We start from the raw sequence: 117,015 nt of genomic DNA, 5'->3' as shown, positions 1-117,015 counted from the left end.
CAGCTGAGGCTGGACAAGGCCAAGGAACAGCACGGGACAATGGGAGCATCCTCCCTCTCCTGTGGCAAAGTCCTGCTGGCAGGAGAAGCTGACCCCAGCCTGATGAGCTGGTTTTAGTTCAGTCCCCCATATAAAAGGTCATGAGCTGGTGATGCTGGTTTCTTCCTCCTGAACCCACAGGTTCTATCCAAACCCTACAGCACGCAGCGAGGGGCTTGGTGGAAAACTGAAGCCCCCAAAGGCTTCCCCACCATCAGCAGCTCTGGTAGTTACCAGTCCCTGCCTGGTGGGGCTGTGCCGTGGGTGGGGGTGGAGGAGGGAGCTTGGGGGTGGCAGACACCACAGCCTGGCACACAGGCCTGGCCATGGTAGGAAGGGAAACCCTCTTAATGCTGAGCCACACGTGCTCCTCTTTGCACCTGGGAGGTTTGCACTGCCCCTGCACCGCCTGGGGTTTCTCTGTTGTGTAAATAGGTTGAGAAATGGAGGAGGGTATGAGCTGAGGGCTGTGAAAGATGAATTATTTTGCCCCAGACAAATGTCAGCAGTGCCTTTGCAGCTGCGTTCCTGCTCGCTTGCTCAGCCCCTGCCATGGACCATTTGTTTCAGACTTTAAACATCTTTTACTGATTACTTCCTCTATTATTTCTCCAAAAACCAAACTGCAGCTTACACAACTATCCCCAGTTATGCAACCTGCCATTCAGGTTTTGTTTGCTGGGAAACAATATGTGTTTGTTTTTTCATTCTTTGCCCTTTTCAGTGGGGAAATTTATCTTTTCTATTTGTCACTGGGTTTGTCTTTCTTTTGCTGGCCTCTTGCTTGCTGTGCACTGGTTCTGCTCTCACACCCTGGCTTGCCAGCACCACAGCTTCTCTCACGTCTGATGTTAACGAGCATGGAGGTACCGAGCGCCACGTGCTGAGGCTGCTCATGCTCCCCTCGTTTCAAGGGTTGCTGGCTTTGAATCTTGGGATTTGATTTTCTCCTGTGACTAGTTTGGAATAGCATTTGAGATTTCTGATAGCTGGTAGGTTTTCTGTGTCTTATTTCTTCTTCTCTTCAGTACAAGGGGATAGAGTGATCAAAAAAAAAGCTAGAAAGGAAAATTGTGCCTATTAACTGGCATGTAAAAGGCACTGAATGCATTTCAGTGAAGAAACTAGAAAGGCAAGTAACCCTGTACTGTCAGATGATGGCTGTGTGTTAGTCAACACATCATGTGTCATGTCCCAATCCTCACATGGGTTGCTTACAGCAGCAGTTTGGAATGGCGTTGATGGCACGTGGTAGCGTTGGGGACACTGTTCTAGGAGAGGTTGTGGTAGGATCTGTGGCTCTTGTCTCAAGTTAATGTAGTGATAGAATCTGGCATGCAATGAGAAAAGCTTTGCAACAGAGATGCATCTTGATTCAGTTTTAGGCCACAAACTAGGCAAGGAAGTCAGGCTGCAGGAAGTTTTGGGCCCAGAGAGAGGTGGGAATGGAGTTAAATCCAGCTGTTGGCTGGTCACCAGTGCTGTTCCCTGGGGCTCAGGGCTGGGGCCTGTTCTGTTTAATGTCTTTATCAATGATGTGGATGAAGGGATTGAGTGCACCCTCAGTAAGTTTGTAGATGGCACCAAGCTGTGCAGGTGTGTAGATCTGCTTGAGGGCAGGAAGGCTCTTCACAGGGCCCTGGCCAGGCTGGAGCCATGGGCTGAGGGCAAATGTATGAGGTTTAACAAGGCCAACAGCCGGGTCCTGCACTTGGGCCACAACAGCCCCACACAACACTTCAGGACTGGGGATGTGTGGCTGAAAAGCTGGCTGGGGAAAAGGACCTGGGGGTGTTGATCAACAGCTGTCTGAACACGAGGCAGCAGTGTGCCCAGGTGGCCAAGGCCAATGGCATCCAATGGGTTGTATCAGAAATAGTGTGTCCAGCAGGACCAGGACGGTGACTGTTCCCCTCCACCCAGTGCTGGTGACGCTGCACATCAAATCCTGTTTAGTTTTGGGCCTTTCACTACAAGAGTGTGTCCAGAGATGGGCAATGGAACTAGGGAAGGGTCTGGAGCACAAGTCTGGGGAGAGACTGAGGGAGCTGGGGGTGTTTGGTCTGGTGGAGGTTGGGGAGAGACATGAGCACTCTCTACAGTTACTTGAAAGGGAGTTGTAGCGAGATGGTGTTGGTCTCTTCTCCCTCATAATGAATGACATGACAAGAGGAAATGGCCTCAAATTCAGGAGGAATTTGAGGAGGTTCACATTGGAGATTAGGAAAAAATTCTTCCCTGAGAGGGTTGTCATGTCCTGTGCCAGGCTGCCCAGGGAGCTGGGGAGTCCCAGCCCTGGAGATATTGCAAAGCTGAGGTGCTGAGAGACACGGGTTAGTGCTGGGCTTGGCAGGGTGAGAGCAGGGGTTGGACTTGATGAGCTTAAAGGTCTTTTCCAACCAAAATGATTCTATGATAAGTGTCCTTGAGTAGCACTGATCTTTCTTTGATAAGATCAGGGTGCCACAGCTCGTGACATGATCAGCAATGCAATGACCTGCATATCTGACAATGTGGTGATGGGTTTCAGCATGCCAGGTCCTGAACTGCCCTCCTTAGCCATAGAGCTCAAACACCATATGAATCCTCCATCCTGCTGCTGGGCAGTGTCCCCCTGCACACAGGCACGTGCTGGGCAGAACCACTTGGCTGGCTGGCAAAGGGGTTTTAAGCAGTAGCTGGGCTTCTCAGTGTGGAGAACAGCAGTGTGATGATTTAACTTTAACTTGGGCTTCTCTCTCTCTCCCCACACGTGGCTATTTATAATATATCAGCTCCCTAACAGGAGCTTTGCAAACTGCCTGTGAGCCTGACAGCCACAGGCGGTGCTGGGAGGCTGGCTTGTTACAGCTGGGAAAGGAGTACCTGGACAGAGTAGCTGGTCAGGGGCTTGGAAAAGCTAGAGTGTAGCAGTTATTGGACGTGCCTCTACATGAAGGAAGCAGTTTAGTGCTTTGCTCTGTATTTCATGCCAATATTGACTTCCCAGTCCATGCCTACACCCACAAAATTACTTCCCCCTGTTCAAAGCGTGCCCTTGCTGTTCACAAAAGCATTAACTGGCAGGGCAGCTAGGCAGCAGGCCCAGGCTTTCAGAGGGGCTGCAAAAGCAGCTCTGCTATTCTTAGAATGACTTCTATCAGAGATCTAAGTAGTAGCTTGCTGATAACCAGGTTTCAGCCTGAAGTCTAGCTCTGAGTGCCCTGGAGAGACAAGCAGAGAAGCAACTTAGCTCTACCCCGTTGAGTGGTAAACATGCCTCCCTTTCCCAGGCACTACACCCACTACCTCGCTTTTTTAACAGTTGAGCAGTCACAAAATATCACTTTGTAAATGCCATTAGCACTTGCTCTTACCAGTGAGCACCCCCCTGCACACCAAAGGGGAATCCTGGTGCACAATGCTCCAGCGGAAGAACAGGGCAGTAGAGGGAGACAGCATCTAGCACAACTCACTGTCAGCCTCCAACAGGTGCAAGCTTAAGCACTGCTGTACACAAAGTGGTACACTCTTAGGTGTTACTGTGCATGTAGTACTACACCAGCATGTTTTCCAAAGCCCTGTGGTAGAAGCTCAGGAGGAGCTGTATCAATTTTCTCTGTTCAGGACAGGTAAGCTCAGCCCTTGTGGCATACCAGGACACACAACTGCTGTTTTTTCTGGGGCATGCTCATTGAAAAGTCAGGGCTGACACCTGAAGGGCAGGGAGCTGTAGACCAGGGGTTTTATTTCACTAGCTGCCCTTCCTCCCCCAACTTCACTGCTGAAGGGAAGTAGAGAACCAAACAAAACCACAACTGCGCATTAACGGCTCCAGAAATTTATTTTCAGAGCTTAGTGCTTCAACAAGGATTAAAATGCTTTTTAAGCAATTTAAAAATGCTACTGAGTACTAGAACTAGACAGGAACACAGCTAAGAGCATTGCCTTCATGCACTGACAGACACGAGCTTGCTCATGCCACTGAAGTAGGATCTTTCCCGTTCGCTCATCACTTCGAAGTGGAGCGGTCTTCTACAGAAGTTGCATTCAGCTGATGAATGTGGTTTCAGCTCCAGGCCAACATCCTTCCACGTAGCCAGCAGTTTTTCTGTTAAGAACACAAAAGTTCATCAGACAGCTTTAGAGAAGCAGCAGTAGCAGCATGCCTGTTCTAGCAACTGAGGAGGGATAACAGGAATTCAATGAGACATAATTTACTTCTTGAGTGAGGCAACTAAGCCTCAGCTACCCTTGTACCCCCTCAAGTAGCTACTTTCCCTGGACAGATTCATGTCTAAGACAGGTGAACGGCTCCGTTTGGGCTCCATGTAACAAAGGAAGATGGGAGTGGGCAATGCAAAGGTGGCTTGGACAGAGCTGGTTGAGTACAGGACTGCACTGGCCTTCACACATCATGCTCAAAGCAAGTCAGGTGCAGAAGTATGTGCTTTATGTGCTGCAGAAGTGGAAGGACGTTGTCTGGCTATTGAAGTATTTCCTATTCTCATCATTATACTGAAAATTGTGTAGACAAACCAGTATTTTCATTGCACTGATGCAAGAACCCACTCACCCAGGAAGTAACTCATCATCTGAGGGGTGTGGTGAGGTGTAGGGGCAATGCGCAGCAGCTCTTCTCCACGGGGAACTGTGGGGTAGTTGATTGCCTGGACGTAGATGCTGTGCTGGCTCATCAGTTTGTCACAGATCTCTGTGTTTTTAGCAGCATCTGCAACCTGAAGTTCAAAATTGAAAAGTACACCATCAACCAAAGCATGCAAGGTGGCACAACTGTCAGTCCAGCTTAGCTAGCCACGAGCACCAAGTAGGACTAGTCAGCCTTCCTTGTGCCCCTGGAAGTAGTATATGTCAAAGAGGAGCTAAAAGCTTGCCCTGGGCATAAGCACACCACTGCAGCCCAGGCAGGTAGCTGTTTATACCTGAACTCTGCTTTTACTAGCTTACTGTATACTTTGCTTTCTGTACACTGTCAGACTGTGCTTCATACACTTTCCCATTCTGCTTTCAAACACTTCCATCAGGCTTAAGGCAGACACCAGGCACATCACTGCAGAGTATCAGGACAAGTTTGATCTCTGTGAATTCCTGGAAGTGTGACGTTCCCAAGGCAGCCCAGTCCTGTGCCAGCAGTACTCACCCTTATAGGGATGATGTGACTGGGGCAGTGCACCACAGGGAGCCCTGCATCCATCAGCATCTGCCTCATGAGCTTGACGTTGCGCTGGTGCTGGCGCCGCAGGACCTGCCCCTCGGCGCTCTTGAGGGTGCGGACGGACTCGAGGGCCCCAGCCAGGAGCATGGGGGGCAGGGACGTGGTGAAGATGAAGCCGGCAGCGTAGGAACGAACAGTGTCTATCAGAGAACTTGTGCTGGAGATGTATCCTCCTACACAACCAAAGGCTTTGCCTGAGGAGGGGGGAAAAAAGAGGCAACTAAGCTTACTCCTTCCATCCATTAGAAGCAGTGCAGCCTTTCACTCGCAGGGGAAAGTGCTTCTGACTACACACTGGATGTAGCCATGGCAGCAACAATTCTCTCCCCCTGCTAACCCTGTATTTACTCAGCACATGTTACAGCTTTGTTTTTAAGCCAATCCTGATAACATGGATCTAGTTATTACACTGCAAGGACAGCTCAAGACTCTCTCAAGTAAGTTTTGATTTTTGGGAAGGAGCTTCTAAGCCCAGTCCCCATGCACAGCCTTCACTAGTGACCCCAGCTGATCAACACTAAGGCTCTCAGCAGATTTAAAATAATCTGTTCCAGAGATGCTAGAAATAGCCCATGCTCCTGAGGAGCACACAAGGCTGTTACTGTGACTCTCCAAATGTTCAGGTACCAGAGCAGAGCCAGAGTCACTAGGGAGGTCCAGTGAATGCTCCTGTTCCTATTAGGCTGTAACTCAAGACTGTAAGTTGCAAAGGCATGAGCTTTCCCAGTACATTTTTATTGATGCTTTGGAAGCTGTTTAAACAACTTCCCAGTTCACAGCAGTGAACTTACTCCTAAGCCTGCATTCTACTCAGATAATAGCAGTTGCTTCAGTTCTTGCCAAAGCTCTTTACATAACTCACATCTCAGGTTTCTAGATTAGGAGCACTCCATTTCACATAAAAGAACTAAGTACTACTAAATATAGAGCACTACCCTACTAGCATTCTCACCTGAATTTATTCCTGAGTTGTACAATATGACACTGGAGGACTTTTTGCTAGCTTGTTTGGAGAAAAAACAATGCTACCTTAACAGATTTGTAAGGCAGTCTAAGTAGCTTAACATAAGCTTTTCACACCATGGGGCACACTGAAATCCTTTGGGCTGTTTTGAGAAATCCTGCTCCCCAACAGCCCTCAGCAAGTTCATGTGAATAGACTGATTCTGAGTTAATTGGGCTGCTCAGCAGCTTTGCTGCCTTAGCTTCTGTAAGTGTGTCAGGCCATCCATACCAAGTGTTCCAGAGATGATGTCCATCTTGTGCATGATTCCATCTCGGTCTCCTATCCCACCGCCTCTCGCTCCATACAGCCCCACAGCATGCACTTCATCCACAAAAGTGATGGCCCCGTGCTCGTGGGCCACGTCACACAGCTCTTCCAGAGGACAGACTGCACCTAGGAACCACAGCAGTGACAGGCAGGTTAGGAGTGGATAAACGCTAAAAAGCACCCCCACAGCCCAGGCATTTCAGGAGGCTATTTCACGTGCACCTTCATAGCACTGGGCTTGTTTAGACCTGCAATACAACTGATTAGAGCACTACAGCTGCACTGGAAGGTGAGAGGGGGGTGATGCCAAACTCACCATCCATGGAGTGAACAGTTTCAAATGCAACAATTTTAGGGGTCGATGGATCAGACTTCTTCAGTAGCTCTCGAAGGTGGTTGACATCGTTATGGCGGAATATGTGTTTTGGCACCCTGCTGTTTCGGATCCCCTGGATCATGGAGGCATGGTTTCCCGAGTCAGAGTAGATCTCACAGCCTGAGGAAGCAGTCCAGGTAACATTTGAAGTACAGAAAGCATTGACTGATCCTCAGCATTGCTTTATGTACGAGAAGCATACGGCAGCAAGGGCAGCATGTTCTACTAAGTAACGCTCTTGATGAAAAGAGCAAGTTACAGGTCATGAAAGCAAGAACGTTATTTAAGACTTGTTTTAGGTGTTTAAACTACCACAAACTTGAGCTTAAAACAGAAGGGTTTTTCCAAGTCCTTATTTTATTTTTAACTCTGACTTCCTAAGCTAGAAGAGTTCACATCCACAGGTGGGATGACAATTCTTGCTGCACTTCCCAGCTCCTAGATCTCAGTCGGCTGCTACTGTGATTCACAGGAGTTGGACATCATTTGAGTATGGCATTAAAGAAGAGTCACAGACATCCTTTGCTGACGGAGTAGGATGAATCCTCATCCTTTGGGTAGCCATTTGTAAAGTGTACTCCCAACAGCTAGTGCAAGGTGAACTACGAGGGGTGCAGTTGTGGTGAACAGGGGGGTGCAGTTTAAGGTCTTACCTGGCAGCATTTTAGCTAGAGTGAAGAGAGTGGAGTCATTGGCTACAAAGCAAGACGAGAACAGCAGTGCTGCATCTTTTCCGTGAAGATCAGCTAGTTCTTTTTCCAAATCCACATGAAATTTACTTGTTCCTGAAATATTTCTCGTGCCTCCTGCTCCAGCACCATGTTGCTTCAGTGTATCCCTGCAGAGGGCCCAAGGAGAGGCATCAGTGTTACTGCATAACGCAGCTGAAAAACATCATTGCCAAAAACATTCTAGCACATCATCAGTGTTGTTCCAAAAAGGAACTGCCTGTGAAAAGCAGGACTCTGATAAGCTAAGGAATGTACACTAAGTACAACTGCAATATAGCATACAGTTTATCTGGTAGCATTTGGGGGCTTCTAAGTCCAAGGAGCAGGGGCAGTGACTGCCTGGTATTCTGCAGCTAAACATTAAGTCTACCCCAGCTCCAGAACCTAATGTAAGCTTAGCCACATAGCAAGACTAATGTGAGAAGCAGCTTACTGTCTGTAACAGTACACAAATCAACTCTTCAGAAGCCTTCCCACAACAGCTTCTGCCACGCTCTATTGCTTGAAACTGCCTCTTGAGAACATGGCACTACTCACATAACTGCTCCACACACGCGAGGGTGACGGCTCATGCCCAGGTAATCGTTGCTGCACCAGACAGACACCTCTTTCTTGGTGATCAGAGAATCAGTGTAGTCATCTGCCATGGGAAAGACCTGTGCCTTTCGGTTCACTGTTTTGAACACTCGGTAGGTGTGATCCCTCTTCTTCTCATCTATCTTCTTCTCAAAGAACTGATCATACTGGAAGGTGGATACAGCTGAAATGAGACAGAGACTTAAGCACACAGGAGACAACCACGAGAGACCAGCCCCGTGGAGGCGGTTGCCACACAGTCTTACATTTTGGCAAGTTATCCTGAAGCAGATGAGAGACGCTTTCGGGTCTTTGCTTCAACATGATATCCTTAAACTTCTTGAGCAAGCCACTCTGCTCTTCTCCCTCAGTCTCAATCTTCCTCACTGTGGAAGTAGTTGTTATTTTGGCAAATTCTGTACCTACAGACATTGTAATAAACCCTCATTGAGTTTAATCGGTTTGAAACAAAACGAGGTAAGCTGAGTTCAGCAAAGCATTTAAATTAACTCTTAACTGTTCCTTCTGTAGGAAGCATTTGCCTGAACCCCTATGACCCCCTTAGGATCAACTCTTTATCTGCTTACAGTTTTGCACTGTACAAGACAAAAGGGAAGCCTTGTTAACCAATGACAGTACAACATGTAATTTTCTTACAACACACTTGTTTCACAGTGACTCACAAAACCCTCTATGGCTTCAGCATTTATCTGAAAGCTGGTACACACCTAATCAAAGGCAGAGTTCAAGTCAGACACTTCCTTTTCATTCCTAGTATTTTGTTCAGTTAGCATGGATTTGGTTTTATGCCACAGAAAACAAACAAAAGTGAAATATGCTTCCTGAGACAGACAACAAAGCTTCTCTGACAATGGTGAAAAGTTCCTTCCTTGGAAGGACAGCCCTTCTGTATGAGGACTGCAAGTCAGCCAACACCCTTCAGTTCCATAAACTAAAAAACCCAACCTGTTTGCTTGGTTTCTAGCTTTAACTTGTGCTGGTACTTGTCTAGTACCTCAACCCAGTTTCTTCCATCTCTGGATACATCATCTCTGTCTATACCAGCAACCCAGCAAAGCTTTCTTCAGTCCTGAGCATCCACCTTGGGTGCTTGATTCACACATTGAGAGCCAGTGTAACAAAATACAGCATGTACCTGCACCAAAATCCCACAGGAGGTTGCACAATATTGCAGCCATGCCATTAACACTTACAATCTCCAACAGCTTTTTGTTTCAGCCTCCCATAATCCTACTCATACAACTTCAGGGGTGACTGTTAGACTTGGCAAAAATCAGGCAATAGACTCAGCCTGAAGGAATCAACTCTTCAGCACACAGAGTACGTACCCTTCTGGTCCTCCTGCATGTCCTGCACATCCTCTTGGAGTTCTAGGCTGGCTTTGCAGAAAACATTACTGTTCTTGTGATTCATCTGAGCTGCCAGGAACGGGCATTTGGTAGTAGAGCTCTGGCCAGCACCAGCAGGTGGGTGGCCAGTAGGTGGCTGGGCTCCATCTGCATTCAGCTGGGCCACTTCTTTGGCATTATTGGTCTCTGAGGTGAGGGTAGAGAAGGGAAAACACTTCAGCTTCATCATTTAAATACTCTGATTTAGGATTTTTCTATCCATTACCTTTTCAGTTAAGTTGGCACGGGCCATTCAGAACCATGTAACTGAGCAGTGACGTTTTATTTATACAAGCACAGAACCTCAGTAACACCCGAGGGGCATCCAATCCAAGATGCTAGTTGTGGCACCGCATCCTTTCAGGGGAAACTCTCCCTCACAAAGGGCAGGTATTTGTTTTGAGGAGTCTGGCTGTTTGCTGCCGCCGATCCCTCCTCTGCTGTAAGCCTCAACTCTTGCCTGAGTGCCAGGGTAAGAATCCCCCAAGGAATGTCACCGAGTGGGACGAAAAGCTGCTCAAGCGTGAGAGATCCCAGCTCTGCGACCCAGGACCGCGGATCTCCGGCCAGAGCTTGCCGCAGGGCATCCTAACCAGCCCCTCTCCCGTTTACACCGTGCCCACGCGTGGCTACCGCAGGCATTTAAAGGATGAAGCGGCCCTTATCTCCAAGCTGCCCGTTCCAGAACTTTCCTTCTACCACAAACGATGTCTGCGCTATTTTTTCCCTTCCTTCAGACCAACTCGGCCTGTCCCCGGGGAACCTCCCCGGCCCGGCCGCAGCTCCGGAGCCGGGCCCAGGCTCCGCGGCACAGCAGCCCGAGCCCGTACTCACCCCGGCGGGCCGCGGGGCTCTTCTCCTCCTCCGCCTGCTGCCCGCGGGCGGCGGACGTGGCGAGGGCGCGGGCGGGGGGCATCGCCTCCATCATGCGGGGGCAGTGCTGGGCGTACAGGAGCAGCGAGGGCCCGGCCTTCTGCAGGAACGCCTGCGAGACGCGGGCCAGGAACGGGCAGCGCCGTACTACCGCCTCCATCCTTGAGCGCCGGACGGGACGCCGGACGTGACGCCGAAGGCCGCGGCTGTGCTGACGGGCGGCCGGGCAGCGCTGCGTGCCCGCCCCGCCGCTCGCCCGCTGCCTATATAGCCGCGCCGCGCACGCGCGCTGCCGCCCCACCGCGCAGGCGCCGCGCTGAGGGGCCGGGCCCGGGCTGCGGGGCCGCGGGGGGCGGCTGCGGGCGGCCCCCGGGAATGAGGTGCAGCCGGGCGGCTACCCCAGCCCCGAGGGCCGGGAGGGGGGGGTTAGGCGGTTCCTGCGGTGTTATGGAGGCGTTGCGAGGGTATGGAGGGGGCTGAACGGCTCCCGGAGTCTCCTGAGGGCACGGAGGAGCCTGGATAGCTGCCAGAGGTGTGTGAGGGGGCTGACGGGGCAGCCGGCCCCGGGGACTGTGAGGGAGCGGCCCGCATGGGGACAGGGCTCGCACGGGAAGAGGCGGGCAGTGCCCTGCTCTGGGTTTCCCCTCGGCCTCAGCTTGTGCAACGCTTGTTTCCCAGAAGTATGGGAGTGCCTTAGTCCCAAGAGAGGAGGTTTGAGGGTTCCTAGTGCTCCCCTTCATTGGAAAACACAAGCTCTCAGTCAGCCGAGCGGGGAAATCCAGCGCTGGTCAGCCGCGTCCTGTGTAGCTTTCTTCCTTAAACACACCAGACTCCCTAGAGAGTCCTTGCTCAGAAAGCAGCAGCTAGTGCCACAGGTGGTGCTGGGATGCCGAGCCCGTCACATAGCCTCTCGCCAGTAGGAATCTGAGCAGTTTATTGGTGCTGCTCAGACTTCCACCACGGCCCAGGTCTTGGAAGATAAATAAGGCTCCTGTGAGAATTACAGCAGCAGGTAAAATTGAATCCTGCATTCTCTGGTTTGCTATGGCTGTTAATGTTCATTTCTTTAAAAGAGTGTTACAGGTGGGTGATGATACAAGGAGCACTCCTTATACGTCTGGTCATCCAAGCTAGAGTAGTACTAATTCCAGTTACTGTGTACTAACTGCTGAAGTGTGGAGAGATGGCAGAATAAAGATGACAATGCATTTTTTCCCCCTCATCTTGCGAAACAGTGATTTCACAAAGTCTGGGTTCAGGCAGAGTACTGTGTCTCAGCCTCACACCCTTCAGCCAGCTGAGAGCTGGTTCGGGCACTTTGAGGGAAGAGCAGTTTTTGTAACAGGTACAGAGTTTTGAGGAGAGGTATTTTAAAGCTTGCTCCTGCTTGACTCATGTCTCACGTGTAGTTACTAGATGGTGTTTCTAGTAGAGTGATTAGGGAAGTACAAACCTATGTAGGGCTGTGTCTGCTGAACTTGTTTGAATAGAAAAGGCAGTCAGAAAGTATTGGTCAGTATTTACATGTTGCAAATTAGGTAACTTCTATTGGAGGGCACGGGGAAGACCAGCAAGATATTTGCCTGACCCTCCTCTCTTCATCACTGACTGGCTTTGAGGATTCTGGCGGCAGCATGTAAACCTTGGGATCTGAGTAAGAAGATCAAGAGAAAGGTAACCTTAAGCCATAATGAAATTGCAGACTTGCTGTCAACTCCAGCGTGTTACTAAGTTCTGAGGTAGAAAACGGGACAGATTTCTACCCTCACATACTCTTTGTGAGGCCCTGGAAAAAGTAGGTAAGACTTTACAAGGCAGAGGCATGGGATTTGGGTTTTAGTAGGGCTAACTGTGTTTTTCAAACACAATTCACTTTTTGCTTATTTGGAATTTAAAAAAACCCCATTGTTTAGTAAGTCTTGATGGTTAGATCTTAAACAATTCCATTCATTATTCCAGAACTGTAATGCAAAAGTTGCCATTAAGAAACAGCCTTTCATCAGTCAGCATCATTAACAGTAGATATCTGCTAGTTTTAATTTGTTCTGGAAAAAAATGAGTAAACTAAGGCTGTAAAATCTGACCTGAGCCTGTATAGCAGTTATATAGCAAGAGTCTTTGTCATTTTGTAATATCAGGACAGTGTTTCGAATTGTGAGTTCAGTTTGCTTGTGGAAAGTACTCACAGCTGGCTTTCACTTAGTCTTAGATGCCTCAGATACATAATAATTAATTAGCATTTGAAGTATGAAGACACCTAATTTGTGTTTCAGTTTACTACTGTCCCCACCAACTGCCTACCCTGAAGCTCTCTATCTGTTACTTTAAAGAAGAACATACCACAACGTTTGACAACGTAGGCACCTGACGAAGTGTCCTCAGAGCACAGAGTTAATGTGCCTGAACCTAAGGGATCCTTCCAGTACTCCTGGGATTAATTTCAGTTTTAGCAACAGAGATCAAGTCCCATATGCTTGATCTGTAGTATGTTGGTAGTATTTTTCCTTCTCATATTCTTCCCTTATTAATTGACCACTGATACTTAAGGGGGACAGAAAGAATGCGTGTCTTGTTGTAAGAGGCCCCAGAGAAAAGTGTTGTGCAAATACGCTGGCAGAGTACTGCACCAGGCCACAGAGCTCTTCTGCATGGACACCTGCCACAGCAGAGCCAATCCAACAAAAATCCAATAATCCATCTTTATCCTCATAATCTTAACAGCATCTTACCATGTAGCAAGGCTGGGGGGTAAAGTACTTTGGTGTGTTGCTGGAATTCAGCGACTCGTAGTTCTGTACTCAGACGTGTGTGTGTAGTCTGAAGCCCAAAGAGCATCTGTTTGTCACGCACATCATTCAAGGTTGGCAGCTGAGACACAGTGACCTTGGCTATGATAAGGAGATCTACAAGTGAGGCAGGATTCTTGGCTTTCCTGTCAGACTTCCCTACAGTCTGTGCTATTAATCAGGCACAGCAGTAACGCTTCTTTAGAGCTTGATTTTGGTGAGTTTACTTAACCTTGTCCATGATAGGAATTGCGCAGAGCTAAAGAGCGACAGAATGACATCCACTTGAAGCTCATCTGCTGAAGGAACATGTCCTTGTCAGTGCACAGAGATGGCTGTGAGCTCAGGGGCCAACAGAGCAGGAAAGAGTCAGGGGAAAAGGGCGTGCTGTCAACTGCTCTGCCAGCTTCCTCTCTTTGAAAGTATTGCCAGAGCTTACATGTTGAAAGTGAAATAAATACTAATAAAGCTGCCAGTAATTAAAATTTCTTAGGGCTTCAGTGGATTAATTAAATGGTATTTAAAGATGTTAATTGATTTAAAGATGTATTACTCTCATCCTACAGGGTTCGGGAGAAACTACCAGGAAGTACCACACAAATGCTGTTTGCCACACTCCAGAAGGAAGACTTCAGACTGTGACAAGGGACTGTACCTCAGCAGCCAATGGGGGAACAGGGAGCCTGTCCTGAGAGAGAAAGCAGGCTTTTGTAGCCTGGCTGGAGAGAGACAGCAGGTACCACTGTCAGGGGAGAAGCAATGAGTGCCTGTGAATGTGTAAAGGACAGAGAAATATGTAATAAAGGACAAACTGGTTTAAGCTGAGGGGATGACATTGATGTGAGAAGGAATTCATTGAGCTGGCCATGACAAAGTGTAGGTCAGAAGGTTAGTGGTTCCTAGCTGTGACTGTTTTTTGGAGCAGTCTTTGGAGCTGGTACCCAAGATACTGTGTGCCAGATGGATTCATCAGAGGAAGCTCGATATGCCTGAAAGGCCCATGTGCAGCAGTGGCAGGGGAAGGGAAGACTGGGCTGTCTGAGAGCCTCTGCTGAGTTTAGTTTTAAAGCTCATTCCATTCTGATGATTTCTCCATTTCTTTGGTCAATACTTTGCAAGAGGGGAAGGAAAAAAGGTTAAATTCCAAGAGTTTGGGAGGTGGATGAGAAGCCACAGAAAGTGCTTCCCATGTACAAATTGAAATGGGGAAAAAAAAATCCCCTACCACAGGTTCAGGTTGATTTCTGCAGATATCTATGAAAATGATCTGTGTCCATGTTAATGGTTTATCATATAGGCATATAAGTTACCTTCAATACTTCCATCCCTCTTCTCTCAAGCACATTTCCCCCAATATTCCTGGAAGGATTCACTGGTTTGTAGCCTTCCTTCAGCCTCCCATCTGTCAGCAGTTAGCTCCTTTCACAGAATTGTAATGATTTTTTTTGCTTTTAAGAGAGCATTTAGATGCTTCAGCAGAAAAACAAGAGTTGAAGCCCTTCTGCACTCAGCCTGTCCAAATGAAAGCATTTCACTGGACCATTAGCAATACTGAATCCCTTTTGCCCACTTATGAAATCAGAGCTGCACATATTCCTAATTTTTTCCCACCCAGTCAGTGTCACGAGAGGGCAAGCTAGAAAAACAATTTCCCCTCCCCACGCACAAGCCACTGTCTATATTGAGATCTGAATTTTCCAAGGGAATGGATATGATCCTGACATCTGGATTTAATCCAAACTCAAATTCCAGGCTTAGATCTGAGAATGTCCACCTCCACTCCCGAGACCGGCAGTTCTTAGACAGAACGTATTTTACCTTTTAAGGCAAAATGTGAGGGTTTTGATAGTAGCTGCATAGTGAAAATTCTTCCCATGCTGAATTTCTTCAGCTGATTTTTTTTTTCATTTGGATCCAGTGTCTTCTTGACACTGACATGAGAGAACAGGGAATCTCATTTCTTTATAAGACTCTCTAATCAACAGAGATTTGACCAAACCAGAGGAGCTGCTGAATGCTGAGGCATGTGTGACCTGTTGCAGGGTGACTGAGCAGCACCCCTGTTTCACAGATGCAGTCCAGGCAAGCTCCTTACTCCATCTCACACAAACAAGCACTGAGTTGTTTTTCTCCCCATTGGAATGGCTATCTCTTAAAATTCATGAGCTGCTGGTGAGCGTTCATGAGGGTGTTGGATCAGGACACTTCTGCCTCTCTGCCAGGCCCAAGGTGCTGCAGAAGAGTTTAGTCTCTTGGTAAAGTCCCATTACAGGGGTATGACTCATGCTCAGTCTGAATAGCAGAAAATGTTGCCACCCTCGTACAAGGTACCCTGCCCTTCTGCTGAACAGCACCACTCCCACGCCAGGCCTCTGCAATCTGCAGCCCATCTGATGATTGCTTCCAGCAGTGGTTTATCTTAATTGCAGGATATCACCCTCACAGTTGTTTCAGATGTGGAAAATCACGCAATAGCCTTTTTTTGTTAGTCTTGCATCCTTGAGTTTGTGTTGCTTTGTGGCAGGAAATGATACCTGAGTCCTTCCAGCTACTGTGAGCTTTGCTGCAGTTCCAGTGATTTGCATTCACACCCTTGCTTTTCCCCTTCTCTTTGAGAGAACCAGTAGACTACAACCAGTATATCTTTAGTTGGGATTGTTGCTGGGCTTCAGCCTGTCATTTTTCTTGCATATCTCAGCCCTTGTTTCCCTTCGTTAGCTACTCAGGCAGAGACACCACCTTCTATGTCCAGTTTAGGGGCTTGATCTCTCCACATGGTCAGCAGAGAGCAGAAGCACCTTAGAAAAAGAATCTGAGGGCATCCCATGTGAAGATGTGAGAGGGTGAGGAAAAGATTTAGATCTGAAGTCAGAGCTCTCTGTAATTCTCTGCAACTGAAGTTTCCAGAAAGGAATTAAGTCGATTGCCTGCTCCTCTCTATGTAGGAGGGACAGCTGATGAAGGAGAGAAAAAGGTAGGTGTCTCTTCTTCATCTAAATTTAAACACTCCAGGCCACACTCAAGTCATGTTTATATAGTAAAGAGTCTTTGCTACACCAGGTAGCTCTAGTAAGCTCATATCTGTGTTAGTGTGGGCATTAGCAGGAGTGTGGGAGAAGTCCTTGAAAACAAAGAATCAACCCCCAGCAAAAATGCTGTGAGCTGTCTCTTTTGAAGCAATGGCAATGTGGGGACTTGCCTGTTAAGCAGAAGATGGCTAGAAATCAAGGGCATACCTTGTTCTTCTCTTCCTGTAAAAATATACTGGGTTTGGCTGGGTTAGAGTTATAATTTTCTTCATAGAAGCTGGTATGGAACTGTGTTTTGGATTTGTGCTGGAACCGGTGTTGTTAATACGGGGATGTTTTGGTCATTGCTAAGCAGGGCTTGCACAGTTTCAAGGGCTTTTCTGCTTGTCACTGCCTTGCCAAGGAGTGGGCTGTGGGTGTAGGACAAGTTCTGAGAGGACAACCCCAGCTGACCAAAGGGATATCTCACACCATATGACATCAAGCTCAGCAGTAAAACTGGGGGCTGAAATTTGGCTGGGACTGCCACTGATCAGTGGCTTAACTGGGCACGGTCAGTTGGTGGTGAGCAACTGTTTTCTTTTGCATCACTTATTCTTCTTGGTTTGTTTCTTTTCTCTTTGTTGTTTTTTTTTTTCTCTCTTTAAAAAATTATTAAATGGTCTTTATCTCAACCTACAAGCTTTTGCACTTTGACCCTTCTGATTCTCCCCTCATCCTGCTGGGAGGAGCAGGTGAGTGGCTGTGCGAGGGTTAGCTGCCTGCTGGGGTTAAACCACAACAACCCCCCCATTTTTCCGACTTGTATACCCATCCCATGGGCCTGTCAAGGCAGCAACATATTCGAGTGCCCTCACTCTGCCCCAGTTACCTCTGACTCACTTTGGCATGAGAAGTTAAATCTTTTGTGTAAATTGATGTAGTTTTGCCTGTAAAAATGGACTTTCCCTGACTAGACAGGTTTTTATTCAGTACTGTTTCTTGCTGTACACGCTACCTTTCTTTTCCCAGGTGTAGCAATACAAATAAGATTTCCTTTTTAGCCTGGAAACAGGGATAAAGGCATCCTGTGAAAGCCTCTGATCTTTATTGGGAGGGTGAAAACGATAGGATCTCAGAAGGCTGTCACCTTAAAATGTCTCGTGTAGGTACAGTACACCTCAAAGCAAGGCTAGTTCTTGTGGTTTGTTTCAGCAAAGGCTCTTCTGCAAGGATCAATATTTCAGTGAAAGAGAAACATTTCAGAATGTAACACCTACTGATGACACGAGGAAGTGTGGGACAATCCCCTTCCTGACTAGACCCAAGCTGAGAATTCCTGTGTGGGTGTTATCCCATGAATGAGGCAACAGAACTCTTCTGTTACCTGACTGGCTTTTCTTCTTATCCAGCTATTCCATAGCATTAGATATTGTTGGTCTTGAGGCAGTCTTAAGAACTGTCTTGCAGAAAGCAAGCAATAAACAGAGGGAAGTGTAAAGCATCCATGGCCAGAGAAACTTTCTAGTTAAATAATCTGTTATAGTTAATATTAGTTGCTATAGTTATGTAGTCAATTAGAATGATCTTGCAAGAAACAGTCCAAAGGGTTGAGAGGGAAGTGGTCAAGCAGTAGGCAGAAGAATGCCTCACATGGAAGTGGAGATGTTCCAAACGTGAAAATAGCATCAAAGTGTGTGGTAATGGGGTATGAAACATCACTGGGCCAACCCCCCCACTCCTGGGAGTGGCAGGAGAGTAACACTGGCATGTGTGCCACAACAGAAAGCCAGAAGGATGAGCCACAGCCTTCTTGGTGTCCAACTCCTTCCTCTGAAAATCTTTCCATCCTCCACTGTAAGTGTAGGTGCATCTGCCCACTTGCTTTGCTGTGCTGTTTTGCAATAGCTCTTGTTGCTTAACCTTAGAGATGCAAGCTATATTATTCCTTCTCATGCTCTAAAGATTATAGATAAAGTTAGAGGGTGGTGATAAGGTATTCAAATAAGAAGGGTGTCAGTAATGGGGAAGAAGGGGCCGGTGCTGAAATCTTGAGGGTGGAAATTAGCACATCATATCTCCAAATGTGAACTTGGGAGCTGCAGACTAGAGAAACTCTGTGAAATATGAAGATTACTGCAGTGTGTGAGGTTTGCATTCCTTGTTTCCCTTTGTAGTGAACTCTTCAAAAAGCTGGCAAGCACTCTGTGTGCAGTGTCTCACAGACTAAACCACACAAAGCTCTGGACCCTGCTTCCAAGGCTCCTGGCTACTCTGCCAAGCAGCACAGGTGGTACCAGGGGCAGTACAAGTGAGGACCAGCCAGGACAGCTGGGATGGGAGGTTTCTTGGGGTACTGTGACCCTGCTGGCAGCCTTTTCTGCATGTAGTTTATTTGACCTGATGGTTCTGCAGCTGCTTTGAACACTATTCCAGCTGGGGTCTACGGGGCTAGAGGACTCAACAGAAGGAGTTGTTTCTGGCTTGGTGTGCTGAGCAAACCTAGTCTTGTCAGGTGTTAGCTTGGGGTGCTGATAATGGTTGGAAAATGTATTGCTCTGATATGTCCAGGAGATGTGGTAAAGAACCTAGAATCTCTAATGTTTTCTTTTCAGGAATCTCTCCACTTAATCAGGTGAGATGCATGTGCTTTCTCTTGGAAATGCACATTGTCCCAGCCCTGGGTAAAGAAGATAAACACTGATTCTAGGGAATGTCCTAGAAAGAGATGAAAGTGCAAACATTGCATAACAAAAAAGTTGAAAGGGACCAGCTGAGAAATTAAGACTGAAATGGCAAAAATACAAATCCAAGGTTTACTCATTCTCTTTACTTCTGTGCCCAGTTTCTCATGTCAAACTGATTGTAAGAACATGGGAGAGCAGAGGCTTATTGCTGGCTTAGCATTACTGATGGCTCATGGGATTGAGCTGTGTGCTGTGGTTTTATATAGAGCTCTGCTAATCTTATGGAGCTTTTATATACATTAGCACATCTAGTCTTTTCAGACTTGCAAGTTTCAGCACTTTTCCCAAAAATTCCTGCAGCCATCCCACAAGCTCCTAGAGTACAGTTATGATGGTTTGGTTTTTCTTCAGTACTTCCAGTCTCGACTTCTAAAGACTTGTAGTCTCAACAAATCTCTGTTTGGAAGTTTAACTTGAAAAAGCAATTAAGAGTTCATGTCCTCAGAAAGTTGCATCTTTTATCTGGTGTAAAATTTGATAATGTGTTAGTGGGAGAATATGGTGTGGAAGGGTGGTGGCTAAGTGGAGAGGTAATTTGGGGTGAAGGGTAACTGATTCTCTTCAGCCATCAGTTGTACCAGCAAACTTTCAGAGCAGCTCCATGCCACACAAGGCTACTGCTGGGATGCTCAGGTTTAAGCCGTGGCTGAACTGTTTCCCCAAAAGCCCTTTTGTAGTTTTGTATTTTTTTATTACTGTTGTTAGGAATGTTGAAGTCTGCAAATGCAGCCCAGTTGGCATGTGTTGTTTCAGTGAGTATTATTTCAGAGGTGGTTGGGTTGCCCTGCAGTGTTTTTCCCCAGCCCATTCACTACTCAAAGGTTAATTCTTCTGCCTCTGATGGAGTGTACTGAGCAATCTCTGTGTCTGAGTAGGTGTGAGCTTTTTTGCCAAGCTGCATGTTGTGGGGCAATAATGTCTTGGAAGAAGCAATTCTGGGGAGAGAGGTCATGCTGGGCAACACACACTTACTAGGTAAGGCTCTAAGATGTGAAGCAGATGTTAATCCTGTGCAACTTGCAGCAGGAATGAGACTCTAGTGGCAGCTGGGCTACCTGGAAGGAGGGCAGCCAACACTTCAGCCACAAAATGAGAACCAACAGTGCTACCACACGAAGGTGTGCAAATCCTTGTGCTATCTAGGGCTGAAATCCAGAAGGATCTTCAGGGCTTGTGCAGCACCTGGTCTTGCACTTTGACTGGAGAAGGGACAGCTGGTGCTTGGCACAGCAAACAAGTTGTGCTGCTCTTCTGTGGGTGAATGAAGGGGGCAAGCTCTGGGTTCCCTTGTGAGCTTTTGGCACCATGGATTGCTCTGTGCTACTTGTGCTCTCTGTACTGCTACTACCTTCTGTACTACTGTCACAGACAGGTGGTAACCTTTCCTGTGTTTGTTTTAGCTTGGTTCCCAAAACTGCCTGTCTCCCCAGCACAAACTCTTTCAGTACTTACTATGAAAGGTGATGAGATATTGAGCAAGTAATTGAGATTTAAAGCTCCAGTTACAAGAGTGAATAAACTAAAGCTGCTTCCTAAGCTTGTATTTTAATTGGAAGAAGTAGTTTCAGTACATCCTTCCCAAAGTCCTTGCACTGTCTCCTGGGCTTGATAGATAGTGACCTAGTTTTCATGGAGTGATCTCTCAGTGGTGCAGTCCCTCACCCAGCTGTGCTTGGATGAGGGAGAACAGTGCCTGTGTAAGGTGATGGTCCATATGCCCAGAGTTTGATTGCTCTGCTGTTCAAGGTTTCCTAGGGTAGAAATACTGTTTTATGTTTATTTGGCAGCTTTTCTCCTTGCTACTTGTTCTGGTTTAATTGTATGCTGTGCTGTCAGTTGTGCATGTTGCTGAATACAGTGCCTTTGGGGGTGGTAGTAAGCACAAGTGACACCTTAATAAGGGGCTCTGGAGACATGGCTTTAGTACTAAGCTGCTCCATCTCTCCACAGTTGTCAGTTTAAGGCTTTTAGTCACACATCTCTCCTTTGAAACAACTATTTTTAATGCTCCTGCTGTGTGCTGAGTCCTCAGGAGCCCTGTTAGGTTTTGCTGATGGTGGCTGCTATTTAATTGCTCAGGTAACAGAAGCAGGGCTTGAAAACTCAGATCAACATAATCTCATCTTATCTCCCTGTCAGCAATGGATTTAAGCAGATCAAGACACTCAGAGTGATCATGCGTAGATGCAAAAGTCAGCTGGCTGTGGAGACTAGGGCAGTTCACATGCTCCTAGACTGTTCTCCCAGATGTCAGCCATCCATGCCCTTGCCCTCAACTGGGCTCTCCACTGTCATGGTCAGTGACAGGTCATTCTACCAAGTGAACGATCTGCCATTGCCAGCACATGGCCTCTCCTAACTTCAGCTGCAGTGTCAGGCCCTTTCTCCACTGGCCTTGATGCTCCTTTGCAGCACTGTGTCTCAGGGCTGTGACTGCCTGCCCAGTGTGTTGATTTAACCCTCTATGCAAGCTGAGGCAGTGCACATGGAGAAGCTGGTTTCTCTCTTACCTTTTCCCAGAGAAGCCAGGGGAAGAAGCAGCTTGGATATCACACTGGCACAGAACGGTGTGGGGCAGAAGAGCAGGGAGCCAGGGCTCAGTATGACTCCTCTGCTGAAGCCTCATGTCTGCCTGCCCCTGGGCTGTTTTTGACCCTATCTCTCTTTTTTTTTTTGTGGTTCATGTCAGTGTGGTTTGGGCAATGGTTAATGAACAGGCTCTGGGTTGCTACTGCTTTCTCAGAAGAGATAGGGAGAACCTGGTGTGTCTGCTGTCATAAAGCTTGGCAGAGAACAGCTTGGACAAAGGAGCTGCTGCTGCCAAACAAGACTCTATCCCCAAACCTCTTGGGGCTAGGCTAAGGTCTGGCATTACCCCTGTCCTGCTTCTGGGCTTAATGAGCTGCCTTATCTGTCATGTTCCCTGTGGCAGATGAGGTCTCTTCAGGATTAATTAAAGATCATAAACTGTGACCTAGTTACCAGACTGGCACTATTGTTACTGAAGCTCTCTGAGCCATCAGGCTGTTTAAGAGAGCTTCTTACCCTTGTCTGCTCTGGTTACTCGTTCCATATATCCTTCTGGGACTGACTCTGAGCCCCAGCCAGGATCAGGTTACATTAATTTCTCTAATAGATTCTTTCTTTACCCTGGGGTAAGTAGCTGCTTCCTGCTTGCAGCACACCAGTCAGTGTGGGGATTAGATATGCTGGCCTCTATCTTTCACAGTGTTGCCTCTTTGGGAGGTGGGGCTGAAGATGGGGAGAGATCAGCTACTAGATGAGAGAGAATAGTGCTGGAGACAACATCTAGAGACAGTCCTGTTTTGTGCTGCCATGCCTTAAACCATACTGATGCTAAGGGAGGGTCTCTCTTCTCTTGGCCACCCAAATCCTTCTCGTTTCCAGTTTGTACTTCACTGTAGCAAACCTTTAGCAGTACTCCCCATAAAGAAGCAGAAATGACTAGAGCCTGAGAAGTAAATTGAGTTCTAGCTCTTCTAACCCTGCCAGATTTTCAGGTAGGGCACTCTTCTATCTGAGAATAACTTGGTCTCATATTCCTGTGGTCTGCAGACCTGCAGGACAAGAGGGTCCTTCCTTTGGCTTGAGAGGGTTGCACCACAGGGATCATGGTGGGGACTTGTCTTCTTCACATCTTCCTGCTCTCTCCTTCCCTCCCTTTTCTGCATGTTTGATGGGAGCTGGCCCTGACTGGTGCATTGAATCTCAGCACAGCTGGATGTGATAGAATCACAGACTCAATAGAATTGTTTCAGCTGGGAGAGATCATTGAGTCCAGCCTTTGTCCCAGCCCCATCAACCACTAGCCGATTTCCCCAAGTGCAACATCCACCCATCTCTGAACCCCTCCAGGGATGGTGACTCCAGCACCTCCCTGGGCAGCTGCTTCCAATGCCTGACAGCCCTTTCAGTAAAGAAATTCCTCCCCTGGTGCAACTTGAGGCCGTTTCCTCTTGTTCTATTGCTTGTTACTAGGGAGAACAGCCTTCTGCGCAGAGGCTGCACGTGGCATGTTTACTGTTCACGTGGGGTGAGTTTATGTTCCTGAAGCTCCCCTTGGAGCTGGCCCTAAACTAGCCTGATGTTCTGCCCAGGGTGTGATCATGGCCCCAGTGGGATCCCAGCAGCTCCTGCTGATTTCAGGCAGGAAGAGCATGAAGGAGGCTGTTGAGCGGGACCCTGGGAAACAGCGCTTCCCTTTGTCCTCAGAAGCACATGCATTGGCTTCTCTCCTCTTGTGTTCCAGTGACCTGCTTATTATGTAGGTCATCATCAGTTGGAAGGAAAGAACAGTTTCAAAGTAGAAGAAATCTAGTAGGGCTCCTCTACTGAACAGCTATTTTTTCTGGAAAAGGAGGGAAAGTTGCCCTGGGGGAGGTAGCAGGCAGCGTGGCCCGTTACTCTTAAACACTGGGCAGAGCAGTGGAAGAGGGGAAACTGCAGCTGGAGGGATGTGCAGTACTCTAAAAGCAAGCACATCCAGTGTGCCCTGTGATGGAGGAACAGTGCATTAAGGTAGACAATAGAAACTTGAGTTGTCAGGGTTTCTTTGCCCTTTAATGACTTTCTTGGGCTTGGCTTGGGCAATTGGGAGATTGTTTCTGCCGATCTTACCTTGGTGGTGTGTCTGCACAGCAGAGGCCTATGCCACATATGCTGATGGAGCAGTCCCTGCTGGGAGACAAGACTGTTCTCCTGGGGCAAAAAGGGGACACAGAACAAGAAAATGCCTCTAGATGCCAAAATTAAAACTGGGACCCAAACCAAAATTCATCTCAGTTTTGTGCCAATGCCGTTACTCTGGGGCTGCTCCACTTTGCTCGTAGCAGAGCTGACACCTTGTGATACCCACCAAGAAAAGGGAAAGTCCTTAGCACAAACTTCTGACTGTAACCTAAGCAAGAGACAAATTACTCTGTGAATGAGAAGAGGTGTGGTGAAGTCCAGCTTCACTCATACTTGCCTCTGATACAGTAACTCTTAATATCCCTTACTATCCTCACTTCTGTCTCAAATTCCCTAAAGATTAGCTGGGCTGGAGATATCCTGTGCCTCGGCCGCTTCTCACTTGGGAAAGTGTGTGTTTATGTGTGTTTGCTGGCCAGCCAGCAAACAGGTAGAGTGCTGCAGCCTTTCATTTGCAGGAGCACAAATGTGTCTCCCCTCCTTACCTCTCGCTGGGGGATTTCTCTGTCCCTTCAAAACGTGTAGAAATGCTATGTTTTTGAGACAGACAGGCTAGACAGGAGAGGCTGAAATCACTCCCAGTCTTCACTAGTAATCAAGGTGAGGCAACACAAACTTGTCGTTGTTACCTTAGGTAATGACATTTCAATATGCTGCAGTTTTGGTGATGAAAAGGTGTTTGGGGATGGGGTTTGTGCAGTGAGCAGAGGTCTCTGCCCACGTCTGCCTTGTTGTTTGCTGGGTCCCTCCACCAGATGCCCATCACCACCACATCACTGCTCACTGTAGCAGGGTTGGCTGAGCAACCTCTTGCTGAGCACTTGTGCTGTCACTGCATTTACCCTTGCTAAGGCTATTTGAAGCCTCTCCAGTTACAGGCACAGATTCTTGCACTTGAAGGTGCAACTGACCCTTTTCCCAGGATACAGGTTCTTGCAGAGCCACTTGCTTTGTCTGATGTGTGCCTGGCCCCCGTAGCCTTTGCTCTTCACTTTAAGCCAGCATTTGCTGTGCTGCTAGATAAAGCACTTACATCTGTTCATGACTGGACTGTGCTCCCTTCTCAGCATCTTGATCTTGGTGGTTTCTGTTTAATGAATGAAGATCTCTTCATGGATCCTGGTTCTCCTGCTGTCTAACCCAAGGGAAGGCAGTCCTCCTTATCTCATCACACCACAGCAGTCTAGAGATAGACTGCTACGAGATAGTCTAGAGATAAGTCAATGTAGGAAGCAATACAGCAATGACATTTTCAACAGAATGACATTTTTTCCTCCTGGAGTGCTTTGTGCAATCACATGGAGCAGAGCATGAAGAAAACAGGCAAGCAAACATATATCTTAGCTGGAGGCACTGCCAAGCAATCTGCCAGTGTACCACAGACAGCTTGGGAGTCTTTCTCAAGATGTAGGATTTGTGCCTAGCACAAGATTTTCTGAGTTAGACAGGAGATGAGTGCCCTGAGGCTGGGATTGTCACATTAGCTTGGGGGACTCTTTGCAGAATGAGGCTGCTGTAGACAGCAAAATGCTGGAGTTGTCATGTACTTGTGGTGAGGATAGCCTGTGATCTTTGCTTAGAGGAAGGATTTGTTTAGAAACTGTCTCATAAATGTGTGGTTATGAATGAGTTGCTCCCTCAGTATGTATGAGCCATCTCCATATACATGCCAAGGGCATCTGTCCTGGGCAGACATGAAGCTCCTCTAAAGGGAAGCAGATGAGTTTTCCACATCACAAGCTTTTCCTCATTAAGCTTTTTCTATATTGCTCTTGAATGGAGCAATTCTCCTACAATATTGAACACAGCAGCAGGGGTGAGTCAAGTAGACCTTGTGAAGACTGCCCTATTTTTTCTTTTTTTGTTGTTATTGTAACTGGAATACACTGTGTGACAGGGCACAATGCTGTTCCCAGCACGATTGGTGGCAAATAAGAGCTACTCAGGAATGGTTTGCATTGTGTGGCAGCTGGGGAGAAGCTCCTGTTCCCATCAGCTCAGGCCTGTGAAACTTAACTAAAGGACGATTGGGCTGTGAAAGAACAATTTTAGCCAATGATTAACTGAGTTTACTTGTGTGTCTCATTGTCTTCAGAAGTTGTTGAGGTCATAACTCTGTCAAGATGGAGCATCTAACTCATGTTCTTAAACGGGAAGCAAGGCGAGGGGACCTGGTGTTGTAATGAGCAGTAATACTTTCCTGAGGGAGTAACAGGTGTTATGGGCCAGACATAAACCAGTCCTGGGGTACTGCAAGGTAGGTTGGGACCTATGCAGGCAGGCTGGGGTTCTTGCACCTGTTTGGGAAGTGTCAGGTATTGCTCTGGAGAATAAATGAGGTTAGGCAGCCCTTGGGCTTCTTGAGATACTGGCAATGCTCTGCCTGGGCTGAGGCTCTGCACAGCTTTCTGTTGCAAGAGCCCATCTCCCAGCTGCTCGGCTTTGCTGAGCTCATCTCAAGATAAGTCTTGATATCATTTAACACAGGTTTTCACCCAAACCACGAGACAACAGTTGAACAGTTACTGTAGCCTCAGCTGTTGCCAAACTGTTGTGGGTAGTGAAAGAGGTGTACTGGCACATGGAAGGTCATTAAAGTGAACACCAGCCTGGATCTTGAATACTAATTAGGGCTGCTAGCAAGCAGCTGTCCTACCACTTACTTGTTTTGCAAACTTCAATTATCCTATGAATGAACCTTAATTTGAATGAATCTCAAAGTAGAGCTTGCTTGAAGGAGTAAAATACCTTGTCTGTTCATGCTGTGCTGAGCTCACTGCAGCCTGGAGTTGTTTTTTCCTACATGCCCCCAACCCTGCTCACATCCTGGCTTCCACTTCTGGGGTGGTGCAATGGTCCCAGGCCAGACCTGGGTTTCCCCGGGGCTGGAGTGAGGAGCACAGCTGGGCCCTGCTACTCTGGAGAGGAGGGGCAGGGAGAGGAGTGTGCATCTTGGGACATAAGGAGGATGGTCTTAGCGTGGCTCTCCTCTTTGTCCTGCAGCATGCAAGCAGATCCTGGCACCCCCTGTCCCTGCACTGCACCCTTGCTCACATGGTATTTTCAGACACTGCCAAGAAAAGTGGGCAGATACCCTTCCCACCAAACCTTCACCAAGAGGAATGAGATGGCTTAGTTACAACCAGTTAAAGCCTTAAGGATCACAGCCTCCAGTAAGCCACTCATCTCTCCAGTTGCTCAGTCCAGTGTGGCCACTGCAGCTTGGAGTAAGACCAGGCAGGGAACTGACTTTATAGCTCACTTGTGCTGGGTGAGATTGTGTTGGGGGACAAGAAAATAGACCAGTGTCCCAGCATGAATCACCCATCCATTTATACACAGCTACTGCTTCTCCAGTGGTACCAGGCAGTCCTGCAGGGTGACGGGCTGCAAGGATAAAGGAGTGACTCTCCTCCTGTGACAAGAGGGTTTATGCTAGGCAGTTGTGGCAAGCTACTGTTTTTGCGAGAAGAACAAGACTGCAGATTTGGACTAAAGAGCTTCCCCACTATCTGGACATCCAGGACTGAAGGTTTGGTAGCTAGATCATGAGTGTTACAGCCATTTGATTTGGAGGTTCAGGCTATATCCCTGAGAACTGAGGAGACAAGGCTACAAACAAGAAGTTTCTGATGTGATGCATTTTCAGATTTGATATTGCAATTCTCCTGTGTTTTAAAGGGTTTTTGCCAGGCTATTATATGATTTAATGTTGGCTTCCTTTTCCATCTGTTTTAAGCTGAACTTCATGATGGCACATGGTTGTGCTGACTGCCAGACAGCAGCTTTGGACATGGTGGCCATGCTTCAGTCCAGTGAAAACCTCAGAGCACAGTAAAGCTTTTAAAGGTCTCAGAGGGATCTCTGAAACCACAAAGCCAGTGGGTAGAGACCATACAATACACTGACCAAGAAGGAGGTTTAAGCAGACTCAAACTGTAGTAGCCTTGAGGAAAAAAAAAAGCTTCAAACATGCATAAACTAATGATCCTTATATTAAATCCATGAAAGACCAGGTTTCCTTAGGTCTGCTGTTGATGGAGCTCCTTGCATGGTACAGGAAACAAAGTTGCTCACAAATTAGAAACCAAGTGAGCTGAAAAAATGTCTGGATTGTCTGCAACTGTTTGCTAGTAGTATAGGACAAAGGTTAAACATTCATTTCTCTCTAGGATCTTTTATTTCACTAGTACTTCTATTTTATTCTAGTACTTTTGTTTCACCTGCCCAGTGCTAATTCAGTGTAGCTATCTGGAGGGTGGGATGGCACACACAGCACTGGGGGAAGGAGATGCTTTTGGGTGAGGATATAGCATGAATACCCACCGTTGTTGGACAGCTGGCCAGGCCAGGGCTGCTGTTGCCAGTTAGAGGGAATGCACTGAGCTTCTGGAATGCAGGTGAGCTGCTGTGGCCTCTGCCCCTGGCAAGGCACTGGGCAGGATTTAGCCTCAGCATCCAGGGTTGCTTCTTCTCCAGAGTTACCCTGCTGCAGTCAGTCCCATTATGTGTCATGGTATCTTTGGACCAATGAGAAGGTGATGACTTAGCCTGTGTTACAACCTCTGCCCTGGGTTTCTCCTGCTCTGGTGAGTTCTGAGTCACTGTTTATTTACAGAATGCACGCAAAAGGTACAGCATATGGCTACAGATCGATACAGGATAACACTTTTATTACAGACATTGGTGTTTGGGCTTTGGGCTGAGTATGTGTAGCAGAGACCAAGCAGTTGCACAATCTGTGTAAGTAGTCACCCATTCTTTGTCCACCTGACTTATTGCTTTAGCCCAATGACTTAACTGTCTGTGGTTGCTTTTACTATGTAAGGAATATGATTTTCCTACTGCAAAAGGGGTTTAGCATGCATGAGCTTTGTATCATCATTCCACCTCCGCTATTGCGTAAAAGCATTAGGTCAAAAGCTGTAAGAGCATTACATCTGCACAGCTGTACTTCACTTTGGAAGGGTTATGTAAAAGTTGTGTTTGACATAAAACAATTTCATGAGTTTACTAGAGACAGTTTCTTATTGCTAAAGCCTCCTCTTCACAGTCTAATCACATAGCAAGCACCATGAGAGCTCACATCACCATGAGCAACCACAGCTCAGCTCAGGGATGATGTTTGGTGCTGTACCACCCTGAACACGGAGCGTAAGAGCTTATGGTATGATTGGCACCAGGAACATTTACCTTAGAATTATGTCATGAGATGAAGGTACATCTTCATAGCAGCAAGGACTTGTTCCTGTAACTGTGCAAGAAATGTGTATAAAACAGTTGCAGTAAAATCACACTTTTGTTGTTTGGTTGAAGTTGAAAGGACAAGGCAACACACTCTCTGTGCTCTAGCATAGTCCTAAGCTAAGCTAACTGGCAACAGGTAGGTGTGGGTAGTTGTTGGGCCAGCACAAGAAAGTTGGGAGTCTTTGTTTATAATTAAATGTAAATAAGCTGTGATGCAAAATTCCCATACTTCTCTTCTTTGGGTCTTTTTTATCCATGACACCAATGATTGCAACATCAGTGTGACTAATCCTATGCATGGGATTTATCTAAGATGTCTGTTTCATCTGAGGTTAGACTGTTTGCACAGTTCGTTGTAATACTTTACAAACAAGAAGCTGAGCAGCCCGCTGCAGTGATGTGTGGCTTTTGGAAGTGTTACCCTGTCTTCTGCTCAGGCTCACAAGAGACAAAAGGAAGAACCAAATGCATGAGACACTTTGAGAAACCAGCCTGTAAAATCCCACACCACTAGACAAGGAGGCTTTGCTTTACACAAACAAAATTGAGCCTGGAATACTTGCCTCTTGCTGACTGCATGTGACAAGCAAGTCAGGCCAAACGTCCATCCAGCTAGCAGCAGAAACTAAGGAAAGACACCGGTGTACTTTATGCTTCCCGCAATCCCCCGAGCCAGAAGATACAGCCCAGGATAGGAAAGTGATGGTGAACTCATTCTGCATTGATCTCTCTAAGCCTTTTATGAACTTGCTTGGTTTAGATCCAGAACTTGACAATGATTTAGAAAGTTCTGTATAATTTGGAAATTAACTTCCTTCAAAGAAATGAGTATTGTGTGTTCAGTGTCAGCTGCACTCTCCTGCCTTCTGAACTCTAGGACGGCATATCGTGCTGTCATGAAACTTGCTGGGCTTTACAGCTCACAGTTTGAAAGGCATAAGTTTTCATTTTGGCGAAGTATCCTGTAATGTCAACAGCTTGCATTTCTGACATCTTTTGTCATGGTCTAAGTATTTATGGCAACTGTGTTATGCTGGAGAGTTTTTTCCCTGAAGGTCAGGACAGTTGCAGATCAAACAGCCTGTCTCTCCCTGTGACAGTCCTTTATGTGTGCAGTTTCTAAGAAGCTTTTGCTAATTAGAAAATTTCCCCTTGGAATAATTTGACAGAACTAAATGCTGCCAACCCTAATTATTCAGTAAGTTGATTTAGCAAGTGGGAACCTTCCCCTCTGCCTTCTAGTTATGAACCTTTGTGATACAACTAGGTTTGTGCTGAGGACTGTTCTGTTTAATTAGGACAACAAAACAATGGATGCTCTTAGCATGAAATTCTACCCTCTGAAATCAGACACAATCTCTCTTCAAGTGAGCACAAAATACTGAAACATACGTAACAGATTTGGAAACAACTGGCCTGGCACCTCAGCTGTAATAATAACAGTGTTCAGCCACTGCCTACTCTTGGCAGAGGCACTGTCTTCTGTGAAGGAAGCACCCAGCTTGAACCAGTGCTTGGTTATTCTCCAGTGCCTGCTTTAGTGCAGCACTGGTCTGGTCAGGCAACACCTTTCTTGTGCTGGTTCTTCAGGGAAGTCCCTCATAAAGGACAAATTTCAGTAGATCACTTCCTCATTCTGCTCTTCTGCTTCTACTTGCACAGGTTAAAAGTTACCACAAGCTTGAAAACTAGGCTCTTGAACCTAGTCCAAGTGTGAATGCAGCCATGCTGGAGTCTGGTCACATCAGCTAAGGATCTGGTCCTTCTAAATAGTTGTGGTTATTCAAGGAAGCAAGCAATCCTCGAGGAGTAGTTGAGTGTGATATCTTCCTGTTCTCCTCCTGGCCACTTGGGTCATGCCAAAGTGCAACAAGTATTTTCCATTCAGCTGGGGCAGCAGGCTGTGTAGATAAATACGTCTGTGTTCAGCAGGCTGTGCAGGAGGGGGCGTGTCTGTGTCCCTTTAGGCTGATCTGCACTTTGGCATGTCCCATCTCCCCTTCCCAGATGCTTCCTTCTGTTCTTCAGTAAAGCAGGAAATGACATCGCTTTTGGTTTGGTAAACAAAACAGAAGGCCAAAAGCCAGCTACTTAAAACATGTTCCTCTGCTGTAACTGGGAAAAAACCATCTCTACTTCAGATAGAGGCATCCACTGTTTGCATTGCTCATCCTCCTGGCAGGGCTTATGGGCTTTGTCTTACCTCATATGATTTCAGCCTAACATTTCTGATCTTTCTCTTTTGGAGAAAGATACTCAAACCTCTGCTATGCTGTCCCTTCCTCCCATACATCCCAGGTTCCAGCTGCCTCCCACGTCTTCAGGAGTTGATTAAAAAAGGTTTTGTACAATGGGTCAAGGTACAGTGATAGACAAAAAATGCTCTTGGTCTTGATAGAGCTTGCTTTATCTATCTGGCACATTGTGACCTGGCATTGAGCTGAGAGGCAGAGGAATGTGTCTGCTCTCCAAGAGGGAGTAAACTTGACCAAGAAATGCAAGGCTGGGTGACTTGTGGTGGAAAATAAACTCTTTGGAGGCCTGAGATGCTGCTGGGACCAGTGGCTTCTACACAGCTCAGGATAACTCAAACCAGCTCATCTCAAACTCACTGCAGCCATACCACCTCTCTCTTTGACTTGTCCATCTTCCTGTGATAATAACCTTCTTTCTTCCCCTTTCTGCTTTTGCATAAGAAAATGGAACGAGTGACTTCCTGAAGGCAGAGGTGGCTGTGATCACTGGGTCCTGGCTCTCCACCCCAAAGGGTTTGCCCTGTTGCCAAGCAATGCACATTGCTTGCATGCGTGGCCTTGACCCTTGGCTTGCGTGAACATTTGGTGAGCTTCACCCTCAGAGCAAGCCTAAATGGCTAAGGATTTTCCAGATATAAAGTGAAAGCCAAAAGCTGAACATGGATGCTTTTCAAGGACCAGAACATGTTAGGAACTGGCTTGTTAGCGGAATCTGTAGTTTGGGTTGAAGATTCACATCCATTTGCTAAAGTCTGAAGCTAGATGGTGAAATATCCTCTGCTCCTCCCATTTCCCATCACTAAATGCAGCATTAAGACTCTTTTACAACATTTTAAGGGACTCATGCTTAGATATAAACCATACAGTAATGTTTCTACTGTCCCTTGTCCTACTGCTGGTGAATCTCTGTTGGCAAGCTCTTAATTCATTGGGATAATAGTGGCCTGCCTGCTTTTGACACTGTTTCCAAACTTAGGTGACACTTAGGACATCAATCTAACTAGATTGTTAAAGAAGAGTAACCTGGGACTGCTAACGAGGTGAGCTCAGGGGTTGTTTTGGGCTCTCAGCTGTTTGCTGGGTCTCTGTAACCTTAGAAATAGCTTCCCCTGTTACACATCTCGCAAAATGCTGTAGCCAGAGAGAGAAGACACTGGGTATCACAGATGGATTCTTTGCATTGATCCTGCTGGCATGAAAAGGGTTTACACCACACTAAGGCTTGCTGCAATGTGTTTCAACAAGGGAAACCTTTCCCCCTTGCTTGGCAGAAGCATTCATAGCCCTTTTGAAAGGTTCGTTTGCTACCAGGAAACTTTCTCAGCTGCAGGACAAATCTCAGGGCAGATGAGGAGTCCTTGCTCACAGATCTTTAAATGCTGTCCTGAAAGAGCTGTGTTAGTACTGTGGTAGTGCCTGGGATGTTGGGTCAATATAGCTTATGTCAAATATGTGAAGCTGGCTCAGGAAAAAAACTGTTGCCAGGTCTTCAAATCTAGAGAGAGCAAATTTCTTCATGCACCCCTTCTCCTTTCTTGTCAAGTATAAGAAACAAAAGGCAAAATATCTTCCTCCCAGTTAAACTCCTCCAGAGCTACAGGATCCCCAAAGGATGAAGGGCACAATGCAGCTAGTGCTGAGGAGAAAGCATGCCAAAATGTCAGAGCACATCGTGCCACCACATGCCTGGAGCGTGAGGGGCCCGGTGGCTGTCACAAAGGTGATGACACCCATATCGGGCACAGCTTGGCTGTCCTGGTGCTGGGCTGAGCTGTATGCTGACCTCTTCCAAAAGCCACTGTGCAGCTCAGAGGGAAAAATGCTGATCTTTCACCAACCTATGGCTTTTAAAGAATGTGCAGCCAGGGCTTGAAAGATGTTTCTCCAGTGAATCACAAAAACTTCAGAAGTGAGGGCCCTGGGATAGCCGAGGCTGCAGCTGTCCTGCTCCTCTCAGCGCCTGCAGCTGTCTGCACAGCACCACTGCCTGCTGAGCTCTCGGGTCCCCCTGCTGCTGCCTTGGGCAGGGAAAAGTAGCACTTGCTTTGCAGCAACCTCTCCCCTGGCTGCTCCCTTCTGCCAGGCTGTGGGTGCCACCCTGCAATGTGACTGCCATGTGGCATGAGCCCCATGGTGATGTTTGAGAATGTTCAATGGGAACCTGCAGTTGGCACCAACAGGTCCCAGTCCGCCTTCGGTTGGTGTCTGGCAGGACTAAGCCCAGCTGGCCAGAACACTGGTTGCCAAAGAAAGCTTGAGCCCAAATAAGACTAGATGGGTTGAAAGAAGCTGTCACCAGCTGAACTCTCCTCCTCCTCTTCCTCAGGCAAGCTGGTGGAGTCATAATAAAAGATGACTCATTCCATCCCAGGAGTGATGATAACTGGACCAAAAATGACACTCCAACTTCTGAGGAGACTGAAACCTCTCCTTTTTCAAGCAGCTCTGGAAAGCTGCCCACGGAAATGAGTTCTACTCCATTTGGTGGATTGATGATGGAGCCTTTGTTGCCATCAACAAGGAAATGTTCAAGAGGGAAGTGCTGGCCAGAAGAGGACCTGTGAGAGTTTTTGAACTGGAGACCATGTCAAGTTTCCATTGTTAGCTTGACCACTGTGGGCTGCACTGGACGTGTCTGACTTGTCTAACTCTGGGATGAATTTCCAGCAGAAGCAGCTCCTAGAAAGGTACATCTGTTCCTTCCAACCAGCATTGTAGCTGGGCAATAAGCTTCAATAAGTTTATAGGTTTAAAAGTTAAGCCCAAATGTGATCCACTCCAATGATTAATGTTGATTGGAAAACAGCCTAATGGAGAGAGCTGAGGTGCTTGAAGCAGGCTCCTCCAGCACTGCCAGGCTGGTAATGCCTTTCTGTTTTGCTAGGTGAGAGATGCTGGATGGTGCAGCATTCCCTGCTCTGGCCAGGCCTGCCAGGGTTGGTGCAGCAGTGTCCCTGCCAGGTGTGTGCACTGGGTGCATGCCCCATGAGTGGGGAACTCCAGGTCACAGAGGTGTCAGCTTCACTCCTGTGAACTCAGCTGACGTTTTCCTAGGATGGGCCTCCATGCACTTTGAGTGCTGGGTTGACGCAATCATGAGTTCAGTGAAGGCTGAACTCCGCCCACCCCTGCAGGCAACAGCAGAGACAGTTGAGGGACAGACAGGGGCCACCTGTATCCGAAGATATTTTGAATGTGGATTTAATGTATGTTCAAGTAACAGATTTGAAGATCTTACAGTGGCTTAAGACACTAGAACCAATGTAAATGGTCAGAGACTGAGATGGCTTTGTAGATGCCCAGAAAGTTGCTGCTGGGATTCTGGCTGGATCCAGCTTGCCAGGATTTCTCACTCCTGAATCCTTCTCCTTCTTTAGGCTTCTTCTGGAAAATGAAGACATGTACGAGCTCCCTTCCCTCCACCTCTCCTGGATGGCTGAAGCTTCATGCAGGGAGCAGCAGTGTATTCCTCTGGCACTCCAGGATATTTCCTGGTGTTGGTATGTCCTGTCCCCTTGCCACCCTTTGCCTCACCACTGTGACTGTACAGGTGAGCCGTGACAGTAGTACAATTCACCTTCAAAGACAAGGCAGTAAATAAAATAGGGTACTGCAATTAACAGGGCACTTTCTATCTCTTTGTCTAGCCGATGCTTCAGATCTGAGACAGCAGCTTTTTCTTGTAGTGGCCCAAGCAGCTCCAGAGCCCATCTCCGCCAACCCTTTGCTTTCCAGCAGCAAAGCAGCCCTGTATGGCGAGTGCTGTGGAGGGGCGATGGGCTTCCCCAGCCCTGCCAGCCTTTTCCAGTTGTTGCTACAGTCAGCTCATGTCACCTTTCTCCCCCTTTTTCAAGGCTCAGATAACAAGAACTAAGACAAACAGGTGACCTTTGGCTGAGCTTCCCCTTTAAACTCCTGTGACTTTTGCTTTACTGCCTAGTTGTTATGCGGCACAAAAGATCCGTTCTGATAGCAGTGGAGGCTGCCCCACTCGCCTTTCCTCTCACTCTCACAGTATGAAAGCTCCCTGAATTTGCTTGAACAAATTTGCATTCATCTCAGTGAGAGATTTACTTGAGGAAAAGATTTTTTTTTCTCCCAGCTTAACTCTGTAAGAGATCAAAATAAGCACAAAGGCTGGTGGGAGGGAAAAAAAAGACTGTGGTCTATAAATAAATGGGTTTGGCACACATGGGAGGACAAAGTCATTAGGAAGAGAGGAAAACATGGATGTGACAGCAAGCTACATCTTCAGCTGATGTAAAACAGCATCTCCCCATGGAAGCAATGGGACCATGTCATTGTCATCAGTTCAGCTCCTTGATGCATCTGGTCCCCTCTGCAGTCCCTAAACTGTAGCTGCCTCTCTCCACAGCTGCAATGAGGGAAGCATGGACTGCATTGATCTTCACCTGCAATTTCTGACTTCTTGTTGCTCTCTGCTTAGACTGCCTAAATCCCTGCTCTCTGAGTGTGAAGTGGCAAGGACAGGGTGGCTGTCCCATCCCAGCCAGCTGGGTGGACATACACCAAAGCACTGTAAGGCTGGTTGCTCAAGGCCCCTGCTTCCATCTCTATGGTATATTGGGATGGGACACAAAACAACTGTGGAAGACCCATGCTGGGATCATGGTGGTCATGAAGACAGGAGGACCTTGTTCTTAGAGTGCTGCTAGTGACTGGGTGCAGTTGCTGGCTCTATCTTAGGTTGTGCACATTGCCTTAACCGATTTCGCATCTGTTGGTGTTTCCTCTGCAGAAGGCAAATACTTCTTCCCACCAGTGGTCTCATTGAGAACCTTAACGTTCTCCGGGAAAATGGTCTCATCATGGCTTTCTGAAGCCTAGCACACTGGCATATTCTTAAAACTTGAGAAGTATGTCTAGAGACTGGTATGCTCAGCAGCTTAAATATTAACAGGACATGTGAGAACTGGGGGTTGCAATACAGAAGTGGTAAACATTTAGTTTAGTTGCTAAACTTAGACTTGCTCAGAAGTTAAATGCTTTATGAATTGAACTGGAAGTCAAGGGTTAGCTGTAATTTCATGCAAGAACGATCCACCTCAATTCTGGGTGGGTCTGATGCTGTGCAATAGCTTTGCTGGCCAAGGTGGCTGCACGCTACCTTGCAGCATGCAGGGACCACAGTCCTGGCATGGCTCTATCATTATGACAGAGGTGGCAGATCCTGGGGCTTCTTCCTGATTCATGGTCATACAAATAACCCCAGGGAAGGACTTGCGGAGAATTACTACATAATGCCTAGTTTGCAAGCTGGGAAGTGGTATTTGAGGGGCTAGCTCAATGCTTTTTCTGCCCAGAGCAATGGTAGTCTTAACGAAAAAGATGGCTAGTTTGGCATGATTCATCTTTAATGGAATTACGTTGTATTTTATCCAATTTCCCTACTTATTTCTGTATCTTGAAAAAACTGAAGGCTGGAAGAGGCTCCAGGCTGCCCTCAGGTGGCCATCTGAAGTAAGAACGTTTAATAGCACAGAGTCCAACCTTTAACCTAACGCTGCCAAATCCCTAAGCACCACATCTACACTTTCTGTTCCTGTTTTTTCCTGATACCAAATCTGAACCTCCCCGGTGCAAATTTAGGCCATTTCTTCTTGTCCTGTTGCCTGTTACTTGGGAGAAGAGAGTGACCCCACTTCACCACAACCTTCTTTCAGGTAGTTGTAGAGAGTGATCATGTCTCCTTTCAGCCTCACTCTTCTCCATACTAAACCACCCCCATGTCCCTCAGCTGCTTCTCATCAGACATGTTCTCCAGACCCTTTCCCAGCACAAGCACCATCTCCAGGCACTGACCACCACTGCCCTGGGTGCAGCCAGCACACACTGAGACTGGCTTGATGCTTTGGACTGATTTAGGGAGAAAACAGCTGTAGCTGGGATGAGAAAGGTATGTTTGGATATTGCTCAAAGCAAAATGTCCTGGCAGATAAGGAAAAGGTTTGAAATTGTTAAGTGTTCCGGTTGACTGCTTTTCCTTAGAAAGCAAATGTTTTTAGGCCTGCATGAAGCAACTTTTCGGTTAGAGATGTTAATCTTAAAAAAATTAGGAGGACAATTAGAAAAGGCACAAATGTAGGACTGTGCTGACTGAGGAGAGAGGCCAGAATGACAAAGGTAATTAGTTATTAATGTGCACAAGGCATCCCAGCCAAGTCGGGGCACCCCCAAAGTGGCTTTACACCAGGATCATACACCCTTCAAGCGTTCAGGCACAACACGAGTACCCAATCGTAGAAAAACTTCACAAGCTGCCCTATTTCTGCAGTATCCTTGCTGCTTGTCAGTTGATGCAGACGTCCCTGGAGCCGGCCACGCTGGAGCTACATGGGTTTGATGCTGGGTAGGTTTCAGAGCCACGTCGGAGGAGCTTGGACACTGGTGCTAACTTGGTTGTCCATGGTATTTGTTATCCCTGACACAGCACAGGCCTTGTGCCCATGGCCAGGCCACCTTTTAGTGATGTTTCACTTCAGCACAAACACGAGCGGAGCCTCCAGTACAATTTCGCTCCTTACACTGCAAGGTATGACGCGACCTAATGTATCTTTAGAAAGCAAATGCGCTTTCCTGATAGACTGTTGTATCGATGGATCGATGTAACGGTGCGTGAACACCGCGGACCCCCGGCCGGGCCGAGCTGTGCTGCGTGTGAGGCGCGCTCCCGCCAGCGCTGAGGCGCGGCCGCCCCGGCCGGGCCGAGCGGTGCTGCGTGTGAGGCGCGGCCGCGGCCCTGGCCCCGCCCGCGGCCCTGGCCCCGCCCGCGGCCCTGGCCCCGCCCGCGGCCCCGGCCCCGCCCCCGGCCCCGGCCCCGCCCCCGCCCGCCTTTTCCGCTCCGGCGCCGAGGGCGGAACCGTTGCTGCGGCGCGCGGGAACCGAACCGCGGCGCGCGGGAGGCGTCATGGCTGCCGGCAGCCTGGTGAGGGGCCGGCCGCGACGGGACCCGCCGTGGCTGGAGGGTTGGCGGCTGCCGGGGACGGGTCGTGGTGGGGGTGTGTGTGCGCTTTTGTGGCCGCTGGGCTCGGGGTTTTTTGGGAGAGTGGCCCTTGGGCCGTGTCCGGGTGTGGGGCGGCTGGTGCTTTGGGTGAGTGAGGGGAGGCAGGGATGATGCGGGGCCACGGGAGAGTGTCTGAGGCTGCTGGGGCTGTGGGGACGGGGCGGTGATGGCAGGTAGTCCTGGGGTTAGGGGAGACTTGGTGCTCCTGGAGTTGGACTGTGCAGTAGCTGCTTACCTGGGCTGGGGCCGTGGGCTGTCATCGTGCAATTGGGACTGAGAGGAGACAGTGCTGGGCTTGTGGGGAGCCTAATGCTGCTGGGACTTGGGGGGGCAGTCCTTGGCCCTAGGGTGGTCTGTGTTTGCGGGCACCTCTAGGCTACTGGGAGAGGCTGGTGCAGGTGGGGTGAGCTCTGGTTCTGGGGTGAGCTCTGGTTCTGGGAAGAGCTGGTGCTGGGTGCTGTGGGAGGAGGTCAGCCCTGTTATTGTGGGGCTGGGTTCTTGTTTGAGCAGGCTGGGGCTGCAGCCAAACACCAGGCTGTGTTGGAGGTTGTCAGGGAGGCAGAAGCTGTGTGTATGAGAGGGGACTGATGACTGATCAGCCTGTCCTGAAGTCTGTACAGTTTTAAAGAGTTACAGACTCTTGTAATGGTTCTCTTGGTGTTTGTGGTTTTTTGTGTTTTGTTTCCCCTAATCTCAGGCTTTGTTTGGCCTTTGCAGTAAGGTGATGAATAGGGACATCTAGTGTTCCATGGATGTAGAGGAAAGGTAGTGGATCAGTCTGTTTTGCTGCAGTTCTGATTCTACCCGTGTGTTTCCACAGGTGTATTAAGTTTGCAAATTTGTCCTTTGTACAAAGAGTAGCCTCTTGGCTAAACCTGAGCTGAGATGAGCAGCTGTCAGAGCAAACAACAGGACAACACACCTGCCTGATCAGGTGGTGGTGGACAAAGCTGATCTGTTCTGAAGTCAGCTGTGGGGATCTCTGTACTGGCTGCATGTTGTAAATAATGCATTAATAATTGTGCAAATCACCTAAGATCCAGGGGAGTTATCAGTTTGGATAATTGTCCTCTTCTAAAGTTTGTCAGTACATGTGAAATTTGCATTTTGTGTTGCGCTGTGTTCTTATCTTTACCTGGCTTTTGTAGACTGAATACATGGTTTGATTCACTTCTCTTAGAAATAAAATAGTTTTGTTGTGCAAAGGTGGTTCTTAATCTCTAATATCTCAACATGACTGTCTTCTAGGAAGATCCATCCTTGGAGAGACACTTCAAAGGCCACAGAGATGCTGTCACTAGTGTGGACTTCAGTCTCAATAAGAAACAATTGGGTAAGTTGTCTCTCGGTGTTTTGATGACCACATGATAAAGACAGAGCTTCTCTGCTTTAGTTAGATGGAGGGAGCAGTGGAGGTACTGAGCTGTACGAGAGCAAAGAACTTGTTTTCCTGATTAATAGCTTTTGGAGAATTTTGGAATAAACATTTCTGTATACTCTGAAAAGAATCCTGTTGTTGGACCTGAGGGGTGGCAGATTGTGTATTCTTCTAGAGCTTTAGGGACATCCACCATTGCTTAGTTCTCACAGCTCTCTCTATCAGGTGTTTGATTTAGAGTAAGACCTTACTTTTTCTTCTCCATCTTCCATTTCTGCCCCATACACAGGTGCCTGTGGTTATGCCAGGGTTTGTGTCCTACCTGCTATTCAGTAACCCACTGCATGTGCATTGAGTAGGAACCAGGAGGGGCTCTGGCTCTTAGTGAAGCCCCTGTTTAGTTAGTGTGGCATGGTGGGCATTGCTTTGGCTCACAAAGAAGATAAGGCAGAAATGGTAGTTTGAGGCATTAGATTCTCTTTGTGTATCCATAAAACTTTCTGCTGTCAGTGCAGATGTCTGTGCTGATGCAAAGGAGGTCTGAATGTCATTTAGCTTTGCTTTTCAGTAGCCTTTCAGAGCAGCATGGGGTCCTCTGCCTCCATCTATTCTTAGTAAATGAGACCAGGTAAGAAAAGGACAAACTCTTAAAACTTTTCTTCATTAGGTACTGTTGGGACAGTCAAGTGTACTTGACTCTTCCGAGATTTTCAGGTTCTTCCCCACCCCTCCCAAACAAAACAACCAAACCTAGAAAACTCCATCTTTTTATTCCATTAGATTGCTTGCCTAGCCCAGTAAGGCTAATACCTACTGCCAACAGTCACATATAAGCAGTATCATGCTGTAGTGCTTTATTGAGATATCAGAGCATTATTTTCCTGACATTTCTTATTGCAGCTTAATATCCTGGCCAATGTCTTAGTGGTGTTATGATTAATGTTCAGATCTCTTTGACACTAGGCTGTGTGCTCCATCCACATTTACAATGTCTCTCCTTGAATTTTAACATCCCTAAGGAAAGGTATTGCCAGTATGAAATAGAAAACCAAACTAAACCAACAATTGAACTGACAAATAGATAAGGTTTTTTTGTTTCCCCTTAGGGGACAGCATAATGAATGATCCTGTTTGAAATAAGCATATATTAATCCCAAATAATAGCAGGACAGATGACTCTTATTTTTTGTGTTGAAATGACTGTGAAATAGATTTTGCTGGAAGTGTCTGTCTCTTTGGTATTTTGCCATAACACTAATGAACTGAAATCTTCTGGTACTTATGATACTGCTGTATCATCAAACTGCTCTTTTTTTTCTAGGAACCTCTTACGATCTCTCTGGAGTAATGAACCACTTGGCACTTGGGTAGAAAGATACAAATGGAGCTTGAATTTGTTGGCAGGCTAAGATGTATATATTTTGTATTTGCCTGTGGAAAATCTGCATTTTTTTCTGATATCTAGACATGAAAATTAATTTGAAGGGGATTTAAGTTGCCATGGGCATGTGTTTGCTCTTTTAAAAATCATTAGTGTTCCGCTGCTACAGACTTCACGCGGTGTGGCAGGCTTGAGGGGACGAGCAGCTCTTCAGCTTGCATTGCACTGAGTCAGTGCTGGGCCCTGGGCAAGGGAGTTTTAGGCTGAAGTGGAATTTATTCTTGTGTTTGGGAAACCTGTTGCCTGGTATTCTTGGCAAGGACTGATAAGGCTCTTGTCAGGGAAGGGTATGTAGCTTGCATGATGTTCAGTGTCATGGAGATGAGTTGTCAACTGTGCTTTCAATGGGTGCAGTGTGTGCACCTGAATTCTGCCTTCTGCTTAACTGATTCTGCTCTTGCTGCAGAGGGAGGATCTTGAAAAAGCAGCCTCTGTCCTGGGGAATGGCTGCCTTCCTGTTAAGTAGAGTCTTTGCCCTTGGAGGTTTCTCTCCAGCCCTCTCTATTCCTTCTTGTCTTTGGAGCATGAGCATGCTTTTGCCCCCTTGCCCAAGAGTAAAGACAAGTTGTGGTGGTTGTTGGTTGGCTGTTTATTCCCACAGGTGAGTACAGAAGTAATGAGTGTAGGAGTGGGTAGATGGAGGGACCCCATCTCTATCCATAGTTCTTTAAAGCCTCTCATGACTAGCATCAATTCCTGTTTACCCTTCCTGCTAATAGCACATCAAACATTGCTGTTGTCATGTTTGCAAGCTTGTATTTTGCAAGAACTGCAGGGTTGACTGTCCTTGCTTTTGCAGCAAGGGAGAGGTGTTGGAGTTGCCTTTAAATTGTCAACTCACAGGGCTTCTCTGCTTAAGCTGTAGTGTGTCACTTGATATTTAATCTGCTGCAGCTGATACCAGTCTCTGCTTCCCAATAAAAGAAGTGATGAGATGACCTCCATTCACAGACCTATGTGGTTCCTTAGTGCCTATTTATTTGGAAGGAGTTTTACAACTTGTGGATCTTTTGCCTCTGCAGCTATTGCATGACCTGACTCTTGGAAAGAAGGTGTCAGTCTGAGCCAATGCATGACAGACTTTGTGTTGTCTGAGTTACTAATGAAATGTAGAGCATGCAAAACACTGGTGAAGCTTCATGGACAATGCACTTGAGGTTGCTGGAAGCTGTGATGGTGAACTGAGTGTAAAATGTCATTGCAGTGTAATTGGAGGGGAACTAATGCAGGTTTGATTTTGTTTTTTCTCTTTATTTCAGCAAGTGGCTCGATGGATTCGTGCCTGATGATTTGGAGTATGAAACCCCAGATGAGAGCCTATCGCTTTGTGGGCCACAAAGATGCAGTGATGTGTGTTCAGTTTTCACCTTCTGGTCACCTAGTGGCTTCGGGCTCTAGAGATAAAACAGTCCGGTTATGGGTACCCAGTGTGTAAGTATCTTTTCCTTTCTGCCTCTCATCTTGTGTTTTAACTATTGTTTGGGTTTTCTCTTTGCTTCTTCATAGCAGTTCACCAGCTATGGGACTGAGATCTATTGGAGGGGAAAGAATTTTTTGTGACAGCTCTAATACAGAAGGGCTAGTTTGGTCTTGAAATAGCATCAGAACCAAAACTCATTACAAAACTTAAAGTCAGTATTGACATCCTTTGCTAATAATGTAGCTCATCAGTGGTGAGCTGTTGTATTTTTCTTCCCTTTTCTCCCAAGTCTGTCTTTCCACCTATCAAATGGATCCTTCGCTTCTCTGCCAGCGTTGAGGAGGATGCTGAAGCACAAGTTGAGGTTTAGTGATGGTGATAGCTGTTCTGTGAGCAGGGTGGAGGTTACTAGCTTGCATGCTTGCTGTAGTCCACAAAAGTTTTAACTTCCATTTCTTAGTCTAAAACCAGTAACTGTTCCACAGATAATAAATGATGGTGTATTACTAAGATTAAAGACAATACTTTGAGTATGTATTGACTTTTTTTGTCAGCTTGTCTGTGATTAACGAAACTATACTTTTGATACCTTAAGCTAATTCTGAAGTTTCATTTTTGAGTGGTGTTTAGTTGCTTTAACTCATGAACACTTGGCAAGTTTGAAAGCTTCAGCTTAACAGATTTGCACTGTCATTAAAAGGGCAGGGAGAAACTGCCCACAATAATCTGTGGGCCAGGGCTTTATCTCCAGATAAAGCTGCAGACCTTTTTAAGGTTGATATGTTACTGAAGGAGTCAATCCTGCTCTGGTCTGTTTATGTCAATTTTGGGGATTTATTTTCTATAAGCTGTGCTGACAGAATTTGATAATTTCATGTTTTTGCATGAGTTTTTATCAGACTTGGGCATGTTCTGTAGTTTTGGACAGAAAGAAAACTTTCCTGAGAAGTAACCTTTACTGTTCCATGCCTTCTGGCAGATAAAGGATATAACAAAACTAGGCAGCTCTGACCTTTTCTGAGGAAGGAGGGAACATTTCTGGAAGGTACGCAGTGCTTTGATTTTTTTGTTCTGCCTGTGAGTATGGAGCTCCTGGTAGTATGGTACATACTAGAGATGTATTTTTTTTGACCAAGAGTCCCATAAACCTGTTGGATGTCTAAATATGTTGCACTTTGAACTCCTAATATGTCTTGTTTATTTGCCAGAGGAATGCCTCTTTATTTACTTGGAAATGATGGGTAAAGAAGAGTAACAATACCTTGTCTTTTGTCCTGCCTTCTTGAGTTGATTGTAGCTTGCTCAAAGTTGTACGACATCAGACATACTGAATTCAGTTGCATTTATTTCTTGTGTGGTGCCACATTGGAAGCATTCAGCTGGAGTATGGACCATTGCAGCAACAGTTGTGAGGTAGTTCCCTGCTTGTCTCTCTCCAGATGAGCTGTGAAAACACTTGCCTACCTCCTCACCTGCCTTGCAGCAAAGGACCTGGTAACAGTACAGAATGTAGAAGCTTCTTTTATATTGATGTTTCCATAGATGTTGGTTTAAATGGTTGCACAAATCAACAACAGCATTTTTGCCCCTGTACAGGAAATACAGATTGTTTCCTGTTGAGCTGGAACAACTGCTTTTAGCTGTGTGTTCTGTATAGCTCGTGAAGTGTGAGTTTATTTGGGGCTGATCAACATATTCTTCCTCCTGTAAGCAGATGCAGTTCTCATAGCAGTGGTGGTTTATAGCACTGCTCAGCACATAGAAGCTTTGTGTTTTCAGGTAGATAATCTCTTTGCTGCTGCGATGTGCCTTTCTAATGTGCTCTTTCCTTTTGTACAGCAAGGGAGAATCTACTGTGTTCAAGGCTCATACGGCAACTGTAAGGAGTGTTCATTTCTCCAGCGATGGACAATCCTTAGTTACAGCTTCAGATGACAAAACAATCAAAGTGTGGACAGTTCACAGGCAGAAGTTTTTATTCTCGCTTAGTCAACACATCAACTGGGTTCGCTGTGCCAGGTAACTACAGCTTTCTGACAAATAGAGATGGAGATTTATCCCTCGAAGCAGAGACTGAGTATCATGGTCTTGTGTAACACATTTACATTCAGGATGATTCAAGTATGTCTAGTGACTGAAATATATTGCTAGCCTGCAGAGAAATCCCTTCAGGTAATAGTTGTGTACCTATTTTGTGTTTCTTCAGTGGTCTTTGATGCTTCAGTGGTGTGTGCTTTTGAAGCAGAGACTTCCCTGCTTAGTGATTGGTTCTGTGTTTTGCTTTTGCCTGGTATGGAGAGTTTTGCATCTTGAAGCTGCTAACAGAAGCAAGATGAGAGATTTATATTATTTCAGTTATGTTCAGACTTGTCGTGCCTGTAGTTCAAAATGATCACCTGTGCTCCTTCTGAAAAGCTGAAAGTGCTGCTATAATAAAAACATTGTTTTCTGATAACTAAAAATGAAATCTGAGAATGAAATGTTCTGAGGAGTTTTTATGTTGATAGGATAAAACCACATTTTCTCTGTAGGTGAAAAGTTCATTAAAATTCTTGAACATGGTAGTAGTAGTGGCTGGGAGGGGACTGTAGATACCCACAATACAGCAGAAGCAATGTTTTACCAGTATGTATGATGAAGATATCTAGGGACTCAAGTCCCTGTAAAATGTATGTCTATGAAGAGAGGTATTGATCTATAGGGATTGTTTTGAATCAGGGTAAAGAGACAACTTGAGATAAATTTAAATTAAAACAAGTAAGACAGAGCATATAAAGTAAAGACTCAAGACTTTCCTGAGAGTTATTTAACATGCTTGTGGAATTGTGGCTAGTTTGAGGACTTAGGGCTTGGTTTCTTTTCCTCCCTCAACTTACAGTGATTGGATTTTTGTTCTCACTGATGCCAATGTGACTTCTTTACCAATATACCTTGACAACTGGCCAAACCCAGTTGAGCCTATACACCTTTGGGGGGCATTTCTTCATTTCTGTAACTTTTACTTTAGATTCTCTCCTGATGGTCGATTGATAGTGTCAGCCAGCGATGATAAAACTGTCAAAGTGTGGGATAAAGCCAGCAGAGAATGCATACACTCCTTCTGTGAGCATGGAGGGTAAGTATCTGGTGGTGCATGAGGACTGTCTTTCTTGTGATTCCTGAAATGTGGATGCCTGATAAATGCACACCTGATTTTGTGGCTGCAGTCAGAATTCCTTCTCCTGGCATTAATTTCTACCTGTTTAAAATTTTTGTGCACCTCTTACAAAAGCAGGCAGCAGAGGATGAGATGAAGAAAGAGCTTACAGAATCGCTTTGACTTTCTTGTGACTTCTCAATATTGGAGCCTCGAGGGTTATATTTCAACAGCTGTCCAACATGTCAAGCCTTAATTTCTTTATACTTATTTATTTATGGAGATGCTTGAATTCTTTCTTTTTATATTAAGATTTTTTATGTTTGTTCTAAGTTGAAGTAAATTAAAAGAGCAAAAGTGCACTGGCAGATGGGTACCTGGGTGCTTTGTTTCATCCTCAAATTTTTGAGTAAGAAGATTACTCCAAAAACCTCGTTGTATTCAGAACCACACCTGTTGGGTCAGGACTTTTTAATGGAGAATATTGAGTCACAGAAAAAGTTAATTTGTCCAGAAACTCAGAACAGGTCATTAGAGAACTGAGACTGGAATTGTCCTAATTTCTTACCATGTTGAATTTCTAAGTACCAAGTTTTGTTCTTTCCAGGTAACACACAATGGTATTGAAGATTAATTCAGACAGCATTATTTTTCCAGTGCTCTTAGGAATATAGCTTGTCCAAACAACCTATTGAAATATCTCAACTTCCTCAGCATTTGTGATAAAAATACTCAAAGGATAATTAATTTCATCCAATTCTATGTGGATTGGGTGAGGAGTTACAAGATGCTCTTCACTGAGAGTTCTGAAGGTTTTACTGTACTTGTGTTGTTCAACATTAAAGCTGATTGCATACAGATCCAGAAAGGAATTTGGTCTCAGCCTTGGTACCTTCCAAATGGCAACAAATGATTTCAGGCACAAATTCAAGAAGTTCCATCTTAAAATTGGTTAAGCATAATAGAAGAAAAATACCTGTTCAGTCTTGTACACGCCATTGTAGAAATCCTGTTAATTTAATAGAAGACATATATTATGCAAACATTAAATGAACACTTGAAAATGTTGTTGTGACAGTTGGATCCATCATATTTCAGGAGGCTTGTATCTACAGCTCCTACACCTGCCATGCAAATTGTTGAAGATGGTATGCTTAGATATACTCCTGCAGTCTACTTGGGGTTGTAATCAAGGTCTTAAAAACTCAACAATACAAATTATGAGGTTATCTCCTCTTTTCTGTAATGTTAAATACACCATGACTTAGCTTCCCTTCTTGAAAACGCCTTTTTGATCTTTAGTAAGAGTTTAATATAAACAATTGGATTTAACTGCAATTTCCAGGTTTGTGAATCATGTGGATTTCCACCCCAGTGGTACGTGCATTGCTGCGGCTGCTACAGATAACACAGTGAAGGTGTGGGACGTTAGGATGAATAGACTTCTCCAGCATTATCAAGGCAAGTTCCTATGAAAGTTGGACCTTTCCACATACTGATATGGTCCAAGGACTGTTTCTTCATCACCTGCTCCTTTTCCAGAAAGGCACTGCCAGTGGAAGCCCTTTTACACCAAACATGCTTTGTGTTAGCTCAAAGGCTGATTCTCACATATTGGTGAGAAACACCTCTGTTCTGAGTTCTCCCTCTATGCCTACCATCAAACAGCAAAAAAACTCTTGATGCTGAAACTGCCCCACGTTGCAGGTGTGCATTGGTGTTTTCTGGGATGCCACTGGGCTAGTACTGGCTATTCTTGAGGAGATGATGTGCAGTAAAAAGGATGTGGCCTTTGTCTCTGAATAATTCTATAGGAGGAGTTAGATGCATTCCAGCAAAACAAAAAGTTAACTTCTTAATGAGAAAATTAGGAAAAGTTAACAAAAGAGGAAAATGAACCAGTTGTAACTCTATACCATGATCCATGTTTGCAGTTCATTCTCCAGTATTTGTTTGTTTTTTAGCTTCCAGAGTCAACTTTGACCTTGCTATGACTTGTCCAGGTTGGTTTGTCAATGGAGTAACTATCTTTTTATATTTAGGAGTCTAAATCTTACCCCCTCCCTTACCTTCCAGATGGCATTTCCCCCCATTACCTGCTCTTGTCAAGCTGATTAGTGTTGCCATGTGGTAGAACTGGATAGGAAAAGGGTCTTTCCCATCCCTGTCTTTTGAGTTTGATCATCCCGTTTTCTTTCCTTTACTATTAACAGTTTTTAGGACTGCTGTAGTATATTGTAAATCCATACATGCTTAAGCACTGTTTCCAGTACAGCTCATTCAACTTAAAACTTATTTTATTAGCTTTTTATGAAGACTGCTTCTGATGTGCCAGTAAAGCAGATCAGAGACATGGGGCTAGGGAGTAGTGTATTGTTCTTTCTGCCATCCACATCAGATATGGTCAGGCCCTGCTGTGACAGCCTCACAGCTGAATGCCATGCAGAAAAGACAGGGTAGTAAAATAGCTTGTAGCTGATTGCTTCTAACTTTGCAAGTTAAGAGGCAAAAATTGAGAGCTTCTGGTCCTCCTGGCTTTATGTAACTAGAACTGTTTTTGAAGTGCTTCTGATTGTGTATCCCTTTATTCAAGGGGATGAAAGAATTTGTAGGCTCTCAATGAAAGTTCTGTACCTTCCTTTGATAATTGAAAGGCAGAGAAAGTGTATCATAGAATCATAGAATGGAGGGGTTGGAAGGGACCTTTAGAGATCACCCAGTCCAACTCCCCTGCAGAAGCAGGTTCACCTAGATCAGGTCACATAAAAACATGTCCAGGCGGTCTTGAAGACCTCCAAGGAAGGAGCCTCCACAACCCCTCTGGGCAGCTTGTGCCAGGGCTCCCTCACCCTCACAGTGAAATAGTTTTTTCTTATATTGAAATGGTACTTTTGTGTTCCAGTTTCATCCCATTACTCCTTGTCCTGTTGCTAGCTACTACAGAAAAGCATTGTGATGCTTAAGGAGTGGGGTTCTCTGTGAAAGAGTGAACTGTGAAAGAGTAAACTACTTCTGATAGAAGCAATTGAGAGTTACTGGTCTCAAAGGAAATGCAGATTGGCTGCTGAGAAGCTGTTAAAGATTATGAAAAGTCCTTTAGGTTCTATAAAAAAGCTAAGCTAAAGCTCTCCAAAGGGCTTTGCTGTGGAATAGGAACAGTCTGCAAACTTCTGTAATTCTGCTGTATGTAGAGGGATGTTGTTCTGCTGTTTGCATGTAGACAGAAACACTATCATGCTCATCTGACTTGACTATTAAGAACTGATGGTGACACTACTGTCACTGGAACAAGGTGGGTTTTTTTTTCTTGGGCAAAAAAAGAAAAATCATATTCGTTGCTTCTAGCTTCAGCTTCCTGCTCCTGCAGTGTGTTACTGCAGGCTTGTGGGGTGGTCATCTCAAGTGTATTCTCCCTGTGTCGTCAAGTTGAGCACTGTTTGAACTTTTTCAGCTCTAAACCTGCCTGAACTCCTTGAGCTCTCATAGAATGCGATTCATTGTTTTTAAACTTCTTCTTTAAACTTCTCTGATAGTTAACAAAATGTAATGGAAATGAAGCATTCCATCAGCATTGAGCTGGTACCGTTACACATAAATACTTGAGTATGATTCTGTGTGTAATAAGTATTGTTAGCTTGTGACCCAGATAAAAACCTGGAGACGCCTTTCTGAAGTCGTGTTGCTAAAATAGGTGGCACATTTAAAAACTTAAACAGGGTCAGATTGTCCTTTAACCTGCTTTATCAGCTTGTCAACAGTGGCAAGATCTACAGTGTGTGTTTCCAGCCACGGTGTAACTTGGCTCAAAAGTCACCTCTTCCTGCTTTCCACTTACTGCTATTAAATTGTCTGGGTCTTATGTGGCTTAGGTTTGGCTGCCAGGTTTATTTTTTGTTTTGGAATTATGTATTTCCCCTGTATCCCACCCTTACTGAATGGCATTTTAGTCTGACACCCTTGCTATTGAAGCAGTCTTTTCCTGTTATGAGTGTTATTTTTAACAGCTACTGTGCAAATCCTAATTGTGTATCAAACTTTGAACTATAAATAATCATGAAAAGCCAAAGAAACCTGAAATTGCGGTGGGAGGTGTATGCAGCCACTTCATCTGCCTGTTGCTGCAGACCGAAGTCCTTGCGGCACGTTCAGGAAGTATGTTCCGAGTCCCACTCTTCGAGGATTCCTACACGTGCCTTTTGGCTAAAGGGGATTTGGGTTTGCGGCTGTCCCGCCTCAGTCCCGCTAGAGGGCATCTCTGCCTGCAGTACCTGCTGGGGCTGCCGCACGGAAAGGGGATCCATTTTAAAGGCCGAGTCGCATCGAAGAGTTAATAGAGCCCAGCCACAGGCTCCTGTGTGTTAGAGTCGGATTGTTTTCCAAAACTGATTAGTCTTTTAGCAAAGTTACTGTTGTTGCCAAGACTTGTTCTAACTGTGACGTTTGTAAGTCAAAGTTGGAAGTAGAGAGCAAACTGCAAAACCTTTTGTATACCATGTGGTTTTTTTTTACCAGCAGTGTGCTCTAGTCATGTTTACTGTACAGGAGAATAGACAGATGCTTTATTCAGCCCTCTACTTGGCACTAACCTTTTTGTACAGCAGATGATCCCTCTGCAAAAATAGCCAATGTTTATTGTCTAGTATTTTTTTACTCTGCAAAGTTGGTAGAGGGCACCTCTGTTGCAAGTCTATAAAAACAGTTATACCTCTTTTAAGTGCTGTTCAAAAAGAGCAATTGTTACTTTTATACAGTTCAGATGAGACTGGGTGGTGACTCTCTTTGTTAGCGACTGTGTCAAGTCCATCTTCTTGCTGGTGGTTACTCAGTTGTTGCATTTACTGATAACATAAAAGTAGTATCGTCACACTTGGGACACTTGTGTGCAGTCACTGTATAGGCTGGTGTGACTTAGTCATTAGCCCTGCAGTGTAAGTCCCTTAACTGCCTATTAGTTTTTTTTGGCAGAAGGATAGGCTTGTAGCAACCATATCATTGGGAAATACCACCTCATACTGCACTGGGTTTATTGTTTACAACATGAAATGTGAGGTTGCAGGACATGCTAGCAAATTTTTGGAGAGGTGTTGTGAATGGTCTTGAGAGGTATGAACTGGTTTTGCAGAAGAGAGATGAAGTCTTATTCTGAGCTTATGACAGCCAAGATCTCCTTGGGCACAGAAGCTGTGACTGCTTAGCTGAGTGCAGTTGGTGACATTTATTTCCATTATGAAAAGCTTTTTGGTGAAGCTGGAAATACCTTATTCACTCTCTAGAACTTAGAGAATATAACATTAACTTAATCTATTTCTGGTGTGATTCACAGAATCACTGAATGGTGGGGGTTGGAAGGGACCTCTAGAGACCATCCAGTCCAACTTCCTGCTAAAACAGGTCTACCTAGATGAAGTTGCACAGGAACGTGTCCAGGTGGGTTTTGAAAACCTCCAGAGAAGGAGACTCCACACCCCGCTTGAGCAGCCTGTGCCAGGGCTCCCTCACCCTTACAGTCTTTCCTTAAGCTTAAGTGTAACTTTTTGTATTCCAGCTTTTGTTCATTACCCCTTTTCCTGTCAGTGGACACTGCAGAAAAAAAAAAGTGTTACCCCATCCCCTTGACATCCACCTTTCAAATACCTGTAAGTATTAATGAGGTGGCCCTAAGTCTCCTCCAGGCTGAACAGCCCCAGATTCTGCAGCCCTTTCTCATAAGAAAGATGCTCCAGTCCCTTCATCATTGCTGGACTCTCCCTAAAAGTTCCCTGTCCCTCTTGAGCTGGGAAGTCCAGAACTGGACAAAGGACTCCTGATGAGGCCTCCCCAGGGCATTGTAGAGGGGAAGTAGAACCTCCCTTGACCTGCAGGACATGCTCTTTAGGACTTGCCTTACTTGGCAAAATATGTTTGCCTTTATCTGAATAGAGACACTAATGGAGTCATCTGTATTACAAATCACTTGGAATAAAATTGTCAAAGGAGAAATGCATTAACACTCTTGAAAGGAAAAATTCCACACAGGCTTTTTCTCCTTTAATATGTAGTATAATTCAGGGAGGGTGACTGGAGGAAGAGCTCTGTGACAGAGGCAATATTCACCAACAAGAATAAATAGTTAGAAGTCAGCTATGTGTTCAGGTTTTCTTAAGTGTTTTTAATAGTCCAGGTCAAGAGGAGATAACTCGTGTTTCTGAGAGTTTCAGAACTCAGTGCATTCTGTTTTACAATTGAACAAGACTATTTCAGATTTCCACTTCAAATGCACATCTGCAAAGACAAATAATACTTGGCTCTACTGTCTTTAAAATTGTATCTTCAGGTTTTGTAAGATGCAGTTTGGATTTGAAACGCATGGTAGACTCTCTAGAAAGTATAAATTTAGTTGGGGGGCTGTATTAGTAGTAGATGGGAGACATTTGGAAAGCACATAGTATAAGTACAGAATATTAACGTTATACTTGAAGAGGGTTTTAAGTATTCACTTAATGTCCCATATGCTGTGCATATGTGAAGTACTGCATGTTCTCATAAATAAATATGTTCAATATCCTGTTTTGTAAAAGTCTGAGGAGGGAGAACGAGCCCTACATTAGGAAGATGTTTAATGTTACAGCAAACTTAAGTACAGTTTGACGTTTCATTTTCTTTAGCTCTTTTCAAAATACTTCTTAGGCTTCATCTTTAGGAAGGATTGCTTTACTGGAAGTTCACACACTTGTTAGTTTTTCTGTTCACACTTATTTTAAATTTTTGGTGAGACAAATTGGATGTCTGAAGATATAATGCTTATACTGGACCATTTTCAAGTTGCTGGTTCTTTTTTCCTAGCTTCTCTTAAACCCACTCATGGTTAGAGTCGGGTTGTAAACCAAAAGAACCTGTGCAATGCCAACTTTGAGTTTGATTTGCACTGTAACTTCAGTCTCCTTAATATACCAGCATATAGATTTTATTCCAGAGTGACACATTTTACTACTGTGGAGCTGCTGTCCTCACTCTCAAGTCAATGTACAGCTCCCACAGAATTGTGTGGCTCGTTTGTGCATACAGTTGTATTTTGGGGCTGCACGGGAAGCTTTTGTAGCCTTACACCTCCCGTTTTAACTGGCGAGGCTTCCTTTTTCCTTTCAATAAAGGAATGCCTATTTTTAAAAGAATTGACTACTGCTCTTGTTCTCCAGTGCTCTGAAGAGTTTTTGTGGAGTGTTTGGCCTGTTAATGTTGCCGTTAAACTTTATAACAGAAAGTTGGAATATGCTTGTACTTTATTTTATTCTTTTGCCTTGGGTTTATGTAACCTGTTCTCAGTGACTGTTATATACCTTTTTTTCCATCCATAGTGCACAGTGCTGTGGTAAACAGTCTTTCCTTTCACCCCTCTGGAAACTATCTGGTTACTGCTTCCAATGATTCAACTCTTAAAATTCTGGACTTGCTAGAAGGAAGACTTCTGTATACTCTTCATGGTCACCAGGTGAGGCAAAGCCTTTTATACAGTAATGTACAAACTCATGACACACTGGGCAAATCTGAACTTGAGCTTTTTGTTCTTCATGGCCAAAAATATTTTGATAACTTCCTTGCATAGAATTAGGATGATAGTACTACTAAATGTTGAGATTAGCACTGTTTTGAAGGGAAAGCCTATGGGCAGGAAAGGATGAAAGGCAGGAATACAGAGGATGAGAAAGAAAGACAGCAAAGGAGTTCCAGTCTTGAGGAGCCAAGTCTTAAGACCTAAGGGGCACAGTCAGAGCTGCCCCTGGACTCTAATCCTGGGTCTGTTGTACACTCTGTACCACAGCTCTGGCTGTCTCCCCCTCTAAAGTGGTGCAAATAACACTTGGCCCCTTGACATTGGGGACAGACTGAACTTTTATCACTGGCAAGCAACTGATTCTTTACTGTCACAAGCCATGAAATGCCCTTCAGTCCCTCTGTGCCTTAGCAGATTTTGGATTCTAGGTGCCCTTCCCTACTGAACCAAAGTGCTTGAATTCCTTGAAGAGAAAATGGTTTGTACTCTAATGATGTTTGACAACAAGTTACTTCATCCTGCTGTGTAACTGGTACTGGAGTTGCAGGCTGTATACTTCCCACATGTGGAAGGGAGGTGTTGAGTACAAAACAAAGTTTAGCTTAAGCCTCTGTTTCTTCTTTTCTATCTCTTTCCTCTTTTAGGCCTATTTACATTTGCACAAGCTGTAGGGGAACTGGAAGTGCACTAGCTGATCTATCAAGGCACACACCACCCCCCCTCCCCTCCACCCCAAATTGTGTTGTGAGGATAAATGCTATCCACCTGACAGGACACTTAGGGGCAGCAGTAGTGAAATGGAGGAAGTGGGGTTTGGGATGTGATTTGGGAACATGTTTCCATTTGTTAACAGACTGAATTAAATAATTGAATGTGATAAATGCTGCTGGTTGATGCAGTTTAACTGATTGGCCTATTAGTAGTGTGCTGCTGGATGTGTTGCTTGTGAGGTTAATGATATGAATACTTGGAGCTCTCTTTTTAAATGTTAAATGAAAATAGACTAATTTCATTTGTCATGCTGAGTGGGGCCTAGAGGCATGAAAAAGCAGGCTTGCTTTAAAAGTTCTCTTTCCAAAGGGACAAAGAGAACAGAAATTCTTAACCCACTTGTGTGTCTGTTACAATGGGGACTGAGTCTTAAGGCATCAAAACTAGCTGGGAAAAATCGTAGCCTGAAGCTGCTGAGGATAGTGGGGATGGTTCTAGGCAATAATATAGTAGCTGTGTAAGCTGCAAAACTGATAATGCTGGTTTCTTGTGGCTTTGTTTAGTGGCTGTCTTGTCTGATGTCTGAAAAGGTAAAGTTTGTTCTGTAACTTCTCTTTGGCTGTGTGTTAATAAACTTTTCACCTTTTTTTGTAAGATTGATAGAAAAATAGGACAACCTCATATTTAAAGCTCTGCTTCATGGAAAGATCTGCTTAAAACTAACCAGAGTGTTCAATGCTCAATAGAGTGGGAAGAAGATAACAAATGCTGGTTATCCCAATAATAAATGTTGAGTACATAAAACTTTCTTACTTTGAAAACTAGACTAAGTGGATACTCCAATGAGATAGGACTGCAAAGCTTTTAACTGTTGCCTTAATCTTGTTCTCATATTTGTCTTTTGTGTGAATTTGCTAAGTGAGTTCTTAGGAAGTAGCTTTCTGGAAAAGGGGTAAGTGTGGAGGGACAGTGGATCTTTACACCTTTCATCCTTCCCTCAGGAAGGGATGTGCCTGGTTATTGTTCAGCAGGAGGCTGAACCTGCTTTCCATTTTCCTCCTTTCTGAGCTGTAGGCTGTTCCTCCTGGAGTGCAGTGGCACAAAAAAAGGATTTGAGAGTTGAAAACTGATTATGGTGATGGAGGTCTTCAGAATTAGACAACAAAGTCCCTTCAGGCTGATGTTGTACTTAAGTCAGGGCTGTGACAAAACAGATGATTTGTGAATCATCTGTTCAGAAGTAGAGCTAAAGCTCCCTTTTTTTTCCACCCACTGTTTCAGATCAGTAAGATAATGTCTGCCACTGTCTTAGACATTTAACTGGCATTGGAAGTGCTTTGACACTGGCACTGCTGAAAGGTAGTTGCCATCAGGGGTTTATACATGCTTTTTGTCTGGAAACAAGTAGGGCTGGTAATGCTTTCTGGTCAGCTTTAAAGGTGTTGCACTGAGATGGCTGTGGAACCAGTCCTAGTAGAGCCCTGGCTTGCATTCCCTCTGCTGGCATTGTGCTGTGTTGTGTGTTGATTCTTTTGTTTGTAGCAGTCACCTCACTTCTCCACATACCTTACTTTTCCACTAACAGTGTATGATCATCTGTGCTTCATTCACTATAAGCAACCAGCAGTGACAAAAGGCCCTGCTCTATCAGAAGCTGCTGGGGTGGATTGCTGCACTGTTTCTCTAGTCTGTTCATACATAAACCCAGGCTATTTAATATGAAGGGCTTTTTTTCCTTTTCTTTCCCCTCTCTTCTCACTGGTTTCTGCCAGTATCTCCAAATGGCTAAAAATGAAGTGGATGTGCATTCTTTGGTCATTAAGTAAACCTGCCTTTTTAAGCGACGGCTATAGGTTAGCCACCAAACTGCCTGTTTGGAAGACATTCTTGAGTTGTGACTTTGTGTGGGTGAATATGCTGCTTGAGACTTGGTTCCTGCTCTGACAGCTGACTGCTGTAATGTTGTTCTGGGAAGGCTGCATGCGAGTGGACACTTGAAGAAAAAAACCAACCTTAAGGTCCTTCAGCCATACTTTGAGCAACTGCTGGAGTGCCAGGAATTTCTTAGCAGCTGATTAGCTGTAGTTTACATAGGGAGAGTTGCCAAGTTTACATTGCTGTCTTTAATTGTAACAGAGCTGGCCCCCTTGTAGCAGAAGGATTGTTAGAGACAGGAGTTTGCAGCTTGGAGCTGACATCTTGCAGCTGCAAAATATCATTCTGTATTGTGCTGCATATTTTACTTCTGGAGTGCTTCAAGCTGTGAAGTACTCTTGCCTAATTCCATACAGATGAAACATCGGGTTGGTATGTAGGTCCGTCTCTGGTACTGAATCATCACTGAGGAACAGAATGTTTTGGGGCCCGTTAATCACCTCGGGAGAGTTGCTAGAGGAGAGCAGGTATGTATACAGTGCTTGTCTGTCCTTTGAGGTGGCTTGATTAAAGAATTTCCAGACTAACTTCTTTAGTGGAATGGAAGTTCCCTTAAATATTTAGAAAACATCTGCATAGTTATGTTTATAAATAGGAAGACAGAAAATGAGAAGTTACAGTTCTCCAGGCAACCTTGACTTGAACATTTATGTAGCTGCATTCTACCTACCTCAGTGGTGTAAGTGCTGTCTGCTGCGCTGTCTGACTAAAGAACAAGATGTACTGAGCAGGTGCACAGGAAACAAATGTGCTCCTTTATGTTCTGCTGCCAGCTAGGCCTAGGTGATGCTAAACATCTGTGCAGGCCTAGTCCTCTTTGAAGGCTGTGAAGGCAGCCCAGGGCTGCATAGATCGGTTGAGAAAAGGGCACGTTGCAAACACCAAATAATTGACTTTACATTAGCATTTCTGAGTGGTGAAATATGAATGTTCTGTTCTCCCCTTTATTAAACTGAAGATTTCAGGAGTTAAAAAGCTATGAAGATTCAATTACAAGGTGCCAGTCTAAGTTTTCCCTGTTACCTTTATTCTCTGGCAAAGGAAGGTGCAAGCATTGCAGTCTTGTTCTGTGTAGTGATACAGGAATCTTTCAAAGCTCAGCAGACTAAGAATCCTTGTGACTTCTTGTCAGAGCTATTCTGTATGAATACATCCCTTGTGGCCATTGCCATCTTTTTTTCCTTGGTTCCCTTTCCCTCTTCCTTTCTCTCCTTTGCATTATCACCCTCACTGTGCAGTTTCTGGTACTGGAATCTACTCCTTTTATCTAGACTTTTAACTTGTCCTTACTTTTGGAGATCACAAATCCCTAAAGCTTTCCAGTCTATCCCTACTTGAGATCAATACTCAACTCTGGCTTGCACCTCTTGAAGGTTTGCTTATGTGCAGTACCTGTGCTGACACCTTTTCCCCTTTCCATATTGTCTTTAGGGTATCTGTGGGGTTTTTTTCTTGGTAAAAAACCAACAAACATCCATGGCTTTCATAGCTTTTTCCTAGCTCTTATGTATTTTGTAAGGTTTGGATTTCCCATCTGTTGCTTCTGCAGGGTACATGCTGCATCCTGTATCAGATGGTGAAACAGAACTGTCATCTCTCTTGCCCCTTGTATTTCTTCCTGCTGCTCTCTGAATTCTTCTTTCTTCTCCTAAGTATCCTGCTATTGTCTTTGACCTTTTCTAATTAAATTGAATAGTCATCATAGTGGTGGGTTCCCATGCTGCAAGATCATCACTGATCCTGAGACACAGGCTCGCTGCTCCTGCCATACCAAGAGATCTGGGCATTTGAATTGGTCTTCACAGCTTTCTCTGCTGCTGAAACCAAGTGATGGTGAAAGACACGTGACATCTTGTCTCAAACTCTTTATGTTCTTTGGGTTTCAAGTGCATTTATCAGTTTCTTATCTGCTCTTGATGCTTTCCTAACTGTCTTGTTCACTTCATTTGCATCTTTTGCCCCTCTCTATCATTTCAGTGTCAGTCTGTCCAGTCTGACTTGCCGCCTTCTCCTGTGCCATGAATCAGTTCAACACACTATGAACAGTGGCAATGACTGCTCTATCCATTGTGTCTTTTATCCCTTGAACTGATGATCCCATGCCTGGGATTCCAGTGTGCTGCTCCTTGCTGGATTTGCTTCAAAAACCTTGTCACTGCTTGTATCTCTTTTTTTCTCTTTGCACTAGTCTCTTCCAGGAGAGTTTGACTGAATGTACTGGGCTCATATCTTCCCACTTTTACATCTCCTTTTGTGGGCAATGAAAGACGAAGCTCTCCTTTAATTCAGCTGCTTGCATCCTCTAGATGTGCCTTGTTCCAGCTCTTGGCACCTCCCTTACTCTCCCACCTGGCTCTTCTGTGGTATGCATTATTTTCTCACAGGATTAAATGAAAAAAAAAATCTCCTGGCCTCCTTGACCCCACTTGTATCTCCAGCTACCTTCCTCTCTGCCTCTCCTTTCATTGTGCAGACTGCGTCATTAAACTACTCTCTTCTGGTTTATTCCTGGACCCTCTCCAGTCTGGCTCTTGTTTCTTCTCTTACGCAGAAGCCAAAATGTTAACTGTGTTCCTAGCGGAAGCTTGCAAGTCTGGCCACTTGAATTGACTGTTGGTGTTGGCCCTGCTGTTCTTGAAATTGTGTGCCTTCTGTCCTTCAGCATTTCTGGGGATGAGGAAATGGCGTTGAAGAGAGCTTTCTCTGTGCTTGTCTGCTTAGAGATGACACACATTCATCTCTGTCTGCATGCAGGTATGACTGTTAGCTCCAGGCATAGTTCCATTTCTCCAAACTAAAACTCTTGGTCTTTCTCTTAGGGATTTATTTCAGAGAGACCTATTTTTAGCACCACCTAGCTTTATGTTCAGGGATGCTACTCCTGTTGTCTCTTGTCATCCCTGTGCCAACTGTTATTGATGCGATTAGCATCCTGCCAGTCACTGGTTCAGTGTTGTAACCTGTGTCCTGGCCTTGGATCCCATCTCTAGGTGATGAATGCATTCCAAACATCTTTTCGTAAGGCCACAGTTAGTGTTTTGTGTAAGCTGATCAACCTGTGAATTGCTAGGGCAATAGAGGCCTTGTGATCATTAGCCTCCTTCTGTAGGAAGTGGGAAAACAGGAAGTTATAATCTGTATCTGGGGGATAGTTTGCATGTAAATCTGCTTGTGCAGCTGCTGTTCCTCACCTTTCTTATCTCTGTAGTTAGAAGTGGGATGTCACCTGTTGTTTCAGCTACCATGTCCTGGCTATTTTACCATGCATGAATTGTTCACTGAGAATGCTTCTGCAGAGGACTAGGTTTGATCCTGTTATCCTTCTTTCTGTACAGTTTCCTTCTTTTTTTGTTTGTTTGTTTCCATTTTCTTTGCAGCATCCAGTGTGTGAGCAATTTGCCCTTTTCAAGGTTCCCTGGGGTTATCTCCATCCTGCCTGGGGTACTCTTCTTTCATTAGAGGATATGAGTTGAATATTGATTAGTGGTAATGTTCTTCCAACTAACATTTCCACTGAATGACTTTTTACAGTCTTCTATACTTGAAACTTTCCCTGAAACTTTCCATGGCTCTCTCCCAGTATCACCAAAATTATTATCATCATTTCAAACTCTATTTGACATGCACAAAAGCTTGACAGTCCTCATGTTGACCTGCTGAAGGTTAAAGAGATTAAACAGCAAGCTGAAAGACAATGGGATACACCAAGTCAGCAGTAATGAACATTTGTAAGGCAAGAAGTTGTGGGAATTTGGGGACCAGTGCTAGCAGCATGGAGAAGGGGAACTTCTGAACCCTCAGGGAATACTATTAGTATTTGTATCCTGCTACAGAAAGAAGAATAAAGTAATCCTTTAGAAAGTTGCTGTATTCCACATGTTCTAGTTGCATGGGAAATGGACTTAAAAGTCTGTCTCCCTACAACCTTGTACAGAAGAATATGCAGTTGCTGCTTTTTGACACTTTATATGCAAATGGCAAGGTCAGAGGGGAAAAAAGTGAAGAAAGATTTGACTTCTTCAGTGTCCAACCATGGAGCTATTGTCCAAGACTGCATCATAAGTCTGTTGGATCTCTGCTGTACTTACCTGGAACAAAAGAGACTTAGCCTCTGTCTTAATTACCAGCAAGTGTGGCTTTTTGTTTTGTATGTTTCTGTTAACTTGCAAGAGTATTTGGCAAACTATTATTTGTATGTTGCTATAGCAAACCTGTTCTATCTGGAAAGAGTGCTGTAAGTGTATGTAGCAAAAATACTTTTCACTTAATTTATGTCAACAAATCTGTAGAGGATGTTGTGTCTATAGACTTGTTTGTTCCCCTTCTTTCAATTTACAAAGGCACATTCAGTCTTTGATATCACTTTCTATTTTGGGAGGAGTATGTTCTGTTGAACTTTTTCCTTTCAGAATACCATGACTTTGGAGTCAGTTCATTGCCTGTTTTGATGTGATTTGTATTCCACTAAATTTTCTCCAAATACACTGAAATATTTAGATGATAAAAATATTGTGAAACGTTGTTCCTTTGCAGTATTCCTCACTTGTGCTTGTTCCTGAACACTTTGTCTTAATGTCATGAAAATGTTTTCCTACCCTCCCAACTCTGACTGGTTTGTGACAGAGTGCAGCTTCTGCATCCTCAGCTCTGTTGTCTTTAGGCAATAGTCACTCCTGTGCAGTTTTTTGTCAGTGTACTTCTTTCTGCTCTTTCTTACTTATTTGTCTTTTGCATGGGTTTTTTTGAGTGGTTCCATTCCTGACAGTGTGATCAGAGCTGAACTACTGGGGAAGGTGGGTGGGAGTAGAAGGCAGAAGAACACTTGTCTCCGCTGATTGATGGTGCTGTCTTTGGTTTGAAATATCTGCACTATTTAATGCTGTGTTAGTTGAACAAGCTTAGTCACATGAATGACTACGCATGCATTTTGAAATTGCTGCTACTAGATCATTTCTGGCAAGATTTCTCGAGCAAGATTTTGCTCTGAGAAGGCCTTCGAACCTTTCTAAATTGCTGCAAGTGAAATGATGATAGGGAGGTACCTTTATGTGTTTAGGGAAGTTAAAGCTCTTCACACCGAGAGTGACCACATCAAGGCTCTGGTTTTGCTGGCATAACTTTGTGCCAACACATTTGAAAGCACTCAGAACTATGGGGCACAGATTGCAGTGAGAGATGGGTGCTTCTTCCAATACATTCTTTAGGTATTTGTCTATGTTCAGGACTTAAAGTGATGAATTCACTTTTACAAAGGAGAGAAAGAAGGGAAACCATAAACAAACTGAATGTGAGATTTCCATGTGATGCCTATTGGGAAGATGTGAACTCTTAATAGAGTAGTCTGTCCTTGCAACTTGATACAGGGTGAGGAGAAACTTCTTACTTGCCTTCTGAGATATGTGCTCTTACTTGAAGGAGGATAATTCCACTTCAGTCAGGAGGTGTATGATGTGGTAGATTTCTCTCTGGTGGTGGTTGTTGTGGCTTTTCTGGTTGCACTTTTGTTTGGTGTTTTTTGTTTCAGCCTGTTAGTAGTTCAGCAAATTTGGCCACAGGCAACCTCGGGAAATGCTTATTCCTGCCTCTGTCCATTTCAGCATGGGCTAAAGCTCAGGCTTAGGACAGTCTGCAAAGTAATATGTTCACTAGTTGACATAAAACCTCACTATCTGGGTTCTCAGCTGTATTCTAAGCAGAACAGTTTCTGTTGTGACTGTACTCAAAAACACCTAACAATTTCCCAGCTCAGTTTAACTGCAACTCAGCGTGTCTGCCTCATCCTTGCTATGTGTGTCCTCCCGTGTGCTTTGGGAAAAGTTGGAAACATATTAAAATAGATGTGTGGTGTGAAATGCATGCTTCTGCTCAAGCAATGCCTTAGCTGTCAGCACCATTTAAAGTCTTTCAGAACTGAGAGTTGTTTTAAGAGCAAGGCTTCTTCAAAATGCAAACACCTGTGCTGTACAAAGATGGTCCTGAGTGCATTAACTCTGGCATATCTTTTGTAAAACTAGTGAGAGAAATGCAGTTTAAGCCAGACTTCTGTTCTTCAGTTAAAAACCTGACAACTAACACAAACCTGCATAACTCAGTAGACTGTAGTTTTAAAATGACAAACAGTGGTATTGTAAGGGAGTGCCTATCTGCTGCTTACATTCTTCTGAGCTGCTGCAGGTGCTTCTTTGGTTTGAAGCCTGACTTGACTATATGGTCTACCCATAAGAGGATATGAAGCAGTGATTCTGTTTTGTTTCTGATGCTTTTGGATGTTCCCCCAGTGCTGATTTTGTCGTAATAGTTGATATCCAAAGAGAATTGATGCCTCCTGCAAAGCTCTAGATAGTACTACAGAACACAGTAAATAGAAGCTAATGTACAAATACAGGACATTCTGCTGATGCTGCTCTATCTGCCATTCAAGGTCCTGTTCTTTTTACCAGTGCTCTTGGGTAGCCTTGGCTTTTTCTTCCTCTGTATTGAAAACTTGATGGACATCTCGACCACCAAGTCTCAAATACGAGTAACTGGATTCTGTTCTGAATACTAAATCTTATGTGTTTAGTTATTGTGCTTGTACAAATTTCTTAATTTAAAATCCTAACTGTGGCCAAGTTCATTGGTGCAGATGAATTGCTTTGGCTGACAGTTCGTCAAGCATGTTTTTGAAGTTATTTTGTGGTAGAGTAAGCAAGAACTTTTAGACTTTGGGTCTTTTGCAGTGAGCAGTTTGTATGGGATATCCTAGAAAGAAATGGGGGAGCATGGGATGACTGTAAAAAAACCCAAACTTCCAAACAAAACCAACCAACCAACCACTCACACACCTTTTCCTTATATATTTCTAATGTATTTTCAAAGAAAGGCTGTTGGGAAAGCACGTGGAGAGAAGATTCTATTTTCCAAGGTGAATCAGGTGCATGGGGAGGTGCATGAAACTTGCTGTCTTGTGGTGTCAATGTCTTGAAGACTCTGGATAACATTTAAAGTTGTAATCCCCAGAGTTCTGTGATTATATGAAAATCTTGGCTTAGTGCAGCTTCCTTTTGTGGCTCTAGTATTCGTTGTGCTAAGGGCTTGGAAAATGTGGGTTCTGAGGGCCTGGCAATTGAAGCCTGAAAGGTAGATTCATCAGTCTTCACATTTGTTTTAAAAAACTTTTATGGGACTTGGTTTATGATTTTGTGGATGCTTTGAGTTGTCAGCAGTGAGAGTACTCTATGTCTTAAAGCTTTCTTTATATGCCTTTTGAGGCTGCTCTGTGTGCAGCTGTGTTTAAGCCTCATTTTCTACTCAAAAACTTTGCACCAGGTGACTGAAGGCTGCCCTTAACAAAACTCAACACTCAGCAGTTTCTCTGCTTTTAATAAGTGAACAGTTTTTAGGTTTTTAGAAATTTCTAATTCTAAAGGGAAGAGAGAATGATTGAGAGAGATCAAGGAAAAACCTGAAGCTGTAAAATTTGGGTTGTTCCTGTTTCTTACTGCCAGGATTATTGCAAAGTGTGTGTCTTAAACTGAGGGGAAAAAAAGTGGGAAATGGTAAATGCCAGCAAGTTCAGCATTTTAATTGTGACCCACTTACCTGACAGATGCTTTTAAAATGTTGTCTTTAGGTTGCTGATGTCAAATGAGAAATATCTTTAAAGCTGTAATGAATGGAACTTTATAACACTTTTTCACCTTTTTGAAAACCTGTGTTTTAACTCTGTTTGCAGGGACCAGCTACCTGTGTAGCATTTTCAAGAGCTGGAGACTTATTTGCCTCTGGAGGTTCTGATGAACAGGTATCTGACTAGTTTAATTAGTTTTGTGCTTTGTTGTTACTGTTTTCTTGGCATTTTTTTTTCCGTGTGGTGATTTAGACAAGTAGCCTGTCTAAAAGAAACCAACCCCATACTTAATGACTGACCTGCATACAACCTGCCTGTTGTATGATTTGCACCCTATGCTGTTGGATTTAACATAGGGTGAGTTGCACAGCTGAAAACAGAGGCTGACTTCAACCTTCAGTAGTGGTCTGAGTAAGCATCTATTTTTGTCATCAATCTTCACTGAGCTCTTAATCCACAAATTAGACTAGGTGGCAATGACCATCTTTGTTGTAATAGCACTTTTGCTAGCTGTGAAGAGACAGACTTTACAATAAAAGAGCATCACTTTTTTTCTGTAAGACTGGAATGGCCTTGTTGCTTAATTCTGCAACTACAAAAGAAAAATGCTTTTATTTCATGTGAGTGAAAACTTGTAAGTGAAGAATAAACACTAACATTTCTGATAGCCAAGATGAGCTGCCTGGATTCTTCAGAGTGTCTTTCAGAATTCTTAAATAGTTGATTGATTGCTCTTAAACTTTTTTAGACTTCTAGAGCCACTGCCAGGGATTTTACTTCATAGATTAGCTTTTTTGGTTAGCACATGAAGTTGTTCACGTGTTAGAGGCCTGTCTTCCCTTTGGAGATAAACACTACAGTATGGAGAGAAGATGCCTATAAGTGTGATTTAAGTTTGGTATTCAACTGACAAACTACCTCAAGATCTCCAGTGCTAGTCTCACAGTACCATCTCTTTTTTTTTCCTGTGTATGAATCTCATGATAACCCAGTGCCTAGTTGTGTGACCTGTGGCTGAAAAGTGCCATAATGCCAAATGCAGTATTTTAACACATTTGTGATTTTTAGGGTGGATTCTGCCTGTTGCTTAGAAGTTCTCAGGGTAGCTCTAGTTCCACAATGTTCCTGACCCAAAGAATGTTGGAAGAGGTCACTTACCCATGGAGAACTCAGTTAAGCTGGGTCTGTGTTCAGTAGCATATTTATAAATAGCATCCTTAATTTAAGCAAAGACAAAGATTTCTTAGGTAGGCTTTGTGTGCATCTGCTGATTCTTTTCTGATAAGTTGACAAAACTGACCTTTAAGTAAACAAAGATGGAAAATTTTAATAGAAATAACTTTCTTCTGCAGGTGATGGTGTGGAAAACTAACTTTGATGCAGCAGATTATGGTGATGTACTGAAAACACAAAAGTCTGGCACTAGTGTGGATGAGACCCATCATGCTCTGGTAGGTCAGCATTAAGGAATCATCTAGAGTTCCTTTCCAGTACACTTGAAAGTGTGTGACTCTTTCAGGCAGTTGAACTACAGAGCCATCTTCCCTTGGCATTCAGTTGAGGTGTAAGGTATCTGTTTTTAACCAATCTTATTTGTTTTGATTAACTGTACTTCATAGGAAAATGATAGATAAAGTTTTGAAAAGGGAGGAAATAAATTTAGTGCATGCTTTGATGCATTTTTTAATTAACAGCTTGTGTTTAAGAGTGTGTGTGATAGGCTTAGATTGTAGTCCACCAAAAAAGCAGACAACCAGTAACAGCTCAAGTCAGTTTTTCTAGCTGATACTAGTCCTTCAGGCTGGTGTCAGTCCTGAAAATAGGTATTATTCACATCTTTTCACTGATAGTTGGTAAAGACAAAATAAATCTCAGTGCATAGAATTCACATATGAGAAATGGATGATGTACTGGAGCTTCTAATATCAACAAGGATAAATTCACCAGGTAATGCAGCGATGCACTGATCTAAGTGTAGTGCTGATGTCATGGCTGTTACTCATAACTCTTTAAAGTTACTGCCCACATAGGTTATAATTTTTGCAAATGGTGATACTTAAATTTCTGTATTTTGTCTTGTCAGTCTTTGGATATTTTTGATACATTTGAGTATACCTACAGGATTCTGAATTGTGTTATTACAGTTGTTATTTTCTGGTAGCTCTTGTTCAACATGAGCCATAAGCTGGAAAGCAGTTTGTGAACTGGGGGGTTTATGCATAATGTGGCATTGCCTCAGTTGAAGAGTAAGCTTCTAGCCAACATCTGTTGCTCTAAGGCAGTGTCTTTAATCTTGTTAACTTAGATCTTCTTTACTAAACTTATCTCTTAAACATAGTAGTGTTTCTATTTAGTATGACTTGAGTCCATTGCTGGAGGTGTTGGGATAGTTGTAGTATTTTTGTAATGGGCAAGATTTGAGTCTGCAGCTCTAAGCCTGTTGCCTTACTATGTGGAGTGCTCTGTAAAGAAACAAACAAAAGCAGAGGATGTCAGTTTGTAGATGGGTGGGAGAGAATCATAGGAAGCCATCATAGGAGGACGTGAAAGTGTTTATTGATGCTTGGCTGATTATGGCTAAAGCTGACTTCTTGTCCTCCTGTCCTGATTTCTAACTCTGAAGTTATGCAGGCTATGAAACTAGCAGGTCAATGACCTCTTTATTTATTAGCCTGTTGAACTGGGCTAGCTTTGAACTCTGTCTGCTTAAATTTAAGATATTGTGTAGTATAATTCTGTGCAGAAATACAGCAGACACAAATAAAGTCTTTGTGGGAAGAAATAACCTTTTCCTGTTTGTAACATTCCAAGGAGTAGCTTAAATGGTGTAGAAAAGGTGTTTGCTGATAGGAGGTTATGATAGGTTTGGCCTCACTTGCATTGCAGTTATTACCAGAGCATATTATCCAGTAGGAGTTTAAGGAAAGGAAGGAAATGCCTGAGCTCTTTGAGAGCTGACTTCTTCATTATAGAATCTCTTAAGATGTGCATTGAAGGTAGATGCTGAACAAAACCCTTGAACAATGACTTGCCACCTTGAACATCTGTCCCTCCAGCAGCACTATTCCCCTGCGGAAAAGAGTTTACCTGGCAAAACCTCAAACAGATGCTGCTGGGACCAACTGTGTGTGTGCTACTCCATGGAGGTAACTCCATGTCATGTGGTGTTGGTTGACAAGCGGTTGCTTGGCTCCTGCTCTGAGCCTGTGGGAAACGGGGCACTGCAAATGCTTTGAGGTGTCATATACTGGTGTGAGCCAAGTGCTGTGTTTTTACAGAGGGTTGAGTGAATCCATGCTGAGTCATGTGGAAGAGACATACTTTGGTTTGGGGACCTGAATTACTGCAAAGGAGTGAGTGTTTTGAACTGCCACTCAGATGCAATGGGACACTTGGCATGTAGCATGTGAACTGCAGACATTTTGGGATGTTACTACATTTCAAACAGGCTTATAGGTTGTTATTTGGTTTTGATATCCCTAAAACACAACAATGCTATTCTTGACACATCTTGAATCTGCTTTCTCTCTTTACTTAGAATATTTTTCCAAGGACAGCTTATGCTCTCCTGTGTAGAAGTATAATTTTTTTCTTAAGCATTGTGAAAGTACAAGTACTTACCATTTTGTTTAGTGACTGTGTAAAATAATCAGTTCTAGTATCTGGTTTCTCATGGCAGGATTCAGGCTAACATGCAAGTAAGAAACTGAATAGAGACATCAAAAATAGCAGTAAGAAAAAAGGTCTAAGTGACCTGTGGGATGAGAGGCATGAAACGTTGTCAAGGTTGGTGAGCTTGAAAACAAACTTGCTTTAAAACAATTTTTCACTTCCAGCCATAGGCAGAGGGAGAGTGGAGTCTTTAGAAGATCCTGGTTTCTTAGGCAGTTGGTTAAAGTTCATTATGAATCAAGGTAGTGGGCTTGTTTACAATAACAGATACAAACTTCAAAGTTGCTCTCCCCACCTGCTTGTGTTTCCTGTAAATAAGTGAGATTTGTGAGATACAGCTTGCTGTGAAAGTAGAACTCCATGCAAGGACTAATGCAAATGAAGGAAGCTCATGATGAACAGGAATCAGTCATGACTATGGTGTAAAAGCCTAGACATGGAAGTGTGATAAAGAAAACACTAAAGCTGTCACAAGTGAATTATAAATATCTGTTAATGTAGATGTGGGATTTTAAATGTTAGATCAGAATTACAGTAACTGAAATAAATGCTTACTCTGAAATGATACGGTAACGATTGTTGCTATGAGGTGTTGCATAATCACCTTGAATACTGAAGTTAAGGACAAGCACATGTGATGCATGCTGTATGAAGCTGATGGGAAGAAATGAAGTCTTATAGTCCTGTCTTGATCCTATAAACAAAGGAGTAAGAGTAAATTCATGCTTTAAGCCACAATATTGAGTGGTGAGGACCTAAAGAAAAGTTGGAGTGAGAGTGTGGATTTTTGCATGTGGTTTCATAAATATGAGCACTTCTGCTTGTACTGGGGGTCACTAACTGCAAGCATATGGGCTTATCTGTATGAAGGGTTGTGTAGGATCAGATCAAAGGACATGTTCACAGATCTGATTTGTTGTGAAAGCATTCATCATACAACTTGTTCTTTCCAGAGAGGCAGAAAATGTGTTTTATTTTGAGGGTCTGGTGGTGGTTGATTTTCCCAAATACAAGGAAAGCTTCGTACATGCGGTTCCAGCTGACGTGAGCCTACAAGAACACTTGTTTCATTATGTGACAGATTTGCTGCTATTGTTGGCTAATTCCAAGAAGACTATGTATGGTCAAGTGTTATGAGCAAATGCTCAACAGTTGATGTCACGTGGGCAGCTAGAAAGTGCTTGGGTGTTTAGATTAACTTGTACACTAAAGATTATGAATAAAAACATTGTAGTGTAAGCTAAATTGGAACACAGTTTTTCATGCAGTGTTCTGGAAAATAGGAAATATTCATTGATACACAGATTCATTACTCACGTTTAAACATCATCCTTCAGGCATGTTGTAACTCTTTGTGCAAAATACTACTTTGCAAAGAAGGGAGCCAATGAGACTTGAAGCCTCTGCATATAGCTCCTAAAGAAAAATACTTTAAAACTTGTTAGCTATCTTGAGCAGGGTGAGTGGGAGCTTTACATGTCCAAAAGGCAGAGAAGTGCCCAGTCTGCAGGGGTTGCATGTAGTCTGTTTATCTCAAACTAAGGGTGTCCTGGTGAGAGAGGGGATAGATACAGCAAAACATAAGCTTATAGGTGACGGGGGAAGTGTTTCTCTTGCCACTTCAGTTGTGAATCCTGCAATCGTGGCTTGAATATATGTAGCTTAGTTTTCAACTCCTGGTAGGACTCAGACCTGCTGTTGGGCAAATTGGGAGACATGAGCAAAGGTGCAGAGTTGTCCTCTGGCACTCTCTTTCCAAGAAGTCTTTCTGCTCCTTTGAAAGTCAAGAACACAAATGTTTTAAATATCTCTAGCTCCTTTGAAGTTAATTGGTACCCAATTGTGGAGCTACTGAATTTGAAAGCTAATGGCATATCAGACTTCACAAAGTGAAGCTTGGGAAGAACACTGCTTCAGCAGAAGGAACTTTTAAACAAGTAACCTGTGATCTTTCAAATGTCTTTTGGTTAATACAGGCATTCAGACCTATTTTTACATGTCTGGGTTTAAAATTCTCTCCAAGCATTGGACTGTGCTTATTTCTTCAATGGCATTTTTTTTTCCAAAACAGTTCTGTTGAATAGGCTTGGAAACTGATTCTAAAAAAATGGGATCTGATCATGAAGCTGCCCGAGGCTTATAACTGGATGTCCAAAGCTGACTCCACTTCTCTCATTTGCTGGTTCTGTTTTGCGTTTGGTGACCTTGGGTGTCTCCTGTGCTCAGCCTGAGGTCTCTGTGCTGACTGCAGCAGTTCATTCTTTCAGCCACTTGCTCCTTGTATAAATAAATTCCTCCTGAATTACTCATAGACCAGATGTGCTTTTTCTTTTTTGACCTTTTGGCTTTCGAAATGTTAACTGTCTCCAATTTTGGCATCCGTTAATACTTATGAATACTTTTGTACATTTCCCTTTTTTTGACTTGCTGTGCAATCCCCTCCTGGGAAGCAGTGTTGTTGCACAGAGCTGCAACTCTTTGCAATTGGATTTGAATGTGTGTTGTCATTTGCACCTCCTCCACCCACTTCTATTTACTTATTTTTAAGCATTTTAAGGGAGGAATCTTGCATTCAACAGCAGGGGATCCAACCTTCAGCTTTCAGGATAAGTGTGGTCTGCAAAATGGTTATTTTTCCATATCTCCATGTTACCTTGTTTTTTTTGAGGCTGCATTCCCACTCCAGGAAGCTTTAGTCTGGTACATGATTGTCATCTTCTTGGAAATGGTAGGTAGGTTTCTTTTAAGAGCAGCAGTGTGATGAGTACTCAAGATATTCCAACTGTTCCGTACCCTGCTTGCTTGTCCAAACAGAAGCTTCAGAGAGTTGGATAAGAGTCTTACTATGACTGATCACAGGATGCTCAAGAGCTCTTCTCCACATCCTTCACATGCAGTGCAGTTGGAGATGTTACCCATAGCTGCCTAACCTTCACCTTCCATTGAAGGCAGCCTGCTTGTGTAAGCTTATTGCAACATGTGACCTTGTCGTTTTTTAGCAAGGAGACAGAGGTTCAACAGGAAAAGAGGAAAAGGCTTCTCCTTTCCTCTTCCTCCTTTGTGGTGGGGACTAAGCTGGGCCTCTTCTTTGGCCCTGTGCCTGAAGAGGCTTTGCTTGTAAGCCTTGTAAGAGATAGAATGCTGTTTTCTTGCTCACGTCTTCCTTGTAGCACGAGCAACTAGTTGTTCTTTCTGTGCAAGAAGTGTGCTCCCATGGTGTCTTCTACTTGCTGGAAACCAGAGATTTAGAGCAGAATGAACTCTGATGCCCAAGAGGTACCAGACATTTAGATGATTAAGGGAGCTGTCATGGTGAGCGAGCCTGGCTAGTTGAGCATGTTTACTGGATCTCTTCTTACCTGGATCAGCAGCCTCAGACTCTGGGAAAAGAATAGTTTCTCTCAGTGTCGTGGTTAGAGGAACTGTGGCCAACGTGAGCCAGAAAGAGCACACTGACCCTTCATTTAGAAACATGTATTCCTCTTAACAAAAGAGATAGAAACTTGTCTTATGTTGTGTGTTTGCAGACTTCTTTCACCCTGGTACAGATAACCTGCTTCCAGCCCAGAACATCAGGCAGGAAGGCATCAGTGTTGCATCATGTGTGTTGTGTGTAGCCCCCAAGGGGGTAACCCCTCAGTTTTGTTGTTGAAAAGACTGGATCCAACTGAGCTCTAGAGTCTGGCTGTAATTCACCGAAGAATAAAGTCTAGCAATAGTAGTGAGTTTTTCATATCAGGAAGGCTGAGTTTATCTGAGCAGACCTGGGTAGCTATCTCGACTGGCTGTGTTCTTTGTGGAGTCTCACTGCAGATCTTGTGGATTTTCTACATCTTAATTTGACTGCGAGGCTGCATTGGAGTAACATTAATGGTATTCTCTCCCTTGACTAAATGAGTGTCTGCCTTGCAGGCAGCTAGCAGTGGAGCTTCTGTCTGGAAGATATTCCAGGAAGCCTTTGTTAATGGCTAGCCCTCTAATACTCCATTTTAGTCTTTTTTTGTTGTTGTTACTACATAAAACTGAATTTTTCGCACGGTGTGTCCCTATGTCATTGCTCTTTACACTGAAAATTTGGGGCTTGCATTTCTCTTGATCTGGTCAGTGTAAAGAGAAAGGTGTCCATGACAAACAAATGAAACCTTATGTCTTCTCTGATTTTATGTGTTTAGTATTTTTTTACACATTGTTGCAGACTGTTTATCAGGGTTTTCCCATCTTGATGAAGGACCTGAGCAAGAGGAAAAGGCAGGTTATAGGCACTGTCAGCTTTGACTTTCCAAGAAGCTCTGAATGACTGCAACAACCTGCAACTGCCTTGGCTGTTAGTGTATAGGAGCAGCTATACTGCTCTGACTGTGTTCCACTGTGTTCTGGTTTGACAAGGGTGGGTTGTTTTTTTTATTTCAGAAATAAGAGGATCAGCTTTTAATTTGTCATCTTACATAGAATAGGTTTGTTCTTTAAGGCTCTGGAACAATAAGGCAAGTTCTGACAAGTCATTATTGGTCAGAATAAAAATTGCCTTTTAAGTTCAGCATCTCAGGCTAATTAATGTAAATTCAGCCACTTAGGTTGCTGCTGTATGTGGCGTGTTTTAATGCTTGAGTCATAATTCAAAGAGACGAGACAGAGACAAGATTTATATTTTTTCCAGGCTGCTATTCTGTGTCAGCTTTGAGATGGATGAAGATAGCTTAAGCTTTAAAAGTTTCAAAGGTCTCAAAACTTTTCTGTTAATCCGAGCTTCAAGCAAGAATAATAACAAGCAGGCGTGCTATAGCGTGTGTGTGTCTGCATATGTTTACATATCTGTACATCTACAGAATGTGCATTGTTTATATATAACATACTTAGACATGCACATGATCTGTATGTTGCACAGCATATACATACCTATTAGAAAGGCAAATGTTTCTGATGCAGGAAATGAGCTGGAAGCTGTTGTTCACACTGTGTGTGTGTTGTGTTTCTTGCCTTGGAGACTGTTCCTTTTGGTGTAGAAGAGCCTGTAGCTGGATAACTTAAGGTCGAGAAACACTTTGTTTCAGTTGCTTTTCCTTGGGAGCTTTTCCCAAGAGAGACAAGGAACAGTAGTTCAGTTCTTGGGGAAATTTCTTACTAATGGTTCTCAAATGATCTCTTTATTCCTGTGGTGGCTTGTTTCCACACAAAGCTGTTCCTTTGAGACTTTTGGTGCTGTTATTTTCTAAGAGCAGTATTGGTATAGCCAGCTGAGCATCACCTATATGACAAAACTTAATTATTCCATACTAAATTCTGGAAGAGCTCTTTGGATCTCCTAGGAAAACACTAGAATTGATGTGAGGGGAGGATTGGTTAAGAGAGGTAAAATGTCTAAACAAATCAGGAGAAGACAAGTCTAAAATGTTGACGGCTACCCTTGACCTTTCCTTCTCAAGAAATGCAGACCTGCTTTTTGTTTCTTCCCTTTAAACTGCTGGTAATCATTAAGTTTTATGTGTCCATGCACTCTTTCACTGGGCTTTCAATGTCTGGCATTACTGTTTCTCATTTTCACTCGTCACAGAAATGCCATTTGTGCTTTTGGAAATGTAATACTTGAAAACTGCCCATTCCTCTTTGTTCCTGGAGGGATTTTTAGCTATTTAAAATGTAACTCAAATTGAAAAGGAGCTGACTATTGAAGATTAGTTCCTCTCATTTTGTCATTTGTCCTTAGGAAGACTGTAAGTTAACCTAGTATTACATTCATTACTAGTCATTTGGAAACCCTAACTTTGATAGAGTTATATTACTTGCCAGGTTGGGGTTGTGGTGATTCCCCTTTGCCAGAGCTTGTCAGGAGCCATGGTCTCCATCCCTTCCAGTGCCAGATACACTCTTCCGTCGAAATCAGTGCAGGGTTCTACTTTGTTTTATATAAAAAGTTGAAAAAGATCACAGAGCACGAGAAACCATGAGCATGATCTCAGCTGGCACACAGCTGATGCCATGGTGTATATAGTGCTGAGCATAAACCAACTGAAAAGCATGAACAGCACGTAGCTTAGATGCTTTTAGGAGTCTGCATGGATGCTTATTACCTGAAGTTAGCTCAAACTATGATACTAATGTCTGCCTTGGTTTAAAAGTGACACTTATATAGAGGTGTAAGCTAAGTGAACTAAAGAGCAAGGTCACTGAAACATGGGAGGGGAACATCTTTTTTCCTTCTGGCAGGCAGGAGCAGGGTGAGGACCTGCTCATGGCTGGAGATTGCCAAACAGAGCCACTTGCAGGGATTAGATGCTACTATTTCTGTAAGCAAATACAAATGTCAGTCTTTGCATACAAGTGCAGCCTTCTATGTACAGACAGACTGGTTTCATGCAGGTTTGAGTACTGTAGCTGGCCAGTAGCTGTCACTTCTGTTTCTTTCCTTCCTGGCAGCTTGGTCAGCAGAGCTGGAAGTATGATGCTGCTTCACTTTAAAACACACAAACCCTTACTCCATCCACTTGCCTCTTGCCAGTGGTTCACTTAGGCTTTGGCACAAGAGTGCCTTGGAATTTGAAGGGATTTGAGATGTACCTTTTAACTCTTTCTTCATGGAGTTATCACAGACTTAGTATTTATTGGCCTATGGCAAAACATGGCCATTACTGTAGAGGTGCCAAGTTTTAATGTTTTAACTTGATATTTTTAGTAACACCAGTAGAGTTCTGTATAAATAATTTCTGTCCTCTTGTGTATGTAACCCAACTTACCTTTTGGTGTGAAGCAAAAATAAAAAGGAAGTAGTATTCTTTTAATCTCCCTTCTTTTTTCCTCCCTTCCCACCCAAATCTCCTGCTGTTATTGCAACCTGAATCCTGAAATAGGAGGTGAGCAGTGAAGAAGGTCCTATAAATTGTTTCACAAAGCTGATTAAATGTATCCTATTTCTATTTGTGCTGTGCTGATCTCACCAGTAGATGTGTAACAACGCCAGTCTTGAAGAATGTGGTTTGCTCCAGCACTTTCAGTGCTGCCTGGAAGTCAGAATGCTTTTCCAGTCTAGAGAAATGTGCTTGTGCTTGGAGAGCTGCGTTCAGCCAATGTTATTTTGTATGTGGCTGGGAGAAATGAGGTTACCTCTCAGTTGTTAATGCGTGCTCCAATCTAGCTTGGTGTACTCCATCTGACCTTCTTGTGGAGCTTACCTTGAAGCTGAGATGCTTCCACTGGATGTCACTGTTGCTCTCTGGGAACACATTTAAAATATCACTTTACCTGTGGTGAAAAGAACTCCTCCAAATAGAAGCCTTTTAGTGCTATTTCTCTCTCATTTGGATTAGTATAATTGGGGTCCGACTAAACAGTTTATGTCACCTTTGGGAATTTTCTACTCATCTCTTTGTTTCTAGGGATTATTTTTTCAGCTAAGAGTCTGAATTTAATTGCACTTAGTGAGTTTTAGTACACCAGATGTATGTATTGAATCCATTGGGATGTTTGTGTTGCTTAAAGGGAATACCATCTTTCTAGATACTTGAAACTAATTCTTGATAACATCATCTTCTCTTTAAAAATAAAAAGAGAAACCCAGAACAGTAAATACACTGTGAAAATTGATTTAAGGGGGCTTGAAGGCAGAGGTGAACCTGCCTTCTTCACACCACTCAGTTCCTCTCTTCCAGTGTAGAGGGGTGAAGAGAAGGGAAAGGAAATGTTTCCTCTGGATTGAATGATTAAAATCCTACTTTGTGTTAATAGGTGTAAAATTCAGATAGGTGGCTGCCCTGTCAATATATCTTCTAAATGTCACAGTTTAGAAAGTGAAATACCATTTTTTTTTCAACTGTCTCTTGCAATTTTATTACAGATGTGCACATGTTGTGTGCTTAATACTTGCTGCCCCACCCCCTGATCAGCACTAAAATAGCTGGCCAGAATGCTGTTTAGCCAGAACAGTTTTTGTAAGAGGCTCAGTAAGAGACCTCTGGAATGAAGGCTGATTAATTTTCCTCTTCCCCAAAGTAGTTGCACTATGCTGTCTTTAAGTGGTTGCTATAAATAAATCACTTCTGTTTTCCCTTTGTCACTGAGAGCTGTATTGTATTCTGAAACTGCTCATCTATTCTTCCTTTAATGTTCAGCTGCTTCTTACTATACTCCCAGTGTTTAATACACAGATGTTACAATAAGATGTTTAATGGCAAATACATTTGTTTGGTCACGCCAAATAAATTGCTCACTTGAACTCTGACTAAAATAAATTAAACCTCTGCAGCAGTGTCATTGTTTCTGGTGCCTGTCCCCGGGATTCAGCTGGCACTTTACCTTGCAGATGAGTCAGATGGGAGCACAGGTGTGTGTCTACTCATCAGTACTGAGACTGTCACAAAGCCAATGTGTATTTCAGAGCTCTTTCTATATTTTTGCAATGTTTTATTTAAAAGTGTGAGAATTTAAATCACTAAGTGGCTGGCTCACCATAAGATATAGATTGCTATTAGGAGAAGGATGACTAGTTGGTTTTCTTGTTTGTTCTTATGGACAGTAGCAGGGGCTGATCATTATTACAAAATTTGAAAAGGCTTCAGTCTGAGGGCAATTCAGTTCTTCCTCACTTGGCTGCACCTTTGCTTTCAAATGTACTACCCAGTAAGGTAGTACAGGAGGAGTTGTAGTCTGGCTGTTAAGGGAAAGTTTCCAAAGATTTGCCTCTTCAAATGTAAAGGGCAAAGCTTCCCCTGAAGGACCCCACTTACCATGCTTACCCATGCTTGCCCCCATCAAATGTGGAAGCTGAACTAAGGATTCAGGAGAGGCAGCCTTTTACTGTCTTTGCAATACAGGTTCACCCAGTGTCACTGCTGTATTTGAACTACAACAAAGTCCAGATGGGTGCTTGTGGCAGACAACTTGACCTTCTGAGCATCAGTTTCATCTTCATTAGAGAAACTGGGAAGTGTTTGAACTCATCAAAATATTTGACAACTTTTAAATCAAACAAAGCTCTAGGTGTCCATTTCGATTGAGGACACTTGTAAAATGGCCCAGCCTCTGCCCTGTGAAGCCTCAGTGATTTCTTTGAAGGCAAAGCTTTTCTTGACTGTAAAAAAAAAAACAAACAAAAAAAGACTTTGACATAAAAAACCTGAAAGGAATAAAAACCCCCACCAACCCACAAAATATCCTGCTTTTCTGCTTGATGCCATGACGGGAAGGCCACGCTATCACTGTTCTTCTCTGTTCACAAGGCTTCTGTTTAGCTGGTGGCAAAGGGGCATGCTTTGGGTACTGTGAATACAAATCTATTTACTTGGGGCCTCTTCAAAAACAAAAAGTGAGTTGAAATTAGTCTAGTGAATCTTCTCCAGATGGTTGCAAGCACTCTGCTCTAACCTGTGGAAAGTGCTGTGCTTTGGAGATGCAGCAGTGTACATGTCCATCTTGGCTGGGTTAGCCATCACCCATATATTTGCTGCTCTTCTCCTGTTCTGTACATCATGGGCTGCATTTAAGCTTGCAGTGTTTCTCCCTGTGTAGCTGAGAGTTTGCAGACATTTTCAGCAAGCTCCACCTTGCACTGGATGTGCTTGCATTGGGGAAATCCAGCCCTAAGCCTTGTTGAATGCTCTGTATAGGGTCTCTCTTTGAGAAGCCAACCTGGATGAGTCCCAGACTGCAACTTGATGCCATCAGAGCAGGTGGGATGAGTAAGAAGCTAGAGCAGACTGACTTCTGTTTCTCTACCTGCCTGTTTGTGGGCAGCAGTTCAAAGTGCTGTCTGTGGGTGTTGGATGCTGCTTCTTTGCACCTGCTGTGGCAGGTTAGGCTAGGCAGGATGTCCTTGTTCCTGGAAATGAATATTCAAAGGCCTTGGTTAGTTGAAAGTCTCCCCTTTGGAAGTTATGTTCTGTGACATATTGACATCATGTTTATTTGCTGGCTGGATGTGTCCCTGGTTTAGAGAAATGAGCTAACTCAGAATTTCATTGCTGAGGGCATTAGCTACAGGTTATCTTCTTGCTGATGATGGGCTGTAAAGAACTTCTCAGGCAGCTGTGGTGTTTGAAATGGGGCAGTATGCCATAGTGCCATGCTTCCATTTATAAATGGAGATATACTTCTGTTCTTGGGGTGCTGCCACTATTCAGTATACCTTCAGGAGCCTCCATGGGCTTTATGGAGGTGATTTGCTTGGCTTTTCATGGAGATGGTCCATATTCTGCTGATCAGCTCACTGGCTGTAGCATCTGTGACAAACCGCTGCTGCTGCCTCTGGCTTCAACTTCACATGATGAGGGACCAGCTGATCCTTAAAGCATCAGATGTGGGAACATCAATGCAGTATTGCCCTTGCAGATATGCCAAACTCTTAAACTTTGTGGACTGCAACAAAGAAAATACTCTAGTTCAACCCATCAGCTATTTATGAAAAGCTGTCTGACATATGTTATGAAGATAGAGGATGAAAATATGTTGGTACAGTCATTTTTTTGCTTCTGTGAGTCAGCTTGTTCTAATGACTTTTGAAGTGGATAGCTCATCATCATTTGGGGTTTTTAAGTGCAGGTTGTATGCAGTGTTAGCTCACTGAAATTTCTGCTGTGCCATGATTGACTGGCCTACAGTTACATCATCAAAATAGGGTAGCCTTAAAATAAGAACAAAGTGTGCTTTTTAATGCTGATTACACATCGAAAAGCAGTGTTGGGGTTGAGGGGTTTTTTGTTTGTTTTTACTTGTAAACAGAAAATAGCAGCTTTGGGAGGCTGGCTTTATCATCTCTGCAAGAACATATTTTAGTTGATTAAATCAATGCAATGGTGAGCAACCTGTGGCTTCTGGGCGGCCTGCAGCCCAGGAACAGTTGGAGTGTGGCTCCCATGCTGAGGCTGTGCAGTGTGACCCAGAGTGTGGGCTGTGTTGGCCTAGGGCCTGGAGATAATCCAAACTATCCAAGCAAGTGGGAGGAAGCAAATTAGAGGAGGCTGGTGTGGCTGGTACTGCTTGATACCCAGCTGCATCCCAGGCTTGTGGTATAGCAAAGAGATCCCTGTGGCGCAGTTCTCACATGTGTCCTTTAAACCTTTCCGTTCCTTTCCTGCTCTTCATGCCAAACTTGTCTTGTGATGCTTGACTGTATGAGGATAGTTTGGTTGACAGGGTCTGGAAGAATGGTCAGCCCTTATTGGACAGCAGCAAGCTGTTCTTTTGTCGAAGCCTACTGTTGCTGCAGCCTCTCTTTTCTCACTGCCCTAGTCTCTACCCTTCCCTATGTAGTTGCTTTTCTGTTCTTTGTGCTGCTTATTGCTTGCTTGGCCTAACTGTTGCCTAACCTCAGCCTTGGGAGACTTTCTGTGGCCTAAATCAGTGACCTTCTGCAGCACACGGTTTTTTAATGTTCATATGAATAGTTATAGATGTTATGTGTATTTGCACATATATATCTTCAAAATGCACTAAGGAGTTTGGAATTGGAAGTTATGTGAGCTGGTCTAAGGTGTTGTTGCAGCTTAGTTGCACATCTGCAGGTAGCTGGTATCAAATGTAGTGATGAGCAAGTAAATCAATACAGCACTGGTACATTCATGGTAGAATATATGAGAGAAGAGTTGGAAGCAACTCTTCATTTCTTGCTTACACTTTTAGAGACCATAATTTCAGTCTGTCAGAATTGCTTGCTGCTTTGTTGATTTGAACACTTCAGTCATATGTGAGTAATAAGTGCATGGGATGGAGCTGCAGCAGGCAGCAGGCCATGGAGAACTTTGAGTGCTGGGATCTTGGCTTTAGAGTAAAATTTTGTCTGTTAGTGTAAATTGAGAAACTGAAGTCTGCAGTTGCTCAATCAGTTGGCTACCTTGTTTAGTTAGATAAACTTCTCTCAGCTACTTCTACTAATGGTAATGCAGATAAGTAATGCAATTAGTGTTTGTTCTAGAAGAAAGATACTATTTGGAAAGAAAAGGAAAGAAGAATAAGTTCTCTAGTAGAGATCTATTTGTGCTTTTAAAACTTAATGTATTCTGAATGAAGTATTCAAGCCTGCATAACTAAAACAGTTGAGACTTCAAAGTAAACTTGTTCTTAACCTCATTGAGGAGGGAAAACCAGTTCAAGATATAAACAGAATTACTAAGTCAAAATGCCTGTTTTAATGCTTATTGGAACATCTTGCTCCTGTTGCACTTAACTGCTGTACAACATCATTGCCTTCTTCTAACTACTATATGTGGAGAAAGGCTGTTACTTTACCATTGGAGTGAAATAATGGGACTCAGGGTAGCTTACTTAATTATTCTAATTTGGATATAGTGCTTCTATGTGGCTCCCATAAGTCTTCATTTACCTGTACAGTCTGTGCCCGTGTACCACATGAACATGCCAAAGGTCTTTGCGCATTTAAAACTGGAACCCTGCAGGATTGCTCCGAGATTGTTATCTAAGGTTTGCCTTTCCTCAGGAAAGTTTAAAAACTAACGAAACCACACACACACAAGAAAACCCCCAGAAAAAAACCAACCCCTCCACCTGAGGAAGGCAGACAAGTCTACAGCAGCTCTTCCTTTTCCAGCTGTGGCAAGAACAAATCATTTCTTTTCTCCTTTGCCTGTTTTTAATAGCATAGACTGGCCCAAAGTAAACTGTGTTTTCATGACACAGAAACCCTTCTCCTGTTGTTTGCATCACAATAGCTGATTATGTCTGTTTATTTTATAGGTATCAGAAACGAATTGTGGAGTTCATCTGAAGAAAACAAAATCTCAGGATTCTGGTAAGAACCAAGAGCAGCAAGAGGAGGAGACCAGTCTCACAAATACCTTAGAGCATATTATGGGACAGCTGGATGTTCTGACTCAGGTATGATTTGCTCTTTAATTTTGTAATGAAAAGAAGTACCTCTGAGTGAAAGAATTGGGAATATTTTGCAATAGTTCCATAGAATAAAAACGTGGCTGGTTCAAAACCTCTGCTTTCTAGTAGCTTTTTGGTAAATCTGTCTTTATCTGCTTGTCACCTTATCTCTATCGGTTCCTTCGCATCAGTTTCCAGCTTAGGCCCTGCTATTCCCCAAATTCCTTTATGCTTTAGTGCAGCACAGCACTACTTGAGCCTGCTCTGATACCCTGTGCTATTAGCCAAGGATTATCTAAGGTGATGCCTAAAGAGTGGTTGGCAGTAAGATTCTGTTTTGGTGAGTAATCTGTCTCTCTTTCCTCTCCCATTATACTGCAGTATATAGGTAAACTGTTCAGATCCCACTCCTTTCCCCCCCACAATGTTCACCTACACAGTCCAATTTCTGCAGTGTTCTCCTCCCATCAACAAGTCTGGGCCCTTCTATGCCTCATCTCTGAAACATGCTTCTCACCCACATCCAGCATTAACATACGGCTCCTTCTCAGAGTCACTAAGCAATGCTTCAAGGGTACCAGCCATTAATGGTGATCCATCACAGCATGTCTGGGAGTAGAGCTGGTTTTTATTTAACTGAATAACTGTTTGTTGCTCCCATTAAGAAATACAATTTTTGATCATTGCCTGGGACTGAATTGAACGTTGTGGTGTGTTTGCTGCAGTATGGGAGAAGCAGAGAGAAGCCATGGGACAGTAAATACTGGTGATCTGTAGATGAGACTGTGGTTGTGGCATTGAAACAAACAAAAAAAATCTGCATGGGAGGGTTTTTCTGTGAAGGTGAGTTTGTTTCTGGGGAGGAACAAGCAGGCTTTGAACACTTGGTATTAAACATAATGATCCCTATTCTGAGTTAGCTCTCTGCTCTCGAAAAGTACTTGTCAAGAACTGTGAGATGATGGGTTGGAGGGCCTGTCAGAGGACTGAAGTCGGGCTGATTTAGGGGTAAAAAACATTCTAGGACCACAGACAGTCTAATATAGTGTAGGGTAAAACCCATTAGGTATTTTGGCAGAAATGCACTTTTTCCTATGAGCTCTAAAATGCTGAACATGAAGCAGGGAGAAGTCTTGTATGACATTGGACCCTCATGCTTGTGAGGAAAATGCAACCCAGTGTATATACAAAATATTTTATTACTGTTTTTACGTCTCCCAAGTAAGTTTGGAATGTGATCTTTATCTTTCATTACATAAATCAGATCCACGCTTCTGATGATGGATGTGTAATGGCTCCTTTTCAACTTCATAGGTGTTTAGAGGAGGCAAATATTGTGGTAAACAGTATGTGTGGGATTTAAACTCAATATAAGCAGTGCAAACATCTCTCTCAAAGATATTGTGCAACAGTAGAAAATTCCAAATATTGTTTTATACCTAGCAGAAAGAGAAATTGAGAGCAGTGGGGGAGGAATAAATTAGTGGGTTATAGGATAAAATTGGAAGTAGGCCCAAAATTATAGTAAGAGAGCAAAAAGCTGCCTTGAGTAACTCAGCATTCAGCAACCTTTTTGTAGCTTATTTGCCATCCAAGAACTTAATTTCCCATTGGTTCTAATATTTGTATGTTGTATTTTGTATTATCACCATGTTAATGCACTTGTAGGGGTAGATGAGCCTGACACACAGTTGAAATGGTTTCATAACTCTTCATTTTCCTGCAAGTTAGTACTGAAACAAACTGACACTAAACTTATGCATATGAGCATGGAAGAGCCCCTTTCCTAGAGGAAGGGAGGAGGCTCCTCAAAGAGGAGTGTTAGAGGCACACAGCAAGGCAGAGCTATGGAAGGTAGTTCTGGAGGGCATCTGCGTAGCCAGACTTTTTCCCAGTGCCAATGGCCTGTAACAGGAGAGGAGAGGAGAGGAGAGCCACTGCTATCCCTCTTTGGTGCAATTAGATGTTGACTGGGAGGACCTAAGGTGTGCTGCCAACTGCTAGAGGAGATCAGAGTGAAGTGGAAAAGAGTGGCTGGTGATATTGGGTTGGTTCTTTCCTGGCTTTTTCTGCTGAAGCACATCTGGGTGCTGCTCCCTTTGTGTAGCAGATTCAAACCAGCATTGTGGGGTTTAATGGCAGCTTTGGGCCTCCCGACTTCTTGTTGTAAAAGGAGGACACCACTACTTCTTCAAAAATGGAACAAAAACCTTTAATAAGTAGCAGGTGTCAGTATCTTTGCCTTCTTGAAGACGGGCTGAGGATGTACCAGTGCTCTGTTACAGATCATCAGCTCATCATTCCTGAGGTGTGCTTGTTTAAAGAGAACACTAATGGCATAGGCAGGGCCAGACCTTTGAAGGGAAACAACAGAGTCCTTGTGGTATTTCCAGAAACCTTCTGTTGACATAGCCATCCACAGGCTTTCCAGGAATTTAAAATTCGTTAGCTCTGTGGAAGCTTGGGTGTATTTCTGATGTGGTACCTTGAGTTCCTGCACTCTTTGTACTCCTCATAGTTTTCAGCACTGTGTTAGCATGATGTAATGGACTGAGGGGAGGAAACTTGCAATAAACTGCTTTGGGAAATTATGCAAATATAAACTACATTTATTTCCCTAATATTTTTTCCTTGGCTATTCCTTTGAAGTTTATCATGCTAAACTTGGTATCATGGAAAAGTGAGAAGGAGAAAAAATGCTTTCCATTTGTGCTGAAAGAGGTAATAGTAGGACACCAGCTGTCATCTCTTGCCAGTGCACAGCTTTGTTCTGAGCTGCACACTTGAGGCTGCTCAAGTCTTTTGCTCTCCAATTATCAGTACCTTGCCTCTGTTGACAGTGGATTTCCAGATGAAGTGAGGTGTCGTGTACTTGGAGACAGGGAGATTGTTTTGATTCCATTAAGAGGTCTCTTCCTGCCAGACACCAGCTGCAAGGAGGAGTGCTGAGGCTGTAGAGGCATTGAGCCCTGCGCAGCAGGATGCACTTGAGTGGACTTACTCCTTCAGTTAGGCACTTCAGTTCTTGTTAGTGAAAGATGGATCAGAAGAAACTAGTGGCTGTTGTATACCACATCTAGCAGTAGCTGCTACAGCAGATAGATACGGCCGCCTCATATCTACAAAGCTTCATGTTTATGTTGTTGACTCTGTGCTATGATTTTATTCTTAGAGGTTTTGGCAACTTTATTTAAACTGGTCTTTAGTTCAATGAAACCTTCCTCCTCACCAGAACTGCCAGGACATCTTATATTTTATTTGTAAGAAAATGGTCTAATGTGACCTGACAGGATCTTAATACTTTTCTTCTGCGTGTGGTTTGTGTTTGTCCGTACTTCATGTGCAAAGAAAGATGTTAATATTTGACTGACTTCTTCAGAAGAGTAGCACATGCTTAATAATTCTGCCTTGAAGTATGGAGTAAAGTTGAGATCAAGGCACAAACCAGTTGCTTCCAGTAGTTTTGGACGACTTAGATACCCTGGTACCCATTTGTGGAAAAGCAAGCAATTCAAATCTATCAAAGGAGTGAGGAAGATGAGAGAAATACGTGTATTATATCTTCTTTGCTCCTCCCTTTCCTGCAGCTTAGTATCTTGTCAATATCTCTCAATGTTAAAAAATCCTGTTCTTTACTAACATTTCAGAGGTGAAAAGGAGGAAAATGCAAAGTGTTTATTATTTATTGAAGACTGGATCTTAGTATCTCAGTGCCTATGTGAAAAAGTGGAATCAATATTAAAGTTTAAAGAGGAAACAAGGTGATTTTATCTCTTGGATAACTTCTGGAAAAGTGTATTTTGTCTGAAACCAAAATGAGCAGGTATTGAGAGTTTAATTAGTTCAAATGTGGGTTTTTTGCACTTGCAGTTGAAACTGCACATCTGAAAGATCATCTGTGAGTAACCATCGTGGCTGCTGTGGAAAACTTCATTTGTAGTGAATCATCCTTAAAGAGTTTGTGTACTCTTGCCATCACTCCAAGCACCTGCAGTTGCCATATTCACCCTGTTAGTCTATAGCACTGCTGGGCAATGGGCACTGAGGCAAAAGCTGCTGGCTTTATGCATAGAGGAGGATGTCTGCTCCAAATAAAGAGTTCAGAATTAGGTTAGCATAAAAGTTCATAAATAGCTGTGATAATCCACCCACAGGAAACAGCTTTGTGTACTTCTCCAAACTAATCTTGCACTGAAGCTGGGAGAAACTAACACATTGAAATGGAGAAGAGTTGATAAATCTGGAGAGCAATTCAGGCCTGAGCTGAAGGACAATTGAGTTTCTGTGAAATGAAAGGATTATTTCACTCCAGAAAAAACTGCAGAGAGGAGGAAGGTGAAGTTTTAAACTTAAATTCTTTAGCATAAAAAAAGACTGGGACACACATGTGAGTGTCTTTGCATTAAAACTGAAAACGTTTGTGTGCACAGTGCTTCTAATGAAAATGAGTGAAACCAAGTTGTTACTCCTTTTTTGATACATGGCCTCCAAAGCAAGTATTGGTGACAAATTAGTGTGTAAAATAAATGCTTTTCTGGCTTCAAGTAGCTACCAGTAAAGATCTTTTTTCGTCCTAAGTGCTGCTACCTCTGTCTTGTGCAAATGTTTTGGTTTCTGTGTTGCTCTCAAGACCTTGAATGCCCACTGGCTACAGGCAGACCCAGCATAGAGATGTGGAATTTGAAGCATGTTACAAAGGAAACCCAGGAAAATGAATGAAGTTGCTTTAGAGAAAGATTGAGGGAAAGACTGAAACACTTACATGAGCTATCTTCTTTATTCTGAAATAATCAATACACTCTCTGTAAATGAGCCTGGTGTGATATGCTCCATGCAAACAGACTTTGTGAGAATTCACCTTAGAGTTTGCATTCAAAGCAGCTGAAATGGAGGGGAGCTGCAGAACTTATGTAAAATATCTCTGGGGTAGCAGATCTTGTTTCAGTCTGAGCAGATGAGGAGCTATAATTTCTTTAGAAATCTTTTCACATTAAAAGACCTTAACAGTGTACTTGATCTCTGAGATGAAGGCTTTGACCACTAGAGTAAGGCTGGTCCCAGCATGCCAAGAGCCTTGCATGCATTATTTGCTACATGCAGTGTTAATAAGCAGGAAGGCTTGTTACACTCTAGGAGATGAAGCTTACTTAGTCTAAACTGCCAACTGTATGCTTGAGAGCATACTGAGTGCTGGTAGCTGTTTGGGTCCCATCTCAAAGCTGTGCTAAGATACAACTTGCCTGTGAGGAGGGCAGCCTAGCTTTCTTTAAGCATATTTGGTAATAGCAGGAGTCTGCTTTGAATTTCACTAGATGCAGTTGTTGAGATCGAAGGGAGGCTGACAGCAAGTCAGGGCAAAGCTTAGTATGATAGGAGGAAAAGCTACTTCTTACCAGACAGGCCCAGGCTTGAATCTCAGAGTGACTTCTGCTGGAGTTCTCCCGTGAGCTTTTTAATCTTGCAGCTGAAGTTTGGGGCTTTTGAACTATTGTTGGTGGAAGGAGCAAAGCTTTTTTTTCCCATAAAAGGTTAAGTAGGGCTACCCTGGCACAAACCCCTCTTGTGGTAGTTTATTTTACTTATTGCTTTAGTGTCAAGAAAGGACTCCCAAGCTTAATTTACCTGGGTATTTGCTGGATCCTGTCTCTGCAGAGGAGCATGTGCTCAGGACTGTATTTAGCAGGAGTTGGAAGTACTGTTTCAGTGATCCACATACAATAACTGAGGCCTCTTCTTGTCCATATTCCTCTCTTTAGCTACTGCATTTGAAGGTTAGCAACTCTACTCCTTTCCTGCAAGACTGTGTTAACTTTCCAGTATAGTGCCAACAGGTCTCCTTGATGCTGTGCAACGGTCTGTGGTCTGGGTGTCAGGAATTTGTACCCTAGAGGTATACAGGTACCTCAGAACCCACTCATTAGTACTTGCAAATGAGAGACCCTTGGGTGCTAAGACAGCATTTTTATGTTTACTTGCTATACTCCTTGGCCATGTTTGGGACTAAAATCAGCTCTGAAATTACCATTTTTAAGGGAAAACTGTAAGAAGTAATATCAAGGCATCTAGCTCTTTGAAAACAAACCAGCATTGCCCTTTCTTATTGCAGAGGGCAGAACTCCTAAGCCCACAACTCCAGGACAAACTTGACCAGTCTGTTCTCTGTGAGCCATCTCTAGTCTCCATTGTCCCTCTCCTGGGACGTGGTGGAGCGAGGAACCTGAGTGCATGGAAACATAGAAACTTCTGCATCTGTTGTATGCTGTCTTCATAAACTAACATGTCAGATGAGACAGAAAAATCTGAAGAGGTAGAAGTAATGTTTTTGCTTGGGCTATTTGCTATGTTAGTGCCCTACAAAACCTTTCTTGTCATATGCTCAAGAAAAATAGTGGATCAGGCTTTTAAGAATCTTTTTATTTAAGTAAAGCTAAGATAACACTTCTGCCTCTGTTGTAGATCAGTGGAGAGAGGGGTTTTATATTATGAACCGACAGGAATAGAGCTGTGTAATACTTCACCCGTACTCACACCTACTTGCAGTCAGTGTGCGGGATTGTGTCTCTTGCAGGCTCTGCGTTGTTACCTGATCTGAGTAACTGTTGTAGCAGCACATGGGTTTTGATGGGTCCCACAATTACTGCTGATCAACTGTACCTGCATTACATCCCTCATGCTGTTACGTGTGCTGCCTCAATCACAGCCAGTGTGGTGTGTGGCGTACTGAAACCCTTGTGCTGCTTGCAGGGCAGGAGCTGCCCTGTTTTGCCTGCAGAGCGTTCATCCCTTAAGCTGGTGCGGGGGCAAAGCAGGCAAGAGCAGGGTGATGGTGGAACAACGTTAGGCTCACTCAGCTGTGTGCTGCTTTAGTTAGTGAGCAGCCGTCTGTCTAGGTGGATCTGCCTCCTGCCAGGGCCTCCCACCACTGCTCAAGAGGGTTGCCTCTGCTTGCTTCTGTGGACTCTGCTTTTCAGGTTTCCTTTGGCAGTTGTAAAACTGGTTTCTGTTGGCATTCAGTTAACACCTGGGTTCTTCTTATCTGTAGTCCTGAAAAGAGGCAGGACTGATTGCCCCTCCAAAGCCCTGCAAAAGCCTCTGCCTTGAGGCTAGTGGTTCTTAAACTGTCTCTGCTACAGGGAAATGTTTAACCTCGACTAAGGAAAAGATACTGATGAAAGGCTCTTGGAATGGCATCACAAATCACTCTTGGGTTGAAGGAGTAAAAATAACAGGGAGGAATAACATAGGGGGCTTGTCATCATGTAAGCAAGTGTGCTTCAGTTTAGGTGTTCTGGGGGAGGATAGAGCTGAATGTTCCTCATTTAACTTAAGCAGCATATAAACTGGAACAGTGAACAGTAAATAAGAGGCAACTGTTTTTCCATAGTTTCTCATTAATGTACCCAAAGAGAAGAACAGTTTTTTTCTAGACTAAATCTGTGAAGGTGAATGAAAACAAATGTTGCAGGGAGTTTTCTTGTGGTGGGAAAAATCTCATACTCTTTCTGGTGTCCATAGTAATGCTCAGTACAGTAATGTAGTGTCAGAAATACTCTTTTAAAAAATAGGTTGATCTTTCTTCTCATTTACACCTCAGCTGTTATCCTTTTGCCAGTTTGAGCCAGAGCCTTACTAAATTGTCCAGCATTTACTCCCTGGTGCCTCATGAGGACGTGTATTGTGCTCCTGACACAGCAGGAAGCCTCGATCCTGGCAGTGAATCCTCACTGAATCTGGCTGACAGTATTTTCCTCCTTGGCTTCATTATTGGTTTGTTACCTTCTGAAAAGCAAGAACATGCAGGAGTTGAATTGGGTGCAGGTTAATTTGCCAACCAACAAGGATTTGCTTTATAAATAGCAACAGGCAATATTGTAAAACTCTCTTAGCTGCTAATAAAGAAGCTTTTTTGCTATGTAAATTACAATATAGCACTAACAGCAGCTGGACAGCACTTGTGCTTTCCCTTACCCTCTTCCTAGGACGTCAGATGCCCTGTGTATTTTGGGCATCATATATTCAGGTCTTAAACAGACTGTAGTCGTCGGCTCCTGCTTTGGACTTCCTGGATTTCATTTCTGACTGCTACTTTTCCACTTCTAGTTTCCAAAAAATACTCACTACAAGTTTTCTGCTTATACTTACATGCTATTTCCATTCCAATAAACATTTTCCTCGCAGCTTTTTTTCACAAGTTCAACACTTTGTGAAATCTGCTTTACTTGCAGTTAGTCCCCCTGGTGCTGTGTGTAACAGCACTTCACTCCTATTGGCAATAAATCATGGCATGTAGGAACCACAAGTAACCTGGGGCTTTGCTCCTAGCAGGGCAGTGGGACCAGTACATTAATTCAGTTGATTACCTTTCGAAAGGAAATTTTATGTAACGTTTCACCTCTCTCTTTTGTACTGAATCTTGAGTGACTGTTTCTTCTTTTTCTGATGTAAAAGCCAGGATCCCTACTGCTTTTCATTCTCTAATGGTTGCTTGCATGATTAGGTCTTTGCTGTAAACCCCTGGTAGACATTCAGCCTGCTGTGCTCTGCCCTGAGTAGATCTACTCCTGACCTCTGTAAGACAGCCACTAGGCAATGGCATGGCTGGCTATGGGAAAGCTGAAATCCTCTCTGCTTTCAATAGACGGGAGGGTTCCTGCTGGCTCAGGGGCACCTGGAATGTCACCTGCTGGCTCCACAGTATTTCTTCTGGTTCTCTGTGTTCTCAGTTCTTGTGCCTCAAAGGGGGCTGGCAATAGAGGAGGGAAAAAACCTGAAATGAAGCTAGTGCCCAAAGGAATATTTAAGCAATGCTGGGTTTGTTCTTTCAGGTGGAGCTGTCTGCAGTTGCAATGCTGTGGTAGGCAGCAGGAGTTACCTCTTCTGCCTTGTCACAGGTCAGGGGTACATGTGTGGTAGCAAAGCTTTGAACTATGTTTGAGGATGGAAAAAAGGGTGCATAATGGTAAATGCTATGATGCACAGCCCTTTCTGACTTTGTTGACATACCATCTTGCAAGACAGCTTTGCTATAGTGCTCAGTGTTGTTCTTACCACGTCAGTTTTCTCCTCCCCCCATTCGTCTCATGCCCCAACTCATTTTATGGAAGACTTTCCCTAGTCTCCAGTGGCCTCAGCCAAGCTGTTTCCTCTCTTTGTGCTTTCCCAGCTGTAAAATGGGAATAATGAGACCTGCTTTCTTTTGTCAGACACTTAGAGATGTGCTTACGAAACACGCTATTAAAAGGCTTTCTATGTATAACTTCTATACAAACAGCGGCTGCCCAAGTTTATTTGAGTTACTCCATTAAAGTCCAAGGTTCTGAACATCCTTTGTTTTTAACAGAGGATGTTATTTATGCAGCAGAAGTGCTCAAAATGTGAAGCTATTGATTGTTGCTGATAAGTTTATGGATATTAAAGCATTAAATCATCCCAGGCTATTATCAGCTGTTCCTGGTGCCTTTGGAAGCTGGAAGTGGTTCTGCATAGCGAGGTCCCTTGATTACCTCGGAGTGATCAATAAAAGGTTTTCAGCAGAGGCTTTTATTGCCACATGGTTAAAATGTTCTTCCTGTGCATCCTGTACATGATGACTTCAGCTCAAGGAGAAAGATCCTTCGTGGGGTAACTGGATTACACACAAATATTTAGGCATTATGTTGAGGCAGATATTGCCACTTTGGCTTTCAGTTCCCCTCCGTCGCCTGATGTGCTGCCTTATGCTGGGAAGGTTTTCTTGCTTGTCGTGCTTGTCCAGCGAGTTTTGTGTGTGTTGATTGCAGCGAACTGAAGGCAGTAGAGGCAAAAGCAGAGAGGCAAAACCAAGCTAAAACTGAGCAAAACGGTTCAAACCTTCCTTCTCGCCTTAGCAGAAAAGTGTCTGGTGGCTCGTGAACGTGAAAGGACAGAACCTGTCTGTGAACGGAAGTGCAGAGCCCAATTTGAAAGCATCAAATGCCAAAAAGAGTGTTTGGTGATGTCTGCAGAAGAGCTTAGAGCCTGCCAGCCCATTTCTCCTCTCTGAAGTTGTGTGAGGCTCTACCTTGCTGAAATGCTGATAGCAGAGTTGAAGCCCTGAAACACCTCAGTATACTGCTGTGAATTTAGCATTTTGCTGCCCACTGAGAGTACAGCCTGTAGCTTGCCTTTGTGAGCTGCTCACCAGCAGCTTTTGTTTTGTTTTGCAGACTGTTTCCATCCTGGAGCAGAGGCTGACACTCACTGAAGACAAGCTGAAGGAATGTCTTGAGAATCAGCAGAAAATCATTCAGAGCCAAACGAGCTGATTTCCTGAGAGAAGACAGGAGCTGAAGGTGTTGGGGGGGTTTGAGGTTGTTTGTGTTCCTAACAGACTGTGTGACTTGCTTTAATGATTTAGAGTGCAATCTATTTTTCAATTGGAATGTACAGTTATTGTATCTGTAAATAAGCTTTGTTACTTTACTGAAATAAAAGGAATATTTTATTCATAAGTGTAGATAAATGATTGTGATCTGTTCCGCAGAGACACGGCAGCCAGCGTGTGGTCTGAGTACTAACTAGGAAGGTTGCATCTCTCCTGCCTTTGGTGCTGCTAGGTTACTTTTAAAATGTTTAAGCATCTTGGAGTTACCAGATGTCTGGCTGAGGGTGTATTGGGCTTGTTGCTGAGGTGTGTGCTGGCTAGAGGTGACAAAGAGCTCCCAGAGGATTTGGTGGCAGCAGGAATTCACCTCTGTTCTCAGACTATAGTGAGCAGGTGAGGTCCCAGCATCAGGGGAAGGGTCTTTTCGCCCCCAGGTCCTGGCAAATCTGACAGAGCAAGTGAGACCCTGGGTGGTATTTGTGCAGAGGTAATTGAATCCAATGGTGAGATTTAACCTGCTCCCCTGTTGCAATTGCTTGAGGCTGCAAGAGAGGCCCCTGCGGGTCAGACACAGGGTGGATTCCAAGCAGCTTTTGCTTTGTCTGCTTTTGAAATTAAAGGTAGGGTAGAAGGAGAGGAGAGACAATCCAACAGCAGAATGTTTGCTCCCTCCTGGGAATTCCCTCTTCTTACACCAGACTACCTTTAGTTTTTGGTCATTTTGCAGATGTTTTCACAGTTGAATAGCTCATCACTCACACCTATGCTCTCACCCTGCTCCCTTGATCGCTCCCAGACTTCCTCAGAGCTTTAGCAGGTGTTCAATATGTAGCTGCACAAGAATTCAGACTTCTGGGAGATCCTGTTTTCCAACACCTCTTCTGCTAACACACACTGGAGGTCTCCTTTCTTGCAATGAACTATAACCCACATTCCTGGATAAATGAGCTGTGGGAACTTGAGCCCCTCAGGGTTAACGAAACGCTCCTCACCCCTCTGTCTGACCCCCTCAAACAGGGCTGCCTCAATCCCTGTCCTCAGTGGTCCCTCCTGCCACCTCTGCCTGCCAGCCTCACCCAGCTTCCAAGGCCCCTGTCTCCCTGGGTGCATTCTGGATGCTTGCCTGAGGACTGGCCTGGCAGCTGTATTTCACATGGGGCTTAGCAGATCCTGAGGCCAGCTCATGGCTTTCTGGTTTTGGGGTCTTTTTTACACCTGTTCCTGTTGCAGTCTGTGTCTAGTGATACAGTGTCTTCATAGTGTGGATGCTCCTCATCCCATCTGGGTAAAGCCATTCAAATCCCCCTGCCTCACCAGGAAGCTCCTGGTCTCCTTCCTTCTTCCCTCCTCTTTCCACATCTCTAAGAACTCCTTGTTAGCATTATCACAACATTTCACTCTCTCATTTGCAGGAGGCTGAGAGCTTTCTCATTTCCATGCTTTTTGAGTTGATTATAAATCTGAGTTTCCCTCTGCTCTGCCACAGACTGCTTGTTTTCTGTTTGCAAGCTCCAAGCCTGATAAATCGTTATTTTCTCTTAGATTACACTAATGGAATCAATTCAGTGATACTCTTCCGTGCTCTTGCTATAAGCTTTCAGCGGCTTTCTACTGAGACTGACATCATTTCCATTGAAATGAGCTTCTGTGGTGATGCAGGTGGGTGTGGAACAGGGGGCTCAAAGGCATTTGTAGCCAGTTTGCTGCTGGGAGAAAGCTGTTCCTGCCCTGATCTGCTGCTGCTGAAGTGGTGACAAAAATGAGTTGCAAGAGCCTAATTTATCAACTTGATCGTTAGCGTTTGGCTCGGGGCTGTGGAGGGCGAGGAGAAAATTTGAGCTATTCCAATATTCATCAGTTTTTAACCTTTGCTTTAAAAATAGCCTTTCCTTCCTTTTAATGTGTAGTTTCTAATGTCTTAGTGCCCACAGAAGCAATTTGTGTATTTTAGGGAGGTCGGCAATAAAAATGAGCGCATTGGAGACAGGCGCTTTTTCTTTTCAGATGTTCTGAGTGAACCCATTTGAAAGATTTAATTGTATTTCTGAAACAGATGAGATGCTCAGGTGCTGAAGGGCAAGCCAGGGGGGTGGAGGGAAAGTTGCTTTTCTGGACTAAACTTCTTAAAAGCACTCGTGACCAATACAATGTGTTGCTTTGGAGGTTACCCAGAGGAGGTGGGCTTGGGGAGTCAAGGAGAGGGAATCTTAACAACCTGCAGATGATTTAGGTGGCAAGAAAGGTTGTCTGAAGGGAATGTCTTCTGCCAGTTCTCTCCATCTCAATCATTTCCTTGTCCCAGATCTCAGCAACTTGTTCTCTCTTCATTTCCCATACTTACCTCTTACATGGAGTAGGATCAAGGGTGCTAGCGCTCCTACAGGGTGCCTGTTGCCTGAGAGGCAGGCAAGGTGTGGAAAATGCAAGACTTAAATGGTAATCTTCATGCTTGAACATTGAGCAATAACCCCAAAAAAACACCTGAGGAGCCCAAATCTTGTTGCCCTGGGCTCCCTGCTTAACCCTGTCTACAAAGCACCGGGGGTTTTGAGTGCTGAGGAGAGAGTAGCCTCCAGAGGGGATGGAATCCACTGTTGTTTTTACACTCATCTCTTTTTTGACTTGGAAACATCTGCAGCAACTGCTTTGTGAAGCTTTTCACTCAGGGAGCAGTGGAACAGCCCAGCCAGGACGATGTGAGGTATCCCCCATATGAGGCATCCCTTGAGGATATGCCCTACCTTGAGAAGCACTTGCCGGGAGCTTTCTGCACGGGAGCCTTCAAAGAGTTAAGGATTTTGTTTTGGATCTCCAAGGCATGCTGGAAGCCAAGTTCTTAAAAAAGTAGTTGAATTTGTTGCCATTACATTTGCCAGACGTATGACCTCAGTAAACTTTGAGCAACAGTTCTTTGTGCCAGGATTGGCCCCTGGGGAGCCCGGCGCTGCTGCAAATGGCTTTTTGGCTGCTACAAGTATGGAGCATGTTAAACATAACCGTGATCTGTGAAAAAGTAAGGATCTTCAAGCACTGCCCACTTTCCTTCCTGTCTGGGAGCTGGAATTGGCCAGATACCACAGCAGAGCTCATAAATGAATAGGCAGAAACACCAAAGTGCTGTGGTATTGACTCTTCTGGCGGGAAGGGAGAGATCCAGGAGCATCCTCTGCCCGCAGGGCCGTCACCGGGCCCCAGGCCACCAGCTACCCAGAAAAGAAACTCCAACTATGATCTAAGCAGCTGGGCTAAAACTAGCCAGCCTCGTGGTACAAATCACTTATGTAACCTCTTTAAAGAGCTGCTTTTGAACGCAATGTGTTTTGCGACAGGAGTGAGTAGGAGGGGAGGGAAGCGAGGCGCCTCGCAAAGGTTTGTCACTTGTGACGTGAGAGCAGCGCTGCGGTTCTTCTCTTGCTGCTGGAAAGGGTTGGGCCCTGGGTGCTGCTCAAATGGCACCATCTGATGGGCTGTAGCCTTGGGAAGGAAATCTGATGGGGAAGAAGATTATTTTATTGATGCTCATCTGCATGTTTAACCTGGGTTTGGCGTGCTGGAGGAAGTTTTGTGTGTGTCACTGGGAAAGCTGGGATCTATTTCTAGCAACAGAACTGCTATCTCAGGCAAACATCACTCTCCAATCCCCTGTTCTCCTTGTCAGGGGAGATGCATAGAAATTACTTCCTCTGTTGGGAGACAGGTTCTGTGGATGAAGAGCTCATTAGGGATTTGAATGGAGCATGTCAGGGAAGAAAGAGGTGGGCTTGCTTCCAGAGCACAGGCCTCCAACATCACTCACTTTCTTGTCTCCTTGTAGCATGGCAGCCAGCACTGCTGGGGGTGTGTGTTTTCTGCTGCTTGGCAAGAGTGATGGCTGTCACCTAGGGCTTCAGGTTGGGGTTTGAAGTGAACTCATATCACTTCTGAGCAAAGACTGGGGTACGTACTTACATCAGTGTGTTGGGAGAGGCTGCTGTGGGGTGGCTTCTGATGGGGAATGAGCATCCTGAAAAACTGGGGATGTTGTGGCAGAGGGTGACTCATTGTCTGGTTCATTGCAGCTGAGACAGAGCAGGTGAGCCCTGCTTGAGGCCAGGAGTTTGCCATCTGCAAGGAAGTCTTTCCCCGGTGACCACCCTTAGTTTTCTTTCTACTCCAGCCTTCCAACCCTCCCTCCCTAGTAGTGCAATAAAGCTGGAAATGCACCTTTTTGTTGTCACAAAAGAGTTAGGCTCAATCAGCACTGTGACCCAGTGCCAAAAACCTGTTGCCTCTGCTCTTTGCTGTTTCTGCTCCCTTGCAGGTGTCTCCTGTGCATCTAATAACCCCCTGATGCTGTCTGGACCCCAGTGGAGGTGGGGATATGGTGGGGCTCTGTGTGGCACAAGGATTTTTCTTCACATGTCTGATGAGGAGTGTTCACTCTGAGAGCTTGTGGCTCTGTGGAGCATGTGCTGCTGGTGGTAGCTATTCTTTCAGCTGGTGAGTGAAAGGGTTAAGCTAAGCAGCTGCCTGGATGGAACTCCTGCATGGCATCACTTCCCTTTCACAATATTTCCACCTGCACGGCCCTGCTGAAGGCCAGAGCCCACCTTGGGTGTGTATAGCTCTCAACTGGAGGGAGAACTTTGCTGCTTAGCTGAAAGGGGCAGATCTCTGGGCCCTCCCAGCTCAGGAATGTGCTGGGCACCATGAGATCCTCCCAGGAGGAGAACCTGTGATGTGAGCTGGGGGAGTGGGTTGTTGCTTTTCCCTCTCTGTGAATCTACTCCACCTTTCAGTTGCTCAGCTTCTCCAAGAGGCTGTGGTTGCTTCAGAGGATGTTGTTCCTTTCATCCTGGGGGCAGTACAGGTTGCTTTCTACGTCAGTGTCTTCTGATGCAGGCCTATGGCTGGAGAAGCTGCCAGGATGGGGGAAAGTTTCATCTGGCTTAATCACAGATCCTTGGAGAGTCTCTGGGAGTGGGAGGGCAGCGTGTCCACCTGTGGTAGTGCTAGAGTTTAAGAAACCATTCCTCAAAGCAGCTTCAGACTTGGTCAAAGTAATGAGGTCATGGTGGTGTTTGGGTTCTGTTTTTGAGGTCATAGGAAAAGGCAGCACTTAACATGGAGAAGCTTTTCTCTTCTTCAAGGGCTTGGTCTCCAGTATGATGATGTGATAAAATACTACAGGTGCTTCCAGAGCTTCAAGAGTGAGAAAGGCAGGCTTCAAGCTTGCAGGTTTGTGGAGCAAGGTCTCTCAAGGTGATCCATTTGAATAAAGCTGTACCTGTGTGCTGTTAAGCTGATTAACAGATAGTTTGAATGCCACTTGATCTTTTGCTTAAGGATCAATCCGTGCCTGCTGGGTTGGGGGCTTTTTTGTAGCTCTTGTTTGTTTCCTAAGGGAGAGCTTATTTGACCTGTGTATTTGTGTGATGTGTTTCTTTCCTTTATTCTATTATTTATGGAATCAATAGATCTTAAAAAGGAACATTTGTTGCAAAGTGTCTGGGGCAAGGTGTGCTGGAGGAGAATGCAAAAACCTGCCTGCTGGCATGGCCTTCCCCATCAGCCCAGTGAGGGGCAGAGGAGCTCACCCGAGCACAAAGCAGGGAGTGTCTGTGAGAATGCCTTGACAGCAGCCCAGGCTGGTGGGGGGCAAAGGCTGAAATTCTGTCCCCCTCCTGCTCCCCTCTGTGTGGTTTCTCCCTGCCAGCATCTCCAGGTGAGCGTGAGATCTGTGCCAATGGCCCCAGTGCTCCTCACCAGTGATTCCTGCTTGCCTCCATCACCTCCCTGCTGCTGCGAAGGCACTGGGGAAGCTCCACGTCTAACTCAGCCATGGATTTGCTGTTGTATGGGTGAGGGCATGGCCACAGCAGCCAGCTCTGGTGTGGCCCCAGCCTGCAGCAAGCCCTGAGGTGTGTTTTTTTCCAGTTGTGGCAATTGGTTGCCTCCAGCAAGTGCCTTTCCCAGGTTACAGTCTTTGCTGCAATTACCCCTCTCTCCTGCCGGCCTGCTGCCTTTGTGCCAGCTCTCAGCAGACAGGCAAAGATGAAAGAGAGCAGAGATGATTATATTTAATAGCAATGAAAATTGGTGCAGTGATTGGGGGCCATTTTCCTTCCCTCTCTCACACCTATTGAAGTTGGGAGACAGCTTTGAAGCCACGTGTGGTCATCTCCCCAGGGCCACGCTGGGCTTCACTGCAGCACCGCAGGGCAGGGCAAAGCCCGCAGCAGGCTTTATGTGGTTCTGTGTTACCTGGGCTTCCCAACCTGGCCTCAGCAGCCAGAAAAGGAGCTTTTAGGGTTCAACCCCCTCCCTTTTGAATAAAAAGCCCCTTTGCCCCTTTCTGCAAGTGCATACTGCCCTGGCCCTGTGTGGACTGGCTTGCCTGCCTTTTGAATGCTAGCAGCCTGCTAATGTACAGCGATGAGAAACGAGCAGCAGAGAGCTAAATGAAGGCCAGCTGAAGCCATCTTTTTCCCAGACCACCCCAGCATTGCAGTGGCTTGCTCAGGGAGCTGCAGGATCAGCTGCCCCTCAGCGTGCAACAAGCTGCTCTGGCCCGGTGTGGGGTCCAAGGCTTTGGGACAGGTGTCATTGTCACTGCTGCTGCTGCTTGGGTTGTGCTGGGAGAACTTTGGAGGTGGAGTGGTGCTGAAATGCCAATTGGTGGATCCTCAGTAGGCACTGCAGTAGCTTCTCCACATCTGGAAGGCTGATGTAGTGAGGACTGTGTGGCACATAAGGTGTCTGGAGAGCTGGACAGCCGAGTGAGTGGCAAAGGCATCAATGTTGTTCTCATCCCAGTGTTTAATGGCCCCTTTCTTCCTCAGCCTAAGCCAAGAGTTACCCATGGGGACAACTGTGAGGCTCAGTCTCCTCCTTTTCCTTCATCCAAGGACATTACTGGCCATCCCTTCCTCTTGCCAGGCCAGTGCCTCGAGGATGGAGCTGTGGTGAGCTGAGAGCTGCAGTGCTGCTGAAGGGCCCCTGAGTGAGTGAGACAGCCCATAGCAAGGGGCTAGGCCACCAGTACACTTCCATCATGAAGGTTTCCTAGGTGGGTGCTGGCAAAGCTTTAGGCCAGAGAGATGGGAGGCTTTGCCTTCCCTAGAGAGTTTGTCTTGGGCAGCAGCTTCCCCCGTCCCTGCAGCCAGAGTGCAGGATTTGGCAGTGAACCAGCTTTACTCCTGGCCTGTGGCATATTTACCTCTTTCCTGTGGCAGCCCGCCTTCATCCCCCTGAAACCCTCCTGCCTGCAGTGGATCCAGGCTCCACCTCCTCCCTTGGTATCTCTGCTTTCCACAAAGCTGAATCACCCCAGGGCTTCTGGTGAACTGTGGCTTTTGGGTGGTGAGACACTAAGGATCCACATTTTAGGACCTCTTTGCCTTTTCCCCCACCTTCTTCCCACTAAACAACCCTTGTTTTCATCTAGTGAGAAATCTTACATGGTTTAACTATTCAGTGAAGGTTTTTTCCCCCTCTCCTGGCTCTTAACTATTCAGTGAAGGTTTTTCCCCCTCTCCTGGCTCTTGCTCACTCTCAGGCTGCATGGAAATTGTTCTTAAAAAGATTTACATCAATTCATCTGAAGTCGATTCCTTGGCAATCGAAGCAAGACTGCTCTAATCCATCCACATCTCTCTGTGCTCTGTTTAAATCCCTGAGGTTAGTTAAAACTAACCCCTGCATCCAAATGAAAGAGGCTTTGGAAAGGGTTTAACCCTTTGCCTTCCATCCAGGTTGCACTGAGTGAGAGGTGAAGTCTCAGCTGGCTGGCTGGGAGCTCTTCTTCACGAGACAGGAGATCAGGTACCTGTATGGAGATTGTGCAGAGCTGGGCTTGGTGCCAGGTGGCCTGGGAAGCCCCTTCTGAGGTTCTCAGCTCTAATGAGGTGTCCAAATGCAAAACCTGTGTGTGCAGAAAGGTGACAGTGAAATTGCTTTTGACTCAATGCAGCATTTCTGCAACTGTTTGCAGGACTGTTGTGCTGGAGAGATTTTAATGTCTCCTTTCTCTGAGCCATGACACTCATTTTCCTTTTTCCTGAGCCTTTTTCCTCCCATGAGTTCTGCATCCTGACTGGACATAAAGCTGCTTTGTGGCCTTGCAGAATAAATTGCACGTTGTCCCTGCAGCTGGTGATGTTACAAATGGGTCCCATCACATCTAAGCCACAGATGGACTGGTGATGGACGAGGCAAGGTGTGGGAGATGGTGTTTCCAGGAGACTTTGTCTGGGATCCTATTCAATTTTGTGGTCTCTGTTCTCATGCCATGCAGGGATGAAGCCTGTCAGCCACTGTGTCTCACAAGTGATGGCATGTGCTTGGAAACCTCTCATCACCCTTCAGTGTGACAACCAGGTAAAGCCAGAAAAACGGTGTCAGGAATGCTGAGGACAGCAATAGATGTGGAACCTTAAGAGAAGGAACATGTTCACAGCCCACAGTCATGGGCTTGTGCAGGCCCTATGGCTCAGGTCCTTGCCTGAAGTCTGGCTGACGAGTTCAGGGTGGTTGGTGTGTAGAAGGGCAGCTGTTCCCAACATACAGGGGAACTCTGTGTCTTTCCAGATCCTCTCACTACCATCAGGGCCATCCCTGTCTCACCTGCAGACACGAAGGGGAAATCTCTACTTTCCTGTGCCAATAGGTCAGAACTTCTTATCCTTTCTAGGTGGGCTTTGTCTACCAGAGTCCCTGTGGAGGAAGGGGCTGTTCATTGGCTGGGAATGGAGAGGCATTTTGCAAAAGGCTTTCAGGGCCAGTCCCGTGAGCTGGGCCTGACAAAGCAGGGCCGTAGGCAAAACCACACACCACCTTGGGTCTTTTGGGATGTGGGTCTCACCAGTGAGTCAACCTACCCCCAGAAGTCTTGGAGAGTGCTGGAAATGGACCTTTTCTCCAGCAGGGAGCCCTTCACAGGGTCCCTGCTGGTGGGTTTCTCAGCACTCCTGCTGAAAACCATCACGTCGATGGCACATCACGTAGTCACAGCCTTGTGCTGGCATCCTGGAAAGCTCTGCCTGAGCCTTGTGAGATGGGAGAGCCCTTACTCAAACCACCCCTTGTGGACAGGGCCCCTGGCTCACTGAAGCTGGAGTGACTCGCTCAGGCTGTGTGACTTGTCTGTGTGCTGTCCCGCTGCGATCTGCAGCTGGGACACGGTGGTGCAGGTTTGGGTTGGGCTGGCTGGCCTGCTGCTGGCAGTATGGCAGCACCATTGGGCTGGTTTGCCTCTGTCTCAGCTTGTGTGGAGCTCAGCTTCTGCAGCTGCAGTGTCTGAGCCAGCCAGAGGCTGAGCCAAGAGCAGCACCTGGGTTCTTGTTTCTTTTGGCTGGGCCATCTCTTAGGACACTTGTGGTTTTGCCTTCTGTAAGGCAGCCCAGCGTTTGGGTGCCGGATGGAGACACGAGGGTGCAGGGAACGTTTGGTTTGGCTCTGGGCTCCCTGTCCTGAGCTGAAGCTGGCAGGTCCTGAAGACCTAGAACTTTTCCTTCCATAGATAGGGATAATATTTCTATTAATAGTGTGGTGTGAAAGTCAAAGCCAAGTGAGCAGAGGTAATGCTGAAAGACCTGCAGATGTTGGAAAGCTACAAGAAGTTCATGCCCTGGTGGTGTTGTCCTCCCCACTCATACAGTCCAGGAGGCAGAAAGGTCAGTCAAAAAAGGGGTTGCTGAGGAGGAACCAGTCTCATTGGGGATGACAGAACAGCATCTTAAAGACAGATCTCCACAGTTGCCTGCATCCCTCAGCAGTGTCCATGCTTTGCTGAGGAAGTAGCTTGTGATGGTGTTGGTCACAGCCCAGGCACAGAGCTGTGTGTGCTGTTTGGTTCCCTGTGCCTCTTACAGCTCATCTCTCCACTGCTTTCTCAAGAGGATTTTTTTGTCTCTCACACTGAACCTCCTCCCTTGTAGACTCTCCTGTTCTACAGGAGAGTTCTACACTGTGATTTTGTGACTTACACCCTTTCCCTTTGGCTCCTAAGGGTTTGCTGGGTTTGAGACCTCTGAGAAGGGCTGGATCCATCTCCTTTTTCTTCCCTGTAGACTGCTTCCCGTGATACAAGACCTTTCTCCCCATTGGTTTGAGTGGAGTGACCAGGCATATGCCCATTTTCTTTGCTCACTCTGAAGATACTCAGCATTCCCTAATAGCATTTGTAGTTCCTGACAACTGCCCCTTTCCTTGAGCAGGGCACGGGGAGCAGGGAGGCAGCCAGGCCTCTGTGGGCAGTGCTGAGGGCTGGGTGCCTTGGCATAGCTGCTGGAAGAGCAGCTCCATTTCCCATTGCCCAACAAGTGCTGCCCTGTGGTAAGTTTCTGATATCATGCAGTGGGAAATCACCTCTCAAAACCTGCCTCAGGGAGCTGGTGCTGATGAGATAAGGATGTGGGGGATGGGATCTGCCCTGGCTGGCCGTTACACCCACATTGCACCCAGTGGATTGCTCAGACAGTGGTACTTCCTTCTCTCATACACATGCACTTTCACCACTTCTCAGTGGTGGGTGCCTCAGGGCACGAGGAGAGGCTGGTGCAACAGGCAGGAGAAGGAGCCAGATGATGAGGCTCCCACTGCTTACTCCGGCTGCTGTGGAGCAGGATTCCAGAGGTGCTTTAATGGGCAGTCCTGAAAAATTGGACATGTTCAGTGTTTCCCCGAGCTTGTGAGCTCAACCTGCCAATGGGCAAATGAGCAGCTCAGTTCCCCCTGAACCCCACTGCTGTGTGGGGCTGCAGGCCTGGCAGGTCGGTGTGTCCACTTCCCAGCCATGGGGAAGGATTAGTTAGTTCCCTGAACCATCCCCAAGACAATAAGCTGCAGATCAAAGGCAGGTGATGTTGGTGAGGCAATGTGCATGTGTATCTGCCTTTCCTCATGCAGCACTCCTTTGGTTCCAGCCCCAAGCATGGCACCCAGGGGCCATGGGGCATGCACTGTGGAGTGGGAGCAGTGCTTTGGTGGGCTCTGTGTGCAGATTGTGGGGGCAGATTAGGCTGCATGGGAGGCATTGCTGGGAGATGATGATGTGTTGCCTTAAAGGCAGTCTCTTATCTAAATGCCCTCAGTTGTGTCTTCTGCAACAAAAGCTTCCAGGTTTGAATAGAAATGAGTTTACCAGGTGGCTTCTGTGATGTGGATGAGGGAGCAGCAGATGCCTGGCTGTGAGGAAAAGCTTGCAATAACTTGTCTTTGGTGCATGATGCTTGTTGAAAACCTCTGGGCTGTCTGATTTCAACCATTTGCTTGCTCTGGACCCTGTGTTTCACATCTCTGTACTGCTCTGGAGCGTGGGGTTTCGTGCCAGGGAGCAGCAAATGGCAGTTGAATGAAAGGAAAGGAGCATGGCCCTCCAGCTTCACCCTGGTTTTCTGGAAGAGATCCTCTGCAGTGTCAGGGAACACTCAGCAGGTGTGAGCTCTTGATGCAGGAGCCCAGTTTCGCTGCAGCAAACATGTCCTCTCCAGCTGCAGACATCTGCTTTGCTCAAAACGTGTCATATGCACCGTTGGATGTCAGAAGCTTTGAGCCTTATGGCTCTTTTAGAGGTAATTTTGATCCCCCATCTTTATGTTACAGAGATGTTCTGTATGTTTTCATGTACTGAAAGCTGTGTTGTGGAGGATGCACCAAGTTTTCTGTATTTCATTCACTGTTTAGAGGTGTCTGGGGGTCTTTGGGAGAAAAAATGATGAGTATTGTCTTGTGACAGACAATTTATTGCCCTTTCTGAACTTGCTTTCTTATTAGTTAATTGTTTGTTACCTTCCAAAAGGCCAAATGTGTGGTGGTGTTGAAATCTACTAGAAGATAGAGATAACATTGGAGAACATTTTCTTTTCCAAAGGTGCAAATGTGGGGAGTCGAAGTGCTTCAGTTGGAGTTGCTCTGCAACATCATCAAGGTGACATCTGTTGCCAGCCAGAATCTACTGGCTTGCACTGAGCAGAGTGGAGTGGGATGAAAGACACTGGTGAACAGCACATTTGTAGAAAAAGGTCCTTTCCTTTACCCTGAACCTATCACAGGTTCAGCCTGGCTTTGGTGCTGGTGTTATTGCTGCTCCTGCTCTGCTCAAGGCATTCCCTTGGCATCACATCCAGGTGCAACTCCCTCAGGCTGCTGGCAACACAATCTGTTTTGTCCAGTTCCTAAATCCTGGTCCTTTCTTTATTCAGCACTTTCAGTCAAGTGGGAAGCTGCTGAGTTTGTACTGTGGTGAAGCTCATGGAGATGGAGGAAGAGAAACTCCTGAATGATCAAGGCATTAGACATCAGAGCTAATTTCTAAAATGCCAGGAAGGAAAAGGCCCTCTAGACCATGCAGCCTGGCTTGGCAAAGCGGTTGCTGTGACGTTACCTGCTTGGGTAAGGACATCTGTGCACTTCCCCTCCGGCCTTGGGGGATGAAATGACTCATTGGTTTGGTGGTGTCCCCTTCCAAGTGATGTGGCCCTTCAGCACAGGTGTTGGAAGGCTGCTGTGTCCCTCGGGCTGGCCAGGAAATCAAAGGCAGTTCACACGAGCTTTTCTGTCCCTGGAATATTCATGCAAACTCTTGCCCTGTACTCAACAGCAAGGGAAAAGCAGCCAAATCAATTGGAGACCTCCAGAGCAGAGATGTCTCAGGCACAGCAGCTGTTCAGAGGAAGGAACAGCTGGAACCACACTCCCATCACACACAGACCTGTTCAGCCTGTCTGGGGAATAGACCTGGAGTCTGATTCCAGAGATCTTGGACTTGGCACTGGGGACAAGTGCAGCAAGGATGTTGTGTCACCTTCTGGGTGCTGAGATGTGACAAAGTGCCCTTGTGTAGGTGTGAAATGTCAGCAGTGAGCGCTCGCTGATGGTGCCTGACGTGACGTGCAGGGAACTGCCTGTCATTTCACACCATCTGTTCCTTGCTGTGGAAGTCTCTCCTGCCTTCCCTGGTGTCTTCTTCAGCCTGGTTCTTATTTTTCCACTCATAGTCCCTGCTGTAGGTGCTGCTCTCTCCCTCTCCCTGGTTTTCCATCCTGAGTCTGCTCTGTAGCCTTCTTCCTACCAACACCCCAGTATGTTGGGTTTGGGGTTGACTTTTGTGTGGTAGATTTGATCCCTGAATCTGTAACTCTCCTTTGAACTCCCTTTTTTCCTCATTCAAGTGGTTCTCGCCATCTCTCCCACCCCTTTGCGTGGAGGAGACGTGCTCAGGCTATGCTTCTGACTTCCTCTTGCTTAAGCCCTGAGGACTGCAGAGCTTATCCTAACATGATCCCATAACACATGAAGCATACCTCTAAAACTGGGGTGAAAGCACTCCTTGCCAAGTTAACCAGCAAAAAGGAAAATGCCTGCCTTGACTGTATTTGAGCTCTTCTCCCAGAGGACTCTGCTTCGGGAACAAACTCCCCTGGTCTTTTCCCCCTCCTGATCCAAGGCTGGGTAGTGCTGTAGGAGCTTGTGCATAGCATTGGGTCGCCAGTGCAGAGAGAAGGGACCATGTGCCATCATGGCCTCACACAGATGGGAAGAGCAGCCCCATACGTGGCATGGGGAGATTTCAAGTGGGAAGTAATTGTAGTCTGTTCTGCCTAGCTTTTGTTGCTGGAGCAGAGATCATCCATTGCTTTTCCACCTCTGAGAAGGATGTGTTCTGCTTTGGGGCCGTTTTTCTTTGAGGGAAAGGATGAAGACCCAGCAGGAGCCATCCCAGCAGGAGCTATCCTGCCCTTCTGCTGTCGGGCCTGCCTGAGGATGGGCCCAGCCACCACTGTGGGCTTTGGGTGAGCACAGGGTGTCCCAGGCCTTGGCACTTCTCTGCCTGTGGCTGGTTCTTGCTTTGTGCTTTCTCTTCCCTGGGCAGGTGATAAATGAAGGAGGAGAGCGTTTCCCAGGACATGTCTCCTGGGTACGCCTCTACGGTGCAGCATTTATTCTGCAGGGTTGATGCTTTGTGCACTGTTCTCTCTAATTCAAGCAAATGCCCACAAATAACACTGCTTTTATCTGCCCAGGTCCAGACCGTCCTCAAAGGCTCCTCTTGACATGACTCACTCCTGGGCAAGCCCTGGAGAAAATAGATGTGGTAATTCCATGGCAGATTCTGTCCTTTTCTCACGGCCCTGTGGTCAACTGGCTGTGTCAGATGTGCTGTGAGCAGGAGCCTTGCATCAGCTGAGTGTCCTCTCAGGCACCTCCTGCCCCGCTCCAGCCCTCCCAGCGGGATCCTCCTGCTTTGGGGTGAGTGGGACATGACTCGTTCCCAGGGCCGGTTTGGGGCACTGTTTTCTATCAGCCATATCAGTTTTGTGGTGGTAGAAGTGATGGTGTGAGCTGGGTTCTCAGTCCCTTGGGAAGTTTGTAAGAAGTAGTGCATGAAAAGATGTGCATAGTGCCTTTTTTGTCATCACCCTCTCCTCTGCAGGCTTCTGGGAGGGTGACTTTGGTTAGATGAACATTTTGTTGCTTTTACCGTTTCTTTATCCTTCTTTCCCCTTTCTCCTCTTTTCCCTTTCTGTGTCCTCTTTTTTAACTCTTCAGTAAAAAACCCTCAGCATAAAAAAACCCCCCATATTTTAGGAAAACCCACACAGAACTGGGAGGGGAAGGTGGAAGCCCATCTGATGAATACTGAGCAGGCTCAGGAAAGCCTCAGCTGTTCTCAAAGCAGCCGGTGCATTACCAGCTTCGTTTGCTGCTGTAAATATTGCCTAGGTTCTTTCAACTCTTCTGAAGGTAAATGAGCAGCAGTTGCCAGGTTAGCTCGGTGTGTTGGCTGTCTGGGATGATGAAAGGGCCGAGGCAAGGGGCAGCTGTGTGAGTGTGAGCAGGGCGCCGAGCCGTGCGGCCCGGGAGCCCGGCGCTGCGGGGAGACACGCGCTTGATGTGGGATCTGCCTCCGCCACGGCTCCTACCTGCCAAACACCGGCTTGGCACAGAACCTGGGGCTGGCTCCAGGATGGGAGGCTGCTAAAAGCCTTCCTGCCCAGACAAGGAGACGAGCCTGGGTGACGTGGCGCCGGGTGCACCTGCGGGCGTTTGCGTGGCTGCCGAAGCGCGAGGGCTGTGGGGCGCTGACGCGGCCTGCGGCGGGGGAGCAGTTGGACAGCAGCGGGCAGGTTGGTGCTCTGATGCCTTTCCTTCCTTCCTTGTACCTTACAGGAGCATTTTTACTTCCTCAAGTCCCACATATGGCAACTGAAGCTTTGTCTTCTCTCTGTGTTCAGTGAATCGAGTTTTCGTTCTGCTTTTCTTCGCCATCTGCTTCAGATGCAATAGAGCCTCTCTGCTTGACACCCTCTTAAACTCACAGGGCTTGTCTGTCTGCACCTCTCCGTGCTTACAGACCCCTTGCTGCTGTTCAGTTCCAGGACAGCCATCCTCTCTCCTGTCACCTGGGGCAGGTTGGTTCAGGATTGTGAATGGTCCCTTTTGGATTTGGGCTTCTCCCCAGCCCTGCCCAGCACGGGGCTTGGGCACAGGCCTGAAGGAGAAGTGTACAGCATTTGTGGGTCTGACTCAAAGCATCTCCAGTTTCCAACAGCAACTGTGAGGAAAAGTCCTTGCCAATGAAGAGCAGGACATCTCCCAGCCAGGCTCATCCTCTTTCAGTCTTGAACCTGCAGGTGAAAGAGCAGAAAGAAATAGAAAGATGTCACTGCTCTCCCTGTCCCAGTGGAGTGGGCAGTGCCTGGATCCCCATTTAAGAAGGATTAAAGGCCAGCCTAGAGCTGCCCTTCCCTGGTTGGCAGCTCTTGGTAAGCCATGGTTTAGGCTCTGCTTCCCTGCCAGAGATGCTTTCCAATCAACATGCTTAAGAGAGGATGGTGGCTTCTCCAGGAATTTATAGCTTTCTTTTTTTATCCCAGTTTAAGCTTGTCCTCCAGGCTCTGTGAGAATGCCTCTGTCACCAAGACTGCTGTTGCTTTCCCAGGGGGTTTCTCTGCACTCTGTAGATGGTGATTCAGGCACTGTCCACTCCACTGGGATAAGGAGACCAGTGAGATCTTTCCATTTCTTCCTGCTCTTTCACCTTGCAGGTTCAAGACTAAGAAGGAGGATGAGTCAGGCTGAGAGATGTCCTGCTCTCCCCTGGCAAGGACTTTTCTCTGTTTCCTTGTGGTGGCTGATACCGTACCCTCATGGGGCTGACTTGACCGGCCAAACTGTTGAAGAGACCAAAAGCTTGAGTGAAGAACAAGGAACATCTTGGGGTCTTTGCCCCTTAGCTTACCTAAGGGTTATTAATGACTTTTCAGTGGAGCCAATTAAGCAGGTGTGTTGATAATGACATAGCAGGAGCTGCATCACCACCGAGAGAAACATCAAGCGGTCTCTGACGTCTCCTGGTGTATGTGCCATTGGTGCTACTCCGAGGCCTTGACAAGCCATGAAACCCTCTCGAGCCTGGTGTGAGAAGGTTTTACTGTGGCTGGTTGGTTTGGGGGTTTTCTAGTGACTTGGGCACAGGGTGTTGTGCAGTAGCACTGCCCCCAGGGCCTGGCTGCGGGCTCTGCCTGTGCCCGGCTGGGCCGCGGTCGCCCCTGGAAGCGTCGCGGCCATTCCCATGGCGACGGCACGTGCAGGGCTGTAATAAAGTCACATTACAGCTGCTTCCCTGTGTGTGCAGGCAGGAAAGGGGTTTTCTGAGGTAAGAGCTCAAATGACTTGCAGAGGAGCATGCTGGCAGGGGAAAGGCAGACTTTCCATCAGCCAGGGAGGCCGTTTGTACAGTGCTACAAATGCTAACGGAGATTGAGTGAGTTTTCTGGGGTGTTGTTTTTGCTCTGCTAAGTAGATTTCATGGCACTTGTAGTAGAAGCTAAATTTAGGGAGTGATTGTCCTGAAAGGGCTACGAAGCAGGTCTCTGAAGTCTCTGCCTGTCCCACAGGGCAATAACATGGGCTGTGTATTTTCTTAGAAGTGGCTTTAAAGATTGCTGTGGGATTCCAGTGTCAGCCTGGAGCCTGCTGCTGGGATGGCTGTTTGTCATGGGCCCAATGCCAACAGCCAGGCTGCAGGGAGAGCTCGCACACAGCTCTTGAATTTGATCTCCTAAGAGCAAGAGCCAGGCAGGACTGTGTTTTGGCTTGGCTGGTGATGAAGATGAAACCATGCTTGCTCTCTTGCCATGGCCAGCCTGGAGGACAGAGCTGCTCTGTTAGCTCTCGGCAGGGTTACCAGCCTTTGAGCTGACCTGGGGACGAAAACAGAAAGGTTCATTTGTTCTGCAAACCCTGATCCATCCTGCTCTCCTTCCATCATCCTTCTGTTGCCTCTCTGCTGGAGTGCCACTCTCTCTCGTGGTAGGTGGCCCAAGAACTTTCCTGGTCCCTGTGCCCTCTGCCTGCTGACAAAAGATGGAGATAGGTGAGAGTGGCAAAGCCCATGGCACTGGTTACACGGGTAGGGCAGGGGCTGCAGCTGGTGCCAGGGATGATGCAATGATGCCTTTGCAACATCCTGACATTGTCCCCTCCTCTGGAGCACGTGTTGCAGTCCAAGGGTGTCTGTTTGGTATCTCTGGAAGAGGCTTCCAGATGATGAGACTGTTGGTCAGTTGCTCAGGATAGCAGTTGAATTTGCAGGCATCCAAAACATCGAGTGCTTCAACCCCAGCACAGCAGTTCCAGCACTTTGGTTAAAAGCCAGAAGCCTTTTAATGTGGTCAGACCCAGGATTCTCTGGCCAGTTCAGTTACAACTGGTGAAATGAGATTTCTGAAGGGGTTTAGGAGCACAGTTTCTACTTAGGTATCAAACCTGTGCACAACACCAACAGGACTGAGGTGCTACATGGGATCTGGAGGATGGGGTGTCTGAGCTGTGCTGGGGAGGACACCGAGGGAACTTGCTGCTTTCTGGGAACAGCAGATACATCTTGGTGAGGTTTCTTTGGTCTCTCACTGCTCAGTCTTGTGAGGTGACAACAAAGGAAGCTGATGGTGGGGAAAACAAGCAGAGACTGAGGTAGCACCTCATCACGGGAGAGCCGAGGGAGGCCTGGCTGAGGGAAGGCTGCCTGCCCAGCTCTGGTCAGGGTGGCACAGTGAGTCCTTCCCAGCACAGCCCACAGCTCTGCAACCCCCTCCCCAGGCCCTGTAACCACTGAGTGTGATGGAGCTGTTGGCAACTGCCCAGGGCAGCTGCTTACGGCAGAACTGAGGGCAGGTGCCAGCGGGGCATCGCAGCCCAAGGAGCTCCCAGAAGGTTTTAGGGAAGGATTTAAGTAGGAGTTAAAAACAGGCCCTAGGCACTGTCAAATGTCACAGAGGTCCAGGAGCACAAAACCGTGTGGTTTATTGCTTTTTTCCCCCCTGTCCCTGCAGCCACTCGAGCATCCCTTGGCGTGACTGTGAGCTGTGTGTGTGCTGTGGCAGTGTCACACTGGTGGCACCCACCAACTCACCAGGGAACCAGGGGCTGCCTTGGGCAGCAGTCCTGACAGAGGCATCTCAACACTTCCAGAGCATTCTCTCTGCTCAACTGAGCTTGGCTCACTTTCAGCAGTCCTTAGTTTGCTCGAGCACCAAATTCCTCCTTGGGAAGTGTAATATTCATGAAGGAGACACGTTAATTAGCAAACCGTCTGCTCCCTGCTCTGGCATGTGAGTAGGTGGTGTTACCTCTGGAATTAGGTTGAAATCCTTTCGGTATTTAGGTGCATTTGATTTGCAAGAGCTTGGAGGCCTCTTAAAGAGGACCTCCAAAGCACATTGAGCTACATGCAATCTTCAGGTTATGAGTTTTGCCTCTGTAGGTCTGGGACACGCCAGCAGACCTCATTCCCAAGCTGGTATCCCCCAGCCACCTGAACAAACCACAGGCAGTCAGGACAGATCCCATCTTTCATGAGCACATCCTCCCTTGCTGGCAGAGTGTCCACAAACAAATCCATGGTTATCTCAGGCTTCATCATGGCAGTTGCTCAGAGGAAGCTTCATCTCAAGCTGCACTTCATCTTTGGCTGGAAGTCAAGTGAGCAGACCCCAGTTCCGCAGCTGGGCTGTGGCTGATCCCGTGGCTTTGCTGCTGTCCCCAGCCTGGAGGAATATCACTGCTGCTGTTAGAGAGTTATAAGCCCAAGGATTATATTTCAGCCTCTAGTTTAACCCTGACAGCATGGAAGTGAACACAAAAAGGTACAAACACCATCAACACAATTTCAACCAATTCCTGTCTGTTTCCCCCACCAGCATGGTTCTAGAGTAGCAAGTTATCAGTAAGTTTTGGCAATTTCTCTAGAGGACAAGGAGACAGGATCTCTGGAATCCAGCTTTTGTAATTTTCTCCTGAAACCTTTCAAGAAGTCTCCTCCTCCTCCTAAATTCTAGGTGTAAGAAGGTAGAGTGAAGATGCTAAAAAAGACCATGAGCCTTGCTTGTGCTGTAGCTGAGGAATGGAAGTTTCTTCCCTTCTGTAAATGACTTCCAGCAGTTTCAACATTTTCTCCTCTTTCCCATTTTGTCACAGAAAAAAAAAATGAAAGGAAAAACGGGGGAGAAGTAATGGAAAGGCCAAATGTTTCATTTGCTGGTCCATCTCTCAGGACCTTTACAAAGCAGTGGCTCATGCTCATTGCTGGAAAAGGAAGAGAAGTTCCACTTTCTGCATGTGGTTCCCCACCCCCTCCCCACTTGAGATAATTCATCCTGCCTGAAATGAAAGCGTTTGATTTGGAAACTGGGGCAGAAGGGGAGCGTTTGTGGGTGTGTTAGTAGAGGCATCCTGAGTGGATAGAGCTCTTGGAAGGGCAGCGTGCAGCCCCAGCACGGCGGGATGAGCTATACTGGGACTCTGGTTGGGTGAAACCACGGCGGGTGCTGCTGGGGTGGACAAGGAGGTGAAGACACCAGCCTAGGGGATCTTTAAATACTTCCAACACAGGAGCTCAGCCTCCACTCCTGTTAATTTGGGAGCTACTCCCAGCTGCTCTCTCTGGGGCTGGGAGATGCCTTGTTCCCAGGGTCAGCAGCCTGGGCTCTCAGCATGCCCCAGGACAGCTCCTTGGCCTCTCTGCCTGGATATTTTTCTGGGCATCAAATGGGCTAGAGGAAGAGCCTGAGCTGCAATGAGGGGTGTTTTCCTGTCAGAGCCCTTCTGTAGGACCTTAATCACTAATGCCACGTCTCTCAAATGAAGGTTTCTGCATCCACATGCAGCCCTGCTCTGGACCACGGGGGTCTCCACTGAAGGACCTTGACTTCAGGGTAGATGGAGTCTTTGCTGAGTCCATGAGCTGGTTATCCACAGCATGAGAGTGCTTCCAAGCCAGATTCAATTAGAAGAACTGAGCTGGGCCAATGGTTTCCTTCCTGCCTTTTCTGAACCTTTACCCACCAGTGTCACCCAGCTCACAGCAAACATCAGCCCTCTGGGACTGCTTCTCCACGGCAGTTTACTCAGAGCAAAGGTGTCAGTGCACCCAGCCGGGTTCCCTGCGTGCTGGCCAGCTCTGTGAGCCACGAGGCATCATTTGCTGGTGCCTCTGGAAGCAAAGCCTGCGTCAGGAGCCCGCTGCTGTGCCTGCTCTCCCCAGCTGGTGCTGTCGGGGAGGAGAAGGCATGTCGGAAGAGAATGACTTCACAGAGCTGCTCCGGGAATCAGTCACCCCCTCCTCGCAGCCAGGGCTGCTGGAAAGGAGCCCAGGCAAAGCCCTGCCAGTGATGTCTTCATCCTCATCCCCTGTTAGAGACAGTGTCCCAAAGGCTGAGGCGAGGCTGTTGAGGCAGCAGCCAGCCAGCTCTGCTTGAAGCCCCCAGAGCCTCACGGTGTGCCTCGGCTCGTGGGTCACAGCAGTGGGTTCAGCTGGCTCCGTGGGGGTGGAAGAGGTGAAAAGAGAAAGCTGACTCTTTGGCTGTTCTTCTCAAAGTAAATGAGCTCTGGATGAATGATGAAACCAGCAGAGCTGTTTCTGCACCCCACAGTCCCGGAAGATGAGGAATTTCCCCATTACAAATGTAATGATGTTCTCCATCTGTACCCAAAGCACAAGAGGGGATGCCCTAATGCAGCTCAGCTCCCTTGGGCTGAATCAGTCTCTGGCAAAATGAACCCAGGCCTCAGCACACTGTGAGATATCCCTGTGACCTACCATCACAACAGAGGGGTGTTGCAGAAATGCTCCAGTCCTGGTACACATGGATGGAGCCTGCCCAGTCTGTGTTGTGCTGGGAAAGGCCCCATCCTGTCCCTGCTCCCATGCAAGAGTTAGAAGCAGGTCCATCAGAGACATTTCCCCTGGAGTGCCAAAAGTGCTTGAAAAGTACCTGCTTTGCATTGGGAAGGGGCAGAAATGCAGGTGGTTCTTGTTAAACTGTCTCTTGTGAAATGTCAAAGGATGGGGGCAACTATTTGATTACCTTCACTAGCCCCTTTGGAAGGGTGCTGGCCACAGCCCTGGGAAGTGGTTGATGTGGCTATGGAAGGCAGCTGCCTGCCTTGCTTTGAACCCTCCTGGTGTGAGCAGCCATGCTGGCATCCTGTGGGGCTGGAGCCTGAGATGAGAGATGCCTCTCTTAGAAGTCAGGATCAAGAGTCTGTCCAAATTAAAAAGAAAAGCAAAAAGTGGGACGTCCTCCTCTCTGCTCTGCCCAGGGGGAAGATGTGGCAAAGCCTTTCCTGAGCTCAGGTTGGTGCTCTGAGAAGAACAGGGAAGACTTCTAGCAGACTATCTTCTAGGTAAGGAACTAATTTCAATCCTGTGGTTAATTATGTTAATAATTATGGGATTTAGCTCATTTACCCTGTGCTTTTTCACACCCTGGGTGACCACACGATGTCAAGTACAAGATGAAGCAATTAGGGGAGGTGGGCTCCTTGCCCAGCTCCACCAGTGCTGGCGTGGGACACGGCTGTGCCTCAGACCTGTGCTGGCTCTGCCTGCTGCTGTGGAGCTGGGAGGCATCAGGGCTTGTGCCAGTTGTGTGCTGAGCATCTGGAGCAGGAGGGGAAAGCAGGGGGAGCCTCCCCACCAACACCTTATAGGGTTCCACAGACCCCTGTACAGCCCAATGGACCTCTATAGGGACCCACAGACCCCTATAGAGACTCATAGACCCCTATGGACCCTTATACCATCCCACAGACCTCCAGATGGATGCAGAGACCCCTATAGAGCCCTATGCAGTCCTCTGGAGCCATATATGGCCCCACTGATGTACCTCTTTGGGGACTCACACCCCTATATGGCCTCACATACCCCTGTAGAGCTTTCTGTACCCCTGTATGACCCCACAGACCCCTGTAGAGCCCCACAGACCCCTATAGAGTCCATACAGTGCTGTAGGAACCCTCTAGAGACCCTCTGTGGAAGCCGTGGCCTGCGGGCGGGAGCTGTTGGATCTTGCTGTGTAATGAATGGCTGCCACACCTCTGCTAATTTCCCTGTAGCCTGGGGCTTGGGTGGAAATGTGTTGGGTCATTAAACCCAGCTACTGGAAGATGGAAGATGTGAAATGAGGCATATGAAATGGTGATGATGTCTAGACCATCCCCTGAGCATCAGCCTGCCTGGGACAGAGCGGCTGTCTGCAGTGATTCTGGTTCATGGCTTGTGGCCTGGGAGGGACAGGCAGAGCTCACTTGTGCAGAAAGCCCAGCTGAGCTTCTGCTCAGTCTCTTCAGAGGGCTCAGGGCTGATTGAGGAAGGCCAGAGTGTCACCTGGCATTGAGGAGCCAGTGGTGGGCTCTGCTTGGTGATACCTGTAAGCACAGGACATGGGAAGAGCTGTGTGAGTCTGGAACACAGAGCCTGTGTGCTGGGCTTGGGGCAGAGTCCATCCTGCTTTGTGGAAACCTTTATGCTGCTCTGCTGAACAAATGCACGTGGGCTTCATCATATGTTTAGCACTGCTGACTGTGGGATGTGCCCAAACATCAACTTCTCAAGCTGGGTCTAGCTCAGACCGATGGGATCTAGGACTGTTTCTTTCCACTTGGGTCATGGAGGGCATTTGGGCAGACAATTAGAAGAGGTGCTGCCCTCCCCAACTTGTTGGTGTGAGAGGCAATAGCCAGGAGAGAATTGGGTTGAATGTTTGCTTGAAGATCAAGTGTGAGTCTGGAGATATCTCACTGGGCCTGAAGATACAGTAAGTGTTTGGAGAGAATCAAAGCTGATGCTAGATAATTGCCTACCCCTGTCAGAGTGGATATTTGGGAACCAAAAGCCCAACTCTAGAGCTTGATTTTGGGTTCCTCTTTCTTAAGAGCTGGGCTCAGCACATGAGACCTGCCTCTCCCCATAGAACAGAGACAGGGCAGCCTGGTAGGATGGATAACATGATGTCTCTACCCCCATCCCCAGCGTGGCCTTGGGCATCTCCCATTAGATCACTTTAAATCCAGCCCTGCTTGTCTGATTTAGACAGCATGACCGAATACTTGCCGAGGGGGAAGCCTTGTTTGATTGTGGAGGTAATAAGATGATTCGAACACAAGAGCTGATAGTTTCAAGTAACTGAAACTTAGCCTTGCTGTATAAAGCGCTATTGTCCTGCCACAGAAATCCTCTGTCTGGGAGAGCACAGCTGTGGGGAAAATAAATGCTCCTTTTCTTTTTTCTTCCTTTCTTTCTTTCTTCCTTTCTCTTGTTGCTGTTTGTTTGTTTAAAACCCAGGGACCTCGGGTTGGTTTGCTCTCGTTGGCTGTGATGGAGCGGTGGTGGGATGTGTGTGCTGGGCTCTGACTGGGGAGCTGGGGCTCTCCAGGGGACTGTCAGGCAAATTCCCTTTAATCCAGGGAATTAAATCCCAAGCAAAGTCATTGATGGTCATGAATTTAGTTGAGATCCAGGCCAAATCCTGGCCCCATTGAAGTTAAATAGGAGCTTTAGCTGCTGGTTTCAGAGGGATTTGTGTTCAAACCTGCTGCCAAGGTGCTGGGATGGTGCTGGGGTCCTGTTCTCTGGGTGGTACAATGTTTGCAGAGCATGCAGGATAGCAGTGGGCTCCTCCCTTGTGCTTTCCCTTCCCTGTGCAGTTCCTGGCTCCAGCCCAGCCCACCTTGCTCCATTTGAGCCATCTGTGATGCCTCACTGAGCAGCAGCAGCTAATTCTGCAGTTGTCATCTCAAAACAGCCTCATGATACAGAAACAGGTCGTCACTGGCTGTAACCAGCAGAGACCCCAGATCCTGCCAGCATCTGGTTTGGACATGAAGGCAGACGGGTCTGGGAGGGCTTTATCTGGGACTGGAAAACCACCACCACCAACAGTGTTGTGCCAGGGCTGCTGCTCACCTGCTGCTGCCATGCTGTGAGGCCAGGAGAAGCACTCCCAGACAAGCTGACCTTCCCAGGTGTGGTAAGAAATGGGGTGAGAGATGACACATTTTCATATACATGTATATGTGAGTGGCCGTTTTGGGCAGAAGCTGCTGGTTCCTGGGTGCAGCTCCCTCCATCAGAGCTGCATATCCAGCCCAGAGCTGGAGAAGAGCTGCTCTGGTGGCCGTACCACCCCTCTCACACAGCTGTGTTGCTTTTCAGGCAGTTCAGACTGTGGTAATGAGGAAAGGGGGATTTTAGTCTGTTGCTTAGTTTTACTGTTTTTAAAACTTCCTCTTTTCTCCAGTTCCCTGCCCACGCAAGTCAGTGGGGTGGACAAGCAGGGTCTTAGCCCAGTTGGTTTTGCACATACACTCAGAAGTCCCACGGGGTTTTTTTCTGGCAGGGCTGGGATACTCTCTTCCTCCTCATAGCTGCCATAAAAATGTTGCTTCTGACTTAAGTTGCACTTGATTGTTTGTCCAAACACAGAGCGACCCAAGCCTGTGTTTATGTGTGTACTGACAACGTCTTCCAAAAGCCACTCCTACCACCCCTGCAAAATAGTTGGAGGGTGATACAAGAATGAGAAGTATCTGGCCAAGGGGAATGCTTTGGAGTGAATGAACTGGAGCTGTGAATGGGAAGGGCTCTGTGCAGTGGTCACGGTGACTGCGCTCGGTGTGAGACCAAAATAACCAGGGCCGTGCCCTTGTGTCCCAGGGGAGAGGCAAAGACCCCGAGCCCCTGGCTCAGGAAAGTCCCTTGCTCAAGAAAGAGGCTTCAGCAGATGCTTCATCCCAGCTTTTATGCTGGCAGGGATGGAGGTCAGGATTTGTACTTAATGGTTCACACTGAAATCTGTGCTTAACTCCACACCATCTCGCCAAGGGGAAGCTGTGATTTGTACTCCCTTGTGGGAATCAGCTGTCCTGTTCATCAAAGCTTTCAGCTCGGTCACAGGATGTTTGTCAGAGATGTTTTTAAGAAATTCTGCTGCTTGGGACTGAAATAACGTCCTTTTTCTGTTAATGCCCAGGGAAAGCCTCAGAGACCATGTCTGCACTCGGTGCTGGTTCATGTGCTCCTACAGTGCTGCTGCTGTCAGTGTGTTTCTGGATAAAGGTGATTTCTTTGTTTCACTCTTGGGAGCTAACTAAGTTTTATTATTCTGGATTGGTTTTTAAGCGTTGCCTCTACAAGCCACTCAAACTTCTCCAAGGGAAAAGCTTTGCCATTACTGCTAAGTAGGTGCTTTTTAAAAGGGTTAGAAAAATGAAGGCTGGGATGAAACCCGGGAATGATCAAATCATCCGGTTCTGAAATTGATTCTAAACCCAAACCTTCCTGGAGAAATTTCTGTTTGAAACCTTGAGAGACGTGTATCGACTCTCCTGACTGCACGTTCAGCCACAAATCAGTTGTGACTTGGGTGAGAAACTCGTGCAGCTTCAGTGGGGGCTGTTTCCATGACGAGAGACGTCCTGGCAGGTGAAAGGATGGTTGTTCAGCCCAAAGCTGGGTTCTGGGGGGTAGGGATCATCCCTGCTTGATATTCCTGCTGCTCTGCTGATGCTCAGGCTGCCTCGTCCCTTCAAATGCTTTTCCATGAGGACTTTGGCTTTCCCAGCTGACACCTCCCCAGCTCTGCCAAAAGCCTTTCTGGCCGAGGCGTGTGGGGGCTGGATGGCTGGGGTGCTGTGCAGGGTCTGGAGCCTGCCCTGCTCTCCGGGTGATGCGGGACAGGGGCTGCTGCTCCTCCTGAGAGCACGAGGTGCCCAAACCCACGGGTTGCTTTGCATCCCCTGAGCTGTTTTCTCTGGTTTATGGGTGTCTTCCTCACTCTTTTTTGGAATGCTTTGGGTTATTTTGCTTAAAAACACGGCAATAGTGGGAAATGGTTTTGACAGAAGACCCAGCCTGTTTTCTCGCATCTCCTCAGCACAGAGGCAGCAACTGTTAGAAGAAAACCCCAAATATTTTCCTGATGACACGTTTCTCATCTGCCACTGTTGTGGGCACTGGGGAAATGCAGGAGCTCTTGCCCAACAGCCACTGTAAACTTTGCTCTGCTGGTACTGCCCTGGATCTGCCACTTTGCTCTTCTTTCCCAGGGCAGCAGAAACTCAACACAAGTTTCATGGTCCAGCTTGTCAGGTCTGTGCCTGCCACGACCCGCACTAGAAACAGCCCAGCTTGGCCCTGTGCCCTCAGAGGTGCTTCATGGGCCAGGTGGCCCTGCACCTCACAGCTTTCCTAGCCCTTATTTGCAGTGTATTTGCAGCTTCCTTGGGGATTGCTGCTGTCCCAGGACCCCACTGCACCTTGACTTGAATCTCCACCCCTTGTGTGCTTCAGTTCTTCTCTCTGTGGCACATAATTCAGGGGGGATCTCAGACAACAGACCCATGTAGGAGTGGGAACACTAGGTGGTGGGGCTCAGGCACGGCTATGGAGGACCTCAGTAGTGGACTCAAACCACAAGGAGCAGGGTAGTTGTAA

At 45.7% G+C, this 117,015-nt stretch overlaps 2 protein-coding genes across 8 annotated transcripts; one reads left to right on the top strand and one right to left on the bottom strand.

Moving 5' to 3' along the window:
- Positions 1-3,843: 3,843 nt before the first annotated feature.
- ALAS1 (5'-aminolevulinate synthase 1) lies at positions 3,844-10,738 on the bottom strand. 2 transcript variants are annotated; one of them, XM_062008570.1, is made up of 10 exons: positions 10,454-10,738; positions 9,560-9,766; positions 8,477-8,632; positions 8,172-8,394; positions 7,557-7,741; positions 6,844-7,023; positions 6,489-6,653; positions 5,180-5,448; positions 4,595-4,757; positions 3,844-4,129 (listed from the first exon to the last, which is right to left on the bottom strand). In XM_062008570.1, the coding sequence occupies exons 1-10, from the start codon at positions 10,650-10,652 to the stop codon at positions 3,969-3,971; spliced, it is 1,908 nt and encodes a 635-aa protein (XP_061864554.1). In that variant the 5' UTR covers positions 10,653-10,738; the 3' UTR covers positions 3,844-3,968. The 2 variants fall into 2 exon arrangements, with proteins under 2 accessions (XP_061864554.1, XP_061864555.1); XM_062008571.1 differs by having other exon boundaries at positions 8,477-8,596.
- A 666-nt stretch (positions 10,739-11,404) lies between these two features.
- POC1A (POC1 centriolar protein A) lies at positions 11,405-90,337 on the top strand. Of its 6 annotated transcripts, XM_062008392.1 has the most exons (13): positions 13,929-14,014; positions 33,689-33,932; positions 34,623-34,745; positions 39,518-39,602; positions 42,348-42,519; positions 44,348-44,527; positions 45,516-45,623; positions 46,990-47,105; positions 52,979-53,112; positions 63,536-63,604; positions 64,783-64,881; positions 79,781-79,921; positions 90,100-90,337. In XM_062008392.1, exons 3-13 carry the CDS (start codon positions 34,692-34,694, stop codon positions 90,196-90,198), a joined length of 1,257 nt encoding a protein of 418 aa, XP_061864376.1. In that variant the 5' UTR covers positions 13,929-14,014; positions 33,689-33,932; positions 34,623-34,691; the 3' UTR covers positions 90,199-90,337. The 6 variants fall into 6 exon arrangements, with proteins under 6 accessions (XP_061864379.1, XP_061864376.1, XP_061864374.1 ...); XM_062008395.1 differs by lacking the exons at positions 33,689-33,932; positions 34,623-34,745 and adding an exon at positions 11,405-11,504 and having other exon boundaries at positions 13,845-14,014; XM_062008390.1 differs by lacking the exon at positions 33,689-33,932 and having other exon boundaries at positions 13,979-14,014; positions 34,623-34,795.
- The last annotated feature ends 26,678 nt before the right edge of the window (positions 90,338-117,015 follow it).

This window comes from Colius striatus, chromosome 15, assembly GCF_028858725.1.
Source record: "Colius striatus isolate bColStr4 chromosome 15, bColStr4.1.hap1, whole genome shotgun sequence".
Lineage (NCBI taxonomy): Eukaryota > Metazoa > Chordata > Aves > Coliiformes > Coliidae > Colius > Colius striatus.
This window is presented reverse-complemented; position numbering and strand designations above follow the sequence as displayed.

What these genes read in the sequence shown, in the direction of transcription:
- POC1A (XM_062008390.1), top strand. Translation starts at nt 34,637, where the DNA reads ATGAAGACATGTACGAGCTCCCTTCCCTCCACCTCTCCTGGATGGCTG. An exon ending in CTGGAGGTTCTGATGAACAG is followed by an intron (nt 63,605 to 64,782) that starts GTATCTGACTAG and finishes TTTCTTCTGCAG; the next exon opens with GTGATGGTGTGGAAAACTAA. An exon ending in ATGAGACCCATCATGCTCTG is followed by an intron (nt 64,882 to 79,780) that starts GTAGGTCAGCAT and finishes TTTATTTTATAG; the next exon opens with GTATCAGAAACGAATTGTGG.
- ALAS1 (XM_062008570.1), bottom strand. Translation starts at nt 10,652, where the DNA reads ATGGAGGCGGTAGTACGGCGCTGCCCGTTCCTGGCCCGCGTCTCGCAG. An exon ending in AACTGTTCACTCCATGGATG is followed by an intron (nt 6,654 to 6,843) that starts GTGAGTTTGGCA and finishes TGTGGTTCCTAG; the next exon opens with GTGCAGTCTGTCCTCTGGAA. An exon ending in CATCATCTCTGGAACACTTG is followed by an intron (nt 5,449 to 6,488) that starts GTATGGATGGCC and finishes CCCCCTCCTCAG; the next exon opens with GCAAAGCCTTTGGTTGTGTA.